General features: G+C 35.2%; 3 protein-coding genes and 1 long non-coding RNA gene across 7 annotated transcripts; 1 reads left to right on the top strand and 3 right to left on the bottom strand.

Moving 5' to 3' along the window:
* Positions 1–9562: 9562 nt before the first annotated feature.
* On the bottom strand, positions 9563–18829 carry LOC127855982 (E-selectin-like). Its single transcript, XM_052391917.1, has 8 exons — positions 18740–18829; positions 18215–18284; positions 15477–15644; positions 14955–15095; positions 13622–13729; positions 13050–13226; positions 11291–11464; positions 9563–9609 (listed from the first exon to the last, which is right to left on the bottom strand). Exons 1-8 carry the CDS (start codon positions 18827–18829, stop codon positions 9563–9565), a joined length of 975 nt encoding a protein of 324 aa, XP_052247877.1.
* A 12824-nt stretch (positions 18830–31653) lies between these two features.
* LOC127855129 (uncharacterized) lies at positions 31654–75389 on the bottom strand. The gene is made up of 11 exons (XM_052390514.1): positions 75323–75389; positions 68249–68310; positions 63920–63976; positions 62209–62355; positions 59925–60038; positions 52750–52903; positions 40169–40221; positions 39003–39129; positions 38378–38577; positions 36939–37040; positions 31654–35099 (listed from the first exon to the last, which is right to left on the bottom strand). The coding sequence occupies exons 1-11, from the start codon at positions 75363–75365 to the stop codon at positions 34950–34952; spliced, it is 1209 nt and encodes a 402-aa protein (XP_052246474.1). The 5' UTR covers positions 75366–75389; the 3' UTR covers positions 31654–34949.
* Positions 75390–75418: 29 nt separating this feature from the next.
* On the top strand, positions 75419–132805 carry LOC127855128 (endoplasmic reticulum aminopeptidase 1-like). 3 transcript variants are annotated; one of them, XM_052390511.1, is made up of 20 exons: positions 75419–75594; positions 75715–76363; positions 77302–77455; positions 81101–81220; positions 83315–83435; positions 84560–84714; positions 93423–93536; positions 101576–101710; positions 102517–102648; positions 105382–105560; positions 106171–106253; positions 106719–106843; positions 111033–111202; positions 118741–118886; positions 122910–122991; positions 123412–123465; positions 123557–123724; positions 125227–125367; positions 128228–128309; positions 132051–132805. In XM_052390511.1, exons 1-20 carry the CDS (start codon positions 75555–75557, stop codon positions 132192–132194), a joined length of 2994 nt encoding a protein of 997 aa, XP_052246471.1. In that variant the 5' UTR covers positions 75419–75554; the 3' UTR covers positions 132195–132805. The 3 variants fall into 3 exon arrangements, with proteins under 3 accessions (XP_052246471.1, XP_052246472.1, XP_052246473.1); XM_052390512.1 differs by lacking the exon at positions 123412–123465; XM_052390513.1 differs by lacking the exon at positions 123557–123724.
* Positions 132806–135126: 2321 nt separating this feature from the next.
* Positions 135127–136428, bottom strand: LOC127855753 (uncharacterized). Of its 2 annotated transcripts, XR_008037668.1 has the most exons (4): positions 136309–136428; positions 135459–135627; positions 135289–135372; positions 135134–135202 (listed from the first exon to the last, which is right to left on the bottom strand). It is a non-coding gene; the product is annotated as an uncharacterized LOC127855753 (long non-coding RNA). The 2 variants fall into 2 exon arrangements; XR_008037669.1 differs by lacking the exon at positions 135289–135372 and having other exon boundaries at positions 135127–135202.
* Positions 136429–144179: the final 7751 nt, after the last annotated feature.

The following is a 144179-nucleotide window of genomic DNA, read 5'->3' as shown; positions in this document are numbered from 1 at the left end:
GTTTGTAAAATTACACATTTGATGCTACTTAGCTAAAAATTGGCCACGCCCTGGCGGTCCCATTATTAATTAATAAGTCTTCTAATGTTAATACATGTGTTGTCCTATAAAACTACACGGCCAAGATAATATGTAGTTTGTATGTAAAATGTGTCTGACTTGTCAACTTGTATAACCCTGACGCACATGGTTTATAAAATATATAGGAAAAAAGTAAAACAGTTCGCTTAAGCATTATTCAAGTGAGCGATCTATGGCCATCTTGGACTTATTGTTAATGTTAATGACTATGTGATATGTTTCATTGTGATAATATCTATTTTTGGTGAAAACGATTTATTTACAGTATTGCTTGAAGCCATATTATTATTACCTTGCATCATTGTCTTATGTGTATTACAATGATAATAATTATTATTAAACTATATTATTATTATTATTTATTTATTTTTTTATTTTTTTTATTATTATTATTATTTTTATTATTATTATTATTATTATTATTATTATTATTATTATAACCATTATCATTATTGTTATAATTATAGAATTTTCGAAATTGTACGGTTTTTGTAGTTTCGTGGTTTATATTAAATTAAAAAATCAACTAGTTTTCAATTGTCTGTTTTAGTGTATGCCTAGGTTCTGTGAACAAAGTACGTTCATTAAAAAACAAATTGTAATTCATCAAACTGTTCAGCTGTAGAACTTTTCATTTAAATGTGTAAAAAACATGTCTATAACAACACAGTCGGCGTTTAACTTTAATGTTAAAGTGGCATGCACTCGTTCAAATACAAGTGATTTTTAATGTGTCTTCCCGGACGCAAATATAATTTATATTCGTTTCATTGGAATTGCAATTATTACTTGGATGGGAAGGGTAGCGTTGCTGTCAAGAACACATGAATCCGCGGATATTTTATTGGATATATGTGTATTTAAATGCTGAAGCTCCATATGTAATGTCCTTTTAATTGCAATTTTTATCCGCCTTAATATGCACAAAACGGAACTTGACTTCGTTTTCTTGTCCACGTTTGGTATTATATGAATACACGTATACACGTACAATGTTCTGGTTAGTAAATAAGTTAACATTTGCGCATATGTTGTCACTAAAGTGCTTATGTTTGTGATAATTTACATTCAGATTTCTGTTTGTGTTTCGTAATCCAACAAACGCGAAATCGTATAATTCAGACGCGATGATTCAACGTTTCTTCCTCGTTTCAATGAGCAAAATGAGTACCTCCGTTACTTCAATACACCAAATGTATGTTCCTTGATGGCATTAATGCTACCCCCCATGGAAAGATACAATAGATGCGAACAGATATTGTACACGAACAAGGTTGGCAGAAAGCGTTCTTTATCGTATTCGAATCGTCTTGTAAGCTTGATACAGCGAGCATTTTCATTTGAGCTTAATGGTGGTCCGAATGGCTTTTCACATTGACATACAGTAAATATGCTTTGGACCTATATCGTGGTTTAAATCAGCATGTCACAATATATTACATATAGATAGATATAGAATAACAGGCCACTGCCTGATCTTTTTGTAATATATCAGGTAAGGCTTAGAATAATATAACGGCGAGGCTTATTTTAATTGTGTGTGATTTTTTAAGCTGACTTCAAATTAGCGATAATGCAACGAGATAATGAAGATAAGATTTTTTTTTAATAATGCTGTTCAACAGAAAAACAAGTTATAGTTTGACCAAAAAGACTAAATCTAACGACGGTGTTATTGTTTGAAAGAATGAAGCTAACAAACTAAATAAACATGTTTCAATACCTTTCTAAATATTATACAATTCAGAAAAAAAATGAACGTTTCCTGTACCACAAAACAGGCAAATGAGATTTGCGGATTAAATATAGAACTCCAATAAGTAAGTTCCCTAATTGATGAATCTTGCACGGCAACACTGGCAATATTAACAGAATCGGACCACATTCTTTTCAAAATATGCAACGATTGTATCGCACTGCCATCAGATTTGTTAATTAATCATTCAAGTTAACACGGGATTTTGTCCTACGTATTAAAATAGGAACTCTATCATTTTTGGCCTGGGGCGTAACCATAAGGCCATAGCAATGATACAAATTTCTGAGACAGTCAGAATTGGCTGGCTGCCAAATCCAACGAATGAATGAATTCCCATAGGTCCGATTTACCACTTGGCGGTAATTCATGCGCAATCAAAGACGTTCTTCGCAGATCTCAATAACCCGCCTTGTAAATACAGTACATCACTATATAACATGACAGTGTCATAAAACGTGTAAAAAAATAGTATTGAAGCAAAATTGCTAAGCATTGGCTACGACAAAGTTTTTATTGCGAGAATAAGTTCCTGACTTGACGGTCTAGGTTAAAAAGATACTTGCTATTCTTTTCGTCGCAGTTCAATAAACATGCGTGTTTACTATTGCAAGGGATTTTCGTTAGTTTGGGCGGGTATAGCGTCATTCGAGGTCCGCTTACAGGAGACGACGCACGTTGTGGTTCAATATATTTGTAGAAAGTTTGATATTGTGTTGGAAAAATGTCGGATAATCAAGAAGTTTTTTTCTGGGAGTTTTAGCAATACATCGAATGTGGAGCAGTCGTTGCTCTGCAGGAAAGTAGAATGTTAATTTCAGCGTAGCAAATAAACTAACAGTATCAGACAGTTTAGAGATGTGATTTTTTGTTCATCTTTGGCTAACATGTGATTTACATACTTTTAAGTTTCTTCTTTGTTAATTCTATAAAAGCGGACCGCCTTCTACATTTGGTGTTTGTTGTAATATTTGTTGTCACTTGTTTGCTAGAAAGCAAGGAATTTATTTATTTTCGGACGAACGAAGTAAGGGAGAAAATAAGAGTGTTTTCGGAGACAGTAAGAAAAAAAAATTCTGAGACATTTTTGAAGACATTATATTTGTTATTTATAAACATATTTTAAAATATTGTTATTTTATTTTGCGTTAACAAGACATTCTAGAAAAGAAAAAAGAAAATGATAAAAACAACAACAAATATTCACGATCAATCTCGGAAATAGACGAAGTAACCGGATATGGTATTTCACTGCGCAGATCGAGCGCGAAAATCGAGCGCGAAAAGTTCTACGTGAGACAAAGTACACAATCTGTACACCGTTCTTTATCCAGGTAAAGTAGATTTTCTTTTGTATACACATAACAATGAGTGTTTTCCTGATCTGTTAGTTATGTAATAAAAAGCTATTTGAGGCTATTGAAAGTGATTAATTTGACGCCAACAATAACAGCTTTTTTTCGGCAATGTTGTTGTTGTGCATCTTCACCGCCTATGTAGATGAACCTCTACCAAATCTGTAGTTGAACAAAAGGTTATCGCTCCCACCACCAGTATCGTGTAGTCCTCCTACGTCTATGTACACTGTAATATATACACTAATATTGTCTTTTTCTTCCAGTCTCCGAGCTTGTGCACTCAACCGCTAGGGTCAATCCGTATAAATTCAGACAAAGGGAGAAATTCGGATAATACTTCTTCCCAAGCACACTAAATCTAGCCCCAGGCCTTCAGCGCTTAAAGCGCTTTGATTACTTTATGTAAATGATCTACCCTTGATTAACATTTAACTGTATAGTTCATTTTCTTTTTTCCCTTGTATGTTCGTTTGCATGTTCAAAATATATACTTGTGTTTTGTTACTGAAGACCACATTGTAAAAAAGAAATTATTTCTTAATGTGAATTCTTTATGAAATAAAGTTATTATTATTATTATCATTATTATTATTATTATTATTATTATTATTATTATTATTATTATCAATATTATTATTATTATTGATTTAGATTCAAATACAGATATGTAAGCTCGTGTGCCTATTCATTTCAAAAGCAAAGCCATAAATAAATATAGAATTGACAACGTATAGACTGAACACGTGCACAGCACTGTTGCCAGTTAAATATTATGACAATAAATTGAAATAAACAGAACAGAATATTTATTCAACAATCATTACAAGGTTTTCGTGTAACAAATATCCAATACAAAGGTACATGGCATCAGATATGTCAGATTGTAACAAGTATACTTATCTTCTGTTAATATATTGATATAAGTACAGCATCATTAGAGTGAAGATTACCTAAAAAAAACATTAAGTAAATTAAAAAATGTAGTCAGATCAATTTTTTAAACAGCAATTAAGGCACTATTTTCTTGATCATGCGCAAATAATGCTTTAGTTAATAATTCTTTTTGGATGTAACGTTTTTAGTAACTAGTAACTAGTACTAGCATATAATATGTTTCTTTCTAACTATGCAACAAAATATCGATACATTAAGAATAAAATGTTTTCTGAGATTGATTAATTTTTTATTTATAAACAAAGACATTCACCGCCTGAGTAATTTAATCTCTCTCTCTCTCTCTCGAGAGAGAGAGAAAGAGGAGAGAGTCGAGGAGATAGAGAGAGAGAGCAGATCTCGAGAGACAGAGAGAGAGAACGAACGAGCTCAGAGATCTCCTCTCACTCTCTCTCTCTCTCTCTCTCTCTCTCTCTCTCTCTCTCTCTCTCTACTATCTCTCTCCTATCTCTCTCTCCTCTCTCTCTCTCTCACTCTCTCTCTCTCTCTCTCTCTCTCTCTCTCTCTCTCTCTCTCTCTCTCTCTAATTATAAATGATCAATAGGGATATTTTGCTCGTAAGAATATAGATATTTTGACATGATTTAGAAAACAAAAGCGGCACAATTACTAAATTGGAAACTTTAAAATGTCTTCATTAGTTTGCAAAGAACACTCAAACAATATAACCACTTGCCCAAAACCATAGGGTCACATAAAAAATTAAATGAGTTTACATTGCGTATTTGTAAAATTACAACCATCAAACAAGTTGACAAAAAACTTTTTGGAATTCATATCGGCAAACATTTAAATTGGAAAGAATTGTTAATAATAATTATGAGCCTGTCTCCAAACCATCACTTGGAGACGCATGCAATATTTATATCACTTGAAATGAAACAATTTGTTTTGAAATTCGTTTGAAACGCGTGTTATTAATTGAAAATGTGTCATATTGCACAAGGCGACTTTATCAAATGTGAAACACAGACTACAATTGAAAATTAATAGCAAATGGTATTATCACGCATTCAAATCCTCGTTTAAATTGTCTGGTAAAGACGTTTCGTTACTCTAGTATGGAAAAATGGAACAAATTCCAGTCTGTATTCGACAATCTGTAACTTAGATAACTTTTAAAAGTATCTTAAGAAATATTCACAATAAAACACAACATTTTTCATTTATACACAAAACATCATTTTAAAGATGAAAATAGTACAAGACAAAACCTCTATAACAAAACCAATTAACTGGCAAAGGGTCAAAGAAAATTGTAAGATAATCCGCTATCACCCGTCTGTAAAAAATGCCATACAAATACCGCCGAAACAGAAACAGACGACATGTATAACAAGTTACGTCAAAGTAAGGGCGACACACCCATTCGAAACGATTAACGGATTTACGTCCTACGTGCAAAATAAGAAAAAGTACGTTTCTATAAATCAAATCAAATAAATAAACGTATACATACATATGATTAAGTTAAATAATAGGTCCGAAGGTCCTGTTTCATTGTTCAATATTGTTTATTGATTCGTAATCAATGGGGCCTGATGTCCTGTAAAGAAAATGAATTGCAATACACACACACATATATATATAGATATAACAACATCGCTGAAAACTGTGAGTATGTCTTAATTTTTCATAAGGTGTTTATTATACAAACACATTAAAATATTCTACATCATATTCCGTCTTTCACCTCCACCATACATCCCTTCATTTACTGATGTAATTTAAGTATGCATTAAATTATTATTGGCAAAATGAAGTTTAAAACAAATTAATATACGGTCGAAAATACTTGCACAGTGGCATCCCTCTCGCAAATATAATTCGTCTCATGAGAGCATAGAGCATCATTCCAGTATCCATTAGGCCTCAAGTGTACGCAGTCCTCATTCTGAACAATAAAGTATGCGCTCCTTATGTTAACAAGTATTTTTCAAGCGTGATGTTGATGATGTTAAATGTTTTGTTGTGTATGTTGTGTATATACATACATGAAATGTTACAGTACGATATTATTAAACAATTATTCACATGTGTACAACAAGATTGGGCCTTATATCAAATATGTCGACGACAGAATCCATTTTCAGAGATTGTAGTTATGTCGCTTATTATGTCCATTTAACTAAAAAACCAAAAACAAAAATGGAACCCCAAATATTTTTTTTCACTTGATGATATTTTACAGTAATGAATTGTTTGGTATTGTTTGCTTTAAATAAGTAGTAAAGTTGTATTCCAACTGTTTCAGTTTATTGGTTTGGATGTGAAAATCGTTTCTTGTCGATCCAATCGAACCATAATTAGATTCATAATCTACCACTTATTTCCTAACACAGCAGGTTGATAAAAGAGTTTAATCAGAGTTGCCTAAATTTCCCCTTACAGTACGTATTGTATTAAGGATACACGCTTTATCAGAACATCTAGGGCCCAGAACTATCTTTATTCAAGGGGCCGTGTGAGTATACAAATGTTTATTCGTGCAATAAGTTCTTGTATTCATCTCACATTTGGATTAATAAATTCATCTGACGTTGATCTCTACCATGTAGCCCTATATGGACTTTTTATACACATAGGAATCCACAATAAGATGTATTATCCTCAACGTTTCCATAACGTATGAGGAACCAAAAGTGTGGCCAAGCACTCCTAGCAAATGAAAGTACTAGACTCACGAAATTTGAATTTTGATTGATATCTGCAAATGCCAGCTATTTAGTTATTATTGAAAGATGTTCAATAATGGTGGTTGTCTTGGGTTTTGGGAAGCCGCATTACTCGGAGGAAACCCCGCCTGTCAGTGGACACTATAATATTTCGGTAGTTTTGTCTCACAATACAACACATGGCATTTAACAATAAGTTCAAAATTAAACTTTCGTAGGTCTAGATAGATATCTATCCGCACATTGCTATAAATAACACAGTGTGACTTCAATTTTCGGAAAGTATAGTGCTTTGATAATCCATTTACAAGACGCAATTAGATTTTCTAAAGGCCCGCGTCATGCGAAAATGGGACTTATGCAATATGCTGCCAACCTAGCTCCAGTCCAACATGCGTACCCGCGAAGTCTGGTCAGGATATGCATATTGAGGAGGATACTCAGGAGATACCACGAAACCTTTTTCAAAGCGGAAAGCGTAACCCCTGACCAAACTGCGCAAGTTCGCAGGATGGGCTTGAGCTACGCCAGCCGCATATGCCATAAGACCAATTTTCGCACGCTACGGATTAAAAGTGTTATTTGAAAGTTTGGACAAGAAATTGCGTTTTAATCAAATGTCAAATGTTTTGATAACGAAGAAGTAAATTCATTATAACCCACGTGAGGACACATATGATGTGATCACATGTAGTAAAATTTGTAGAAACGAACACTATTATTTGGCTTAATATACGTTCACTTCTCGACACACATTTCATGCGGTGGATATGCCACATTTAAGTGAAAATAGAACACAACAAGACATAAAGCTTAATTTGTTTTCAAGGATATACGCCGGATATTTTTGTAACGATATTTCTTGTTAATTTTGGGTGGATAATTGTTCGTATTAAGTTAGTGGTTGTAATGAAATCACGGATTCTAACAAAATGACGTTATGTTATACGGAACAGCGAAGTAACTTTTATCCTGATTTTACGTTGATATTGGAGAATGAAGGGTACTCGGTAAGATAAATTCGTAACTCGGCTTGTTATTGACCCTGCACGCTGTGATAAAGGGTTAGTAAATCCACCAGAAAGATGCCGTGTAACTAAACTTGTTATCCATTTGGCGTCACCATTCATAGAGTCAATATTCACATTTCCATAATAGATTAAATTTCCATTCACTTTTCAAAAACAAAAGTAAATACCACTCCTATGTTTTATGTAAATATGTTCATTATCCCTTCGACGTTGAAAATGTAATAATGATTTTTCGTTGCCATAAGTAGCTTTATTTTCTCATTCCAGTTAGACCGCATGCCACCACTGCAAAGCTAATAATATAGATATACAGAAATTCCAAAATAAAGAGAGTACTGTAAAAATAAGCACCATCATGTGTGTAAAAATAATATTCAATGTCAGATTATGCTATGTGATTATTTTTATTTTATGTTCAGTAATTGTAAAATCATTGCTTATGGTAACTGCCCTGTAATGCAACAAAAACAACAACAGCAACAACATTTATTTCCGCAATAAGATAAGTAATAGAGAACTTAATCATGTGAAACATGATTTTGTGACTGGTCCGATTTGTAGGAAATTGACGGTGTGTTGTTGAAAATTGATAAGCTTGGCTCGAAATTAGACCTGAAGTCTAAAAAAGCAATGCTAAATATTTTGCAGCAACTGAAATTCATTATTTACCTCCATGTAGTCGTTTGGTTCCCCCTGAGCCCAGTTGAAGAATGCAGCATTGTTTCTACTGTGGCTAAGCATCCACGTTCCTTCCTCCGCAATATCGTCGAGGCCAATCAGGAACTGTGTGTTCTCTGTTTAACATTGATAGCAAAACAGTTGTTGTTGTTTTTTTTACTAATTTAATCGATCCTGAGTCTAATGTTTCGCGCCATTTTTGTTCGTTTTCCAGGTTTAGTTAATACATAGGGTACATCACAACACTTTGTTTCTTACGCTTTAGGCAAACTAATTACGATTTTTTTTCTTATAATTTAACCGAGATTTTTTTATATTTGAAAGCAATTTCAAACGACCACAGTGAATTATTAGCGCTTAAAGCGACTTCCTCGCGATTAAGGCAAGTTCCTTATTATTAAGTCAAGGTATTTCAGATTTAGGCAACTTTTTTACGATTAAGGCAAGTTTCGTACGATTGTCATGCGTTTCTTACTACATTTATAAAGGAAAGTTTCCTATGATTCGGAAATGTGTCTTACGTTAAAGGCAAGGTACTCACGATTAAGTGAAGTTCTTTAAGGTAAAAAGTTAACAAAAATTACAATTCAGGCAAGTTCCTCACAATTGAGGCAAGTTCCTTGCAATAAAAGGAAGTTCTTTAATATTATTCATCGTTTCTTACTATAAAGGCATTTTCCTAACGATTAAGAAGAGTTCCTTACGATTAAGACAAGTTTCTTACGATAACGACAAGTTTCTCACGATTATATCAAGCCATTCACGATTAAAGTAAGTGTCTTACGATAAAAGCATATTTCTCAGGATTATTGCAATAAATTCACGATTAAGTGAAATTTGTTACGATTAAGGCAAGTATCTTATTATGACGGCACATTTCTAACGATAAAGGCACGTTACGTTCGATTAAGGAGAGTTCTTTACTATTAAGGCAGGTTTTGTTACGATTAAGGCAAGTTAAATCCGATTAAGGCTAGCTACTTACGATTATGAATTGCTACGGTCAAATAATCATTTTCATCCTTCGAGTCAATTTCCACCAAGTAGCTGTTGCTGAGGACATATCGGCAGTGTTCCTTTAGAAGTACAACATTTAGTTTAAACATTACAAATGTTACTGACTAGAGAAGCTGATATATATTATGACAATTTTGTTTCTCTTGTGTATTGTTAAAGTGGATTTTCTCTTTTATCTTGTTTTAGCGCATACACAATTAGTTCCTTGATTTTTTTTGCATCATTTGTTGATACTTGAACAAAAGAAAATCATCGAGTTTTGTGTTAGAATTTTAATTACTTTCGATGCGTTGTAGTCCTTTCTGTCTTGGCTGAAATGGTAGCACTTTTCTCCATAGATCTTGAATTCGTCTGGGCACCACGCTTCCAAAATAAGAACGTTTTGTTAGTTTTACAGCTAGTAAGTACCATAGTCTATTAATAAATTAATCACTTAATTATTTGGCAATGTAATCTGTTTTCCTTCTGGTAGGTTTACGCGTCCGTTCGTACGTCTTTAGGTTTACTCAAGTTTTCCGCAGGTGATCCAGTATGTGTGCACGTAGGATTTCGCGTTCTGCTTTAAGTTTATTCACCTGTTTATATATATGTTTACCCGTCTGGCTGTCCGTCTGTATGATTACCCGTTCCTCCGTAGGTTAGCCCACCATTTTGTCCGTATTATTATCTATTCTTTTATCTGTAGGAATACCCAACCTTCCGTCTGTAGGCTTACATACCCTCCCGACCTTAGTTTTGCTCAACCTTCAATCTGTAGGATTACTTACCATTTCGTCCGTAGATTCAGACACCTTTTTGTACGTAGATTTACACACCAATTCGTATTTACATTTATGCACCCACCCGACTGTAGGTTTACCTGCCCTTCCGCTGTAGATTGACTCGACATTCGCACCAGCTCGATATTCGGGAATAGTGCCGAATGTCGATGTCAGAGCTTGAACGGCATTTGCCCCAGCTCGATATTCGGGACTTTCGCCGAATGTCGATGCCAGAGCTGGCTCGACATTTGACCCAGCTCGATATTCGGGACTTTTGCCGAATGTCGATGTCAGAGATGGCTCGACATTCGCACAAGCTCGATGTTCGAATGTATAATGTCGATTGTCGATGTAAGTGCCAACTTCACGCACCTTTATATAGCGTCTTTTCACACACTGCATGCATGCGTTGAATGTAAACGTTATGTTTAATAGAATTTACGCGTTTATTATCAAAGCTAAGTCTACCGTACAAAAGTAGTACGAATACATCATCTAAATAATGTTCTTGCGACAATCATTGCATCCTTTATGGACGGAAACCAGAGAGAGATCCCTGTTTGCAGAAATATAATTAACATGCATGGCCTAAGCCTTACAGAATTTAGTTTGAATTTTATCATACAAGGAACATATTCTGCGAAAACTGATAGATATTCTGTCAAACGCATACATTTTTCTTAACATGAAAAGAGTGTTCTTAAAATCATTTTGCGTTTGCAGCTAACAGAAACAGTCGCAGCATACGAAAACAAGAGTAAATGTAACGCCGATTCCCCTGGGCAAAGCTAAATCGGTTAACAAAGAGAAAAACAAAAGCTTCAAACCGCATGCCTTTTGACATTTAATACTAGCGGTTTCATTACAATATAATCAATGTTTACAAACGCTTGTTTTTCGAGAGAAGCCTTCACACGCTAGAGATACAACATTAACTCAACACCGCAAACCTAACGGACATCTGGTAGATGATACATACCGATTTGACACACAGGCGCTGCTGAGCTCCAAGTTCCGGCTGAAGTGCATGTCGGGGAGGGCAGCCCCACGAGCGTGTAGCCGGTCTGACACGCGAAGGATGCCTTGGCCCCGTACTTGGTCCCCTGCGAGAGATCTACTTCACCGTTCTTTGGTGCCGACAACGTACCGCAGTCTGAACGGTAAAAATGTTTAAAGCATTGCATTTTAAGGATAATAACTATACAAAGGAATTCCAGTTACATTCTCATAACGTCCATGTTGTACAACACTTTGATTGATAATTCTATATTTGTATGCTTGTTATATTTCTTATTCAATTTAACTGCATTTCACACAAATAAGCTTCTACAATAGGTTTCTTAAAAGTAATTAATAATTTTAACAATAAACCCGAAATTAGCTAAAATTCCAATTGTATAACCATGCAATAGATAAATAAGTAGTCTACAATTTTAAGCGCAAGCTAAAAGATTCAATCGCCTTTGGCGATCGGAAACGTTAACGTAGAAATGTTGGCGTTAGTGAAAAAGTATGACCCAGATGTTATCGTTACGATGACGATCCGCATCATACGATATTTTGCTTAATATTTGATTGAGCGCACCAGTCGCTCTGTGTGTGACACTAACAAAGTATTAATAACAATATAATTACTATCATCAATTTATTACTTATAAGCACTAAAACTACATGAACTAAAATGTATTTGTCGTAAATTGACGAAGGTTTTTTTAATTTAACTGTGTCAATACATTCTCACTGGGTGTATCTATTGTTATGTTAAATGTTCAGTCTAAACTACTGCATGAACTGAGTTTGCACGTATAAATTTAACTACAGCGCATGGCCTGTTGCAACACGCACGCTTTCTATGCGTGGTATTTGACAATACTAACGACAGCAACAAATTCGCGCTCTTATCAAAACACGGGTATTACATGACATGCATGTATAGTGAAATTAAATGGTGTCCGTTTTAGATGATAACAAAGTGACTTCTTGCTACAAGTATAACCACGTGCCTGCACAAGACGCAATGAATCAGTTCCATTAATGGACATGATGAAAAAAAACATATATACATATACTGGAATCAAATTGTTACTGGACATTGGTGTTCACAACTTACTCGCCATAAGTAATGAATAGTCCATTATTATCAAATTCTCAATAAGTAGCTGTTTACAGTAAAAAGTTAAGATGATGATGATGCCCGAAACCGTCTTTATTTACCGGTGGTTTATTACGTAAATGTTACAACTGTGATTCATGGCGATAAACGTTATCTTCATGACCGACGTCAATCAAAACTATTAGTCGTCAGTTAACCCCGCCTTTTACCCCACCCTCATTTACATTTTTGTAACAGGTTGCTATCACAGTTGGGCGATTGGAAAGTTACATGAGTATTTGCCCTGATGCATATGTATTAGCATACATAACTGTGGATTGAATATATTCGATCAACATCAAACTATCTCTTATTAGTGGATGATCCAGTACCCCATGTGGCATTTATGGCGGTTACATGTAGAGGTAGGTTCCACGTGGTCTTTTTAAGTAGGAAAGCGAAATACACTTATAGAGAAACCTTAATTTTTTTTCACTCACCACTCTCTTTTACATGTTCAACTTCAATCGCCAGCTGAAAGATTCAATCGAAATAGGCGATTTTTGCGATCGAATATTCTTACTTAAAAAATTAATAATTAATTAAGATAATTACTTGTTTTAAAATTAATATTCCCTTTTTATACCTTTAATTTCGCACACAGGTTTCCGGTTATCCCAGTTTCCTGTGCTCGTGCACGTGGTCGAAATGGCCCCTATGAGCGTATATCCGGTGTTGCACGTGAAATAGCTCGTACTTCCATAGGTGGTTCCGGTTTCCTGGTCGATTGTACCGCTGGATGGGGCCTGGATAGCCCCACAGTCTGAAGCATGTGTTTTTATTAGATACCTTTTTTAAAGAGTTTGTTCATACATAATATTAAGTGAGTGTGTTGAAAACGGATAGATATATTTATCGTGGCGTGTAGATATAAATACAGATTCTTAAGTATTTCATAAACTTATCAATTTACAGAATTATACATTCATATGAGCCAACTGGATTAATGTCATACTCTTGACATCTTCGCACGCACATGTCACTATCTCACATACCATGGGCCTGACAATTCCAAGAACCATTAGGGTCTCGAAAATACTTCAAAAGAAGTCCGTCTTTGTTTGGACGTATGACAAGAAAAAAGTTTACCTTTAATAACACACGTTGGACTTGACCCATCCCACGCCCCGGTTGCCGTACACGTTCTAGTTAAAGTACCCGTTAGGGTGTAGCCCACTTTGCACGAGAACTCTGCCTTGCTTAGATAGTCCTTGCTCGGATTGAAAACCACTGCTCCGTAGATAGGGGCCGTCAAATCCGGACAAGCTATCAAACCAGAAGCGTACTGGACATGTCAAAGATTATTATCGTTAGAACGTTTAGCTTTTTCATTAAAAGACCCATGTGTTCAGTGGCTAAGCAAACGGATATTGAGAACATTAAATATTCATAGAATTTATTTTCAGAATCCAGAAAGATCCAATGGACAAAATAACTGATCAATTTTCAAATGAACTTATATCACACGTATAATCGTATATTGACGGAACAATTGAGGCTGCTTTAGTTTGAACAACAATACATACATTAATGGATTTCGGTTATATAATTTGAAGCCGCATGTAAATTAGCAGAAAAACACAGATTTCCTTGAGTTTCGAATAACAGCTATTTTCTGTCTGCGTGATGTGGAGAAGTGCAATCCATCTTATAATAAGCAAAACAATGTTTCAAAATATTCATTGAGATATATAACTTGTTATGATGGTCAACTATAAATAAAAATTGGGTCATGTCATTTCCCAAAAATTAAGGTTTTACCCTAACCGTCAGGTATTTATGCTCGGTGCTGGCACTTTAAGTACCTCTGTTTGAAAACTTATCTTGTAATAAAAATTTGGGTGAAGAATAACTCATTGGTACTCAACTACCGACGGTAATCAGCATTTGTTCAGAATCATAATTCATTTATTGTCTAGCCAAAACGTGTAAAATTTTGACCAGATTTGAGGTAAATGTAGTAGGGATTGTTCTTTTGAATAAATACTGGTCAAATTAAATGTACATCCTGATTTAATTGGTCTCTAGACAAACGGCATCCGGGCAATCGACGACCAGCGATTTTTTTTGCCTTTCCGGGCAATAGCCACCTCGTAGATTTGTCGACCAGGACAATTGCCACCATATAAAATCGTCCACAATACAAAAGGCTCCCGATTAATATGTCACACCAGATAATCTTGACTCATTTCCCCTTTTTCGGTGTTTTGTTTACTGCGATCCGATCATAAGCAGCCACGGACAATCATACCAGACATCGCCACCATACATATTCGAATACAATACACCATATGAAAGAAGTCGGGAGTTCTACGCGAGGTTTCCATCCCGTCTGACTAATTATTAAAAATACCCATCTGACAATTTTGCCGGATTCCCAAATACATGAACGCGCACATACGAATACTCGTTCGATTAACAGTTATTACAGAACGGGTTATCACACAGAAAACAAACAAAAACAACTCAAAACATGCGTCCAAATACGAACCTTTCTTACTGCACGTTGCCACGCCTGTTTTCTCGTATCCCTTCAAACACTGACACGTGCCTCCCGTGCACTGCGAGTTCAAGATGTTCGAGCACACTGCCGGTCGGACGTTGCAGTCATCGCCCAGCACAGCTGAATATACTGAAAATATGAAAACTTAACAACTTTTTCAAGTAATGTAATATACCAGTCGTGATATTTTAATCAATATAAACTGATACTGGTAAAAAAAACGGTATTTTAGAACTTTTCTTTTTTCGTCAATCTGGTTGACGGTCCCTTTAAATAATCCACCGAATTAATTTGGAAAATAGTCATAGGCTTTCAAATGTTCCACCAAACGTATTAGAAAAACAGTCATAAGCTCTAAAATGACAGATCGAAATGCAGCCGAATCGGTTTAAAACACAAGTTGAACATACGGATATACGTTGTTTTTTTTTATTCATAAGTGAAAAATGAGAAAAAAATAGAAACGCAATATTAGTAAACACGTTAGCAAATAATCATAATAGATCATACCGACACATCCGGGCGTATACGACCAGCTGCCGCTCTGAAGACACGTCATACTTGATTTCCGACTTTTCTCCACCCAACCTGGGTCACACTTGAACATCAGCCGGGCACCAATGTGGTACATGTTACCCTGTACTTGACCATGGTCGAGGCTTGCGAACGCTTCACACTCTTCAAAAGGAATAGTTGATCACAAAGTGGCACGTGAAAAAGCTGCTTTAAACAGTAAGAACGTCCCTTTTGAATATACACCAGGGTGCATGTGGAAGGTTTAACATTTCAATAATAATAATAATAATAATAATAATAATAATAATAATAATAACAACTTTATTTCATGAAGAATTCACACTAAGAAATAATTTCTTTTTTACAATGTGGTCTTCAGTAACAAAACACATATATATATTGTGAAACATGCATACGAACATACAAGGGAAAAAAGAAAATGAATTATACAGTTAAATGTTATAATAAATTCCTTATCAATTCCGACGACGTCGACGACGACGAAGACAACGACGACGATGATAATGATGACGATGATGATTATGATAATACAAAATATGCAAAATGTGATACAAAAATCAATCTTTCAAAAATTACTTTTTCAAATAAATCACATCAGACACATCACAACAAAGTATTAACATAGAGAAATTAACAAATGAGCATACATATATATCAATGATTTGTTTGTAGGTATTCTTTAAAAAAAAATTGATTGTAGTATTCGAAGACACTTGTCGGAAGCTTATTGGAATTGAATTCCATATGGTTCGTGACCGAAACGAAAACGCTCGTTTTCCATAATTTGTTTTAAACGGAATAGATGATATATCAGTGTGTGTGATGGATCTAAGAGCGTACACATTGTTATTTGAGATATGTATAACATTATTGAAATAAGAGGGCATTGCGCCTATTACAAACTTATGAACAATAGATCCAGTTAGGAAAGTACATCTGTTATTGAATGTCAACCAACCAAGTTCTTTGAATAAGGGAGCTGAAGGAGTTGAATATGGTTTATTCAGTATTATTTTAGCAGCTCGTTTTTGTATCGAATGTATTTTACGTAAGTGTGACTGTGTTGCTGAACACCATAATGCACAACAATAATCCATAGTCGTTAATATATATGAGTTGTAAAATAGTTTTTTTGTTTCATAGTTAATAAAATAGTTAATTCGTTTTAATAAGGCCAGTTTAAAGTTAAGTTTACGACATACACTGTTTATGTGAGATTGCCATGTAAGATGCTCATCAATCGTAACTCCTAGTAAATTAAATTCTTTGGTTTGTTCAAGGAGAATGCCATTTATATTAAGTCTAAGCTTGTCAGTAGAACTACGAGCTTTTGATAAAAGCATACATTTAGTTTTGTTAGGATGAATTGACATATTATTAAAGGAACACCATGTTGCTATTCTGTCCAAATCATTTTGCAAATTTAATTGTATATTATGAATGTTATAATCCGATACGTGTAATTTTGAATCGTCTGCGTAAAATGGGATGTCATTAATGTAAATAAGAAATAAAATTGGCCTAAGTATAGAGCCTTGTGGTACACCGGTTTTGATATATTGAAACGACGATTGTCTGGAACCTATTTTAATACACTGTCTTCTATTAGAAAAATAAGATTTCATTAAAGCAAGAGCATTGTCAGAAAAATGGTACATGCTGAGTTTTTTAAGTAAAATGTCATGATCTACTAAATCGAAAGCTTTCCGGAGATCCAGGAAAATTGACCCAACCATGCGACCAGAATCAATATACTGTAACCAAGAATCTACAAGGCGAATCAAGGATGTTTGACAGGAATGATTTTGGCGGAAACCAGATTGTTAACTGTGGAGTAGTTCATGCTTGTCAAGATATGATTTAAGTTGATTTGTAATGTGTCTCTCAAATATCTTCGAAAGTGTTGGGAGAATAGAAATTGGTCTATAATTGTTAAGATCACTTTTATCTGCACCTTTATGTATTGGAAAAAACATATGCATCTTTAAGCTGGTCAGGAAAAATTCCAGCATTTATACAATTATTAATAATAGAAGTAATCGGACATACAATGGTATCCCCATAATATTTGAGAATTTTAGCGCCAATGTTGTCTATTCCGGCAGCTTTGGATATTTTGAGAGTGTCTATTATTTTCCGAACGTCAAATATCGTAATTTGAGGAATGTCAAATACATTCATTCCTATTTTTTTTGTTTAAAAATGTTTTAAAAGTTTGATAAATGTGTGGGTCATATTTTCTTTTCGAAACTATATGGGAAATGTTGATGAAATGATTGATAACAAAAAGTATTGTGCTAAAACTGTACAAAAATATCAAAAAAAGCAAATAAAAAAATATGTCAAATTAAGGTGACAAATATTATAAATAAAGCGGTTTCTTGTGTTTATTTTTTTCATTCTGAAAAGATGTCATTAAAATAATGTATTTGACACATTCCATTTATTTCTAACATATTTTAGACAGTGGTCAACTTTCATAAAATGGACACCGTAATTGCATTTAGCGTTATCTTTTTCCGTAGCACACTATTTGCCGGACTATTTTTCAAGAAAAATCAACCACTCGTATGGCGTCGGTACTTCATGGATATTTTTGTTTATAAAGATTTATTTGCATTAAATGTGTTAAATAGATTAATTTACCAATATCTTGTGGTGTGAGCTACAAGCATGCGATTATACATATGAACAAAAATAACTGAACTCACCTTGGTGGACACATTTCTTTGCTTTAGTATCGCATGTTTCACCATCCTTACAACTACATGGGACTTCACCCTAGGTGATTGATACAACATATGATTAGTTCAACAAATCAAATGATAATCAATATACTTACATGGTGTATTAATTTTCTGAGAACACAACTTAACGTCATTGAAAGCAAAATGGTTCTCGTTTTGAATTGCTGAAAAGGTTCCGTTCATTTAAGGTTACATAAAGAAAAAGGGATAATACAAAAAAAAACATGTGTTGGTCGAGATTAAAAATTAATCAAGCGCGGTCTATCTTGTGTCTGGCGCAATGTGTTTATATTTGTTATTCATTGGTCACTTGACCTCTAACACGATAGCGGTTATTTATTTTTAAATGCGTTTCTTCAAAGATTTTGTCATCTGATATATTTTCCCCGTTTAATCAGTTCAAAAGAATCACAGATCTTTACATTAATTGCATTGGTGACACATATAGGATAATTTTCCAACTATAAATACGAAATATTAAATTCAAACCTTTTCCACTGCTATATCCATCTTTCGGACTGCCACGCATGTTTTGTCGTATTCTGTCTCTTCCGTACGGTAGAGCTCGCACACGTTCATATATCTCCTGTGCCCTAAAGCCTTACAGCGCGGTCTGTTGAGACACTCTTTCGCGCATTCTTCGAAGGAGATTCCGAAAAAGGTACGTATCCTGCCTTTACTTTGTGGACATTCTGACCAAACACTTTTGTTAATTTTGAAGCAAGTTATTACGTTAATAACTATACTTAACAAAATTATATTGATCGAAATGCGTAACATGTCCATTTTGTAAATTTCAAAACGACCTGATGACAGACCCTCATGAATTTAAACATGTGAACAGTTCATTAACAAAAACAGCTATGAAGGGTTTCTATCTTTTCAATGGTTGACACGTTTCAATGACTTACCATATATTTTTATCTTGATGAATATATTATTGAAGAAGTATTGATAATTGTTGGTTCTTGTTACGTGATGTAAAAGTGTAATAAATCAATATGGACTGTGATTTTTCTTTGCAGGGTACTGGTCAACTCTATTGGAACATTGGTCCAAACGTTTTGCTACATAAATAAACCATTCATGGGACCTGGGGATCATGGTTTGGAATTTAAATTAGCTGCTTGTGTTGTATCAGGAGAGATTATTGATAATTCCTTGGGCTGTGAACTCAATCGCACTTGTAAAATAAAATGTTTTAAATTTAAGCTTATAAAAATACGGCTTTAGGAATCAACTTCAAATTACACATTTTGTTAATTAAAATTATTTTCTACACAATTGCATTGCAATCATGCATCAATGACGCTCTGAAACGTCTAGGCCAAGTACGAGTGTGTCCTCGTGCCGCAAGTGCCAATTGAAGTATGTGACCTCTGTCTTTTATTTCAACAATTATTCGTCTCTTAATACAGCCGATCGAACAGAAATCGGGTCATTAATTTGATCAAATGTAACGAACGTTTTATCTGCCTACAAAATCCAACGATTCTGATATTTTGAAACTAGTGTTACTAGTTGAACATACGGGTAAAGATTCGACTAACAATCCATACACAATATGAGAACTGAATAACTGAATTGTGCGCAACTATGATCAGATATTTCGAAACTATGACCGGTTATTAATCAACTATGACATCGTAATTTGATGTGATCCACTTACTAATACATATATCATATTTAAAAGTATATAAACCAAATTAGACTAGTTTATTTTTATGTTAAGTGATTTTTTTTACTCTTAAATTTTGTTTCATAGTATCGTAACTGAACTCTACTAAAATTTACAAGAGACATTAACTAATATGTATTCATTAACATTCCAAATTTTGGCGAATCACAACTGACACCGACGCAGTTTCCACATTGTTTGTCAATAAATGCCAAATTTCAATGGCCATGCATGAATCACATACACAAATACGGCTTTAATAACTTATGAAAATGATATATACTAATCAATTACTCTTATACCAAAACTGAACTGAAAAACAAACCGTTCATGGCATGACGACATTCTATTATTTTATTTTACGAAACGGCACGAAATAGATGCAAGATTGTTCATACGTGAAAACTAAAACAATATCACGAACATTTGCTGTAAACGTTCAACCATTTTGACCATTAACCTTTTATTTTTCCCCATTCTTATTTTCATATGGCTCTGTGAAACGGGAAATACTTTTGTTCAGACATTAATATCTACTTCAATAAAAGTCGTATTTCTATGCAATCAAAGCGATTGGTCAACGAAAACAATTCAGTACATATACAGCTTGCACCAGGCCAGCAGGAAAACATCGACCTTTCCAACGTTTTAAAGAATTAAGCTTATACGAAGTAAATTATTTACACTTATACACTTTTATAAACATACGAATTAGAAAGAATAAAGTCCCACTTAAAAATTTAATTTTGAAATCAACAAAGGGCAATACTCATGCATTTATAGCAACGTTACGGTTGTTGTGCAGATTCTTTTCTCTAAGTTTGACCTAAGAAGTTGGATGATGGACACTCTTTTAATTTTCGAGAAAGGCACCCGACAAAAAGTTTTTATGCAATCAACACATGGCAGACACTTTTTGAAAGCATGAGTTATAGTTATGTGTGAACTGTACTTCCCTTCAATAAAAGATATATTTATATATATATATATATATATATATATATATATATATATATATATATATATATATATATATATATATATACACATATACACTTTTAAAGGGGCCTTTTGACAGATTTTGGCATGCATTGAAGTGTGTCATTCAATGCTTTATATTGATAAATGTAAACGTTGGATCTAAAAAGCTCAAGTAGAAAAACAAGCATACAATTTAAAAGAAAAGAAAAGAAAAAAGTAACCCGCAATTGGGCTCGAACCACTGACCCCTGGAGCCCTGGAGTAAAAATCTACCGCTTAGACCACTCGGCCATCCATACTCACACAATGAGATATGTATTTTATACGTTATATAAGCAATCCTCGTAGTATCACAAAATATAACGACAACCACAAAACTCCAAATTATTCAATCGTTTTGCGTTGCAACGCGTTATAATTTTCAAGCTTTTAAATCGTCAAAAGATGCATATAATTGATATTTCAGAGCATGGTAAATATTCAGTATTACTGTTTCCTCACAAATATAACTAAAACGAAAATTTGAGATTCTGAAACATTTTTTTATATTGTCAATTTGCCGTGAAAAGGCTCCTTTAAGTAGACATTTTCATATTTTAAAAGATATTCAAAGCACTAACTTTAACAACCCTTAAAAGACATTATAGCAACAGTGATGTCTCGTGTGCCATGCCGACACCTCCTACAGTTTTCCTGATATATACCTAACAAAATATCAGTCTGCGAAATAATGCACATGTTCGACGCCCGAAGCGTCCGAAATTCAGCTTTGGCCTATAAACATAAAAAATTATGAGCGAGACGGGCTGATAAACCATGATGTGGTAACAACAAACTGAACATATTTTTGTCGGATTTTCCAAACCACAAAATGGTAAAATAAAATAAAATTATTTGCATGTTTATATTTACGACAAAAGTTTTCAATTTGCCACACGCTGGATACATAGCTATTTTAGTTTAGCCTGGACGACAAAGGCCGTTCAGTTTTAGTTGTAAGATTACCGGTATGATACAAAATGGCTGCTTTAAGTAGTTCTGTCGAGTCTTAAACAAAATGAAACTTGCATTTATCATTTAGTTTGTTTGAAGCTGTTGGTTACACATATACTTGAACATTTATTTTGCTGTCGATTACAGCTGCCGACAAAAAAAAACTTGTCAGAAAAGTTTCAATGTATAACAACTAGCAATTGTGTTCGTGGTATATAACAAAGCACATAAATCGCAAACAAACAACAAACTCGAACTAGTATTGACACTGAAGATATCGGATTGAACAAACTGGCTTTGGGCGGTCGTCAAAGATTGTTGCCTGTTTGTGGAGATGTTGACACCAGTTATGAGAGCTTATAGAATGGCAAAATTAAAACAAAACTATCGGCCCTTCGTTTATCATCCACTAGTTACATTTAGACATATTGGCTAAAAAGCATGTTAAGTTGTTAAAAATAACTAACATAATTCAATGATAAACACTGGGTCTGATAAGGATTGTCTTATAAAAACAGTATTTGCAATATGTAAAGCTTTGAATAAGTTTGGTTCAATTATTATGGAGCAATATGTGTTATATTTCGCTTTTCGTTCCACTGTGATTATATTGAAATAGACAACAAAATATCTACATGTATGTTTATCTCGCGCGCTTCAATTGTTCGTTCGAACAACTAATAACAATGTTGTGGTATTATCAATATTCAAAGACATGTCGCCAGGTCCAGAGAACTGTTTATAAATTATTCATATGTCCATGATGAAAGGATTAAGTTATACAGTTCTTCTCAGATATAGGATACCAGGGGAGTATTTGAGAAGTGTTTTATTTGATAGTTTTAAATCAACATCTAAATTATTCTGTTTTAAAGTATCATGGCTCGCGACTAACTAGTGTCACACCTAATGAATCGGATCGAATCAGTTGAACCTCAAACAGACTGCGTTAGTATTAAATGCTCTTGTTTGCTTAAGCTTGGATATGAAACTTGAAAACAACCATACTGTTTCCTTGCGAGACACACATTCTCATATCGAAACAAACGCCAATCTACCTTGACGTTCTTTCCTGAGATTATTCTTAGAGATGAATAATTTGGTGCAAGAAAAACTTTCATCTGGAAGTTAACAAATCCTGTTAATTGAACAACGACCCTATAAGCACGTGTTTGAAGTTTCGATTGAGTACCTGTAGTAGAAGCACTGATATGGAGTTGTTACATGTAAAACTTAACATAAGCAGTATGCTGATGTCTATAGTTGATGCTTTTTAAACCAGAGTGTGTACATATCTTTTATAACATGTATTCTGAATAAAATATTGACAATGGCAATTGTTAAAAAGAATGCAAGATCACGATATATGTCTACAGTAATTGTTAACGTTGGCTTATATGCAAAAAAAAAAACAACAGTATCAAACACAACAGTATATGTCATGTTAACGAAGACAATACAAACAATTAATATGTTTAATGACTGAAATTGTGAAAAAAACGCAGTTCTGTTAGTCTGCTTGATTGCAAATATCGGACATATCCTTATTCATTTTTAATAAATACTACACAAACTACACTACACTACACAAACGCAGGTCTGATGTTGGATTTGCATGACATTGTTCTTCAATACATGGATCTGTGCCAGTGTGTTTCATTCTTTTGAGACATATGATTTGTCAAAGTGATGCTGAACATTTGCGCTAACTTGTGAAAATGCTGATGGGTTTCGAACGTTATTGACTGTGTTTTCATCAACATATGAACAGAAGTAACAGATGTTTTTAATAACTATTAACTTTGGAACAGAAGAAGTCCGCGCGTGTTATCCTAGTCACTTTTGCATGCGACATTATTACATTTTCGAACATACGTGAAATAGTAATATCTTTCAAACACACAGCACATCTTAATAGCCGTGTATCTTCGTCGTTTACTCGTCTTACCCGTGCAGATTCATCCAGGCAACCAATTCAGCTTAAAGAAACGCTGGAATTAAATATTTTATTAGAATTGCATTGGAAAATTAAAAACGTTTAATACTGATGCCATTCTAGAAACATGTTAAACAAAAGCATGTACTATGCACTTTTCTGTCTATTAGTTTTAATGTTACTTGTATGATTTTTAGAAAATACTTAGACATGTTCTTGTTTCTTAGAGAAAAAGAATAATATTCAACAAGAAACCGTCGGAGACGGGTGATGATCCCCAAAGTTTTTTTTGTCACAATATTGCACTATATATTCAGATAAAAGGAAACGTATCGAGGGCACAGTAGTTGGGGGAAAATATTTTTTTATAGAAAATTTCAAAGGGCCATAACTGATTATATGCACATCTCCTTTTTGGTAGTGAAGCTTCCCATAAAGTTTCATTGAATTCCGGTCATTAGTTGCTGAGAAATAGAAATAAAATTGTGCACGGACGGAGAGACAGACACACATACGGACAGACGAATATATGCTCCCCCCAAAATAAATTTTGGGGGAGCATAAAAATTGAATAAAATTCATCGTATTCTTTTGCAATTATAAGTGTTGATGCCATTTATATTTGGTCAATGTACTTATTTGAACTTTCAACTCCAAAAAATGTTCTCTTATACTTTTGTTTCTTGTGTTCTTTCAATTTGTTAGACGAATAGTTAATGTAAGTATATACTAAGCTATAATTATCTAAAATTAATTAAAAGTTACATACACCAATTTAGTTTACACCCTTGTACTCTGTGCCAACTGTGTCAAGACTGCTAGAATATTAACGGCATAATTTCCTGCTACATGTTGTTTTTTGCGAGAACAAACAAACAGTTTGGATTTCAGAGGCGATGGATTCGGAATAATCGCTCGAGTGGTCTGATAACAAATATCGGATCAACTTCAATAACCAGCCCTATACCACGAATTTGACAACAAGTCCATATGATATTATAACTATGTTAGTTTAAACTAATTAATCAATAATTTGATATATCGTGCTCTGAACGAAAATACTGAAATTTCACGAAAAATTATTTTTTTCTGGTTTCCACCAAATAACCAGTGAGACGTTCCAGCGAATATGCCACACTTTGCATTTGACACCTCATTCATGAGATTATTTGATCAAATAAGAGGCAACATATAAGCAGAGTGTTACATTATCGAAGCTAGTATATACGATCGTTTTACTCCTTTCAACAGGTAAAAAGGAGATGAATAAAAAACTATAACAGTTCAGAAAAAGTAGTAAAATATCAAACGAAAATACAGTGTTATTCACTTCAAAATAATTTACTGATGTAGAGCAGAAAACAACTTTATGTATACAAGACATACACACTGTTGGGAAGACCCCATTACCATGTGCATATTTGTTTATACGGCATATAGGCACAATTTCGGTTCTTAAATAAATATTAGTAAACGTTCCAGTATCGACGTAGATGTGTTTGTTGTTTCATTGAAGTAAACACAATTTGATTAATGGTGTCTTTTTAAGTTGATTGATGGTCTGTTATTAAGTTTATTGATACATTTTATATAACAAACAAAAGCTTGTCACAGTAGTGCCAAATCCCCGCCGAAATGTGTTTGCTTGTATGACAACATTTGTTTTAAAGAGTAGAATAATATTTGTAAAACATGGCACCTGTGTCATCTATTTATATTTCAAGATCAATTAGTTATATAGTGTTGGAGTTATGCTGTAGAGAATAAAATGTATGGAAATGAAAGAAAGGGAGGTAATTAAAAAAGAAAACTATAAATAGTTACTGTTCTTGATTACTGTACTTTTCCTCAAACTCATCTATCCGTTTAACAGTGAATAATTCAGTTATCAAATTAAAATAATATTGTAAAATTAGATAAAGGGAGATATTAATTAACAAGAGCACCGCATAACGGGTGCCAACGCTCGGCTGCGGGTGCATTTTTGAATAAATGAAAGCTTGTCAGATTTTTTTTATAGGTCACAATGACCTTGACCTTTGACCTAGTGACCCAAATAAGGGTGTGGCATGAAGAACTCATCAAGGTGAAGCTACATATGAAAGTTCAAAGTTGTTGGTGGAAGCACTTTGATTTTAGAGCCTATGCTCAAAACCTTGACAAAATGTAAAGGTTTTAGCACGACGTGGTTGGCAGACATGACACGACGACGGATAGGACACGACACAACGAGCTGGCTATGACAATACCTCGGGTTTTCTCCGAAAACAGCCGAGCTAAAAATTGAAAAGCTAAAATATTTGCTATGAAATTAAATTAGAAATAATTAAAAACAATAAAATAAAAATATAAAAATAATAATAATAAAAAAATAAAGGAGATAATTAAAAAACTACGGCCGAAAGAGCTATGGTTCATGTTCACTACACTTTTCCTAGTTGCCATCTTTTTATATTTCAAGTTTCAAGCCCTTCCGTAGATTTAGAGTTATGCTCGGGACAAAATTTAACTTTGAAATTGAATAAAGGGATATAATTCAAAAACTAAGGTAGATAGAGTTATGGTTCTTACTCACTGCACTTCTCCTACTTTCCATCTGTTTATATTTCAAGTTTCAAGTAAATCTCTTCAGTAGATTTAGAGTTAAGCTCCAGACAAAAATTTACTCTGAAATAAAATAAAGGGAGATAATTAAAAACTAAGGTAGATAGAGTTATGGTTCTTAGTCACTGCACTTCTCCTACTTGCCATCTGTTTATATTTCAAGTTTGAAGTAAATCCCTTCAGTAGATTTAGAGTTATTCTCCGGACAAAAAATTACGTTGAAATAAAATAAAGGGAGATATTTCAAAAACTAGGGTAGATAGAGTTATGGTTCTTAGTCACTGCACTTCTCCTATTTGCCATATGTTTATATTTTAAATTTCAAGTAAATCCCTTCAGTACATTTAGAGTTATGCTCCGGACAAAAATTTACCTTGAAATTAAATAAAGGGAGATAATTCAAAAACTAAGGTAGATAGAGTTATGGTTTTTAGTCACTGCACTTCTCCTTCTTTCAATCTGTTTATATTTCAAGTTCAAGTAAATGCCTTCAGTAGATAAAGAGTTATGCTCCGGACAAAAATTTACTTTGAAATCATATTATAAAGGGAGTTAATTAAAAAACTAAGGTAGATAGAGTTATGGTTCTTGGTCACTGCACTTCTCCTAGTTGCCATCTGTTGATATTCTATGTTTAAAGTAAATCCATTGAATAGATTTGCAGTTATGCTCTGGACAAAATTTCGGACGGAACGACGGACAGACAGACGGACGGACAGACGGACGGAGACTATAAATATATCCCCTCCAAATTATTTTTCGGCGGGGATAAAAAATATATATTTACAGTTGGCAATGTATTTGTTTATACATCAATCATCACCTTCAATCATCACCTCCGAATTCATACGAAGATGTGATTTAAAACAACAATAAAATGTATATGGAAAGTACCGGGTATGGCATGTTATTTAAAAATAAATAAGAAAAGTCGCAATATGTAAACAGAATCATTAAGATAATATTGAGCATTTGAAATTCACATTTCGACAATTATCATAATTGTTTAATGAAACATATACCAGTAAGTGCTATTTTTATCAACACAATTTGGTACAACATTGGTTTTATCAGTAATATGTGTCCCCATGAAACTTATTAAAATCGATGCATAATACTTTCTTTTGAAACATGTTCCTGTAAATGAAGATATAATTCAGATAAAAAAGTAATTAGTCAACTCAATATGACATAATCTGATTTACTGTACACATAAATAACACAGGACAGTATGCACAGCAGCAAAAACGACTGTAATATTAAATATTCCCAGCCCAAAACAGAAGACTTTGATAGTATTTTAGTTAAGGTTTATACATTATAACCTTTAAAATATAACATACTTGTATAGTGTTTCATACTAAACTGCGTTACCCATTTTTCAGTATTAAGACCTTTTCTATATAATAATCAGACGTTGACATCTGGTGAAATTATTCAGCTTTCTTCTCAAACTGCTATTTATTTTCATAAAAAAATGCATAGCTTAATCACATATATACTTCAAGTAATTTAAGTATTTGCTTTAATTGTAATTTTAAGTAACAGTCACCTGTCATTTAACCTCTGCAGAAATTTTGGGTCAAACTGAGTAATCCTGTCATCAATTTTAATAACATACCAAATTTCATGACCATATCACATGAACTAGACAAGTTATTAAAACTTAGAGGTGGACCTAACAAGAGGGCTAAATGCCCCCCCCCACCCCACCCCCACACGGACATTTATGACTTCAATGGACCAGAACCATTTTCAAGCTATGCAGAGATTTTGTTTCAACAAAGGTTTCACTAAGGACATAACAAAAAAACTGCCCCATCCATGGCACCGAAATTTTTTAATTTACTGGTAGCATTTTCAAAAAGGGTTGAAATATCATAAGAAGAAATGTTCCAAAGCTTTTTTTTGAATTTGACCTAGTGACTTAGTTCTTGCCCCAAAATGACTCAGTTTCAAACTGACAAAATATAATGGGGACAAATGACAAAACCAAGTTTATTGCAGATAAGGCAATAAATGTGGCATCTAAAGTGTTCACAAGCTTTTTCTTTAAATACACCTAGAGATATGTTTTGTTGACTCCTCATAGTCCACTTCCAAATTAAAACCAGAAATCATTAGAAAAAAATGTTAAGAGCAAGTTTCATTAAGATTTAACATGAAATATGACTTTTAGAGAGTTCATAATGTTTCACTACAGTCATTAAAGAAAGCTGTTCCCTGCGGGTTTTTCAAGATAAAGATACTTTTATCTAACTCTGTTGCCATATCAATAGAAAACAAGAGCACCGCCTTGCGGGTGCAGACCGCTCATCTATTTTCTTTTTAAAGGTGAAGGGACTCTCATTTTCAATCACAAAGGAGGGAGGGGTGGAGTGAAGAGCGGTGCATTGTGTGGGGGTGTGGACATTTATTACATTTTCTTCCAAAAATGCGAAAAAAAGGAAAAAAAAAATCGGGGGGGGGGGGGGGGGTGGGGGTGGGGTGGGGGGGGGGGATTCTTGGGTGCGATGGTTGGACGGTATTTCAAACATAAAATAATAAAAATAAATATTTGTGTTTTTTAACCGTTTCATAAAAAAAATTGGGGGGGGGGGGGTGAGGTGGGGGGGTATAGTGTGAGGGTGTGGTGGTAATTTGTGAGATGATCTTAAAAAAAAAAAAAAAATAGGGGGGGGGGATTCGGGTGGGGGGAGGGGGGGTGGGGGGGGGGGATTCTTGGGTGCGATGGTTGGCTGGTATTTCAAACATAAAATAATCAAAATAAATAGTTTTGTTTTTTAACCGTTTAAAAAAAAATTGGGGAGGGGGTGGGGTAGGGGGGGGGGGGGTATAGTGTGAGGGTGTGGTGGTCATTTGTGAGATGATCTTAAAAATAAAAAAAATAAAAATAAATAAAAAAATAGGGGGGGGGGGGGGTTGGGGGGGGGGGCACGGGCGATGGTTTGGGTGGAGTCTATTGTGGTATGTCAGGTAAGAGTAGTTTTGTCAAAGTATCAATCAAATCTAATCATAAATAAAGAAGTTATGGCAATTTTAGAGAAATTTAATAATTTGACCTTGAGAGTCAAGGTCATTCAAAGGTCAAGGTAAAATTCAACTTGCCAGGTACAGTAACCTCATGATAGCATGAAAGTATTTGAAGTTTGAAAGCAATAGCCTTGATACTTAAGAAGTAAAGTGGATCGAAACACAAAATTTAACCATATATTCAAAGTTACTAAGTCAAAAAAGGGCCATAATTCCGTAAAAATGACATCCAGAGTTATGCAACTTGTCCTTTTACTGTACCCTTATGATAGTTTGCGAGTGTTCCAAGTATGAAAGCAATATCTATGATACTTTAGGGGTAAAGTGGACCAAAACACAAAACTTAACCAAACTTTCAATTTTCTAAGTATAAAGGGCCCATAATTCCGTCCAAATGCCAGTCAGAGTTACATAACTTTGCCTGCACAGTCCCCTTACGGTAGTTAGTAAGTGTTGCAAGTATGAAAGCAATAGCTTTGATACTTAAGGAATAAAATGGACCTTAACACAAAACTTAACCAAAATTTTCAATTTTCTAAATATAAAAAGGGCACATAATTCTGTCAAAATGCACGCCAGAGTTATCTAACTTTGCCTGCCCAGTCCCCTCATGATAGTAAGTAAGTGTACCAAGTTTGAATGCAATAGCATTGATACTTTCTGAAAAAAGTGGACCTAAACGCAAAACTTAACCAAAATTTTCAATTTTCTAAGTATAAAAAGGGCACATAATTCAGTCAAAATACACGCCAGAGTTATCTAACTTTGCCTGCCCAGTCCCCTCATGATAGTAAGTAAGTGTACCAAGTTTGAATGCAATAGCATTGATCCTTTCTGAGAAAAGTGGACCTAAACGCAAAACTTAACCGGACGCCGACGCCAAGGTGATGACAATAGCTCATAATTTTTTTTCAAAAAATAGATGAGCTAAAAATGAGCAGGTTTGTGATGTGGAAGGCTTACAAGTTTTATCTTTTTTTTAATTGAGTGACCTACTTTGAATCTGAAAAGAGTAAAAAGAGATAAATGGTCTAACCATGTTTTACGAAAATGAGCCAATAAATGTTGCCTCTTGAGTGTTTACCAGGTAAATATTGACAAGACAACTCGCGATGCCTCTGAAATGATGTTCAACAAGCAAATTCCTTGAATTGATATCCCCAGCCAAATAAATTGTGTTTATGGATGGGTGCAGATTCCTTGATATATGGTACAATTCTTAAAAATTATTAAGTGTAGGGCAATTGTTTTTATGCGTTGCAATTCTCCTCATTGATATATATACACCCATGAGGTTTTATGTTGAAATCTTGTGGCGTATCTGAGATATAGCCCTGAAAATTTACATCATTCAAACAAACAACACAGGGCGATAACTCTTATTTAAGAACGTGTATGGTTATGGTTCTTGTGCATGGTACTTCTTCCCTTGATTTCTAGAGTTTTATATTGAAATCTTGTATCATATCTGAAATATAGCCCTGTAAAGTTACATCATTAAAAAAACAACAAAGGACAATAACTATTACTTAAGAAAGTGTATGGTTATTGTTCTTGTGCCTGGCACTCCTCCTCATTAATATCTATACACCCATGAAGTTTTGTGTTGATTTCTTATATAGTTTCTGAGATATAGCCCTGAAACGTTTTTTAACAGACAGACTGAATGACGGACAGACAACGCAAATTCTATTTCCCTCCGCCTTTGACGGGGTATAAAAAGTTACATGTAATCACAAAAGCTCACCATGAGCATGTTGTGCTCAGGTGAGATTAAACAAGAACAAAACAATACAGCTGATCAAGTAAGTTTAAAGCATTGGCAGACCTTGACCCAGACCCATAGGCAGAGTCTTTAAGCCTTTGCATGCTGGGAAATTTGTTGTCTGCTAAAATGTTGTCTGCTGAATTTCTAAAATTAGCATTTTCATCGATTTTTTTCAAAGAATACTATCAGAATAGCAAACAGTTTGGATCCTGATGAGACGCCACGTTCTGTGGCGTCTCATCTGGATCCAAACTGTTTGCATGGGCCTTCAAAATTTGGTTCCAGCACTAAAAGAGTTAACTTGACATCTGCAATAGAAAATAATTTGCCTAAAGTTAATGTTTACATAGAGATATTAACATTATTTTTTCGTGGTTATGACTTGAAAATAATAAATTGACACAAGCAGGTTTCTGTACAACATATATTGTCAATAACAATATCAAGATCAACATGGAATGTAACATACATCACAACTCATTTATCAACATTCACTGGGCTAAACCTAATTGACCAAACTTACAAAGGAACACGACCATGATGGCCTACAGAGCTCAACTTTGTTTGAGCATTCACAGGGAAGTACCCAAGACAGCTTAAACAAGAGATGTGTTTGTCAGAAACATAATGCCCCCTTCTGTGCCGCTTTGATTAAAAAAATGAAAGGTTCAGAAAATTATCTCCCTTTGAAGCTTATTACTTCCCTTGGATTTGTTTTTTGACCTTTTACCTTAAAGGATGACCTTGACCTTTCACCACTCAAAATGTGCAGCTCCAAGAGATACACACGCATGCCAAATATCAAGTTGCTATCTGAAGCGACATAGAAGTTATGAGCAATTTTCAAAACCTAAAGGCAAAGTGTGACGGAAAGACAGACAGACAGACGGACGGTCCGATTACAATATGCCCTCCTTCAGAGGCATACAAATAAATTGAGCATTAAATTCAATATTCTGAACACCAATCACAGAACTAGTAACTATAAACAATTTGAAATCAATATAATGATAAGGACAGGAGTGACTGAAGACTTGCTATTGACTGACTGCTGTTCCTTGATGGCTGACAACCCCTGCTTATTCTGTTTCACAATCTTTACTTACTGCAATATTTAAGGTCTGGCATAACTTATCCATAATTAAACAGATAGTTGGAGATGATATAGTATAATTTTTTAGAACCAAGCTCAACATTCAAATTCTGTAAAAAAAAAAGATACCATTTAATCTCTTTTGCCTATTTTTCAGTAAAAATTGTTCATCACTACATTCAAATGTAATGATATGCATTTCCGACAGATTAAACCGTTTTTCTTGTTTAAGTAACAGTGACCTTGACCTTAATTGCTCAAAAGCTGTTTCCATGGCTGCTACCTACACACACAATTTAAGTGCAGTACCTCCCTCCTTACTCAAGATATTAAGAGGAAATCATTTGCCTGTCTCCATTCAAGCTTGTTATATCTAAAAGTTTCTTCACCATCTACACCTGTCGACCCTGAATCTTATAATCGGGATTTTTAGTTTTGTTTTAAACTTAAACCTGGTAGAAATTAAGAAATAAAAGTTGCACATTATCAAATTATTCATATGAACACCAACACAACTGTAAGGATGGACATGATCTTAACTAAATAGAGGAATCTAAATTCTACATTATATTAAACTATATGCAAAACTTTACTATGGCACCGGTTGACAAAAAATATCCACTTTGAAAGTTTTCATAGTGATGATGAATAATAAACCTTTAGAATATTATTATATCAGTTATTACATAGCAGACAGCGCTTAGTGTTTTAATATGCAAAGAGTTCATGATCTTTGGTCAATTTATCAATATCCAAATAAGAACTGATTATAGATTTATCAAAATTGCAGCCTTGATTGTAAAAATTTATTAATGAAAATGAAATGTTTCCCGAATTTTAACATGGCTAATTTGAATCACGATTAAATGAGTCATGTTCTGAGAAAACTTGGCATTATGCATGTGTGTAAAGTGTCGTCCCAGATAAGCCTGTACAGTCTGCACAGGCTAATCAGGGATGACACTTTCCGTTTAAATTTAATTTTTTGCTAAGAAGAAACTTCATTTGAACGAAAAATGTCATAAAAGCGTAAAGTGTTGTCCCTGATTAGCCTGTGTGGACTGCAAGGGCTAATCTGGGACGACACTTTACACACATACATTAAGCCCAGTTTTCTAAGAACGCGGCTCAAATGTTTGAACAGCTGTGTCAGAGCATACGATGCAAGACATAGTATTGACTACATCACCCTACTAAGATATTTAACAGCTGGATCAAGGCATAAAATGCAATACAAAGTATTTCCTAACTAAGATACAAAGCATATTAATAATTTCAATGTTTTGAGCAAATAAGTTCCACAGAAATGCACATCTTAATATGTACAAATATTTTATTACATATGATATGTAATACGACAAACCAATACAAAGCATACGTATAAAAAATGCTTAAAATACAGCATCTAGCTTTGGAATGGTAACTATTCTTTGGAATGTTGATTAACTTCTGAAAAGACCATCATCTTTTCTAAAAGTTAAAACGAATTTAAAAAAAATCCCCACAACCAATCATGCAATAGTTTGGCTTGAGCATATAAATATAGCAAAACTCATAGCACCCCAGTTAAAATGTTTGAATACACATGTCTTAAATTTATGGAAAAATAACATATAACAAAACTTAAAGATATTGATCACAACATTTAACTATAAACTAAGACAGTAGATGTATAGAGCAACAATTTAACAATACTTTAAAAGTACATGTACAACATGTTAACAATTTAACAATATATGTACAACAACACTACAAACAACCTCCAAAACCAAAATAAAACATAATCTTAATAAATTTTATTACTCTAAGATGTTCTTTAAGTGTTTAATTTTTATCACGCCCTCTTTATTCACTATTGTAGGCTTTAAGTCTGATTGTAGGCTGTATTGCTCCAATAAATGTTGTTGTTGTTATTACAAATATATGTAATATATATTTCTGGTAAATCTTATATTTCTTACATCCTGATTGTGTCCATTATGAATTATTCTTTTTTCAGACATTTTCTGTGAACTTGGTATAATTACAAATTATGACCTAAGTTTGTTCACTTAATCCAGTAATGATGGTCTTACGATTTAAATCCATTGAAATATGAGACAAAGTATTTTTTAAGAATTATTGATCAATTAATAAAATCAAAGATGCTTAAACACTGAATGAGAAACATGTATATTGCAGATGTCTAATGTTCATACTTATCTTTGTAAACATGAAATTCAGAAAGATAAAAAAGAATCTACAATCATTTTGGCTTTTTACAAATACTTACACATTTTACAATAATTAACATTATTGCACATAGCTTGTCAAAGAATAACATGATTTAAACTGATTGGGCTTTTTAATATTGAACAATGTATAACAATAAAATTAAAAACCTTTGGCTTAAATACAAATTTTGGCTATCATTTGGATATCATAAAATGTCAGTCTTTTTTTCTACCAATAATGTTAAAACAAAGTGGAACTAGTTTTTTTAAAAGATTTCAACACAACCAATTATCAGAACACAAGAAAACATGACTGAGTTAATAATAATTATTAACACAAAAGTAGTTTTAAAATTCAGCCAAATGGATATCCTAGTTGAACGACTACAAACAATCAGAATCAAGACTTGTCCCCGTTTATCTGAAGATCATCCATGGCGAGCAACTCACTGTTTTCCACATCCAATTCTGGAAGTCGGTCTGACAGACTTGTCTCCCCTGATAACAGGCATGCTGGGAAGATTTTCATTTTAATGTAGTCGTCCAAAACCTTGCAATCAAAAAACGATAGTAGAAAAATTAATAGCAGCACCCAGTATGCTGTGTCAAGTAATATAAATTAAAAAATTAGGTAAATTACAACAAGTAAACCGCATAATGGGTGCCAACGCTCGGCTGTGGGTGCAGTTTTGAATAAATGAAAGCTAAATTGTGGTCACAGTGACCTTGACCTTTAACCTAGTTACCAAAAAATCAGTGTGGGGTGAAGAACTCATCAAGGTGCATCTACATATGAAGTTTCAAAGTTGTTGGTGGAAGCATTTTGATTTAGGAGCAAAATGTTAAGGTTTAAGCACGGACGCCGGACGGTGGATGGCCGACGACCAGCTGGCTATGACAATACCTCGGGTTTTCTCCAAAAACAGCCAAGCTAAAAACAACTAGAAATATGTAACAGACATAATCCTCCAACAGCACATGACTGCACAAATACAGGGAACATTCCCCCCTAAGGTCATTCAATGGTGAAAGTTTGAGCAAGATCCCCCAGTAGTTAAATAATAATAAAGAGGAAATGAACACACTACATGTATTTTGGTACTTTATATCCTATGGTAGAACAACAGACATAGGACATGAATTCAGAAAAATTCCCTCAGCACCAAAATTCTTTTCTTTATGATCATCTACATGTTAAGGTTATTGAACAGTGAAAGTTTGAGCAAGATCCACCAAGTTAAATTCCAAGTTATCAAAAACACAAGCATCAAACAGTGAACGCGAATTCGATGAAAACATATCACCCACTTATTGTAAACTGGCAGGAATTAAATCATTTGAATATCAAGTCAATTTGAGTTTAAAAAATTAAAACAGAATGAACACAGGAACACGCCATTTTTGTGAGCGATACGATGCGAACGTAATATAAGCGGCAAAATACAAAAAATAAGTTTAAAACACGTGAAAATGAATATTTTGTAGTTCTTCAATAGTTTTTTTTACTCCTATGCATTTACGCAATTATTAAAATAAATTGTATAATACATTTTATTACGAACCTTGCATGTTATCAACGCAAGCGATGTCAAATTTGAAATTACTTTCGTTTCTATAGAGCGGTTTGAGCGGTGTGACATTTTTTACGTACTCTTAATCATTTGCACTACTTAAGGCATTTCGGTTAACAGGTTAATAACCGATTACAGCAAAAGGTTAACCGATTAATGATTTTTGTAACCTCTTGCATCCCTTATTAAAAGCAATAAACAACTTTAAGCAACCATAATATATCCTTTTTGGGTCATTTGTTAAAAAAAACAGCTCAAACAAAAGTTAACAGTCAATCTAAAAAACACCATCACTATGTGAACAAGAGATGTGTTTGTCAGAAACACAATGCCCCCTACTGCGCCGCTTTGATACATTTTTTTTACCTTTGACCTTGAAGGATGACCTTGACCTTTCACCACTCAAAATGTGCAGCTCCATGAGATACACATGCATGCCAAATATCAAGTTGCTATGTGAAGGGACATAGAACTTACTAAGAAGTTATGAGCATTTTTCGAAGCATACATGCGAAACCTAAATGCAAAGTGTGATGGAAATACAGATGGACGGACGGTCCGATCACTATATGCCCTCCTTCGGGGGCATAAAAATCACTTGAAAAATGTCTTATTCACATTGCATGAAAATGTTCTATTTACATGTATAATAAAGATGCATATTCATGTTGTTTGAATTCCGATTTCAAAGTTAAACCATAAATGATAGGAAGAACAAATGTAGGAGTTAATTTTTTTTGTGTAATATCCCTTTTTTTCCTCATAGGGCTTGCAAAAATCATTGATAAGTGTTGTGTGTTCCAGTAAGACTACTGTACCTGTTGCAGATATGAAGCCTTCAGCTCAGGGTGATCAAATGTGAAGCCTGTGGACTCCAGTTTACTGCCATCCAGGAACAAATGTTTGTTGTACAACAACTCCTGAAACAACCATTGAAACTCTGATGTCAAAATGTGATGGGTATAAACAATTACCAAACTCAAGAAACATTATCAGGAGAAAATGTTTAGTGACCTGTTCTAAACGTAATCTAATTTTGTGAATTATTAACAATTTAATGTTGTTGTAGAAAATTGTAATATTGTGCCTTATACAGTCTACTCTTGTTATCTCGACATTGCAAGTCTCGATTTTCTCAATATGTCGAGGAAAGCTCAATGTCCCAACTTTTTTCTTTCTTTATCTATATTAATAAACACCCTATATCTCGCTTTTCTTTATCTTGAATAATTCGATATCTCGATACCAAAAATTGTCCAGAGTCCCGATTTTACATGTATTTACTGTGGTTAATCTCGAAGTGCAAATAACTGTCCCAGTGTCAACAAAGGGGAGACATTTTTTCTTTGATACTTCACTGTCCCGCTTCACCGTGCTGCTCCCGATACTGTGCAGTAGTTAATTGATCTGTTAATTGCATCAATGAACACACATGTCTAATGTCGTTAGCCATAAACACTTGAGTAAGGCCTGTCACTTTAAATGCAATTAACTGCAATCAATATACAGCCTGTAGAAAGGCCGAAAGACTAATTGTTTTTAAAAACAACATTCCTAAATGCATTGAGTTATATTTTTGCCTATATAAACAGTCGCACATTTGCAGAATGTTGTTCTACCCTTGAACTCCAACAGTCATTATCATGGCTCACTTGAAAGATAATTATGAATTGTCGGTCTAGCAATGGCTTTTATTTTTATTTAATCCTGTACTAATAATCCATTGAACTTTGCATTTCAAACAACAAAATGTACATGTACAGTTCATTATTTTTTTTACACGCGCATTAAATCTCATACAGTAATTATTACCCCGTTGTGAGTATTATGCCACACGGTGACAGCTTCAGTAAGACCACTTAGCAGGTATTTAGATGTTAAAAACAAGGTAAATTTTCGTCTCATTTGTTCTTTGAAAACGCCTAATCGGATATCTCGTTAGCTCGATATTTTTTATTGTTCCCACAGCCTTCGTTCCCGCAGCCTTCGAGATAACAAGAGTAGACTGTAGTTTGTATCATGTTTATTACATTTGTATTACAGATTACATTATGTGTTTGTATATCGATCGCAAGTGGTCTTTAAATAAAATTGTTTTTAAGAGCCTCATCCCTTCTCAAACCCTTGTACTGAAGGCCATATCATTTGAATCCTGTCGATGTTAAATTTGTGGAGATATCAGCCACTTTTTTAACAGAAGACCCAATTTTAATCTTTTAATTATAATTAAATCAACAATCAATGGAGCTAGCTATACCTGGTCCAAAAAAGGATTGAGGGGCGTATTTGTTATGCCTTCAAGTGTGCATGCCTCGGCCCAGGGCGTCATGTGCTTGTCGTTAATGTCCTCAACGACCGCGGCCATGTTGACACGGGCCAGGTTTGACTTCACCGCACCAAGGAACTCGTAACTAATCCCGAACACTTGCGCAACCAGATCACTTACCAGGCCTTGGGCTAAACACAAATCAGATTACTCAGCTGTGATAGTGTCAGCAAAATCCACCATGCAGTAAAAGAGCACTTTATACACAAACTTTTGGTCGTAAGTATGAATGGACTTTGGATGGAGATGCTTAATGCTTTCCATTTTCTTGGGGCATAAAATGTAATGTAGACTTAGTATTTGCATCCTTTCGAAGGCAAGAATTGTTGGATTCTACATAAAAATTAATTGGAGTACATTTTTTATGCTTTCATTTTCATGTACTAAAATTAAGATTGGGGTTAAAGGCTTTGCTACTACAAACAGTGGCTACATACTGATGTCTCCAAGAGTTCTATGAATCTGCATAATAAATATCTTTATTTGGAATAAATTTTTATGCATGTATTTCAACAATTATGAAATAAAGATTTCCTGTACAGACTTTGCTACATACTGGTGTCACCCCTGTCCACCACATTGTACACGTTCCCGCTCTGCTGCTGCTGTAGCACGTGCCACACTGCCCTACACAGGTCCTCCACGTGCACCGTGTTCATATGCAACTGCTTGGTCCACAGCATCTGAAGCATAAGAAGAGTGTGTACGCAGCATTATTTACAATAAATTAACCTTTTGTGGCAACATCAAATGTTAATAATCTTCAAAAACTAATTTCCACTCTTTAAGATAATTAACATTTGATCAGGCAAAAAAGGTAACAGACCTAGAGTTTAGCTTGAGGTATTTAATAAAGTGATAATATTGTTTAAGGTTTTCCACTTTGCAGAAGCGGGTAAAATGAGGCAACGTCCAGGTGGTTTGCTTGGAGATTTACGGTACTACAAAATTGTACAGTTTACAGATCATTGTAACCCAAATTGTGAGTGCAAATTTGTATATTGCCTTATTTTTGGCACGAACATACGCAACTAGTACATCCACAACTTAATCATGGGCGCAAAGGGTGGAAATAGGGTGGAAATTTTTGTGTCACACAGGAAAAACTAATTGAAATGCTTTTTAAAACTCCACCATGCCACAACTTATAAAGGTCCACATGTTTCCATATGGGTTGTGATTGTACATTTCTGTACTTCTTTGAATTAATTTACAATCGCTGAATCACACTACATTGGCCGACTTTTAAAAATAATGCAAAATATGTTGAAAAAACATATAACACCTAATCACCCTGTAAAATTATCAATTAAAATTTTAAAACATCCTGGCCTGAGCGCCACCTCGGAAGTAGAATTGGCTCAATTATTAATGCATCTCAAAAAAGAGGTAGCGCACATGATTAACAGCCAAATTAGAGCAATTTGTAAAATAAAAAGTCCAATGCAGAGGGCCTAAGACTTCCTGCTTCATGAAATGTAATCACTAGGTTTTGGTTAGTTTTTAAAAGGATGCATCAAATCATAGGTAACAGTAACAGTTGGGAAACTTAAGTCATACTCCAAACGGTGTTTTAATTCTTCTGTTCATAATTACAATTGAAAGAAATCTTGGTCCAATATGTTCATTAAAACCAATTAATACAGAAGGGTTATACAATCCTAACACTGCAAAATATGTTGTTTTATTACAAGTATAAAGCAGAACAAAATTATATCCTACCTTCATTTTCTGCTTGATGTACTTGTATATTGCACCAATCATCAATCTAGGGGCTAAAAAATAAACAATAAAGATCAATCTAATGTAAAATAAAAGTTACTTTAGTTTTACTGGGTAAATCTGACAAATTGTTAAAGGGGTCAATTATTTAGCTCCAGAAGTAAACCTTTAAAAAAAACACTTTCAATTAATATTTATTTCATCGTTATTTTAAACGTTTGTCCTCTTTGACACTTTTCACATGCACAATAAACAAGCAAATTCATAGAATGGACAACCCCCGCCAAATAAATTGTGTTCATGGATGGGAGCAAATCCCTTGATACACGATATTATCCTAAAAAAAAGAACAAAACAAAGTATAGGGTATTTGTTTATATGCATTTAAAGTCTCCTAATTGATATCTATACACCCTTGAAGTTTTGTGTTGAAATCTTGTAGCGTATCTAAGATACATGTATAGCCCTGAAAAGCTAAATCATAAAAAAAAGGACAATAACTCTTGTTAAAGAAAGTGTAGGGTAATGGTTCTTGTGCAAATCATTTCTCCTTATTGATATCTATACACCCATAAAGAGGGGTCTCACTAGGATATTAAAACAGGAGTCCATGGACTCCTAATTTGGAAAAAGTAGGAGTCCCAATGAATATTGCACGCGTCTTCAAATTTTCAGCAAGAAAATCTATTTAAATAAAGAATGAATATAAACAAGAGTTGTCAGAGGACAATTCGAGTGCTTGACAGTATAACGTAAGCCATCATGGGGAAATAGTTCATATTCATATTCAATAATTTATTAGACAATCTTTCAAAAAAAAAGGAGGGGGGGGGGGGTTGAGAGGGGGTATAATGTGTGGTGTGGTCATTTATTAGAAGATCTTTCAAAAATAAAAAAAATGATGTTTAAAAAAAAATAATTGGGGGGGGGGGGGGTTGGCGGGGAAGGGATTCTGGGTAGGGGCGTGGGGTATTGTTTGGGTGGAATCCATTGTGGTATTCAGGTAAGTGTTGTTTTGTCAAAGTAATAATAAAATGTGATCATAAATAAAGAAGTTATGGCAATTTAAGCAAAATGTTCAATTATCTAAGTGTAAAAGGGGCCATAATTATGTCAAAATGCTTGATACAGTGGTCTGCTCTTGTTTATAGGTTGGGGTCATGTTGGTAAACAAGTATGCAAAATATAAAAGCAATATGTCAAAGGATATAGGAAATATTTGGGGTAGTACCCAAAGTCTAACATAGATTTATCAATCATATGCATATTCTAAGTATAAAAGGGGCAATAATTCTGTCAAAATGCTTGATACAGTTGTATGCTCTTGTTTATAGGTTGGGGTCATGATGGTAAACAAGTATGCAAAATATGAAAGCAATATGTCAAGGGACATTGAAAATATTTGGGTTAGTACGCAAACTTTAACATTTGCTGCATATTCTAATTGGAAAAGGGGCCATAATTATGACAAAATGCTTGATATAGTTGTCTGCTCTTGTTTATAGGTTGGGGTCATTTGGGAAACAAGTATGCAAAATATGAAAGCAATTTGTCAAGGGACAATGAAAATAATTGGGGTAGTACGAAAACTTTAACATTTGCACGGAAACGGAAACGCCGACGCCGGGGTGAGTAGGATAGCTCTACTATAAATTTTTCATATATAATAGTCGAGCTAAAAAATACATAATGTAATTGTTGGTTTCATTATTAAAACCCAAAAACTAAATGTATATTAGGAATCCCACTCATTATTTTCTCTTTATTGTTACTTTAATAAAAAAATCATGTAGAAAAAAATATAATTAACAAGTATTTTAAGGCAAGTGTGCATAAAAGTGCTTAATATATACACAGCCCACTTATAAACATTTACTTTTTTGTAAACAAATCATTAGCATTACCTTGCAATCAATTATTTCCATTTGAAACAACAATAAAACCAGTTAAATACAAATGTCTTTGACAATCACAAGAGTGTAACCAGATGACATCATTAAACCTATGCCTAAAAAAACTGCAAGTTGTGAATGGTGTCGGCAGACATCAAAGGACTTTGATGTAAATGCCCAGTTGAGGCCAGTTTACAGGAAGTAAAAAATGTAAATTGCGAACACATCAGCAAGTGGCCATTTCAAATGGCATTAATCATTACGACATTACTGGAAGCATGCTCATACTGTAAGATAAAGCATTAATGCTTAGCTCCATAGAGGATGGGATGTGAGAAAACCATTTACTTTTTTGTCAACAAATCATTAGCATCACCTTGCAAGCAATTATTTCCATTTGAAACAACAATAAAACCAGTTAAAAATGTCTTTGACAATCACAACAATGCCATTTGAAATGGCCACTTGCTGATGGGTTAGCAATTTACAGTTTTTACTTCCTGTAAACTGGCCCCAACTGGGCATTTACATCAAAGTCCTTTGATGTCTGCCGACACCATTCACAACAATTTAGAAACATTACTGCAGTGATTAATTGGATTTTAAACAGGTGTGATGAAATAAATTGGCTTGGCTTGAGTTTAAATTGGAGGTTGCTTTACAGGCTTTGTTTGTTAATGGATTGACTTGAAAATCCCAGTTATGCAAAAAGGTGCTCCTGGGGACTCTCAATTGGTTTCAAATAAGTGTCATTTTTCAAATGTATGCATTACAAATACATTTGATTAAGCGTTTCCAAGAGCCCTGCATAAAGTTTCATGTTGAAATTGTGTAGGGTATCTGAAATATAGCCCTGAAGAGTTACATCCTACAAAAAACAAAGGTCAATAACTCTTATTTAAGAAAGTGTAGGGATAATGTTCTTGTGCATCACTCGTCTCCTCATTGATATCTATACACACACATGAAGTTTTATGTTGAAATCTTGTGGTGTATCTGAGATATAGCCCTGATAAGCTTCATCATGAATAAACAACAAAAGGCAATAAATCTTATTTAAGAAAGTGTAGGGCTCTGGTTCTTGTGCAAAGCAATTCGTCTAAGTGATATATATATATATATATAGCCATGAAGTTTTATGTTGATACTTTGTATGGTATCTAAGATAAGGCCCTGAAAAGTTATATCATTAAAAAACAACAAAGGGCAATAGCTCTTATTTAAGAAAGTGTAGGGTTCTTGTTCTTGTGCATAGCACTTCTCCATGTTGATATCTATACACCACTGAAATTTTATGTTGATATCTTAAAAAGTTTCTGAGTAAAAGCTCTGGAAAGTAAGTGACATACGGACAGACTGACGGATTAAATGAAGAACGGACGGAATGATGGTTGGAAGGACAGAATGACGGACAGACAAAGCAAATTCCTTATCACTCCAACTTTGGCGGTAGATACAAACTGTGATGAATAAAGTATGCACATATGAAAAAGGTGTAGAATGTTAATGTTTAGGTACAAAATAAAGTATGCACACATGATAAAGGTGTAGAATGTTAAAGGTGTAGAATGTTAAAGGTGTAGAATGTTAAAGGTGTAGAATGTTAAAGGTGTAGAATGTTAAAGGTGTAGAATGTTAATTTAGGTACAAAATTTTTGGTAAGCATGAGCTCTAATCTCACTTAAATCAAATTCACAAAAAAAAAATGCACAGTATGTATTATTTTGTAACAATTATCAATATTATCAAAGAGCTGATTGATAAGTTTTTTTAAGAAAAGTGAAAATATAAGTTATTATTAGGGAAAATACCATGAAAATGCCCCTTTAATTTTAAATTGAACAAGAGATGTGTTTGTCAGAAACACAATGCCCCTTACTGCGCCAATTTGAAGCCATATATTTGACCTTTTTACCTTGAAGGATGACCTTGACCTTTCACCACTCAAAATGTGCAGCTCCATGAGATACACATGCATAAGAAATATCAAGTTTCTATTTTCAATATTGCAAAAGTTATGGGCAATGTTAAAGTTTTCGGACGGACAGACGAACTGACTGACAGACAGAAGGACGGAGGGACTGACGGACAGTTCAACTGGCTGCTTTATGCCACCCTATCGGGGACATAAACGAACAAGATAGTATTATTATTGGAAAATATTAAATTGAAACACTGCACATCAACCAACAACAGCATTAACATTAAATTTTATCTTCCATTGTCACATTTTAGTGGTCAGTTTATAAGTTGATCTTACAAAGAATTGAATACCAGATGGCATTATGATATTTCATTAAGAGTGTCCAAGAGTGGGTAGATAAAGCCATATCTATCCCATAGATGTATCCCACAGTGTGTAAATAAAGCCACATGCATCCAAATTGAGCAAATAAAGACACATGTATCCCACCGTGTAAATAAAGCCATGTGTATCTCACAGTGTGTATATCAAGCTATAGGTATTGCACACTGTTCAAATAAAGCGATATGTATCCCATAGTGAGTAAATAAAGTTATATGTATCCACAGTGTGAAAATAAAGCAACATGTATCCCACATTGTGTTAATAAAGCCAAATGTATCCCACAATGTGTTAATAAAGAAACATGTATTCCACAGAGTGTGAATAAAGCCTTATGTATACCATAGTGTGTACATAAAGCCACATGTATCCCATAGTGTGTAAATACAATGTAAAGCCACATGTTTCCCATAGTGAGTTAATAAAGCCAAATGTATCCCACCATGTGTTAATAAAGCCACATGTATCCCATAGTGTGTAGATAAAGCCACATGTATCCCACAGTGTGTTAATAAAGCCAAATGTATCCGCAGTGATTAAATAAAGCCACATGTATCCCATATTGTGTAAATAAAGCCAAATGTATCCCACTGTGTGTTAATAAAGACAAATGTATCCCACAGTGTGTAAATAAAGCCACATGTATCCCACAGTGTGTTAATAAAGCCAAATGTATCCACAGTGATTAAATAAAGCCACATGTATCCCATAGTGTGTAAATAAAGCCACATGTGTCCCACAGTGTGTTAATAAAGCCAAATGTATCCCACAGTGTGTTAATACAGAAACATTTATCCCACAGAGTGTGAATAAAGCCTTATGTATACCACAGTGTATAAATAAAGCCACATGTATCCTACAGTGTGTAAATAAAGCCACATGTTTCCCATAGTGAGTAATTAAAGCAACATGTATCCCACATAGTGTAAATAAAGCAACTTGTAGCAAACAGTGTGTTTATAAAGTCACATGTATCCCATACTGTGTAAATAAAGCCACATCTATCCCATAGTGTGAAAATAAAGCCAAATGCAACCAATATAATATGTAAAATAAGCCTTCTGTATATCAGTGTGCAAATAAAGCCAAATTTATCCCACAGTGTGTAAATAAAGTTTTATGTATCCCACAGTGTGAAAATAAAGCCACATGTATCCCATAGTGTTTAAATAAAGCCACATTTATCCCATAGTGTGTAAATATAGCCATATGAATCCAACAGTGTGTAAACAAAACCAAATGTATCCCATAGTGTGTAAATAAAGCCATATGTATCCAATAGTGTGTAAATATAGCCATATGTATCCCACAGTGTGTAAACAAAACCAAATGTATCCCACAGTGTGCAAATAAAGCCAAATATTTTCTCATAGTGTGTAAATAACGCCACATGTATCCCACGGTGTGTAGAAAATGCAACATGTATCACATAGTATGTTAATAAAGCAATGTGTATCCCATAGTGTGTAAATATAGCAACATATATCCCACAGTAGATAATTAAAGTCACAAGTATTCCACACTGTGTAAATAAAGCCACTTCATTCCCATAGTGTGAAAATAAAGCCAAATGTAACCGATATTGTGTAAAATAAGCCACATGTATATCAGTGTGCAAATAAAGCCAAATTTATCCCACAGTGTGTAAATGAAGTCTTATGTATCCCATAGTGTGTAAATAAAGCCACATGTATCCAACAGTGTGTTAATATAGCCATATGTATCCCACAGTGTGTAAACATACCAAATGTATCCCACAGTGCGCAAACAAAGCCAAATATATCATACAGTGTGTAAATAAAGCCTAATATTTTCTCATAGAGAGTAAATAACATCACATGTATTCCAAGGTGTGTAGAAAATGCAACATGTATCCCATAGTGTGTTAATAAAGCAATGTGTATTCCATAGTGTGTAAATATAGCAACATATATCCTACAGTGTGTAAATTAAGCAATGTGTATCCTACAGTGTGTTATTAAAGCCATGTGTATCCAACAGTGTGCTAATAAAGCCCTGTGTATCCCATAGGGTGTAAATAAAGCAACATGTAACACATACTGTGTTAATAAAGCCATGTGTATCCAACAGTGTGATAATAAAGTGAAGTGTATCCCACAGGGTGTAAATAAAGCAACATGTAACACATAGTGTGTTAATAAAGCCATGTGTATCCCATAGTGTTTTAATAAAGCCACATGTATCCCAAAGTGTGTTAAAAGAGCCACATGTTTACCACAGTGGGTTAATAAAGCCACATGTATCACAAAGTGAGTAAATAAAGCCACATGTATCCCTCAATGTGTTAATGAAGGCACATATATCCCACAGTGGGTAAATACAGCCACATCTATTTCAGTGTGTTAATAAAGCCACATATTATACAGTGTGTAAATAAAGGCACATGTATCCCACTGTGTGTAAATATTGCAATGTGTATCCCACATTGTGTAAATAAAGCCATGTGTTTCCCAGAGAGGGTAAATAAAGCTACAAGTATATTTTAGTGTGTAAATAAAGCCACATGTATCCCACATTGAGTTAATAAAGCAAAATGTATCAATGTGTAAATAAAGCTAAATGTATGCCACAAAGTGCAAATAAAGCCACATGTATCCCAATGTGTGTCAATAAAGCAATATGTATCACATAGTGTGTAAATAAAGTTATATTTATCCATCAATTTGTTAATAAAACCACAAGTATTTCAGTGCGTAAATAAAGCCATATGTATCCCAAAGGGTGTAAATAAAGCCAAATGTATCCCACAGTGTGTAAATATAACCAAATGTATTCCACAGTGTGTAAATAAAGCAATGTATGTATCCCACACTACAGTCTTCGAAATTAGCACACTCCCGATCGCCTGTGTCGAGTAAAATTACTGCCGGGCACATAAAAAAATTCACGTTTGTGGCCCGCCAGGCATGAAAATTATTGAAGTCAATTGACAGTTTATAAAAAAATTGTAAGTTGTTCTTGATATTTGCAAATCTATTTTTCAATTTTGCGAAGAAACACCTTGCCAGAAGTTGTAAAACAATGAAATTCGATTGGTTTAACAACACGCACCTGCTTGCGCACGTCATCGTTATTGTTTATGACCGGTCACTTTCGGTTCTTATCGATGGTTTCTCTAGAAATTAATCGAGTAGATGCTTTTTGAATCGATTATTTCAATCAAGTAATATGCTTCAGTTTTCGCCATTGTCAACAAATGTCATTGTTGGCATAGAGGCTATGCAGTATCTAAGGTATGTTGATGGGGCTAAGCCTGGTAAAGCACTTTCAATATAGAAAATGATTTAGAGAAAAAGAAAGCCAAGAAATGGTACGAGGACACCAGAGAACGCTCTTTTCAAGAGCACTGGTGTAACTTCAACTTCACTTTATTCTAGTTCTGATTAGATGTCATTGTATTCACTACTATTGAAACAAATGTTCTGCTTTACTATCTGTAGCATTTAAGTGCTAAAATGTTGTGATTTGTTATATTTTTGGTTTAAAAAGTTTCGGCATGTAAAAAATATGTTGGGCATGTAAAAATTCTTAAGTAACTGGCCCGACTGGCAAGTAACTTTTCAAAGCTTATTTCGAAGATTGCCACAGTGTGTAAATAAAGCCACGTGTATCCCAATGTGTGTGAATAAAGCCATATGTATCACAAAGTGTGTAAATAAAGTCATTTTTATCCCTCAATGAATTTATAAAGCAACATGTATTTCAGTGTGTATAAAGCCATATATACCCCACAGCGTTTAATAAACCATAAACATCCCAATGTGTGTTATGAAATTTAGCTTTATATAGAATGTTAAAACATCAAAGTTAATCCCATAATGTAACAAGAGCTGTCAGAGGACAGCGCGCTCGACTATTCGAGTGCTTGACAGTATAACGTAAGCCATCATGGAGAGGGGGGGGGGTGTAATGTGGGTGTGTGATCATTTAATAGATGATCTTTCAAAAATAAGAAAAAAATATATAAACAAGAGGGCCATGATGGCCCTGAATCGCTCACCTGACTCATTAAGATCAGATGAAAACTATTACCTCTATTGTCTACACAATGTTTTTCTATGATTTGACCTAGTGACCTAGTTCCTGACTCTAGATGACCCAAATACAATCCCAATCCAGATTTCATCAAGATAAACATTCTGACCACAGTTCATAAATATTGGATGAAAACTGTGACCTCTATTGTCAACACAAGGTTTTTCTATTTATTTGACCTAGAATTTTACCCCAGATGACCCAAATACAATCCCACCCAGATTTCATCAAGAATTCTGATCAAATTTCATAAAGGTTGGATGAAAACTGTGATCTCTAATGTCTACACAAGGTTTTTCTATTATTTGACCTAGTGACCTAGTTTTTGACCCCAGATGACCCAAATAAAATCCCAACCCAGATTTCATCAAGATAAACATTCTGACCAAATTTCATAAAGATTGGATGAAAACTGTGACCTCTATTGTCTACAGAAGGTTGTTCTATTATTTGACCTAGTGACCTTGTTTTTGACCCCAGATGACCCAAATACAATCCCAAACCGGATTTTATCAAGATAAACATTTTGACCAAATTTCATCAAGATTGGATGCAAACTGTGACCTCTACTGTCTACACAAACAAAAGGTTGACGGACGGACGCACGGACACACGCAGGCACGCACAACGGACGCCGGACATCACACGATCACATAAGCTCACCGTGTCACTTCATGACAGGTGACCTAAAAATATGTGTCGGAGATAAACATGAACAGTTGTGGTTAAAATCCCATAGAAACAAGGGCTGTTTCTAAAACATGCATGCCCCCCTATATGGGCTATAAGTTGTAGTAGCAGCCATTGTGTGAATACCTTTTTTGTCACTGTGAATGGTGGTGGTGGTGGTGGTGGTGGTGGTGGTGGTGGTGGTGGTGGTGTAGTAGTAGTAGTAGGAGTAGTAGTAGTAGTAGTAGTAGTAGTAGTAGTAGTAGTAGTAGTAGTAATAGTAGTTGTAGTAGTAGTAGTAGTAGTAGTAGTAGTAGTAGTAGTAGTAGTAGTAGTAGTAGTAGTAGAAGTAGTAGTAGTAGTAGTAGTAGTAGAAGTAGTAGTAGTAGTAGTAGTAGTAGTAGAAGTAGTAGTAGTAGTAGTAGAAGTAGTAGTAGTAGTAGTGGTAGTAGTAGTAGTAGTAGTAGTGTAAAGTAGTAGTAGTAGTAGTGGCAGTAGTAGTAGAAGTAGTAATAGTAGATGTGGTGGTGGTGGTGGTGGTGGTGGTGGTGGTGGTGGTGGTAGTAGTAGTAGTACTAGTAGTAGTAGTAGTAGTAGTAGTAGTAGTAGTAGTAGTAGTAGTAGTAGTAGTAGTAGTAGTAGTAGTAGTGGTAGTAGTAGTAGAGGTAGTAGTAGTAGTAGTAGTAGTAGTAGAAGTAGTAGTAGTAGTAGTAGTAGTAGTAGTAGTAGTAGTAGTAGTAGTAGTAGTAGTAGTAGTAGTAGTAGTAGTAGTAGTAGCAGTAGCAGTAGCAGAAGCAGTAGCAGCATTACAAGACCAATACTTAAGAATGATCAAATGGGAAAAGGTAACCTAGCACTGGCAGTAAATATGGGGCTCATTTACAGGTCAGATTTGGAATCTCTGCTGTAAAATGAGATTTTGAATGAATTAAAGGGAGGCAAATCTGTAATAAAAAGAACATGCATAAACCGTAGTTGTTTCCCTTGTTTGAACCATGCTAAATCCTTACAAGTTTGGAAAGAATTGGATGAAAAATTTGGACTTTATTGCATAAACACCATTTTCTCAATTCAAGGGGAGGTAATTCTGTACTTCATGGACCAATAATGCTCATTTTTTGTAGGGTTTGTGTCCTCATTGATATAAAGACACTGTGCAAATTTGGAAAGGATCGGACAAAAAATGTGGAAGATTTTTGAAAGTTTTCACAAAAAAGGCAAAAACAAATAAACATGCAAAGTTCAACGAGCTCCTGCGGCCATGTTTTTTGACGAATCAAATTTCTTTGAACAACTTTTTCAGGGGAGCCTTCAAAGGTCATCCCTGTGAATTTTTTTGAAAATCTGATGAGCGGTTTCTGACAAGAAGATTTTTTAAGGTTTTTACCATATATGGTCATGGCGGCCATCTTGGTTATGTGATCAAATTTTTTTTAACAATTCTTTTGTCCCATGACCTAGGGATGCTCCACATGAAATTTAGTTGAAATTGGCTCAATGGTTTAGTAGAAGAAGATGTTTACAAATTGTTTACAGACAGACAGACAGACAGATGGACGGACGCCGGACGGTGAGTGATCACAATAGCTCACCCCGAGCTATCTCTCAGGTGAGCTAAAATTGGGGGGGGGGGGGGTTGGGGGGGTGAGGGGGGTATAATGTGGGTGTGTGATCATTTAATAGATGATCTTTCAAAAATAAGAAAAAATAATAAATGTTTTGTTGTTTTTTTTGGGGGGGGGGGGGGGTTGGGGGGGCATGGGGGATGATTTCGGTGGAGTGCATTGTGGCATGTAAGGTAAGTGTTGTTTTGTCAAACTTTAACATAGATTTATCAATAATATGCATATTCTAAGTATAAAAGGGGCCATAATTCTGTCAAAATGCTTGATACAGTTGTCTGCTCTTGTTTATAGGTTGGGGTCATGTTGGTAAACAAGTATGCAAAATATGAAAGCAATATGTCAAGCGACACAGGAAATATTTGGGGTAGTACGCAAACTTTAACATAGATTTGTCAATAATATGCATATTCTAAGTATAAAAGGGGCCATAATTCTGTCAAAATGCTTGATACAGTTGTCTGCTCTTGTTTATAGGTTGGGGTCATGATGGTAAACAAGTATGCAAAATATGAAAGAAATTTGTCAAAGGACATTGAAAATATTTGGGGTAGTACGCAAACTTTAACATTTGCACGCAAACGGACACGGGAACGGCAACACCGACGCCGGGGTGAGTAGGATAGCTCCACTATATATATTTCATACATAATAGTCGAGCTAAAAATAAAAAGCTAAGGTTATCTCACAGTGTATAATAAAGTTAACATGATATGTCAAAAAAGTTTATCCTACAGGCATTATTATGCCAATGTCTACTTTATGATTGGATCAAAGAAGGATTTAAGCCAATGCTCAAATAGATCGTGACAAAACCACTATAATACTTATTCATTCCCTGGCCCGTACACAATGGCAGGACCCAGCACTACATACTTCAAGGATGTCAAACAATACTCACTCAGTCCATGGCTATCCCCTGGCCCGTACACAATGGCAGGACGCAGCATTGCATACTTCAAGGATGTCAAACAATACTCACTCAGCCCATGGCAATCCCCTGGCCCATACACAATGGCAGGACGCAGCACTGCATACTTCAAGGATGTCAAACAATATTCACTCAGTCCATGGCAATCCCCTGGCCCGTACGCAATGGCAGGTCGCAGCACTACATACTTCAAGGATGTCAAACAATACTCACTCAGTCCATGGCTATCCCCTGGCCCTTACACAATGGCAGGACGCAGCATTGCATACTTCAAGGAAGTCAAACAATACTCACTCAGTCCATGGCTATTTCCTTGGCCCGTACACAATGGCAGGACGCAGCACTGCATACTTCAAGGATGTCAAACAATACTCACTCAGTCCATGGCTATCCCCTGGCCCATACACAATGGCAGGACGTAGCACTGCATACTTCAAGAATGTCAAACAATACTCACTCAGTCCAAGGCTATCCCACTGGCCCGTACACTATGGCAGGACGAAGCACTGCATACTTCAAGTACCTCAAACAATACTCACTCAGTCCATGGCTATCCCCTGGCCCGTACACAATGGCAGGATGCAGCACTGCATACTTCAAGGATGTGAAACAATACTCACTCAGTCCATGGCTATCCCCTGGCCCGTACACAATGGCGGGACGCAGCACTGCATACTTCAAGGATGTTAAACAATACTCACTCAGCCCATGGCTATCCCCTGGCCCATACACAATGGCAGGACGCAGCACTGCATACTTCAAGGATGTCAAACAATACTCACTCAGTCCATGGCTATCCCCTGGTCCGTACACAATGGCAGGACGCAGCACTGCATACTTCAAGGATGTCAAACAATACTCACTCAGTCCATGGCTATCCCCTGGCCCATACACTATGGCTGGACGCAGCACTGCATACTTCAAGGATGTCAAACAATACTCACTCAGTCCATGGCTATCCCCTGGCCCATACACTATGGCGGGACGCAGCACTGCATACTTCAAGGATGTCAAACAATACTCACTCAGTCCATGGCTATCCCCTGGCCCATACACAATGGCGGGACGTAGCACTGCATACTTTAAGGATGTCAAACAATACTCACTCAGTCCATGGCTATCCCCTGGCCCATACACAATGGCGGGACGCAGCACAGCATACTTCAAGGACGTGAGCTGCTGTAATTCCTGCTCCACCGCCAGCTTGTGTTCCGCCAGTTTTGTCCAAGGGTCTGGTTTGCAGTCCTCTGTGACACCCTTCTGGTAACAGAAAGGGGACAGAATAAATAAAGCCATTCTTCTCTTTTTAAACCAATTTATTTTAGCTTGATTGAATGGAAAGCCTAAGGCTTATTGAAACACACTCAAGTCCATTTCCTGGGTAGATTCAGTACTTGTTTGTTTTTTAGATCTAAAGAATGCTCCACAGTGTGTATGGAGTCCATGACCTCCGGGTCCCTAGGTGGACACCATATACTTCTGGTTACAGAGTGGAAACAATGATTAAGGGTTATTTGGGTTTAATAACTGTCCTTCTGGTAACAGAATGGGGAAGAGAAATAATAGGTATCATAAGTATAAAAGCCATCTTTCTACATGTATTGACAGAATTGGAAGGAATTAGGTATATTAAATATATACATGTATGTCATCCTTATGTCCAACTGATGGGAAGGAAAAGAGTTTAATTAAAGCTTATTAGGATATTATAACTATCCTTCTGGTAACAGAAACGGGAAGGAAAACAAGGGCTGTTTGTAAAACATGCATGCCCCCCATATGGGCTGTCCGTTGTACTGGCAGCCATTGTGTGAATACGACTTTTGTCACTGTGACCTTGACCTTTGACCTAGTGACCTGAAAATCAATAGGGATCATCTGCAAGTCACGATCAATGTACCTATGAAGTGTCATGATCCTAGGCAAAAGCGTTCTTGAGTTATCATCCGAAAATCATTTTACTATTTCGGGTCACCGTGACCTTGACCTTTGACCTTGTGACCTCAAAATCAATAGGGGTCATCTGCGAGTCATGATCAATCTACCTATGAAGTTTCATGATCCTAGGCATATGTGTTCTAGAGATATCATCCGAAAATCATTTTACTATGTCTGGTCACTGTGACCTTGACCTTTGACCCAGTGACCTGAAAATCAATAGGGGTCATCTGCGAGTCATGATCAATCTACCTATAAAGTTTCATGATCCTAGGCATATGCGTTCTTGAGTTATCATCAGAATATCATTTTACTATTTCGGGTCACCGTGACCTTGACCTTTGACCTAGTGACCTCAAAATCAATAGGGGTCATCTGCAAGTCATGATCAATCTACCTATGAAGTTTCATGATCCTAGGCGTATGTGTTCTTGAGTTATCATCCGGAAATCATTTTACTATTTCGGGTCACTGTGACCTTGACCTTTGACCTAGTGACCTCAAAATCGATAGGGGTCATCTGCGAGTCATGATCAATCTACCCATGAAGTTTCATGATCCTAGGCCCAAGCGTTCTTGAGTTATCGTCTGACAACCACCTGGTGGACGGACCGACCGACCTACCGACCGACGACCGACCTACATGAGCAAAGCAATATACCCCCTCTTCTTCGAAGGGGGGCATAATAATAGGTATGAAAAGTGTACTGGCATCTTTTTTGTTACAGAAGGAGAAAGAATTAGGTACATTAAATATAAATGTCATCCTTTTGTAAATCAAATGGGAAGGAATAGGGGTTAATTAATGGTAATAAGGGTATTGTTACTACCCTTCTTGTAACAGAATGGGAAGGAATAAATTGTGTAAATACCTCTGGTTACACGATTTGACTTAAATACTAGTTTTTTTAACCCACCTGACAAAAGTTTGAACTTGACTCAGATATGGTCAGTAGAAACATGTTGACCAAGTTTCATGCAGATTGAGGTGCAAATAAAGCTTCAAAATTGGTGTAAAGGTTTTCTAAGATTTGACCTGTTGACTAGATTTCAAAATAACTTGACTCAGATTTGAACTAAGAGAAGATATTATCAAGATAAACATTCTGGAAAAGTTTTGTGGAGACTGGGTCATTAATGTGGCTTCTAAAGTGGTAACATATTTTTTCTTATATTTGATGTGGAAACCTAAATTTTAAACACACTTAACCAAGATATGAACTTGGCCTAGTATTGTAAAGACAAATAATTGGACCAAATTTAATCAACATTAAGTGAAAAATCTGGCCTCAGGAGTGGTTAAAATCTTAAATATTATTACACACATCCCACAAATATAATATGGCAACTAATGGACATAAACAGTGACTAAACACAATATCTCACTTTGTGCTCAGGTGAGCTTTAATAAACAATCTTAACCTTTTACCACTAAGATACGTATTTTGATGCATTTATAATCCCTTAGAAAGTTAAATTTAATTAATGACCTTTCTTACATGATTTAAGTTTTAAAGGCTTCATTTCCAACCCTTAGATACTGATGAGCAGCAAACAGCATAAAACCTGAACAGACTGCGAGTTACAGGACCACATAACATAAGAATAAGTGGATAAGTGCAAGAAAATTGAAGTGGATAAGTGCAAGTGCACATTTTCACTCATATGTTATAACATGATAATTTTAAGTTTTAATAGAACAGAGTGGGGCACCTAATTCCAAATGTGCATCTCTTACCAAACATACAATCATGTATACTTTGTTTTAAATCATGCTTGATTCTACCATATCACCTCTCTCATTGTCTAAAATAAATGTTTTCGAGTTAAAAACAAGATAAGACTGTGAAACTCTAAAAATCACTGATTTTACCCACCCAAAGGAAAAGTGAAATGTTTGTTAATAAATTTGAAGTTCAAACATTAATAGATGACTTAGTTGAATTTGAGTAGAGTGTGACTGTGTTCTTTATCAGATGCACAAATTTCACGAGGGCGTCAAATACCAAAGGAATTGAAAATACACACAAAAATATTGTGTGCTGCTAGAACTGAGACCAAAATTGTCATTATGCCTCATTTAACCCTTTCCCACTTAGAAGCAAAGTGAAAATGGCTATGTACAAACAGCATAACACTAGAACAGCCTGCAAGTAACTCGCAGTCTGTTCAGGTTTTATGCTTATCAGTATCTAAGGTTTGGAGCTGAAGCCTTAAAAACTTAAATCTAGTAACAAAGGTCTTAAATTAAATTTTACTTTATAAGGGACTTCAAATGCGTGAAAATATGTATCTAAGTGGAATAGGGTTAAAGGGTGGCATTTGACAATAAATACGAAGAGCAAATGGTATTTTTTCACTTTTAAACCAAAATTCAGGAGTTGTAATGTTTAATGACAAAAATGGTCATGTAATTTTTTTTCTGACTTGTTAAAAGTGATGTCCTATGAACTCTATATATCTGTGTAAATTGGAAGGCAAAGTAATCTCTGAATAGTATTTTCTATCAAGTAAAACATTAAACAGCAATTCAGGTATTCAGAAATGCATTTACAATACATTTGCGAAGATCTGGTATTTCAAACATGTTTGGCATTCGAATCCTGTCTGTTTGGTGATAGATTCCAAAATGTGTCATATTCAGCACTCATTTATTTCATAAAAATAATAGCCAGTTGTAAAGATGTGTAACATTTTTTGTATGTTCATTTCTTATGAAAATTTAATATTTAAGTTTTTTAAGAAATCTTTAAATGATAAAGAGTCCAGCATGTCAAACGTTAATTTCATTGTGGTTCAATTAATGTAATAGCATTTTACCAAAAATTGTTTGTAAAACTTGCACATCAAAAAGTACTGTAAACTATGAATTAACAAGGGACAAAATTTTCACAAAACCAGGTTTTCATTGTGAAAAAAAATCTGATAAAGGGAGACAACTCAAACTATTTCGCGCGACACACCGTCCAATGATGGTGAACAAATGTGCCAAATGATTTTAAAATCTGACAATGAACGACATAGTTATGGCTCGGACAAGCTCATTTATGGCCATTTTTGACCTTTGAACTCAAAGTGTGACCTTGACCTTGGAGATATAGACGTAATTATTTCGCGCGACACACCGTCCAATGATGGTGAACAAATGTGCCAAATGATTTTAAAATCTGACAATGAACGACATAGTTATGGCCCGGACAAGCTTGTTCCGCCAGCCCGCCAGCCAGCCAGCCAGCCCGCCAGCCAGCCAGCCCGCCAGCATTCGCCAATCTAATAACCAGAAAACCTGGTTAAAAACCTGGTTAAAAAACCTGGTTAATAAAAACCTGGTTAAAAATCAATAAAAAAATTGGAAAAACAAATAAAATTGTTAACAATCGGTCAAAAGGCCCTAAGTTGCTCACCTGTGACCCAAATAACCGGGAGCTTTTTTAGCTGCATTTGTGATGTTTGTGTAATAAAAGTGGCTTCTGACTCAGATTTTTTACCAAAAGGCATTTTTTTACTAGGCTGAGATGCCAATAGAACAAAATATTAGTGTTCTGATCAAGTACCATGCTCATTTATGATAAAAACAAATGACTTTTAGTGTGATAACCATTTCAAACCCACCCAAGACATCATTTAAAAAAATGTTCTGAGCAAGTTTCATGAAGAATTGGCAAACAATGTGACTGCTTGAGTGAAGCCATAAGGAAAACTACTTAGCCCCCACCCAGCCCCTTGGCAAGCATATTTTGTATCAAACTTTGCATATATATTTCATATATGGAAATACAGGTTTGCCACATTGACAATTACATATGCTTCAAGTAAAAGAAATAATTAAGCAACCAAAACTCAAAGCCCTTCCAATCAACTTCCATGCATCATGCATGCAAAAACTGCCTCTTTTTGTAAAATCTGACTTTTTAATAAACAAGTTACTTAAGAACTTTTAAGGACATGAACCAAAAGGCAGAGCCCTTATATATATATATATATATATATATATATATATATATATATATATATGTATATAACATCCATGCAAAAGAAAAAAAGGACATTTGTTACAGATAATGAATCTTAATTACCAATAATGCTATCAAAAAATCTAATAGTAAAACCAGTCCAAAAGTTAGACCAATAAAAGGCACTGCAAAATATGCAAAATCTGAAGGGCCCTAAATTACTTGAACCCAACTAAGTGAAAAACATCTTAAGTTAAATAAGTTCCTTAAGAATAGTTAGATGTTTATCCTGCATAAATTGTGGTTTCATATTATACTCTTGTCATTCATTGAACTCCACCATAATATCATTAGGATGAGCAAGTTTTATTTTGATGTGACCAAAAATGGCACTTCTAGTGTCAATAAGGTTTCAATATTGACATACATGTATAAAACAAACTGCACCTCCTCCTTTATGTCATGTTTTTTAACGGACTGGAAGCATTTTCTAACTCGGAAATATTATTTAAACAAATGTTCTGAGAAAGTTTCATGATGATTGGACCAATCAGTGTTGAAATCAGACGAGATATAATTGTTCAGAGCAAGTTTCGTGAAAATTGAAAAATAAATGTGGCCTCTGAATTATTAATAAGGCAAATGTGAATGATAGAAAATGCACCACAAACAAAAGGTGACGACATTAGCTCACAGTGAGCATGTGGTGAGCTCAGGAGAGCTAAAAAACGATTTAGTTTAATGCATCACATTAAAATTTAGCCTACAAACTGTATACAAACAGTAAAAGAATGAGCTACACAGGTTTCAAAATGAAAGTACAAACATGAAATATTACACAAAAATGCTAACAAAAATCTGCAAACTGAACGTGTTCTAAGGGTCAACTAAATACTTCGCTACTTTATTGCCCTAACAAATGACTCTTTGAAATTAACTAACAATATTGGTAATTGGATGTAATGAAAAGCAGTCATGAACAATACATGTAGTCTTAAAATAAAAACATAAACAATTTGATGTATTTATGACAAGATTTTTTGTCAGTAGCAATTTCTTTATGATCAACACAATTCTTGAAATACATTGCTCAAAAACTCTAAAATTGATGTAACTTTGTAATTTTATCGTGAATTACAAGTTTACAAAGATGTCAATATAATTTAAGGAGGCACCTAAATGTGTTTTGTTTAGCTTTATATTTAGGCAATGAGAAGGCTGAATCTATTAAAATGATATCAAAAACCTTTATAGAAATCCGAAATATGTGCAGAACTTTCAAACAAATCGAGGCAATCAATAACAAATAGATGAGCACAACAGTGACTAAATGCTCCTTTATTCTTCTCCAAAACAGTCTAAGGGGAACATAATTAAAAAAACAACCTTATCATAATTCATTTCAATTAAATAATTTCTGCGAAATAGCTGACCCTTAAAGCAAAACATAAAATAAAAACAATTTGCTGGAAAATCACATAACAAACAACTCTGGTGGACATTTATACCTGACTCAGTTATTATTCTGAAATACATACATAATAATAGAAAAAGAACAAAATAATAAACAAGTTTATAGCATCTGAATAATACCTATAAAATGCCCATACATGTACATGTTTGTCAATGTAAATGGTATGAAATTATTAAACCTTGAAAACAATCATTCTTCATGGTATCCACAAATTTACTCAGAAGTCAATATGTTGATACATTTTAAATGGTGCATTGGTTTAAAATCAATCAAATCAAAATGTTATAAGTATCATTAAGCGTCGTCATTTTAGTACTATATTAAAAGTCACATAAATACACAAAATCAACAAATATTTCATAAAATATTTTATAAACTAAAGTTAACCCATCAAAAATCAGTGTTCCTTATAGCAATAGCCAAAAGTTTAACGCTTACTCTGCCGTAAAAATATACAAATTGACAAATACAATTTGTTACATTTGTTTCATTATAAAACCATATTAACACCAACAATGAGAAGGTTTTTAAAGTTGGGCCGTACATTTGGCTTAATAACAGAAGAGGCCAAGGTTGATTCTAGAAATGTTCCAAAAGTCTTCAAAAAGTATTGTGCAATATGGATTTGTCATTATCAACACAAATATAAATACTCTAATTAAATACAGCTTTATTTCACTTTAGTATTTTTCCTCAATGTACTGCTCAGACAAATTGTTAAGCTTTAAATATAATTAGGTTTGAACTAGGAAAATGCTTGCAAGTTCACGCTTACAAATACTACTGCAATTTAAGAATTGTTGTCACAAAACCTGTCAGTAAATCAATTACCCGGGTACTTCAAAACATCCCTTCATGCAAGCCCTGGCAAAAGCATTTTTCAAAATGTTTTATGAACCTGATCTGATATAATTACCTTTTCACTGGAGGCCATTTGTCCGGAAGACATTTCTATGTAGAACTTGATGTTACGCTTTTCAGCTTCCTTTGCACAGTTCAAGCTCAGTCTTACAATGCCCTCACTGTAAACCTGTTGGTCAAGATGTAACTTCTTAGTTTCAGAAGATAAATAATTTAGATACACGTATAAATATATAAGATCTGGCAAGAGCTGTCATATCATACCATATTTTATTAAACGAGTTCAGGAATTTGTTAGTAGGCGAGCTTTTGGCGAGCTTACTAACGAATTTCCTCAACAAGTTTAATAAAATAATAAAATATGGTATGATATGACAACTCCTGCCAGATCTTTTTTATCACATACTTTTAAATAAGCAAATTAATTAAATATTTACGCAAACATAATGATAAATCCTGAATGTTGTTTACATTTCGTGAAACGTCATTTCAGCAAAATAACAAAATTCGATTCGTCAATCGAGCGAAAATAAGCCAATGAAAACACTTAAAAAGTATATTACACATGCAATGTCATGTGCAAGATAAAAATATTCCTTATGGTTATATTACATGGGAAACAGGGTATGGCATGTGATAAATTAATATATTATCAAGTTAGTTGACTTTACTAGCAAATGGAAATCATTGTTGATAACTTAAGACATCTTACCTCTCCCTCAAATTTTAACCAGAAAATCATTAATTCTTTCTTGAAGTAATTAACTATATATGGCATAAAAATAACATAATATTTGTTTCACATCCTACAATGGACCCAGAAAATTTGCCATAATCCAAAACACAGGAACATAATTCAAATTGTTTTGTTTGTCAATTGAATTAGGAAAAACTTCAAATACATCAAATATTGTGCATATTTAGAGGCAAACTTTTACAAACTGGTCATCAATAAATTTAGCATAAGAGTTAACACATTTATGCCTAGCGTCTAGAAAAAAGGCCTTGGCAAACAGCCAAGACCCAGATGAGACGCCACATGATGCGGCATCTCATCAGGGTCTGCGCTGTTTGTTTTGCTTAAAGGAATTTCTGTAAGAAATATTCTAACAAGAGCACCGCATAACGGGTGCCATGCTCGGCTGCGAAAGCTTGTCAGAATTTTTTTTTTTTAAGCTCACAGTGACCTTGACCTTGGACCTAGTGACCCAACAAGAGATGTGTTTGTCTGAAACACAATGCCCTACTGGGCCGCATTGAAATAAAATTTCTATTTATCATTTGGCAGGTATAGAAGTCATATCCCTTTTAAAGGTTATTACTTGCCTTGACTTTGTCCAATCCAACGGGAGGAGGGGGAGAGAGGGTCTCACGGTCAATTATGACCATGTCAGACATCACTGACAACCAAGGCCTGTGGTTTAACAGAGATCATAGCCAGAGTTGCTATGGACATAAGTCCACAGATATGTAATGAACATCAAAGAAATGATAATTATATCATTTAAAAAAAAACTTTGACTAATCAATCATTTGGGTTATAAATAATCTAAATAATAAATTTGTACAGTAACTGTGAAAAGAACTTCAATTCTTGGTAAGCAAATATATAATATCAGATTTATAATTATATAAATTACTTCCCTTTAAAATAATTGTCTCTATAAAATCTCTATTTTTAGTAGCAAAAAATTAAAAGCCACTACCGTGACTGTAGATTCACCACCCAAAATGTGCAGCTCCATGAGGTACACATGCATGCCAAATATATAAAGTGGCTATGTTCAATATTGAATAATTATCTCCCTTTAAAGCTTATTACTTCCCTTAAATTTGTATTTTTTACCATAGACTGTAAAGGATGACCTTGACCTTTTACCACAATGTGTTTGTCAGAAACACAATGCCGCCTACTGCGCCGCTTTGATTTATTTAACAAAAACATATACATGGGCAGGTCAGATAACTATGTCCATTTAAAGCTTATTACTTCCCTTGACTTTTTTTCGACCCTAGACCTTGAGGGATGATGTTCACCTTGAAATTTTACCGCTCAAAATGTGCAGCTCCATGAGATACACATGCATGCCAAATGTCAAGTTGCTATCTTCAATATTTAAAAAGTTATGGCCAATGTTAATGTTTTAGCATGACGCCTACGGCGGACGGTGAGCTGGCTATGACAATAGCTCGGGTTTTCTCCAAAAACAGCCTCGCTAAAAATAGAAATAAATATACCAGACATCCCTAATTTTGCAAATAAATCGATCCAATTTAGAAGGATGGGAGAGTCCACTAGGCATAAATGTGTTAATGAAAAAGACAGATTAAATGATTACCTTATCAGACTGCCCATATTTAGTTTCAGCAGCCAAGTTGACGGCAAAGTCAAAGTTTCCCTCATCCAGGGTGAACACATTGCTAACCGACACAGGATTGATTAGATTAGCATGTTTAAATTCAACTACTGGGTTAGCAAAGGCTTCCTGAAAGAAAAAAACTATGAAGTTACAATTAGGTTCACACAACATGTTTGAAAGAAACAACAGCAGTTGAACAAGCAATGACTTTTGTTGAAATGCAATTATATTATGAACTGTATGCAGTGTTGACTCTATAGAGCATGTTTTCAGCAGTTTAAAAGCAATTATTTGAACTCTGAGACAACAACCATGTCCAACTAAATGTCAACTGATTTACTACATTTGTTAATGTTTAGAACCTTGCTGCCTTCCATAAATGCCTGATGGGAAATACCCAGTAAACAGTTTTTTTGTGCTAGATTAACAGATTCATTAACAGAATCAAATAAGTGTTAAAGCAACAAAACGATAATGCAGTTCAAGATATTTGCATGAATTTAGGTCAAATGTATTTTCAAATGTTTCAATTAAAGTAATATTTCACCAAAAAGGGTTATCATTAATCAGCCGCTGGGAGTTCACATTTCTGTGTTGCATATGCCCGATACATTTAATACTAGAGGGTTAAAAATGATGAGAAAATGATAAAGACATAAAAATTAGGGCTGCAACAATATACCGGTATATCGGTATATATCGCAATACGCAATCCGCATATTGTATTGCGATATGATTTTCATCACACCGGTACGAAAATTTTACAAAAATTCATTCACATTTCGTCCAGAAAAGCCATCCGAAATAATGATAAAAAGGTAAACAAAACAAAGCAGTGTAAATTATTTTTTACGTAAAAATAGCATTCTAAAAAGTGTATTATACGGAGTAGCGTTGTTACATGGGAGCATTCATTCGATGCTTTTGAACAGATTATCGTTGAATTAATTGCGCACAGCTGTAAATGTTTCGTTTGATTCTGATTTGAGCATTATTTGTAATCCGAATTTCGGAAACACGCTTCCAAATTTGAATGCTAACGCGACAATAAAAAATTATAGCGTCAAATAAAAAGTGCTTTATCCTTTGTCTCAATAAAAACCGCGCGAAAATTATACAGACATGTAGAACGTCGCATGGAAAGTAAGGGTGTATTTTGTGTTGTATAAAAACGGGAACATCACGTCAGCTGAATTACGCGTGTTCAGTGGGAAAAACGCCCCGGTTGGACGTTATTTCATCACATCTTTAAATAGTAACAATTGCAAAAATGTATTTGATACTTAAGAAAATTTGCGAATGTTTGTGTTTCTTATTATTCTTGAGCACATTTATAGTAAATATTTACCAGAATTTGCTTTAAAATTGGAATTTAAGGGATTATCGGGTAATTGGCAAGTTATAATTTTGGTACAAGTTAGCAATATATTGCGATATATTGCAATACGGGTTTTTGAACTGACAATATATTGCGATACGGTTTTTGGCGTATTGTTGCAGCACTAATAGAAATCGCTGGTGTATGAAGGGATAAAGGGAACTGAATACATCCCTCAATAAATTGAGCTTGACCTGTTTTAACAGGCATGATTGTATGTATCATGAAATAAGCTGATTGAATTGGATGACCTTAGGTCAAGGTCTATCTTCCAACTCAATGATTTAACTGTATCAAGATGATAAGATTCACCTTATGAACTGAATTCATCCAAGCCATCGGAGGTGGAACTTTGTCAGAAACACGAATCTGAAACAAATGAATAAAGTGAAGATAGGAAGAATTAATACTAATTAAGCATTTGGCAATCAACTATAAATCCATGTTTAATTTATTTTAAACAGGCATTGATTCCAGTTTTTTTAGTACATTGATTTAACTGAATTTTTATTTAATTTTTTAGAAAGGTTATATGATTGTTAGAATAAGTCAGTAAAAATGTAATTACTGGTAAATTTTAACATACTGATTTACTCCTGAGACATCACTAGCTATAGCAGGAGACTAAGAATGTTACCAAAACTGTATCACCTTATTGCTTTCACTGAGACATCACTAGCTATAGCAGGAGACTAAGAATGTTACCAAAACTGTATCACCTTATTGCTTTCACTGAGACATCACTAGCTATAGCAGGAGACTAAGAATGTTACCAAAACTGTATCACCTTACAGGCTTTTTCCGCTCCATTTTGGGAAAACGCCACACTGGAATTTTGGGAATTTCGCGTCGTGAAAACCCCCATTTTGGGAAAAAAAATAATCGCAAAATTGGCTCAATTGGGAAAAATTATCGCATGTAAATTATTTAAAACAGTGTTTCTTATATTTCAAAGAAGCCGTTAACTGGTAAATAACGACTATTTTGATAACTTATTATTAAAATTTTACAAAATATTATGAACATGTGTGATTAGTGCAGGTTTTTTAATCTGAATTTGGGAAAAAGGCTTGGCCTTTTTGAGGTGAAAAAAATCGCGGGAAGCGCCGGATTTTGAGGAAAAAAGGAAAGTCTTAAATAATCATTAACATATTTTACAGTTCTTAAAACAAATTCAAGGCAACAGATAATTTAATTATGCAATACTTTCTATTTTCTACACCAGATCAGGTCAACTTATATATTAAAAGGGTAAAAAAAAAAAAAAAAAAAAAAAAAATTTTTTTTTTTTTTTTTTTAATTGGGAATTTTTTTTTCATTTGGGAAAAAACAACCAGATTTGCATTGGGAATGGGGCCGAATTTCGGACCCGTGGCATAGGGCGGAAAAAGCCTGCCTTATTGCTTTCACTGAGACATCACTAGCTATAGCAGGAGACTAAGAATGTTACCAAAACTGTATCACCTTATTGCTTTCACTGAGACATCACTAGCTATAGCAGGAGGCTAAGAATGTTACCAAAACTGTATAACCTTATTGCTTTCACTGAGACATCACTAGCTATAGCAGGAGGCTAAGAATGTTACCAAAACTGTATAACCTTATTGCTTTCACTGAGACATCACTAGCTATAGCAGGAGGCTAAAAATGTTACCAAAACTGTATCACCTTCAGTGCTCCAGCTAGGATTTGAAAAGGGCAGGGGGGCTTTTTTGTCAAAAGGGCACTTTCGACGCGCAGTATATTGTCAAACGGGCACTTTCGACGCGCAGTATTTTGTGAAAAGGGCACGTTCGAGCGCGCGGGTGTTTCTGGAATGCTTCCTATTGCATTTTAATTTATATGTTATAAATAATTGTATTATTCCCATTCTTATTAAACCATTCAAATATAATGTCTACAATGAGGATTAAAATAATGACAATGAAATAAGAGGTTTATGAATTATCATATGTAAAAAAAAAAAAAAAATTTTTTTTTATTTTTTTTTGAGAGGGGGGGGGGGGGGCAGGGCGGGGGTTCGGGGGAGCAGGGCGGAGGTTCGGGAGAGCAGGGCGCGGCGCCCTTCGATTTAGGCCTAGCTGGAGCACTGACCTTATTGCTTTCACTGAGACATCACTAGCTATAGCAGGAGGCTAAGAATGTTACCAAAACTGTATAACCTTATTGCTTTCACTGAGACATCACTAGCTATAGCAGGAGACTAAGAATGTTACCAAAACTGTATCACCTTATTGCTTTCACTGAGACATCACTAGCTAAAGCAGGAGACTAAGAATGTTACCAAAACTGTATCACCTTATTGCTTTCACTGAGACATCACTAGCTATAGCAGGAGACTAAGAATGTTACCAAAACTGTATCACCTTATTGCTTTCACTGAGACATCACTAGCTATAGCAGGAGGCTAAGAATGTTACCAAAACTGTATCACCTTATTGCTTTCACTGAGACATCACTAGCTATAGCAGGAGACTAAGAATGTTACCAAAACTGTATCACCTTATTGCTTTCACTGAGACATCACTAGCTATAGCAGGAGACTAAGAATGTTACCAAAACTGTATCACCTTATTGCTTTCACTGAGACATCAATAGCTATAGCAGGAGGCTAAGAATGTTACCAAAACTGTATAACCTTATTGCTTTCACTCAGACATCACTAGCTATAGCAGAAGGCTAAGAATGTTACCAAAACTGTATAACCTTATTGCTTTCACTGAGACATCACTAGCTATAGCAGGTGACTAAGAATGTTACCAAAACTGTATCACCTTATTGCTTTCACTGAGACATCACTAGCTATAGCAGGAGGCTAAGAATGTTACCAAAACTGTATCACCTTATTGCTTTCACTGAGACATCAATAGCTATAGCAGGAGGCTAAGAATGTTACCAAAACTGTATCACCTTATTGCTTTCACTGAGACATCACTAGCTATAGCAGGAGACTAAGAATGTTACCAAAACTGTATCACCTTATTGCTTTCACTGAGACATCACTAGCTATAGCAGGAGACTAAGAATGTTACCAAAACTGTATCACCTTATTGCTTTCACTGAGACATCACTAGCTATAGCAGGAGACTAAGAATGTTACCAAAACTGTATCACCTTATTGCTTTCATTGAGACATCACTAGCTATAGCAGGAGACTAAGAATGTTACTAAAACTGTATCACCTTATTGCTTTCACTGAGACATCACTAGCTATAGCAGGAGACTAAGAATGTTACCAAAACTGTATCACCTTATTGCTTTCACTGAGACATCACTAGCTATAGCAGGAGGCTAAGAATGTTACCAAAACTGTATCACCTTATTGCTTTCACTGAGACATCACTAGCTAAAGCAGGAGACCAAGAATGTTACCAAAACTGTATCACCTTATTGCTTTCACTGAGACATCACTAGCTATAGCAGGAGTCTAAGAATGTTACCAAAACTGTATCACCTTATTGCTTTCACTGAGACATCACTAGCTATAGCAGGAGACTAAGAATGTTACCAAAACTGTATCACCTTATTGCTTTCACTGAGACATCACTAGCTATAGCAGGAGACTAAGAATGTTACCAAAACTGTATAACCTTATTGCTTTCACTCAGACATCACTAGCTATAGCAGGAGACTAAGAATGTTACCAAAACTGTATCACCTTATTGCTTTCACTGATTAAAATACAATGAATTGTGATATGAATTTTTCACACACATAAACTTGATGAATGTGTTATGATGTTTGATATATTATTTCATACCTAAATACTATTTGACTCAATACATGTGTAATCATTTTTCTGCTATTTATTATTATTATTTTTATTATTATTATTACACCGGATTTATATAGCGCCCTTTTCATGCAAGAGTGTACGTTCAAAGGCGCTTTACATAAGAACATTTGACGTATCGCAGATACGAATACATTTTGCAACACTGTTTCAAAAGAAATCGATCAAAACTACTCAATTATACTATATAACTACTCTATTATACTATAAGTACTACGTAAAAACATGCACAGTAACCATAGATTAGAAAGATCAACAAGACACTATAAAACTACCCTATGTGTATAGCTATAAGACAATTAATTAAACAATAAAATCTAAAACTTAAACAATAAGTACTACGTAAAACAACAACAAAAAACATGCACAGTTGGCGGAATCAAGCTGGTGTTGTTAAAGTCGGTGGAATCAAGCTGGTGTTGTTCAAGTTGGTGGAATCAAGCTGGTGTTGTTAAAGTTGGAGGAATCAAGCTGGTGTTGTTAAAGTTGGTGGAATCCAGCTGGTGTTGTTAAAGTTGGTGGAATCAAGCTGGTGTTGTTAAAGTTGGTGGAATCAAGCTGGTGTTGTTAAAGTTGGTGGAATCAAGCTGGTATTGTTAAAGTTGGTGGAATCAAGCCAAAGACTTATCAAGTGACTCTTGAATCTGCTTACTGTGTAGAAAGAGTGCCTTAAGAATGCTTTTAAAGTGGGGATATTCTAGGTGCTATGCAGGTGCTGCAACAATTTTAATATGTCAGTATCAAATTCAAAGACCAGATAGAATCCCACCAGACCACAACAGTCATGTTACATTCTCTACTATACATTGAATATTCTACCTAATGAAAACCGTTTTTCTAATACCTACTTTACTTGCGAGATCATTCTTCACCAAGAACAATACAAAGTTGCGACCTATAAAGCCAGTGCCTGAAATTTAAATAATATAGTCATCATATAAAATCAGGGTAAGATTTCTTCCAAAATTGTATAATTACCGGTATTATTATGTCAGCCAAGAAGAAATAGCAATTTTTAATTAGGCATCATTAATGGGTTTTACAATTTCTGAAAAGTAAAGTGAACACAACCTGTTAGCTGTAATATGTCATTGTGTTAAAAAAGTATCAACTTTTACCACAAGTTTGATTAGTCTCCCATAGGACTCATGAAACAATATTATTGCTAGTGTAAATACACTATTTTGTAATTAACCACTTACTTGGTCTGACAGTTATGAGGGAAAGCTAGGTATACCATATACCTCTTGAGTCATGGGTAATTTTCTTATAAGTGTCACAGGTGGTTAGTGTGTGGCTATGATATTAATCAGTGAAAATATCATTTTGAATGATAAATAATCAAAATATAACGAAAAATCAACTTTTCTGAAAAAAAACATTCACTATCAAAAATGTATATAAATAACAAGGTATCCAGGCAACTCCAACTCCGAAAACAGGGTGCATCGCTTATTGAAATGCGCGCGCAGGCCGGGAACCTCGCTCTTGCTTTATCTACTTTCAGTTTTAATAGAAACATCCACAGACGATGCATGCATTATAATTAACAACGGGTACCTAAAAAAAAATAAAAGAAAAAAATGCATTGCCATCAAGCGCCTTTGCTTAGAAACATGATTTGAACAAAACATAAACATATTGTGTTGTGATGAAATACAAATTTATATGTAACAGGGGTGGCGAAATCTAAAATAAAAGCTGCGCCATGAGCGCATGATACGCCCGTCGTTCGCCAATGAAGTAGTAAGGTAATAAATAACCCTTTGAATCATTTTTTTACTTCAGTTTATTTGTATTTGAATACATGGTTTATTTTATAAGTACATGAGCATGGAAATAACGAAATTTTGACGAACAAAGTCCCATAACTCTGGAACGACAATTCAGAATTCCGTCAAAAACGAAAGGGGATCAGGGTTTATCAATATTAAGATTGTGTTGAAATTTGAAAAAAATCCATCGAAGGATATTTGAGCTACAGTAGGACATTCAATGAAATCACGAAATTTTGACGAACAAAGTCCCATAACTCTGGAACGACAATTCAGAATTCCGTCAAAAACGAAAGGGGATCAGGGTTTATCAATATTAAGATTGTGTTAAAATTTGAAGAAAATCTGTCAAAGGATATTTGACGTAGCGTACGACATTAACAGACGGACGGACGGACGGACAGACGGACGCGGGGTATACCATAATACGTCCCGTCATAGACGGGCGTATAAAAAATCCATCGGGGGATATTTGAGCTACGGTAGGATACATGAACAACAATAACATTTAAGGTCACAGTGACCTTGACCTTAGAATGAATGACCTTGAAATGACCAGTGGTCATCTAAGTGTGCTTGCAAACCTTCATGTCAAGTTTGAAGACTCTATGTCCAAGCATACCAAAGTTATAACAATTTTAACATTTTAACATTTAAGGTCACAGTGACCTTGACCTTCAAATGAATGACATTGAAATGACCAGTGGTCATCTTCTAGTACTGGCCAATCTTTATTTCAAGTTTGAAGACTCTAGGTACAAGCATACCAAAGTTATAACATGAAATAAGAACTTTAACATTTTTACATTCAAGGTCACAGTGACCTTGACCTTCAAATGAATGACCTTGAAATGTCCAGGGGTTACTTACTAGTTCTGGCCAACCTTCATGTCAAGTTTCAAGACTCTAGGTCCAAGCATACCAAAGTTATAACAACTTTAACATTTTTACATTCAAGGTCACAGTGACCTTGACCTTCAAATGAATGACCTTGAAATGTCCAGTGGTTACTTACTAGTTCTGGCCAACCTTCATGTCAAGTTTCAAGACTCTAGGTCCAAGCATACCAAAGTTATAACAACTTTAACATTTTTATATAGCTACAGTAGGACATTCAATGAAATCACGAAATTTTGACGAACAAAGTCCCATAACTCTGGAACGACAATTCAGAATTCCGTCAAAAACGAAAGGGGATCAGGGTTTATCAATATTAAGATTGTGTTGAAATTTGAAAAAAATCCATCGAAGGATATTTGAGCTACAGTAGGACATTCAATGAAATCACGAAATTTTGACGAACAAAGTCCCATAACTCTGGAACGACAATTCAGAATTCCGTCAAAAACGAAAGGGGATCAGGGTTTATCAATATTAAGATTGTGTTAAAATTTGAAGAAAATCTGTCAAAGGATATTTGATGTAGCGTACGACATTAACAGACGGACGGACGGACGGACGGACGGACAGACGGACGGACAGACGGACGGACAGACGGACGGACAGACGGACGCGGGGTATACCATAATACGTCCCGTCATAGACGGGCGTATAAAAACTAAACTTGTCCACGGACAACCATTTAGGAAATTTACTTGTCCGTTGCTGAACTACACTTGTCCGTTTATGTTTATGTAAATTATATACGCATTTATTGATAAATGTAAAATAATGTGGAATAAATCAAAATGAGTAACTTGCTTGTTTTAGTTATGGTTGTATTTCCACGGTACATTCATTATAGCAGTATATTATAAACAATATAAAGACTTTCTCACACTTTTAATCTTGCAAAGCCGTGTTTTGATAACTTTTAATCTTGCAAAGCCGTGTTTTGATGATCTAAGTTAGTTCGATACTTTTATGTCCATCTGATTGTAAAAATAAAGAAATCAGTCTGCACACTTTCCAACAGAATGTTGACAATGCAGCATGCTCCCGGTCTCTTATATATAAGGGAGATCACTGCGAAGGAGAGTGTCCGTATTGTAGCTTGATTGCTCCACAAATAGCACTGACAATGTAATCGCATGTCAACATGCAGTTTTGTAAAACTTATTTACAGCTTTAATACAATCTATTTTTTTATATTCCTCGACCCGACTGGTTGTCCATGGACAACTTAATTGCAACAAGAGATGTGTTTGTCAGAAACACACTGCCCCCTATTGCGCCGCTTTGAAATAAAATGTCAATAAATAATTTGGCAGGTTTAGAAATTATCTCCCTTTTAAAACTTATTACTTCCCTTGGATTTGTTTTTTAGACCTTTGATTTTGAAGGATGACCTTGACCTTTCACCACTCAAAATGTGCAACTCCATGAGATACACATGCATGCCAAATATCAAGTTGCTATCTTCAATATTGCAAAAGTTATCGCAAAACTTTAATCAAGGTTAAAGTTTTGGGACACACACAATGAATGACAGACAGACAGACAGACAGGCCAAAAACAATATACCCCCAATCTTTCGATCCGGGGGCATAAAAAATCAGTTGCCCAGACAAGCAAATTTACGACTCGGGCAACTCGGACTTTTGATTTCGCCACCCCTGTGTACACCTTTTTTTTGTTTTTTTTTTATTGAATAAACAATATGACTGTGTCAAACCTTTTTTCTGTAATAAACTGCATCATGTGCAAACGTTGTATCATGCAATAAAACGTGATCTCTACACAAACGACTCAAAAAGAATCCACAACTCAACAAAAAAAATACAACTGATTAACAAAGGTGTACAAACTACTCCTATAAATATGAGGTCGATTTACATCGACCTCATATCGTTTAACGTTATTTTGCAATAGCATCGTTCCGACATGAATTCATGTCGGAAGCTTTAACGGCATCAAATTCATATAACAGCACAGAATAATCATGCAATAAATTATTAAACATAAAATATAAACATTATTTTACTTATTGCATTAGAAAAATGTTTATACAAACTTACAAGTAATGATAGTCCAGACCTTAAAACACTACCACTGTTCAAATTCCATATTGTTGCCATATAGCACTGTGTAAATTGAAAGTTGCATAATGTTACCTCATTGGTCGGTTATAAATACATTGTTTCTCTATATATAGTATTTGATTTAGACGAAAATAATAATTTAAGTGGAATGTCATATTAGTTTTCCATTAAAACTTTGATCTTGCCGTGTGTGTTTATGGACGTTAATAATAATGTTATACTTATTTTTGTATTTCATTAAGAATAAGAACGTGTAGCCCTTTTTGTTAACTGTTTTAGCAAACGATTCGCGGCTTAATAAGACACGGAAAATAGTTAAAGCGACACTTTCATTTAAAGGTTTAATGTGAACAATATTAACTGAAACCTTTTTTGGTATTAATATATTTTATTGACATGTTAAATTCGATACTTGAAAAGGTGTTTAGTCTTTAAAAAGATGTCGCTGATATTGTTAATTTTAATAACTGTTAATATGCTTAATGTTGTATAAGAAATCGAATAGTTTCACTGAGTTGTATTCCCGCCTAAAATCCGATATCGTAAAACGCGCAACGGTTAAGAATAAGGTCTGAATAAGTTTAGGTATTCAGATCCGAATATCAGCAGCTGTGCCAGCTGGGAAGCCCCGTTTTGGCTTTAACAACCGCAAGCGAAACAACATACTTTTTTAAGTCTTTCACTAAGACTCCATGATCACAAGCATAGGTCCCTGCTGTGGCGTATGACACCATAGTGTTATTTAGTATTGGTCGGCACAGTATCTGATCATAAAGAGATAATTGGTTTGTGCTGAACACAGGGCAATAAAACCACAGATCTATCAATAAACAAGATTATTGAGATATCTTTTATTGAACACCGCGATAAAAATGCTCAAACCACGGACTCTAGATTACACGGATAAGAAACATGGCAACATTCTCAGAATCATCACTGCTATATGTGTAATCACCTAACAATTCGTCTAAAAATAATAAATATATTTGAGTTGAAGACGATGTACTGTTGCATAAGTCTGAATAAACTATCTGTCTGCCTGTCTAAATCTAAGCCGTCATCGTCCCAGTGAAAAAAATCTGATTTTGAATAGTTGGACATGATGCCCTGATGTCAAAATACGAAGTGACCCGCGTAACACCGACCGTGATTTTCAAGAATCTTTAATAAATTGATAATTTAAGGTAAATAACATTTCATATAATTATACATAATTCCCTCGTTGATAATTAACAGCAAACGATGAATGTTTTTGACACCCATTTTATTTCAAGTATGCATGCAAAGCAGAATAAAATCGAGAGGATCCGCTATATACGCTGTTTCATCATAAATTTATCACCCTTTCTGTGTTATAAACAAGAGCTGAAATCGTTAATTTATTAAGATGTATTTATAATAAGCTTTATTGATATGTTTCGTGAACAAAATACCACAATATATTCCATAAAAAAATATAATAATCATGGCAAAGGAAATTCAATGGCCGGTTTCTAAACAAAAGCATAATCGCCAAGACCGTAGCATCAGTTCAGTGCGTTAGGAACGCGCGCTTCTTTCTTCCGCCTTCATTCCTTAATTACTTTCGTTTTTAAACAATTTTTTTCTATCGTATACAGAATTCTATTCTATAAGCAAGATGTAATTTTTAAAACTGAACTCCAAATATAAACGCTACAAATTGGTATTAAGTACGAACATGTCAACCGTAAATCAAGATTCTAAAACTCCAAAACGGTATAATATTTGCAAAAGTTTAAGTTATAACTCGCCGGGCTGTCGAAATCAGAAGAACGCTACAAATTGGTATTAAGTACGAACATGTCAACCGTAAATCTAGATTCTAAAACTCCAATACGGTATGATATTTGCAAAAGTTAAAGTTATAACTCGCCTGGCTGTCGAAATCAGAAGAAAAACTTAATATATGTTTGTATATCTGTTTACTACGTAACGTAAGCTTTCTAATGATATATAATTTGTCAAAATCGGCCGAGAAATGAAACTATAATTCAACAAAAGACGTGAGTGGGTACATCAAAATGTATAACCTCGGCGCTTCGCTGTACGCTAATTGTACAAGATCGATAGCCACAACACGGTAAAACGCGCGGTGGTAAAACATAAAATGTGTATTTCTTGTGTTTATCTCGCTATAAATCCATTAATAACAACGGGAGTATACTAAAACGTATATTTTTTTAAAGAGGAATTAATAAGCAACAAGATAACGTATAAACCAATAAAATCGGATGAATAGTTTTTGCATAAGATTGAATTTACGACAGGATCATTGCAAAGATCGATAGCCACAACACGGTAAAACGCGCGGTGGTAAAACATAAAATGTGTATTTCTTGTGTTTATCCCGCTATAAATCCATTAATAACAACGGGAGTATACTAAAACGTATATTTTTTTTAAGAGGTCAAATACTCGAATCATCTCCTATCAATATACACTCCGTGATACAACTGGTAGTTTAAACACACACATATAGGTTTCATTTAATTAAAAAGTACAGAAAGCTAAAAAGTGATGTGGTTTGTTGTACAACAACAATTGGTTTTGTGTAACCTATTCAAAAAATAATTTCGTTCAGGATAATTCAATGTAATTCTATAAACGACAAACACACTTCGTGTGTTGTGTATGTCTATTTTAAAAAATGTACATAAGTGGTTTAAAAGCACAATTTTTACACATTTAAGAGGTAATCGCTCACATTTATGTCTAATTAATTATAATTTTATGCATTAGCAAAGATTTAACGAGAAAAACTGAAGTTTAAGTTGAACTCAATTTGCTACAGGAAAACTACGGTAGACGTTTAGACGTAAGCGGGGTAGCTTACGTCAAATTATTTGGACTAGTGTACAAACTAGCCCTTTCTTAGCCAGATTAACCTAGTCACGAATTTTTATATTAAAATAGTTTGATTACAACTTACCTATTACGTGTCTTAATAATAGAAAAAGGAAAGCAATAATATAGTAATGCAACAGTCATTATCCGAATATCCGAAATTACATCGAATTGTCCAACAAGTTTTTTTGAAGGTTTGTATATTTGTTTCATATTGAAATTTATAAGGTCATATAATTTGAATAAAATTCATTTGAATAAAATGTTGAAGCTCTATCAAACAGCTATAGCAGTATCATACCTCCTAAAATTAATATTTTTGGCTTTTCAACGGCCGCCGCCATTTTTACGGAAATGACAAGGATTGGTTCCCGTCAAAAAAACAAGTGCGCGGACGTGTAAGAGGTACCAATATCTAAAGAAGCGAGAAATTATGAAAATGTAAATTTGCATCCTGTTCAGCCTATTTTTTGCATGAGGTACATCGCTATTTCAAAATAAACACAGTGTACGTCGTCAGCGAGCACTCTAAAATGTCGGACAATGAAATCGAAGACGTGTCATTCTTGCCAGGTAGCAATATGCCATTGTTGACTGTATTGTGCTCTTATTCGGATATGTTTTTGTTCCGGAAATTGTTATATCTTGCACACTGGTGATTTTGGACTTATTACATCGTTTTTACTGTTTCAGGAGAGAGTCTTCACAGACGGGCTGTTTATGAGCGAGGTATCATACAGAGGTTTAGATTCGTGGCATGCACAAAGGCCAAGATTGCCTTGGGTCTGGTTCTTGTGGTGTTAATCATCATCATTGTGGCACTGTCGGCAACTATTGCAAATCATCAAGACACGGAAAAGAGCAGTTCAGAAAAAGTGATTGAAAATGAAAAACAACAAACAACAACACTCACCCCTGTTAGCACTCCTAACTACACAGCAACAAATGGACAACCCTTTCCTTATCACAATATTCGACTTCCACATTCTGTAACTCCTGTCAGTTATAAAATGTATATGCACCCAAACATTTCAGAATCTTTTTTTACTGGACATGTTAGTATTATCTGTGATGTTAATGAGAACACTGACTTCATTGTGTTTCATGCGAAAGGCTTGACCATAATGACAATAAAAGTATCTGACAACAGTGTGCCAACCAATTTGTTTGGTGTAGTAAACTGGTTAGAACATGAGGACAATGAGCAAATATATGTCAGATTAATGAAATATTTACCAAAAGGCTTGAAAATAAATATGTACATAGAATACAATGGAACCTTAGGGACACTTCTGCATGGCTTCTACAAAAGTTCGTACCTGTCATCTTCCAACGAAAAAAGGTATGACTGTTTAGTTGTAAAAAAGTATTTGTGTAACCTTTGTTTAACCAAACATATAATTATTGAAAAAAGTACAAACCTAGAATCTAGAAGATTTTTTATGAATACTTTATACTATAATAATTCTTTTATCTTAGTTTATCTTAGCATGTGATCTATTTTTATTTATAATTTACCAATGAGTTGATGGCATAAAATTGATGTAAATTATTTGTGTATTACGTCAGTTAATACAGTTAAACATAGGAAATATAAACATTACATTGACATGGCAAACTTTTCTTATTTACAAGGGCTTAATTTGGTGTTTTTCAATTCAAATGTACGCAATACAATGAACATTATAATATAATAATATATATGAGCAGATCTCTGTGAAAAAGTATTATCACAGATAAGTCTGTGCAGTCTATGCGTGCTAATCAGGGACAATTGTGTTTATTTTTGTTTTGAAGAAACATCCTTTGAATTTAACATTCCATAAAGAGAAAAGTTTTGTCTCTGATTTAGCCTTTGTTGATAGGCTACAATTTCTTAGGCATGTGCATTTAGCTTTTATTTTACTAGAGCACAGGTAATATTTAGCATCATTGCTCAACATAATCTTGACTGTGCAGCAAAAATGACTGAGACAAGTCACATTTCTCTCTTAATACTATCCATATCAGTGAAGCAATAGCTGAACTCAATTATCACTCTAAGTTTTGGGACAATTATTAAAAACATTCCAACTCAGATTCAGTCTAGCAACTGAATTACCAATATGAACATCATTTTAACACAAAACGGATCAAGGTCCTATGATTTGGGTTAAAATACCTCAAAGATTTTGGTAAAATATGATGATATTGTAAAGACATTGTAATACATATATATACACGCTGGTAAATAAGGAAACAAAAAACCCGCTGCAGTACTAAAGCTCTTGCCCATTAAAGGTACATTGCTACAACACACTTTGAGCCGACACATGCCCGTGAAGCCTTTCCTAGCTTTGATGAACCTGCCATGAAGGCAACATTTGAGATGACCATGATCCGTGATGAGCAGCATTTCTCATTGTTCAACATGCCACTAAAAGTTTCAACAAAGGTACCAAAATAATATGTGTTTGTTTTTGTTTTTTTCCTTTTCGTGTGACAAGAATATATTGTCATAAAGTTTCAAATATTGAACTAGATTATTTAAAAAAAACATCACATGTGAAATTGGTTTCAATAAGTATCAATTAAGTATCATAAGAGATGAGCCAGGGTTATCCAATGCAAAGAAGACCCAAGTGTAAGCCTTGGTCTGTCTAGGCAATACAATTCAGCCAGCGGATTGGACAAGCCTGTGTCAGCCTGGACAATCCACACTGCAGAAGCACAAACTGTTATCCTGGATCAGACTGGGCATTCCACACTGCGGGAGCACAAACTGTTATCCTGGATAAGCCTGGGCAATGCACACTGCAGAAGCACAAACCGTTATTCTTGATCAGCCTGGGCAATCTACGCTGTAGGAGCATAAACTGTCATCCTGGATCAGCCTGGGCAATCCACACTGCAGGAGCACAAACTGTTATTCTGGATCAGCCTGGACAGTCTACTCTGCAGGAGCACAAACTGTTATTCTGGATCAGCCTGGGCAAACTACTGTGCAGGAGCACAAACTGTTATCATGGATAAGCCTGGGCAATCTACACTGCAGGAGCACAAACTGTCATCCTGGATCAGCCTGGGCAATCCACAATGCTGGAGCACAAACTGTCATCGTGGATCAGCCTTGGTAATGCACTTTTTGCAGCAGAAAGGATCAGCCTGTGCATTCCACTGCAGGCAGCAGAAAGTGACATACAGAATCAGCATGGGCAATCCACTTCAGATAGCAGAAAGTCTGAGCCTGGATTAGCCTAGGCAATCCAATATAGGCAGTAGAATTTATCCTAATGATCAGCTTGGGCAATCCTAAGCAGGTAACAGAGTGTCATCCTGGATCAGCCTGGGATATTTAATGTAGGCAATAGAATGTGTCCTGATGATCAGCCTGGGCCATCATCTGCTGTTAGCAGAAAGTGTCATCCTGGATCAGCCTGGGGATCCACTGCAGGCAACAGAAAAGTGTCATCCTGGATCAACCAGGAAATCCACTGCAGGCAACAGAAAGTGTCATCCTGGATCAGCCTGGGATATTTAATGTAGGCAGCAGAAAGTGCCCATATAATCAGCCTGGGCAATCATCTTCTGTTAGCAGCCTGGGAATCCACTGCAGGCAACAGAAAGTGTAATCAAGGATCAATCTAGAGGAGGCAGAAGAAGAAAGTCATCTGTTATCAGCAAAAAGAACTTCCATCAACACTTTGAATTAAAGTGCAGAGATAGCCTGTTTGTTCAATGTTAGAACAATGAATAAGACATGTGTGTGTCAAGGCTTTCTTCCCTTATCCAGTGATTCCAATAATAGGCCCAATTTCTCATCTTAATTTTACTTTTTTTCCAAAACCCAAAACAAAACTTTAAGAAAGTATTTTGATTTTTTCTTCAAAAAATAAACTACATTATATTTTGTCCAGTTTCCTGATGAAATCAGCTAAATAAAGGTTTTTGGAATATGACTGTTTTTTCATGAAACTCCATCTTTAGATTATTGGATTAGAATCATGTATTATTGTTTTGTGTATTTAATCTTACTTACTAATTCTTAATGTGGCTGACATGTTTTTAGCTCGACTATTATATATGAAATATATATAGTGGTCAGTGGAGCTATCCTACTCACCCCGGGTTCGGCATTAGCGTTAGTGTGCAAATGTTAAAGTTTGCGTACTACCCCAAATATTTTCAATGTCCCTTGACATATTGCTTTCATATTTTGCATACTTCTTTAGTAAATTACCAACATGACCCCAACCTATAAACTAGAGCAGACAACTGTATCAAGTATTTTGAAAGAATTATGGCCCTTTTTTCACTTAGAATATGCATATTATTGATAAATCTATGTTAAAGTTTGTGTACCACCTCAAATATTTTCAATGTCCCTAGACATATTGCTTTCATATTTTGCAAACTTCTTTACCAACATGACCCCAATCTATAAACAAGAGCAGACAACTGTATCATGCATTTTGTAAGAATTATGGCCCTTTTTCCATTTACAATATGCTTATTACTTAAGTTACATTGCCATAACTTCTTTATTTATGATCCGATTTTATTAATACTTTTACAAAACAACACTTACCTGAATACCACAATGGACTCCACCCAAACAATACCCACGCCCCAACCCAGAATCCCTGTTCCCCCTCCCCCAAATTTTTTTTAAAATTTATTTTCCTTTTTTTTTATTTTTGAAAGATCATCTAATAAATTACCCAACCCCACATTATACCCCCCCTCTCAACCCCCCCCTACCCCCCCCCCATTTTTTTTCCTTTTTAGCTCGACTATTATATATGCAATATATATAGTGGAGCTATCCTACTCAACCCGGCTTCAGCGTTCCCGTTAGCGTTAGCATGCAAATGTTAAAGTTTGCATACCACCCCAAATATTTTCATTGTCCCTTGACATATTGCTTTAATATCTTGCATACTCCTTTACCAACATGACCCCAACCTATAAACAAGAGCAGACAACTGTATCAAGCATTTTGACAGAATTATGGCCCATTTTATTCTTAGAATATGCATATTATTGATAAATCTATGTTAAAGTTTGCGTACTACCCCAAATATTTCCTATGTCCTTTGCTAACTATCGTGTGGGGACTGTACAGGGCAAGTTGCATAACTCTGGTTGGCTTTTTAACAGAATAATGGCCCTTTTTTGTCTGATTAACTCTGAATATTTTGTTAAATTTTGTGTTTACATCCACTTTACTTCTAAAGTATCAAAGCTATTACTTTCAAACTTCAAATACTTTCTTACTATCATGATGGTACTGTACCTGACAAGTTTAATTTGACCTTGACCTTTGAATGACCTTGACTCTCAAGGTCAAATTAATAAATTTTGCTTACATTGCCATAACTCCTTTATTTATGATCACATTTGATTCATATTTTGACAAAACAACACTTACCTGACATACCACAATGCGCTCCACCCAAACCATCCCCCACACCCCACCTCAGAACCCCCCCAATTTTTTTTTGTTTCTTATTTTTGAAAGATCATCTATTAAATGATCACACACCCACATTGTACCCCCCCCCTTCTCCATTATGGCTTATGTTATACTGTCAAGCATTCGAATAGTTGAGCGCGCTGTCCTCTGACAGCTCTTGTACCGGTATATATATCCAAAGAAAATAGACCCTAGGCCTAGGGCTGATATGATTTGACGCAAATGTATGTCTATTTGTACTTAAGATATGTAATATGATAATTCAACACAATAACAATGTTGTTGTTTATTGAATTAACGCGTAACTGGGTGCCTTTTTTCAGTGTAACAAGATGGAGGTGAGTGCTGTTCGTGTCGTGATGTCACAATATTTGTGTTTGCATATGGTGTTTCCCAGAGAAAATATTTAAAACCCAAATACTCAAAAACTGGAATTTTCCCAGACATGACACATATGCAAATGTGTACATCACATACTTGTCCATAAACATGTGAAATTTTAACAAAAGTTATGGTCCCGTATTCAATTGACTAAAATCGCAATATAAGCGGCAACTAACAGAAAATTGAATGTTAATACATGACATTCAATATATTACTAATTACTTATTCCATTATTTTCAGCTTGACAATGGACTCTATCAAGATGAGTTTGAGACTTCTGTGAAAATGAGTACCTACCTGGTAGCATTTGTTGTGTGCGATTATAAGAATGTGTCAGAAACGACAAAACGAAAGATTCAGGTGAGACATATTGAAATCATTATAAGCTTTACATTTAATATTTTAGGTAATCAGCCGCTAAAAAGTCCAACTCAATCAGCTTGTTGGTCTATTATTTAAAAGTTTTAAAGGTTCATTTACAAATTGATACCAGCATATGATGATATTTTCATAACATCAGTTTTAGTTTTTCAGTTAAAATGAAGTTGAATTAAACTGATGAATATATTTTAATATTATTTGAACATTGTAATTGAAATGTTATGATAGTTTAATGAACAAAAAAACAGGAAAAACAATAAGAGTTGACATTTGAGTTTGTTTAAAGAATGCGAGCAAGAAACATTTATATGCCGCATTTTGAAGAAGGCAGAATATGTAGCAGTAGGTTTGTTACTAAAATACTGATGTAAAAAAAAAAAACATGCAGAAAATATAACCTCGTCTGGTATGGGGAAAGTTTGCCCTCATTTTCAGCTCACTTGAGAACAACATGCTCATTCTGAGTTTTTGTGATCCCCTTTTGTCAACATTTGCGTTGTTAACATTCTTATGGCAATGTTTTTATTGTCAAATCTACATAAAACTTGCATGGTCCGAAGATTTTTATCAATGATATCTTGGCTGAGTTTGAAACTGGGTCACTTGAGGTCAAAAAGTAGGTCACTAGGTCAAATTAAATAAGAAGCTTTTTAATACTCTACAAGTCACAATTATAGTCCAATCTTTATGAAAGATGGTCAGAACATTTGTTTTAATGATATCTCAGTTTGAAAATGGTTCCGTTCCACTGAACAACAAGGCTCTAAGGGAAAGGGGCAGTTAAATTATAAAACCTTGTTAACACTCTAGTTTTGTGGGGTTCGGCGAGAGGATGGAAGCAATATTTTTGGCATTTAAGGGAAATAGTTCATAGTTGAATAATGATGATTCATGTTGTAAGATCAGTTTTAAGGTAAAACTGCAGAATTGTACAAAAGGCATCAGTATATGCCATTAAAGGGCCCCACTGTAGCTAAAATGATCCCTACTGGTCATGTACGTAATTCCGGCCACTTTTGGGACTATTTAAGAAAAATCTTTAGTGTTAGGCAACTGGTTGAAACTAAACTTCACATATATAATCCTGGGTTCAAAACTCACCTAGCATGAAAATTTAAATAGAATTAGATCGGTGAATGTTACTTAATGAACAGAAAATGATGACATGTAAACTATCCATTTTCGTAGGTTAAATGTACCTAAAAAATCGGCCACTTTTCGGTTTGATCTGCAGATAAAATTACAAAGCAATATCTTTTGACAAATGTCCTCAATTTCAGAGTATTAATCAATGTTTATACTATTAATATTTTTGACTTGAAATTTAAAATAAATGCGAAATTATTACACCATTTACTCCCCCTACCTATTTTAATAAATATAAACAATGGGGAAACTGCTATTTCATTAAAAAATATTTGTTTTTAATGTGTTTAATAAATTTTTTCAAACATAGCTAAAAAAGTAAACACATTTTGTTTGAAAAGTTGACTTCAGTGTTGATTATTAGTAAACGCTTATATATAATATTTAAACATGTAATCTAGCAATATTCTTATAAAGGGAGGTAATTCATATATTAAAAATTTATATTTAGCTTCTAATTTGTATGTTTTGAATATAAGTTTTTGTACAATAAATTGGTAAAACTTGGATTAAAGTTTATTAGATAAAATAAAAATAATTTTATCAAATATATTTGTTTCTTATATGATTATAATTGTTGCAACATATGATGTCATCACTTTCCCCATGAGCCAAATATTTCCTGCTATATTTGTGACATTTTAACACAAAAGTTTACGGTGATATGGTTCTTACATTTGCAAAATATTGCGAGTGGGGATGGTTTTCATGTTGATTTTTCTAAATAAAAACAAAATATGTGCGTCAAGATCATGAAAATGATTTTACACAGGTGGCCGATTTTTTACGTACAGGCCGGAATTACGTACATGACCAGTATGTATATTCTAATTTACCGTAAAGATTTATTAAAGGTTTATTATGCTTATGCACATGTGTTACAATTTTAGATAAATGCACATGTTCTATTATTGATTTCCACACTAGGTGCGTGTGTTTGCGCCGCCCGACTTCATCGGTTCAGCCAGTTACGCACTTGAAGTGGCAGTGAAGGTTATAGACTACTATGAGGACTATTTTGGTGTGAAGTATCCACTACCTAAACAAGGTATGATTAACCGCAGATGTGTGTATTGTGTATAAATTAGAATAATAAACATAAGAATAATAATAGTAATAGTAATACTACTACGACTACTACTACTACTAATAATAATAATGATAATAACAAATAATCATAATAATAATGATAAATGCAAAGTTTATATTGTAAGGCTTAAAACTAATTAGCAAAAATGAAGTTTGTACTGTGAAGCATAAAACGGATGAGCAAAAATAAAGTTCTTTATATGAGAATTACCGATGTGTTGACACTTTTTACTAGTAAAGAAGACTAGAACACAATAATTGTATGTTTAGGATATCTATTCAGGCCATCTACACAATTGAATGAGCATTGTGAAAGAGGATAAGTCTCAAACTCATAGTATATAGCAGTTTTGCGTACGGTATTCTGTTTTTCCTAAACAATTTAAGATATTTAGCTGATTTTTGGTGTGTGAGTCTACCTACATGAATAACAGATAAATTTTGAGTTTTGTTCCAGTTAATTGATTTTTGGGGAAGTTTCTGGACTTTTACTTATAACTTTTCTCTAGAACAACAGTTTTCCAGTAATTTTCCTAAACACTTTCAGATATTTACCTGTGTTTTGGTGTGTGCCTCTACCTGCATGACTTACAGATTAAGTTAAAGTTTTGTTCCGGTCCATTGATTTTCACGGGCCATGGACTTCAGAATTTTAAGTAAAATAAAACTTGTCCAGATTATTTTTTTTTAACGCTTTCAAATGGTTCTTGGTGTTTGAGTCTACCTTCGTGACTTTTCAATTCATCAATTCTATTTTAAAACAATTTACCACAAATGACTAACATGAGGAGACCAGCTGAATGTTGCATGTTTCATCTGTCTAAATACCTCAAAGTTCAAGTTCCCACTTAGAGGTAAAAAGTCAAATTTCGTCATTTTGGTCAAATTTGTATTTGAGACAAAACTGGAAGGGGGCATCCATGGCGATGGACACATGTCTTGTTCTTTACTGTGTTTCTCAAATTTGGATTTCATGGCAAGAGTAATTACAAACAGCTGTGATTATAATCTCGAATGATTATACAAATGTAGTTTTAATTGTGTCTGTAGTAAAATTATACAATATTGTTCACTGCTCCTTAGATTTGATAGCTATCCCGGACTTTGAGGCGGGGGCCATGGAGAACTGGGGCCTTATCACGTACCGCATGGCTGATGTACTGTACGACCGAGACACAGCCTCTACCCACAACAAGCAGAACATAGCTGTTGTCATAGCGCACGAGTTGGCACATCAGGTTTGTCATGCATACATGTATGTCTATGTGTACATATCTTGTCTCTCTTGGTAGTGTTTGCATGGTATTTCTGAAGTGTTCCTATGGTTTGTATATCAACAACACTGTGGCAATCCTATTGGGTGCCATTTGTTGTTAATTGACCTTCAGATTATGAACTTCATAATTAGAATGTTTTGATGGACTGGCAACTTACAGTAATGTGTTAGCTTTGGCTTAACTATTTAAGACTATAACTATTGAAAAATATATTGATGATCAATTAATTATAATCAGTAGCTTGAAAATGTATTTCTCTCATATGTATTAATGCACTACATGTATGTAGAATTATAGTTGTGACATAGTTATTGAAAGACAATAAACATACATAACTCCATTTTAGTTTTCATTGCGATTTATTTATGCTAATTTAATGCTAACAATGTTTTCCAATGTTCATGAAAAATAAGATAACAGCAATACCCTTAACGGGTCTCGCCTAGTACAACAAGAAATTATGACCTATCTGTACAGTGGTCTAGCATGTACTTATCCCAGTGTCTATTTTAGGTATATGATGTGTAAAAAAAAATCTCTTATCTTTCTGTTAATTGGTCAATAGTATTTGTCTCTGCATGTGCTAATTGTTGATGGGCTGAAATGCTATTTTACCGCTTAAATCATGTGGTTGGAAATAGCCTAAATTACTTAATCCGTTTGACCCTTGCTGACAGGATATTTAATTTAGAGTAATATACCTGAGGCAAGGCAGAAGGAAGTTTCATAACGAATCTCATTATGATATCTTTTGTGTATATGCCTTAAGAAATTTGTTCAACACGTAAGTCACATTCTTGCAATAACCTAGGTACATTTTAATGTGAACATGTTTGCGATTTCTTTCTTATTTAAGGAAATATTTAAATCAAAATTCTATATTTTATGTATACCATTATATTCTTTATAATTAAACATCTATTAAAGCCACACACCTTGAAATGAAGTACATGTAAATCAATACATATAGATGCAATTTGAAACTGTGCAAAATTGTCATTAAATCTATAGCCTAGTTAGCAAGTGATTTATTTATTTTTATGCCCCCGAAGGAGGGTATATAGTGATCGGAACGTCCGTCAGCTGTCAGTCTGTCTGTCTGTCTTTCCGTCACACTTTGCATTTAGGTTTGAAAAATGCTCATGACTTCTATTTCCCTTGAGATATAACCTTCATATTTGGTATGCATGTATATATGGACAAGGCCTTTCCATACGCATAAAAATGTTGACCCCTGTGACCTTGACTTTGAACTTAGGGTCCGCATTTAGGTTTCAAAATCTGCATTTAGGTTTCGAAAAATGCTTATAACTTTTATGTCCCTTGAGATATAACCTTCATATTTGGCATGCATGTGTATATGGACAAGGCCTTTCCATACGCACAAACATTTTGACCCCTGTGACCTTGACCGAAAACTTAGGGTCCGCATTTAGATTTCGAAATCTGCATTTAGGTTTCGAAAAATGCTCATAACTTCTATGTCCCTTGAGATATAACCTTCATATTTGGCATGCATGTGTATATGGACAAGGCCTTTCCATACGCACAAAAATTTTGATCACTGTAACCTTAACCTTGAACTAAGGGTCCGCGTTTAGGTTTCGAAATCTGCATTGAGGTTTCAAAAAATGCTCATAACTTCTATCAAAGCGTTTATAGGGGGCATATGTCATCCTATGGTGACAGCTCTTGTTTTTAATTATAAAACAGAAAGTAGGATTTCTATACTTATAAGTCCATATCCACAAATGCGATTATTTTTAAGTTTTAAAGCGCAAAAAAGACAGATTTCTACCTTCTAACCACCAGATATATTCTAATTGAGATAGATAAAATGAAATCTATAGCCTAGTTAGCAAGTGATTTATTATTTTTTTCAAACGGTGCCGCTTTTAAAACCAAATGTAGAAATTCTAGATGTATACGTCCATTTCCACAAAAGCTATTATTGTTTAATGTTTAAAGTGCAAAAGAGACAAATTTCTACCTTGTAACCACCAGATATATTCTAATTGGCATAGATAAAATATGTTTCTTATTTATACTTCAATTTACTATGCCATGTATTTCATTTCAAGGTGTGTGGCTTTAATAATTTCTAAAATTCAATTATTTAATTATGATGTATTTATACAATGATGCCCCAAATATTCGTTATTTTACATAGTATACTGTACACGAATGGTTTGGTTACCATGGTTTAGTCTTCATTTCTGCTAAAAATTTGTTTGTTAACATCAAGAGGTCACAACCATTTACCATTTATCTGCGTATATATAGTTCTTTACTTACAAGTACCAAAGGGGTTTGCTAATAAAGTAATTGAATACTGTAGACATTTCTATATTTCTGTCCACATTTGGTCGGAAGCCAAAGACTGTTGCTTTGTAATCTTGTACCCATATACATTTTATGCCCCCCTTCAAAGAAGAGGGGGTATATTGATTTGCTCATGTCGGTCTGTCGGTCGGTCCGTCCACCAGGTGGTTGTCATACATTAACTCAAGAACGCTTGAGCCTAGGATCATGAAACTTCATAGGTACATTGATCATGACTCGCAGATGACCCTTATTGATTTTGAGGTCACTAGGTCAAAGGTCAAGGTCACGGTGACTCAAAATAGTAAAATGGTTTTTGAATGATAACTCAAGAATGCATACGTGGCCAACAGGGCACACTCTGAACAATATTACTGAAGCAACTGGTCTGTAATCCTAAATCTATAATTATCAGTCCAATGAAACATCATCCTTTTAGTAAAATGCAGTGGATCAGTAAAAAATATTATCAGAATATGAGATTTTTTGTATATTTTGTATATTAAATATTGTGTTTATGTTTAATTTTGTTGATTAATATAAATATAAGCAGGACAGGGGAGGTAATACACTATTATATCTTTGTTATATACAGGGGAAACAAATGGATTAAGTTTAAATTTATTGTTACTGCATTTGCCTCCCTTGTAATATATTTAAATTTTACCAAATGTAAGGCTAACTGCATTTTTGTATTGCATACTACTACTACTACTACTACTACTGCTGCTGCTGCTACTACTACAGCTGCTGCTGCTGCTACTACTACTACTACTACTACTTCTACTACTACTACTACTACTTCTACTACTACTACTACTACTACTACTACTATAACTACTACTACTACTACTACTACTACTACTACTACTACTACTACTACTACTACTACTACTACTACTACTCTACTACTACTACTACTACTACTACTACTACTACTACTACTACTACTACTACTACTACTACTACTACTACTACTCTACTACTGCTACTGCTACTATTACTACTTCTACTGCTACTACTACTACTGCTACTACTACTACTACTACTACTACTACTACTACTACTACTACTACTACTACTACTACTACTACTACTACTACTTCTAGTACTACACTACTACTACTACTACACCACTACTACTACTACACCACTACTACTACTACTACTACTACCACTACTACCACCACCACTACTTCCACCACCACCACCACCACCACCACCAGCACCACCACCACCACCACCACCACCACCACCACCACCACTACTTCCACCACCACCACCACCACGCACCACCACCCACCACCACCACCACCACCACCGTTCACAGTGACAAAAAACGTATTCACACAATGGCTGCTACTACAACTTATGGCCCATATAGGGGGGCATGCATGTTTTACAAACAGCCCTTGTTGTTATTTTTAGCTCGACTATTATATATGAAACTCTAAACTCTAAACAACTCTAAAAAGCATTTTGTCATAATTATTGCCCCTTTTATACTTAGAATATGCATATTATTGATAAATCTATGTTAAAGTTTGTGTACTACCCCAAATTTTTCCTATATCCTTTGACATATTGCTTTTATATGTTGCATACTTGTTTACCAACATGACCCCAACCTATAAACAAGAGCAGACCACTGTATCAAGCATTTTGACATAATTATGGCCCCTTTTACACTAAGATAATTGAACATTTTGCTTAAATTGCCATAACTTCTTTATTTATGATCACATTTTATTATTACTTTGACAAAACAACACTTACCTGAATACCACAATGGATTCCACCCAAACAATACCCCACGCCCCTACCAGAATCCCTTCCCCCCCCCCCTCCAACCCCCCCCCCCCACAAAAAATTAATTTGTTTAACATCATCTAATGAATTACCACATCCCACATTATACCCCCCTCTCACCCCCACCCACCCTACCCCCCACCCCCCTACCCCAAAATAAAATAAAAATCCTTACCCCCCCCCCCCCCAACCTCACACCCCCCCCCTCACCCCCCCCATTTTTTTTAAACATCATCTAATAAATTACCACACCCCACAATATACCCCTCTCTATTCCCCCCCACCCCCCTACCCCCCACCCCACCCCATTTTTTTTTTAAACATCATCTAATTAATTACCACACCCCACATTATACCCCCCTCTCACCCCCCCTACCCCCCCCCCCCCCCCCCAAAAAAAAAAAATAAAATTTTTATTTTTGAAAGATCGTCTTATAAATTATTGAATATGAACAATTTCCCCATGATGGCTTACGTTATACTGTCAAGCACTCAAATAGTCGAGCGCGCTGTCCTCTGACAGCTCTTGTTGTACATAATTGTTTACTTATTCAAGTATATCTGGCCATTGTGTAGTCATGGAACAGTCTGTATTTCTGTTTATAGTTATATGCTAGCCAAGGACTGTTCTATATTTCCACCTCTACTGAGTGGTTTGGTAACCATTTAACTGTTAGATGATCCATATTTCCATCTACAGTGGTCTGGTAACTGTAGACTAATTTTTAGCTCGGTGTTTTCAGAGAAAATCCGAGGTATTGTCATAGTCAGCTCGTCGTCCGCCGTCCCCATCATGCTAAAACCTTAACATTTTGTTAAGGTATTGAACATTGGCTCTAAAATCAAATTGCTTACACCTATAACTGTGAAACTTCATATGTAGATGCACCTTGATGAGTTCTACACGCCATACCCATTTTTGGGTCACTAGGTCAAAGGTCAAGGTCACTGTGACCTTTAAAAAAAAATGTGACAAGCTTTCATTTTATTTTTATTTTCACCTCATCAAGTCTGAAACTCTCTCCCTTATAGATAATATGTATGCTGAGCATCTAAAAATCTACACTGACGGCTCCAAATGCCCTAACTCTGGTTTGGTAGCCAACTCATTTGTAATTCCTTCAAAAAATATTACCAAAATGCACAGGCTCAGCAACAATCTCTCTATTTTTACAGCAGAACTTTTGGCAATTAAATACTCTATGTGCTGGATATTGGTCAATAAACCTACTAAAACTGCTATTTTATCAGACTCAATGTCATCTCTTTAGTCTATAAAAAACAGAAATAGCAGATCTAGGCCTGATATTTTAACTAGCATTTTGGAACTTCACCAATAGTGCCTAGATAAATCTTTAAAGGTCACAGTTAGAATGGTGTCCAGCACATGTCAACATCAGCGGGAATGAGCTGGCCAACAGGGGGGCTAAGAGGGCCTCTTGAGGGGGGCAGTAGATGCTAGGGAACCCCTGGCACCTACTGAGATCTACTCCCTGACAAAGAAATTTGTCGTGGGTCAGTGGAATCTCCGGACCGACAATTTGGCTTCCCGTCGACATACTTTTACCAGACCCGCGAAAATCCTCAGGCCACCTATTTCCTCGGGGTAGATCCTGTATGTCCTAGGTGCCATGAACCCCTCACTGCGCCCCACATGCTGCTGCATTGCCAAAACCATAAGGTGCAGAGGGACCACCTCGAAGTTGCATTGCACTCCCATGGACTAGTTTTAAACCTTTCCAACGTGCTAGATCCCAAGGGGGCAGCTAGGGGCCCGGTCTTCTCTGCCCTCACCAAATACCTTCTGGACTGTCAGATAACTGACAAGATCTAGGTTATTGGGGGAGGAAGAGCAGCCAGCACCCACCCAATTACTTAGTCATGTGATTGACTTGTTTTAAACTGTGTAATCTTTACACAAATCTGACATAGGCATTGCAATTGTGTTGGATTTGTGTCACTTTGACACAACTTTGTTTTAGTTTTTAAATGGGATTATTGTTCCACCCTGTCCTTTCTAAATCAGGTCAATGGTATTGACCTGGTATTACTTATTTTAAAACATTTTTTAGTATGACATTAGTCCACCATTTACATTCTTCAGTTTCTTAATATTTTCATATTTTATAGCAGCTTTTATTTAAAAAGAAAGGACGAGGCTGTCCAGTAACCCGGATATGTTGGCTGCATTGCACCCCCTCCTTTCCCCTCTGACAACCCCCCTGCTCCTTCAAACTCGAAGAACCATGTCAGACAGGAGTGCACGGTGCAGGGTCGTACACCTTGCAAAACAAATTTTAGTCCTTTCAATGGTTTTACCAACTCTTTGGTACTTTAATTATTTTTAAAAATTGCTATATTAAGTGTTATAGTATACAATGTACACATGTACATTTATTTGTTTATTTGTTTTCCTTAACTTCTATTAAAATTGTAACTTTGCTTATATAGCAAATGTGGTGCTTTTGTACCATTTTTACCCTGTTTCATCCTCTATATATTTAGTATTATAGGTTAGATTAAGGCATCTTGTGGGGGTTTTCCTGCATCTTAGTATGATTTGGTATCTCTTTAACCAATTCCTTTTTACTTGATTATTTCAGTATTGCAACATCATATTGTCTTAAATTTTTTATCCATCATTCTCCATTTGTAATTTCCATTTACTGTGCACTCCCTCTGGTCACAACTATCATAAAACTTCACCTCCACAATTACCTTACTTGTACCCATCCCAATAGTACTACCCCTGCTTGCTCCCCCACCCACACCAGCCTTCACTTACATAATTCTCCTTCCTTTAAACCCCCCAGGGTGGCATCATGTTTTTTTACTTATTAATGAATGCTTGCAGCTTTGTACATAATGTACATACATGTAATCTACTTTTATATAGAAACTTCTTTGTTTTGTTTAAGTTTTAACTGTAAAATACATTGTTTTACCTTATAATTCTTACTTGGCCCTATAGAGGTAACCGTTTTTTTTGGCGACAAGTAAGGAATTAACTGTAATATATAAATATTACTATTGACTTTCTTTTAAATATTGTCTTAAAGCCACTCTGGGGGTCGTTTCTTCTTCATAGCCCAATACTCCTTAAGTTCCATACAGACAGGGTCTTATGTTGGAGCATTATGGCTATATTCCCTGTCTGTAAGTGTTTGACATTGTGCCACATACCGGTATACGAATACATACCAATTACAATACAAAATATAATTTTAAACTAAAATACAATTACCAAATACTATTTTGTTATATTTCTATATAATTGCATGTTTACATGCAAATCCACCTTTCTTATTAGAGCTATGAAATCAGGCTCTTCCTTCCCTATTAATTAATGTTTATAAATCTTTATATCATCCCATAGCTAAGAGTTCTTTGTATCACATATAACACTAACAACAAATTCCCATCTATCCATAGATTTAATACATAGTGGCAATGTTAAACCACTTTGTGATGTGTAAAATCCTAAAATATTAATAATTTTTGCCTATTTCAAACATATTACACTTCCGTGTATTTCTTTTCTTTCATAGAAACAGAAAATTAAAGTAATACTATATTGTTTTAACATCTAAAACACAGATCACAAAGTCTAAAGACTCCAACAAACCCATTGCAGTATATACTGAACAGTGAGTCTAGTAATGATGATACCACATACAACAGTATGTGTTTTCACCATCTTTACTTATAAAAATTGGGCTATTGTCTCTCTCTCTAAAAAAAAATTGGGCTATTCTCTCTCTCTCTCTCTCTCTTTCCTAATAAAACATCCAATAACAATATCTTAATAATAAGAAGAAGAATAATAATAAGAATAACAATATAACATCAACATAGTAATTTATTACTATAAAACAATTCATGTATTTTATTAAAATTCAAGTTCTTTTGGATGTAATTATCCTTTTTCTTTCATATCATATATTTTCTGCATAGAAATTCTTATTGTTTACATTCCGTAAAGTGCAATGTCAAGGTTGTCCGCTGTGTAATTTTTCTATTTTAAAACGGATTGACCTACTTGTAATTTTTAATAAGAAATTTCGGCCAATCTGCGCCATCGTTATAAAAGCCTATTAACAATACAAACGCCGCTTTTTAACAGCGTTAGGCTCAGCCAATATGCAGTTTATAATGAGTATTGCATTTAAATCCCATCTAATTAAATTATAAGTAAAGCTATTTTTTAAATTACTAGATTTTTATAAAAGCACCGCACCAACACTGCAAAGTTTTCTATTTTTATAAATGGTACAGCCCAGCAAAATCTGGCTGTCCATTTTATGGCCATTTTCGACCTTTTAACGCAGAGTTTTATGTTAAGCAGTGTGCTCGGGCAATGGTTTATTAACCGAAGTCCCGAGGCTTAACAACCCCATATAGTCAGTCAGAAGCTTTCATTTATTCAAAACTGCACCCGTAGCCGAGCATGGCACCCGTTATGCAGTGCTCTTGTTATTTTCACCCACAGTGGTCTGTTATTGTGGTAACCATATGCTGCTCTGTATTGTCATCCACAGTGGTTTGGTAACTTGGTAACCATGGACTGGTGGGATGACTTATGGCTGAATGAGGGATTTGCAAGCTATGTGGAGTACCTTGGCACTGACATTGTGGACCATGACTGGAGAATGGTAAGTGAAAGTTTTGCCTGTGACCTTTATTTACAAATGTTACTATGTGCATAGAATTTTGTAACAAATGAAACAACAAATATATATAAATATATATTTAGTGTGAACTTTGAACATGATTGTTCAAATTTGACACTGTTTAATAATAAGTTAAAAACATTTACATGCACCTTCAGTTGATATGTACATTTGGTATACTTAAATTGTTATTGCATACATGAAATCTATTTGGCTTGTTTAATATGATCAGTAATTTAATGAAAGGGCGAAATGAAAAAAAACACCACATACATTCTGAAATGTTTTTATACCCCCATTACTGGTAATGGGGGCTATATAGGAGTCACTTTGTCAGTCTGTCTGTCTGTCGGTCTGTCTGTCCCGAAAATTTCATCTGATCTTCACCAAACTTGGTCAGAAGTTGTATCTAGATGATGTCAAGGTTAAGTTTAAATATGGGTCATGTCGGGTCAAAAACGAGGTCACAGGGTCACTTAGTGCGTTTTAAACCGAAAGTTTTTCCGGACCATAACTATGTCATTTATGGTTAAATTTTAAAATGATTTGGTACATTTGTTCACCATCATGGGACGGTGTGTCGCGCAAAAGAAGTACGTCTATATCTCCAAGGTCAAGGTCACACTGAAGTTCAAAGGTCAAAATGCTTGTCCGGACCATAACTATGTCATTTATTGTTAAATTTTAAAATCATTTGGCAAATTTGTTCACCATCATGGGACGGTGTGTCGCGCGAAACAATTACGTCAATATCTCGAAGGTCAAGGTCACACTTTGAGTTCAAAGATTAAAAATGGCCATAAATGAGCTTGTCTGGGCAATAACCATGTCATTCATTGTGAGATTTTAAATTATTTGGCACATTTGTTCACCATCATTGGACGGTGTGTCGCGCGAAAAAATTACGTCAATATCTCCAAGGTCAAGGTCACACTTTGAGTTCAAAGGTCAAAAATGGCCATAAATGAGCTTGTCCGGGCCATAACTATGTCATTCATTGTGAGATTTTAAAATCATTTGGCACATTTGTTCACCATCATTGAACGGTAAGTCGCGTGAAAGAATTATGTCGATATCTCTAAGGTCAAGGTCCCACTTTGAGTTCAAAGGTCAAAAATGGCCATAAATGAGCTTGTTCGGGCCATAACTATGTTGTTCATTGTGAGATTTTAAAATCATTTGGCACATTTGTTCACCATTATTGGACGGTGTGTCGCGCGAAAGAATTACGTTTATATCTGCAAAAATGGCCATAAATGCTCTTGTCAGGGCCAAAACTATGTGATTAATTGTGAGATTTTAAAAAAACCTGGTACATTTGTTCACAATCATTGGACGATGTGTCATGCGAAAAAATTATGTTGATAACTCCAAGGTCTAGGTCACACTTGGAGTTCAAAAGTAAAAAAATGGCCATAAATTTGGACAGCATGTTATGCGAAAGAATTCAAGAGTTCAAAGGTCGAAAGGGCCATAAATGATAATGGCATTATAATTCTTAAAAATCGCCATAAATTGGATTCTCTTGTTTGGTGAAGACAGCATGCAAAATAGTCTGTGTCAATGCGGCACGTGGGGGTATACATCACGTCTGTGACAAAGCTCTAGTTCATTTAAATGAAACAATTATATAGAAAAATGTATTGATTTAAGCATGTTATAAGACAAATTTACTGTCAAAACAAGCACATAATGCTTTGGACACCCATTTTTACTGACAGGATTTCTGAAGATCATCAGGTTCTGGTGACCCTTAAATTTTACATGAATGTGAAACTCTGTTTCAACAATTATTTGGATGTATTATTGTATATCTTGAAAGCATGACAACTTATACTGAAATGCTGCAAGATTAATTACAACTTTAAATTGTTTGCATGTTCACGTGATTTATGGGAATGAAAGTTTTTCTAGATTATCACAGTACAGTGAAGTAGAAAGTTTATCACAGTACAGTGACACAGAAAGTTTATCACAGTACAGTGGCGTACAACAATTATCACAGTACAGTGATGTAGAAAGTTTTTTCACAGTACAGTGACATAGAAAGTTTATCACAGTGCAGTGACATAGAAAGTTTATAGCAGTGCAGTGACATAGAAAGTTTATCACAGTACAGTGACATAGAAAGTTTATCACAGTCCAGTGACATAGAAAGTTTATCACAGTAAAGTGATGTAGAAAGTGTATTACATTACAGTGACATAGAAAGTTTATCACAGTACAGTGACATAGAAGGTTTATCACAGTACAGTGACGTAGAAAGTTTATCACAGTACAGTGACATAAAAAGTTTATCACAGTACAGTGACATAGAAAGTTTATCACGGTACAGTGAGGTAGAAAGTTTATCACAGTACAGTTACGTAGAAAGTTCATCACAGTGCAGTGACATAGAAAGTTTATCACAGTACAGTGACATTGAAAGTTTATCACAGTACAGTGATGTAGAAAGTTCATCAAAGTACAGTGACATAGAAAATGTATCACAGTAAAGTGATGTAGAAAGTTTATCACAGTACAGTGACATAGAAAATTTATCATAGTACAGTTCAGTAGAAAGTTTATCACAGTACAGTGATGTAGAAAGTTTATCACAGTACAGTGACATAGAAAGTTTATCACAGTATAGTTACGTAGAAAGTTTATCACAGAACAGTGACGTAGAAAGTTTATTACAGTACAGTGACATAGAAAGTTTATCACAGTACAGTGACATAGAAAATTTATCACAGTTCAGTGACATAGAAAGTTTATCACAGTACAGTGACATTGAAAGTTTATCACAGTACAGTGAAACTTGAAACTTGAAACTTGCTAATTTGATGAAACGCCTTTTTATATAATTATATTCAATGGCATTGTACAAAACATATATATGTACATAAAATTGATAAAAGATAAGAGGTATTGATAATATTATGCAGCATTAGTTAAAGGATTAATGATCTTAAAATGTGTGATATAAATAAGAATGCTAAAAGGAACTTAAGCACTAAAACAATACCGGCTACACTATTAAAACACAGTAAAAGTAAAATATTATGTAATAAATTGATATATTAACTAGAGTTAAGACAATAATTATAATGATAATATGAGCAAATATTTGGCAACATAAAGACACTGTATTTCATTAACTAAAAGGATACGTAAAAGGATATTTCTGCTCTCTGGCTGTCGGATCCCACAGCTACCGGTCACCTGTCATACTTAAGGACACTTCTTTTGGGTTTTAACCTTATTTGAACTATCGTGACTACAAGTCACGAATAGACTGACCAAGTGTGACTGCAAGACACAACTTGAAGGTTAAAATTACATTGTGACTATAAGACACAACTAGAAGGCCTAAGCATGACTAAAAGGCAGCTGGTTGATGTAATTCAATCATTGAGCAAAGAAGCCCTAATGATTCTTGGTTACCAGTCACTTGTACAATAAATATCCTTTTCGAGCAAAGAAGCCCGCACAATTCTTTAATTGCTTGGTCCTATGAGTCCTAGTGAACAATAAGCCAGTACAACTGTGTCTCGATTATTTTTTTTAATCACAGGTATTCCAATTAAAATAGGTTGTAAAAGTCTCTGAAGAGAAATGTTTTCAAATTCCTTTTGAAAATGTTTATTGATGCGGAAGTCCGGATGCTTGATGGAAGGTCATTCCACAGTTTCGGACCAACAACTCCGAAACTCCTGTCCATGAAAGTTTTTCTCTTTGTGGGTTTCACATCATAACATCCGTCATACTGAGACGGTAAATCGTAGGTTACGTGCTGGTACTTTTTCTTTTAAAAGTTCTGTAAGGTATTTTGGCGCGTTACCAACAGAACAATTATACATGAAGTTCAGTAATTTGAATGTTATCCTAGCCTTTACTGGTAGCCAGTGTAGTTCATACAAGGCATCTTTTGAACTGTCATATTTCTGTCGGCCGAGTACCAATTTGGCACACATGTTTTGGATACGTTGCATTTTGTTTATTTCGCATTGAGCTGTTCCATACAAGATGAGATTACAATAATCTAGATGGGATATTACCAAAGACAAAACGAGTATTTCTGTTGCTTCTTTTGTTAAGTATTTCCTTATGTTTTTGATTTTAAGGTAGTTGTACATGGCTGTACGGCACTTAATTTTGATTTGTTCTTTAAAATTTAGTGTTTCGTCTAAATATGCACCCAAATTCCGTATGCATTTTTCTGCTTTAACAGTGTCACCAGCAATATCTATTTCTTTTGATTGACATTTATTTAATTGGGGTCTACTACTGAAGATGATGAATTCCGTTTTTGATGCGTTCATTTTCAGTTTATTCTCGTTCATCCAGTTGTTAATAACGAGTGCACAACTTAAAAAGTTCTTGAATGGCAGTTCTTTCAACAGAAGAAGATGTAGGTTTGAATCGCTTTTTTGCGGTGTGGTCGTCTGCAAAACCGTAGACTGTGATGGAGGGAGGAACGACATCAAACAGTGTTCCAGCGTACGTCAGGTAGAGCCATGGACCAAGACAACTACCCTGGGGGGCACTACACTCCAAAGAACGTGCCGCCGATAAAGCTGAATTAACACTTATGCGACAGCTTCTTGGACGAAGATACGAGTATATCCAGTTTAGTGCCGTGCCACATGCACCGTATTGTTTTTGCAACACGTCTAGTAGAATGTCATGATCGACTGTATACAAAAAGAAGCACTCAAATCAAGGGCAATAAGTGCTGTAACCTCTTGTTCTTCCATACCTTCGAGTATATCATTGACTAGTCTAAGTAAAGCAGATTCACAAGAATGGAATTGTCTGTAGGCTGACTGATTTTTTGGAAGGAGATTGTTTTCATTTACGTGTATATTGAGTCTAAACAGAGCAGCCTTTTCAATCACTTTCGATAGAAATGATAAGTTGCTCACTGGTCTATGGTTGGCATAACTCAGGTCTAGTCAAATTTTCTTAAGAAGTGGTCTTACCATTGCCTGTTTAAATTTTGAAGGAAAAACTCCTTGACTCAGAGAGAGATTAACCAATTTTGTCACGAACGGTAGTAACTCGTTTGAAAATGATTTTAGTACTCTTGTTGGCAATGCATCTAGTTCGCATGATTTTGTTTGAAGATGATTGATGATCTTTTTCACTTCATCTTGGGTTAGCTCCTCGAACATACCGAAACATGGCACTTCCTTGTGATCGGGTGTGAATTTTTCGAAACTTGCTAGGGCATCTCGAATTTTGTTAATTTTATCCAGGAAGTGATCGGCAAAATTTTCAGCTATCGCGGTGTCGCTTTCACCTTCCGGCATAGGGTTATCAGTATTTTTTCCTGTTAATTCTGATACAAGCTTGAAGAGTTTTTTAGAATCTCCGTGAAAATCAATTACTTTTTTACTAAGCGATCGTTGCTTCTCTGCATTCAACTAGAAAGTGTATTTATTTCTGGCATTTTTGAAAAGTTCATATTGGTCTGGTTGTTTGTATTTTCTCCACATGCGTTCCAGTTTGCGTGTTTTACGTTTTAGTTCAAGAATGTTTTCATTAAACCATGGTTTTGGTGCACGACACATTTTGTTTTTCTCAATGTATGGAGCCTGTTTATCAAGAATTCTACAGATTTCATCTTCAAATTGCTCTACAAAAGTATCTTCTTTGTCTGCTGTAATTGACATTTCATTGAGGTCGTTAGTAAATGCTGAGTGGTCTATGTTTTTAAAATTTCGAAATTTTATTGTTTGACTCTTGATTTTTTCTTTTTGTACTTTGGTAACGACTTTAACTACACAATGGTCCGAAAAGAAAGGGCCTGGTTCACACGAATTGATTTCAATACCATTTGTAGCCTCAGAGATTACTAGGTCAAGTGTATTTCCCTCTGTGTGTGTGCTGAAATTAACATGTTGTTCCAAACCCATTGCTACAAGAGAATTCTTTATTCAGTCACAACACTGTTAGTTTTGTTAACATGCAAGTTGAAATCTCCAAGAATCATAAGATTTGAATAGTTGGGTACAATGTCCTCCATGAATTCGAAAAATTCTGTTAAAAATTGATGTTCAGTCCCTTGTGGTCTGTAAACGCCAATTACATTAATTGTAATGTTTTTGAGAATCAGTTGCCATATACCATGTTCAAATGTCCGGGTATTACTACTTGACACTTTTCGTACAGTAACCCCAGTCCGACAAGTTAAAGCCACTCCGCCGCCTGTTCTATTTGAACGATTTACAGTACTCATTGTATAACCATTTTGATTTATGTCTGAGGTATCTATTTGGTGTTGCTTTTCATCTGAGAACCAGGTTTCTGTGAATACGCCAAAGTCGATTTTTTCTTCTCTCAGATATTGACCAATCAAAACATCTTTGTTTCTGACAACAGAATGACAGTTCAATGTAAGGCAAGATATTTTTTCGTTTAGACCATTTAGTGTATTGCATTTCTTGGGGTATGAGAGGTTGTTTACGTTTGCATCTGAAATGTTTTGTGTGCTGTGTCTTTTCAAAGATGTTACAGTTGTAATTTGTGATGGTAAACTTTGTAGATTATTTAAATTTACTCCACTATTTGTGTCCCATACACGTAACTCTTGATCTCTACCGCCTCGGGTACCTCTATATTTCAAAAGATTGTATTGCGTTAAAATGGTTAACGTTCCTTTGTTTGGTATTGTATGATTTCTCGACACTGCAGATAAATCCAATAATTGGTCCCTATTATATCTAATCAGACACATTGTGATTGCAAGTATGTTAATCCGTTTAGAAAGTGATCACCACAGGTAAAATATTAATCCGTTGAGAAAGTGTTCACCACAGGAAAAATATTAATCCGTTTGATAAAATATTCCCAAAATTTTAACACAGATCAAACAGTTTCTACTAATATTCTACTTTTAGCATATCTTTTTTTAAAGATAAATTAAGTATTGCATCCGTCAAACATTAATGAATATCACTGACAAAAATCACATTTTTCCTGTCACTGGTATTCTCAAAATAATCCGAAATATGAGAGCACAAATTTTGGCAGCCTACACTTTGGCGCTCACACTAATACTAATGAGTGATGTAGAAAGTTCATCAAAGTACAGTGACATAGGAAATTTATCACAGTAAAGTGACGTAGAAAGTTTATCACAGTACAGTGACATAGAAAATTTATCACAGTACAGTTCAGTAGAAAGTTTATCACAGTACAGTGATGTAGAAAGTTTATCACAGTACAGTGACATATAAAAGTTTATCACAGTATAGTTACGTAGAAAGTTTATCACAGTACAGTGACGTAGAAAGTTTATTACAGTACAGTGACATAGAAAGTTTATCACAGTACAGTGACCTAGAAATCAACAAAAATTAAGGACTCACATTGATACCGACCAAGTTTCTTGGGCAATGCTGATACCAATATGTTAACTCATATTTGTAAAATGTTTATCAATGATTGTCTATGTCTTGTTGGAACAGATTATTGTGTTATTCCCAATAATTTACATTCTACACTATACTCATTCATTTAAAAAAGTATGCCTTTGTGTGGCTTATGATGTTGTGTTTTTTTGGGGGGGGAGGGGGAATTTCCCTCAAATAAGCATATTAAATATAACGATGTATTCATTGGGGTCTACAGACACAAATTATTGGTCTAGTCAGAAAAAATTCTCATGTTTCTAGTTTGTCAGTTTGCCAGCATGTGATTACAAGTCAGGAAATCATTTATTGTTTGTTGCCAGGGTAGCCAGTGGTTGGCGTCCTTGTTTGTTGCCAGGGTAAACAGTGTTATTATATATGTTGTCACTATTACCATTAATGTTTGTAATTGTCGTCAGAACCAACAGTAATTATTGTTATTGTTTGTTGCAATTGCAACCAATAATTGTTGTTTTATATTTTGCAAGGGTTATCAGTGATGAATTTTATTGTTCGTTGCCAGGGCAGCCAGTGTCTTTATTTATTGTTTGTTTCTATGGCAACCAGTGATTGTTGTAAAGCATGTTGCCAGTGCCATCAGTGATTGTTGTTGTTTGTTGCCAGGGTGACCAGTTTGTGACCGATGCCCTCCTACGTGCAGCCTACCTGGACAGCCTTGCCAACTCCCACCCGATCAGTCAGCCTGTCAGCGACCCAGGTCAGATCAACGAACTCTTTGATGCCATCTCATATTCGAAGGTAACACTGAATGCATATCTTCTAGGCATCATGAAGGTTTAACAGCTGTAAAATATATACCTATGAAACTACCATCAGCTGTCCAAATGTAATATCTATGAAGGCATGACCAACAGCTACAAAGATCATGACCTTGGACAATGACATCTAAAAATGACCTTGAAAAATGACACTTTTAGGTCTCCCTATTTGTATGAAAGTAAAATACTGACCACTTCAAATTTAATTTTTCACTAATTCACCATGACATTAAAAAATCTTGGCAATACAAAAGTTTGTAAGGAGTATCAACAGTGATCATGACTCTCATAAAATATTGATGAAAAAAAATGCCATATACTGTGAAAAATGCAAGCATGTTTGTCAGGCTCTGTGTTCAATAAAACATTCTTAACCCTTTTATGCCTAGTGTATAGAAAAAAAGGCCTTGGCAAACAGCATAGACCCTGATGAGACGCCGCATGATGCGGCGTCTCATCAGGGTCTGCGCTGTTTGCTTAAAGGAATTTCTGTAAGAAATATTCTAAATATAAAAATAAATATACTAGAAATAATTTTGGAAATAAATTGATCCAATTTAGAAGGATGGGAGAGTCCACTAGGCATAATTGGGTTAATATCAATCATAATGGACACTCATATAACATAAAATAACAAATAAAGTAATATCATACAAGTCAATATCTCTTACCACATTCAGACTGAGTATTTTTCTAGTTTTTGTGTGTGAAAAAAAACAACCTGACACAATTTAAACAAATTATATTAGCACATCCACTTCATGATGCATCATTCCATTGTACCAGGGAGCTTCCATAATTCGGATGTTAAACAACTACATAGGAGAGGATGTGTTCAAAGCAGGATTGGTCTCGTATCTCAACAAGTATAATTATGGCAACGCTCAAACTCAAGACCTTTGGAGCTCGCTGTCTGAAGTAAGTGTAGTCAGTATAGCTGGACTAAATTGAATGCGAGCTGATTAATTTGTGTTGTAGTTGTGTTTGGATTCGTTTTCTTCTTCAATGTACATGTATCTTTAACATTTGAACAGTTAAATATTGTATGGTCAGGTTTGCATGTGTATACACTGCTTGTTTATTGTCCCCTACCGGTGAAACCGGAGGGAACTTATGGTTTGGCTCTGTGTGTCAGTCTGTCGCACTTTTCTGGATCCTGCGATAACTTTAAAAGTTCTTTATATTTTTTCATGAAACTTGAAACATGGACAGATGGCAATATAGAGATTATGCACGTCAATTCGTTTTGTTCCTACATCAAAAATTTTGTTCCTACATCAAAAATTGTGGTTGCTATGGCAACAAATGGAAAAAAAAAATAAAAATTACTGACAATGGTGGAGTTTCACCGGTAGGAGACCATATTGCTTGGAAATCTCTTGTTTTCCCCTACCGGTGAAACCAGAGGGGACTTATGGTTTGCGCTCTGTGTGTCAGTCTGTCAGTCTGTCTGTCAGTCCGGTACACTTTTCTGGATCCCGCGATAACTTAAAAAGTTCTTCATATTTTTTCATGAAACTTGAAACATGGACAGATGGTAATATGGAGATTATGCACGTCAATTCATTTTGTTCCTACGTCAAAAATTGTGGTTGCTATGGCAACAAATGTAAAAAAAATAAAAAATACTGACAATGGTAGAGTTTCACCGGTCGGGGACCATATTGCTTGGCAACCTCTTGTTTGTATTTATTATTATCAGTTTTCATCAGTTGTATTAAAAAAAAATATTAAAAGCTGCCAATACATATGTATAAATTAATAAAATTTAAGTCACATTTTTATAGGCAGTTTGTATTTCATCATTTTGGAATGATTTAAAATACACTGTAGCACTTTTCATGCCCCCGAAGAAGGGCATATAGTGATTGGACTGTCCGTCTGTCTGTCCGTCACACTTTGCGTTTAGGTTTTGAAAAATGCTCATAACTTCTATGTCGCTTCAGATAGCAATTTCATATTTTGCATGCATGTGTATATGGACAAGGCCTTTCCATACGCTCACAAATTTTGACCCCTGTGACCTTGAACTTAGGGTCCGTGTTTAGGTTTTGAAATCTGTGTTTATGTTTCGAAAAAAGCTCTTAACTTCTATCAAGCGTTTATAGGGGGCATAAGTCATCCTATGGTGACAGCTCTTGTTATTTCCTAATTGGGAAAAGTACCTGTACCCTACCAATTGGGAAAAAAAAGTGCAAAAAACCCTGAAATTGGAAAAATTCGGGTCGTGAAATCTCCTTATTGGGAATTATGGGTCTTTATAATGGCTTGGTATCAATAGCACCACAAATCAACTCAAATATTGATTTACATTCATTTTGGCTTGAAATGTTCAGTGTCAGTGCTCATTTTAATTGTTAACTTGCAGATAATGCACTTCTGGAACAAAATTGACGAAATTTCCCTTCCTATTGGGAATTTTCTATACTGCAATTGGGAATTTTGTAGTTTTTCTTCAGTTGGGAAAGTTACCTTTTACGGGTACATTATAAAGAGGGAAAAAATGGCTGTAAAATAACCAATTATGTGAGAGTTTACCTAATCCTTTTAATTTATATAAAAAAAAACTAATCATCAGTGAAAGTTGCACAAATTATTGCATCAAATATAAACTGAATACTTAAAAAATACTTGGTCATGATAAACTGATTTATCAGTCACTTTTGTCTCTTATCAAACAAACACTATTTTAGGAGCTGACTCCAATTGCTAGTGTGAGGTAAAATCATGTTCGTTTAGTACATTTAGAAGAATTGTTTGAACTTGATAAATTGAAAACAAATTAAGCAATTGTGATGAAAGTTGATGCATAGATTCCTTGTATCTGTAAATGTCACATGATATTGGTGAGATCAAGGTCAAGGTCACTTAGAATTAAAAAAATGGTTTTGGATTAATATTTGAAGAATATATTGAGCAAATGTCATGCAAGGATAGATACATTGAACAATTTTATTTTATTTTTGATATGGGGAGTATATTTGGGTCAAGGTCAACAGAAAATGTCATTGTTGCTAAATACAGGACAATGGTTTCCACTCAAAATCATTGTTTATGAGCCTTTTCTGATATTAAACAAATAAAATTATACTTAATTATTTGATAGCAACAATAAATTAATCTTCTATCCATACAGTTTGGTTTAGACAAAAATGCTGGGCACTCTTATAATTAGAACAAGAAAAGTTGAGTCTGGTGTCCTGTGAAAGCTTTTGTTTGCCAAATTGTTATTCAGTTATCTATGACATTTTGTTTGAAAGTCATGCACCTACAGTGATGATAAATGATTATGTGTTGCAAAATATACAAATATTTAATACCTTCGCCTTAAATTCGTTTTGTTTTTGACACAGTTATTTTAGTTTTCAATACTGCCTTCAGAACTTTGAGAAACTTTGTTCTTTAATTTTGTCTGCCATCTGGTACTACACTAGTTAAAAAAAGGGTTTAAATTGGTATATATGAAATATAATTCTTTATTATTTGAGATCAGCATGAATATCTACCTTATAGTCAAATCTCTTGGGATTTTATATGGGGTGGATTGATTAAAGGTCAAGGTCACTATTACTAAAAAATATACTCAATACTTTTTTAGCTGGAATTTCCATGATCAAATGTATATAATTATGTTACTTTGTGATTTTTCAGGCTGCAAGTCATGCCAAATTGAACACAAATGTAACCCGTCTGATGAACACCTGGACTGGTCAGACTGGGTACCCGGTTGTCAAGGTAACTAGGTCAAGAGACAAGATGACCTTGACCCAGTCTCGGTTTCTTCTCAACACATCACCAAATGCCCAGAATGGAACACCTTCTCCATATGGGTATGATGTTTGCTTGAAGCTATCCTATCAACTTATCTTCATAAATATTCAGTTCAGATTCTAGTCTTCAATGATAATATTCAAGTGATTCATAGATCTTTATTGTAGATAAGTTCTATCAAATGGGATTTTTTCAATAGAACTTTCATTTTTATAAAACTAATATAAAAAGTTTTCCCAAGTCACATTCTATCATTGTTTGTGCTAACAATGTGTTTATTGCAAAATATTGCTTTAATACTAAAATAATTCTTTGATAATCATAATTAAGCTTTAAACAACTGTGAAACCAATATTATTTGTTGGGCAGCAACTCTTATATCAGACATTATAAGTCAAAAATATAAGGTTCTATCGAAATTCCCGATTTTACAAATCTACATAACTTTCTTTCAAAGAAATTAAATTGAATAACATTATAAAACTGAAAAGTGACGGGACTTTGTGCTCTACAGTGCTACATGTTTTACTAGTGTGTCTATTCACTGCCTAATGTAAATTTTAAAAGGCTTTAAAACCTTTCAAATGTGTCTGTTTTTATTTTAGTGAGTTACTAATAGTTCATATTACATAATCTGTGTTATGTTCATGTTACTCAGCTCTTCTGCAGGTACAAATGGGAGATTCCTTTCTGCTATACCACTCAAACTGAGCCTGAAAGGCCTGTGAAACAATTGTTAACAGATGTAACAGGTTGTATTTCTTCTTATAAGTAGATATATCAATAATGCTTTTCTTTTAAATGCATAGCTTATAGTTATTATCAACATTTTTTGACAAATTAAAAAAAGTGTTTTGGCTTGATAACTTGTAAACAAAGTAAGCATGTCCTACAGCTACAAACGTAGAGACTGTATATGAAATTAGTTCAAACCTATTTATTTAAGCCAGATTGCATAGAAAGTCTAAGGCTTACCCAGGTAATGAAAAGTTTGTTTCCTGACAAGAAGCAGTACTTGGGGTCTTTGAGGAGGCTTTCACACTGGGGATCGATCCTGTGACCTCCTGGTCGCTAGGCATACACCATATGCATAGCAACCTTTTGATCTAAGTTAGGGCTATTATGGGATGTCTGGAGTCAATAATGCATAACTTAATCAAGAGTACTGGTTTCTTATCATACATTCATACATATACCCTTTCTGTTAAATCTTACAGCAACTGTGGACGGTATCCTAGGTGACTGGGTGAAAGGGAACTGTGGGATGTACGGTTTCTATCGAGTCAATTATGACCCTGACACCTGGAGGGGCATAATAAGGCAGCTTAACCAAAACCATACTGTAAGTGCAGGGCCATCTAAGAGGTATATGTGCCAAAATCTAAGAATTGCCCAAGCACTTTATAAGTTAAAGAGTCTTTTACTTAGGTGCTTGGGCTATTCTGAGATTTTGGCACATATTTTAATGCGTAGAATAAATTTGAAATTGCATTAAGGGGACATGTTTATAATTTTTTATGTCCCCCAGTCTATACTGGGGGACATATTGTTTTTGCCCAGTCTGTTTGTTAGTTTGTTTGTTTGCATCAAACTTTAACATTTGCCATAACTTTTGCAATATTGAAGATAACTTTATATTTGGCATGCATGTGTATCTTATGGAGCTGCACATTTTGAGTGGTGAAAGGTTAAGGTCATCCTTCAAGGTCAAAGGTCAAATATATGTGGGAACATAGTGTTTCACAAACACAGCTTGTTAAAATATATATTTTTTTAAACAAGTAGACACCATAATTTTTTTTTAAGATTTAAATGAAACGTGATAATCTACAAGTAAATTATGATTTAGAAGCCGAGTAAAACATGGCCCCAATATGATTGGCTCTGTAGCTATCAATACTGTCAGAGCTTGACAGTAATGGTAGTCCATTGTCTCGGACAACCAAAACATCTTATCCCATGGGACAAGTTAAAAAATACAAGCCTTTTTTAATTCTGTGATAAACAAGCTGGAGTTTCAATCCAAAATTAAATCTTGATATAAAAATGATAAAGCATGAGGCATTCTGATACTTTCAAACAGCACTATATTATACTGTTAACAAGGAGGATAAATGAGGCAACACTTAAAATATTGTTGGTTTGCCCTTTACCGACCCTAGATTTTACAGGTGGGTAGGTAGGTAGGAAAATTATTTTATTTTATTTGAGAAATTATATTTTTAATAACCTTATAGTTCATGAATATTTAAAACACTGTTATTAAAGCACTGTTGCAGTGTACGAAGCCCTATTTACATGTAGCTTAACCATATCTTGTTTGCTGTTTTCTTGCATATAATAGTGATTTTTTTTCTTTTATTTATTACAGCCTGTGCCAGTTGAATTGGGAAAATAAGCGCGATTAACCATGAAATTGGGATAGATAGCGTGATAAACCATGAAATTGGGAAACATTAAGCATTATAAATATGATTATACGTAACAGAATTAAAGATTTTAAATTGCTTTTAAGTTCATGTTTGACAGCATTTTTATATTATAAAGTGCTGCTTTAATGTCTTCTTACCATGAAGATAATGTATAGTTAATATCCATCCACATGCATATTAAACTTGCAATAATCTATAGATTCTTATAAACCATTGAATTTAATCATAACCTCTTTAAGAGTATTAATTTAATTCAGTATTTTTAAATTAAATATCATATGGGGAAACCATTAAAAAATATAAACAAACAGGCTTTAGTGTTCTTGTTGTGTTAATCACAAAACTTAATGATATATTAAACAGAGTTAAAATAATATATTCCATTTGTTTACCTTTCAATATCTTGCACTTGACAACCTATTTCAGTAAACTGTACAGCGTGACAAACATAATAAAGCATAATATGCGTATGAATCTGAGCATACACAGATCCACTAGCATTATAAATCAAAACATGTTTGTCTCTTCCCTTATTCAAACGATACTCATCTTACATGCTTTAACTTTGTGAGTAGACTCAGCTCCAATTTTCCAACACTCGTTTCTGTGACGTTTGCGTTAATTGACACACTCATTAAATTATATCCTAATAACCATATGATATCGGTCGTTAACTTGAATGTTATTTATCATTTCCGCAGTTCATCCCAATTTCTTGTCTGCTTGCTGCCATCTTGGATGTGTGTAAAAACATGCATGCTCAAGCGGGATACGTCGGTATCTTCCGCAATATAAAGAGAGATGCATGGATACTGGATAGCAACGTAAAATCGTATATATTCGGCTACATTCGCAAACCAAAATGTAATTCAGTTGTCATTTGGCAACAACTCGACAAGCTCTATCAGCATATGAAATTGTAACTATCGAAGCGACCTAGATCGGTCAGGGGCGATAAGAATGGACAGGATAATACGCGCATGACTAAATATTGCAGTCGGCTCTTTTATGATCAGCAAAAAATACTAAAATAAAAAAATTGCGTTTTCAGAAATTGCAATAAAAATTTTGGGTCGGGGGGTTAAAAGTGGGTCGGTTGGTAAAGGGCAAACAAACTTAATTTTAATTTAGGCCTGATATAAATTGACTGAAAACACTGCTGTAATTAAAATATTATTTTTAATCTTTTGACACTCTTAAAAATTTCCGGTAAGATTTGTTTGTTCATAGATAAGCATGTTATGCACAATAAAAGGCTGTTAAAATATGATACAATGGCTGTTGTAATGTTATGTTTAATTTACATAGAGTAAAAAGAAACTTTAGAATGGGGGCACTTGAAGGCAGATTGGGTATACTTTTGATTGTATCTGGGAGGATTCTTTCAAAATATCTCTCTGTATCTTTAAAGAAAATATAATCCTCATTTTTAGATATAAAATGTTTAAAAAAAAACTTTTGACAAATACAAATAAAATAATTATTTAATGCTTTTAAAACTGAATCTGCTTTTGCACCTTGGTTTTTCAAATGTAAAATAAATAATAAAACTTTTCTATCAATATAAAACTAAAACATGGACTGTGAAATGTATATTACTCTATTTCAGCGAATATGAAAAGAAATAACACGGCAAGAATAGTAGCCTGATAGGCCTGAGGATTCTAATTGATTAATCTTCTTTAATTAATATTTATTTATGATGTTATATGACCCCTATAAGTCTGTGTAAAGTGGGTAAATAAGCTATACTTAGTGTTTTCCACTATGTCATATGTATCATTTTCTGTAAATAAATTAATTTCCAAGCATTTACAATCTATGCTTGCTCAGATTTGGCATTTCAAACAAATATTTTTAGCGAGGCTGTTTTCGGAGAAAACACGAGCTATTCTCATAGCCAGCTCGTTGTCCGCCATAGGCGTGGTGCTAAAACCTTAACATTGGCCATAACTTTTTAAATATTGAAGATAGCACCTGATTTGGCATGCATGTGTATCTCATAGAGCTGCACATTTTGAGTGGTAAATTTCAAGGTGAACATCATCCTTCAAGGTCTAGGGTCGAAAAAACTAAGTTAAGGGAAGTTATAAGCTTTAAATGGACATAGTTATCTGACCTGCCCACGTATATATTTTTGTTAAATAAAGTCACCGCCCCCCCCCCCCCCCCCCCCCCCCTCCGGTTGGATTGGACAAAATTTAAGGGAAGTAATAAGCTTTAAAGGGAGATGATTTCTATACCTGCCAAATGATAAATAGCAATTTTATTTCAAAGCAGCGCAATAGGGGGCATTGTGTTTCTGACAAACACATCTCTTGTTGGGTCACTAGGTCAAAGGTCAAGGTCACTGTGACCTCTAAAAAAAATAATCTTTTGCAGCCGAGCGTGGCACCCGTTATGCGGTGCTCTTGTTGTAAAATTTGCATTTGCATTACTTCAATGGGAAGAGAACAACAATCTCCCTGAAACTAGGTAACTTTCCTTGTGTTTTATTGAATGAAATTCTGGATTAAAGAACACTGATATATGTATAGTCATTTATATAGTGTTTGAAATTTGTGTATTTATTATTAATTTATATAATACGAGGTAACCAAGTTAGCTCAGCGTTTGCGGAGAAAACCCGAGATATTGTCATAGCCAGCTCGTCGTCCGCCGTCCACGTCGTGCTAAAACCTTAACATTTTGTTAAGGTTTTGAACATTGGCACTAAAATCAAAGTGCTTCCACCTACAACTTTGAAACTTCATATGTAGATGCACCTTGATGAGTTCTACACGCCACACCCATTATGGGGTCACTAGGTCAAAGGTCAAGGTCACTGTGACCTCTAAAAAAAATAGAATTCTGACAAGCTTTCATTTATTCAAAACTGCACCTGTAGCCGAGCATGGCACCCGTTATGCGGTGCTCTTGTTTTGGGATTTGGGGTTACTGGCCAATGGTTTTTATTCTGTACTTGGTGACTATAGCAAATTTGTATTGTAATTTGAATTACCGTGCAGAATATTCCATAGACTGAGTCTTCAACATGCCCTACCCTTTATCAGTGAATTCAATAGACAGGAATGTTAAACATGACCCACCCTTTACCAGGTGTTCTCAGTGCCGGAGCGTGCTGGTCTCCTTGACGACGCCTTCATGCTGGCCCGCGTAGGTCAGCTGGACTACAGTGTGGCCCTTGACCTCTCTCTATACCTTGTGAACGAAGAAGATTACGTCCCCTGGTCTAGTTTCTTGGACAGCATTGCCTTCCTGTCAGACAGGTAAGTGCTTCTTTAATGCAAACTCAGATTAGGCCATGTCCCAATAGGGCTCTCCATGCACCTCCCCTGGGATTTATTTTCACCTATACCAAGTTGTTCAGTAACTCAAGTTAGTAAATTTTTTTACTTGTCCTCAAAGAGAAAATCAAATGAAAGTGTCCATAACAACCAGCTTCCATGGCAACCGCCACTCAAAATTGGAAAACGGACCAGGGAGACTATATCACATCATTATTATATTATATCTTATCGTAATACAAACAAATTAGTGTTTAAACAATGACTACACATTGTGCTTTATTTTAAAGACCAAATTATATATTTATCTCATTTGCATATTCATGAATATTAATGAGAAACTAACAAAATCAGGATTTTTTTAAATTTATGATCATAACTATGTTACTATACAATTAAATTTGATGAATTTGGTGTCTATACCTAGGTTTCAAGGGGCAAAGAACACATAATGATCATCAGACATTGTTTAAGTTTAATATAGTACACAAAAATCCAACATGGCGTCAAAAATGGCCGCCAAGATGGCCGCCAAAACCTATGTATGATCATAACTATGTAACTTTCCACTCAAATTTGATGAATTTTATGTCTATACCCAGTTTTCAGGGGGCAAAGAACACATTTATATCATCAGACATTGGTTAAGTTTAATAAAGTAAACACAAATGCAACATGGCGTCAAAAATGGCCACCAAGATGGCCGCCAAAACCTATTTATGATCAGAACGATGCAACTTTCAACTCAAATTTGATGAATTTTGTGTCTATATCCAGGCTTCATGAACAGAAATCCAACATTGTGTCAAAAATGGCCGCCAAGGTGGCCGCAAAACCTATTAATGATTATAAATATGCATAGGTTTCAGGTGGCAAAGAACACATTAAGATCATCAGGCATTGTTTAAGTTTATTTCATTACACACAAATCCAAGACAGCATCTAAAATGGCCGCCAAGATGGCCACCAAAACATATTTATGATCATAAAATATAACTATGTATCTATCCACTCAAATTTGATAAATTTGATGTCCATACCCAGGGAGCAAAAATACATTAATATCACATTTATATCATCAGACAAAATGTAAGCTAATTATGTTACACAGAAATCCAACACGGCGTCCAAAATGGCCTTCAACACATTACGATAGACCACAAGTCCTTCCATAACTTGTTACTCAAACGTTATGGTTGTTATGTAAAACGCCATAGTTTAGGAGACAAGGAACACTTTGATCGAATTGAGGTAATCACTAAGCAGTTGAATAATCATAAAATCCAATTTACGACATTTGAAGAAGAGAATGAACTAGCACATGACTTCATGATAGGATCAGGTTCTACCAACTTCTGTAGACTTCATTTTTTACTGTTGCTGCAAATCATTGAAGATTAATAACAGCCTGAATAAGCATGAGTTCTTTCAAAAGGTTAATATTAAACACTTTGTGTTCCTTTGACCATTAATTTACATCAGAGCGAATGTAGATGGTCTTATTGTCCCTTTCGAAGTAATGCAGGATCAAGATGAGCAAATCTGTATCCTCGTCCACCAATGTTGTGGTGCTACGCAAGATCGTTATACTGTTGATTTAACAATTTCAACGTCTGCATCCCCTGAAGACAGAACAACATAGCATCCCACTTTAGTCAGAGTTGTGCGGATCAGAGCAATCATGCTGGCCTTGTTTCTGTCACGAGTCAAAAAGTCTTCCTTTTTTACATGAGCATTCTGTTTCTTTGCTGAAACTCACAATATGATTCAAATTTGTTTCATCGTCTGCAGTGCGTGATGTCTTTTGTTATAATGACCGTCTTCTTAGCCATCGAACCCCACTGTTGCTTTTCCGTTATGCCTTTTTCTGAATCTACATAAGACTCAACTAGTGCGTTATTTGAGTCGCCCTTCTCCATGGTCAACAATGCAGCAAACTGCCACCATCATGCATCTGTTTCATGAATACAGTTTATCACAGCCTCACATGATGTGTCGCGATCTGAGGCTTATCTGTTGTACAAAGTATGTTCTTAGCTTCAAAGAAGGCAGCAGGATGGAAGCTCAGTTCATAAGACAATACAACTGAAAGGGAAGCAACTCCAGATTTTGACCACCAGGAAACGCTGGAACAGAAGAGCAGAATAAAAAGCGCGGTCAGAAGCGATCTTAACAGCCAAGCTATTCCCATTAGCTTTGGTTCTGTATTTTCTCGTAAATTTATAAGCAAAGACTGACTTTCCTATGATATCTCGTATGATCGTTTTCCAAACCGCCTCAATTGCACGAACATTCATATCTGACCCAGCCAATATCCCATAGACCATGTTTCTCAGAGTAAGGTCAGCTGTGTATGGTGAGCAGGTTGTAATCTGTGTCTGCATTTTCTCTAGATCAGAAGAATCCCCTTTGATGCACGCCTCAGTTGAGTCTTTGTGTTGTTGACTTGTAGTAAAGGTCAATTCTGTAAAATCCTGCATTGCACTGTTGTGCTCGAGTATTGCAGATAGGGTCCAAGGGGTTTGCATTTCCTCTGTCATTCCACTGCCGCGGGTGAGACCACATGTGCTCTATAAAAACATCACTAATGTTTGCTCAATGACAAGATCACATCCTAGCCCAGCCCAGCACAGATTTTTCCTACGAACAACGTGAAAACCAATACCAAACTTTTGATAAACATTCGGGTGGGTTTCCTCTAGGTTGCTTATTTGCTGCAGATACATGTTGTTATAAGCAGATTGCAGGTAATGTACCCAGCAAAGATGGATAACATATCGGACACTGCCTGCTAATGTATCAGCCAACACACAGTACAATATGCTTAAATTTGTAATCATAAGCTGATAATTCAGCCATACTATGCCTGTCTTTGAGGTCATGGCAAGTTCATGTTTCTTCTTCTCTGTAGCCCTCTCGAGTTTGATCAAAATCGCGTAACATGTATCATCTGCTAGCGTTGTTAGAGTACAAATTCTTGGCATTATCCAGATGATCTGAATGTCTGGATCTTCCTGGGTCCTGGTTGTGTATGCACTTTTCAACAAGAACATGGTCCTGTGAAGCCCTGGACAGCTTTTCGTGTCAAAATGTGCACAATTGCATGTTCTCCATAGACAGCCTCAAGTATGTTTTGAGAGCAGTTTCTTCCATGAGGGATCCTTGCCCCCCCCCCCCCCCCCCCCCCCACAAGTTCACACGATTATGAAACATCCCAAATTCTGAACAACATTTTCAACTACTTTGTGGCGCATCAATGATGATTGCGGCAGCCTTCCAATACAAGGGTTGGTCAAACGTTACAATTGTGTGAAGGTTGTGGCAAGGTTGCAAACTAAGGCTTATGTTGACAGAATGCACGTTTTGTCCCCATTGTTCATAATTATTAATCATAGGCAAGAATTTTGTTCTGATGCAAGATAGGCATTATTTCCTGCCAACTCAGTGTTGCCTGAAGCTGAAAAATATCGATCCTCTTGTCAAAATCCAGGCTGGTCCAAACGATGGCATTTCACATAACACAAATCACGTCAAAAGTAATGGACTTGTGGTCCTTCTTATTGTGTTGTTGGACGCCATGTGAGATTTCTGTCTAACATAATACACTTAAACTATGTCTGACAATCTCAATGTGTTCTTTGCCCCTTGAAACCTCGGTATAGACACCAAAATCATCAAATATGAGTGGATAGTTTTATAGTTATATATATATGATCATAAATAGGTTTTGGTGGCCATCTTGGTGGCCATTTTGGACGCCATGTTGGATTTTTGTGTACTATTGTAAACTTAAACAATGTATGATGATCTTTATGTGTTATTGCCACTTAAAACCCAGGTATAGACACCAAATTCATCAAATTTGAGTCGATAGTTACATAGTTATGATCATTTACAGGTTTTGGTGGCCATCTTGGCGGCCATTTTGGACGCCATGTTGGATTTGTGTGTAATATAATAAACTTAAACAATGTCTGATGATCTTAATGTGTTGTTTGGCCCTTGAAACCTATGTAAAGCCACCAAAATAATCAAATTTTAGTGGATATTTACATAGTTATGATCATTTATAGGTTTTGGCGGCCATTTTGGTGGCCATTTTGGACGCCATGTTGGATTTGTGTGTCCTATTGTAAACTTCAACAAGCTCCGATGATCTTTATGTGTTCTTTGCCCCTTAAAACCTAGGTATAGACACCAAATTCATCAAATATGATTGTATAGTAACATAGTTATAATCAATAATAGTAATTTTTCGCAATTTTGTTAGTTTCTCATTAATATTCATGAATATGCAAATGAGATAAATATATAATTTGGTCTTTAAAATAAAGCACAATGTGTAGCCTTTGTTTAAACACTAGTTTGTTTGTATTACGATAAGATATAATATATGGATATATCTTTGAGGACAAGTGAAAAAATATACTTACTTGAGTTACTGAACAACTTGGTATAGGTGAAAATTAATCTCAGGGTGGGTGCATGGAGACCCCTATTAGGACATGGCCTAAATGGAGACCAAATTTTTTTTTTAATTCAAAAGAATTTGGATCAAAACGTTTCAAGATATCAGTAATTTACATAGAATATTACATTGTGAAAGGAGTGTATATCATATCCAGGCCAAGCTTTTGGGAAAATATTGCCTTTCTGGCAGACATGAGAGACACAAAAGAATAGATTCTGTGTAAGGGCAAAAACCAATGAAGCCCAAATGATTAAAATTAAGCCTGAATACATATTGCATGGAAAACCACACTAATTTTAATTAGAAATAATACTGCAAGGTCATGCAGGTAACAGTTGATAATTGAAATGGGAGGCATAACCATATAGTAATCGCTAAGTCCGTCCTTTCGTCCTTCCTTACACCTGTTATTCTACGCTGCTTCTTGTGCAGAGCCTGAAGTATTGAAAGGTTTTAAAGAAACTTCATATAATCACTAAGTGAAAGTGCAGTGAACAAGAACCATGACTTTCTTGTATTCATGTGCAGAGTATAATTCCTATAGCACTGAATCTATTGCAATGAACTTTGGTACATTGATAGAGAAAACGAGAGGAAGTGCAGAGTAAAAGAATCACTACTTTTTTATTAGTCATTTTAGAGTTATTGCCCTGGGCTTATTTATTTTTAGTCTATTTCATGTGTTTTGATTAGATTACATGTATAAATTAGTAATTAATTGATGAAGGGATTAAAATAAAAATTAAAATTACAATTGTGGGCATTCAGGGACAGTGCAGAGTATTCAAACTAAAAATAAAACTAAGGTCAATTACCCGCTATTGGATCAAATAAATATTGGGAGATTTACCTGTTATACTGACAGTCCTTTTTGTTGTTGTTTACATGACCAACACATTTCTATCATCCAATCTACTCCTTATGAAATGCTGTTATTTTCCTGAACATATTTATCAGATCTTTGTCACTCATCCATATTTATTTTCTTTTACGACGTATATACTTTTCTCATGTTAATGGGTATCTTGTGTTGTTCAGTTGAAACATTGTTTTAAAGATTTGATGATTACATTGAATGTGTAGTTATTAAAATCAGAAAAAAAGCAGTAATAAAGATGACATGTTTCTTAAGACTCTTGTGAATACCCCCTCAGGCTGGCACTTTTATGAGCTCCCTAAAGAGTGCGCTGCTAGATTTTATCTTTCTTCTCCCTCTTTTTCTTTGCTTGTTAATCTTCTTTCCCTTCCTGATGATTACCAGATAAAATAGTTCACTATTGTACTTACCTGTGCCTGGTTTGTGTGTTCTGACTGGATAAAACTAAATTCCATATACCTTTTTATACATGCATCAATCAAAATCATTTTTAAACATTTTTAAATAAAGCACACTAAGTCAATAAAAACATGCTTTGTTATTTAAAAATAATGCTTTCATTATGTCATATTAAAAGACACACTTTTATAAGTCCTATAATGTTAAATTTATGTACATTTTATTCCATTTCGTTTAAGACTGTTTCAAGTCCCTAGCAGTGTTAACAGAGGGGACTTATTGATTTACACCCAGTCTGTCTGCCCGTCTGTCCGCCCTTCTTTTCATCTGTCCATAACAAAAATACGCAGCCTGCCATAACTCAAAAAATATTTAAGATAGGTTAATGAAACTCAGCCTGTGGTTAGAGGGAATATATACAGTATTACTTCTTTTTTGTCATACTAAATCTGTTTTAAATATGTCCACAGAAAACTCAAATCTGCATTCTGCCAGGAATAACAAGTAATTTATCTTGGTAAATGACCTTATAGAAATCCTTTTCTTACTTTAAACCCATCAACCTGTTAGGAGACAATGTTTTGTGTGTGACAATCTCCTTTTTATCAAACCTTGCCTTCTGTTAATGCCCTTTATAATTTGCTTTGTAATTTATTTTAATATTTTTAACCCAGTTTCATATAATTTAGTTTTCCACTTTATGTGAATGGTGGACCTGAATTACTTATAGATGTTAAATAAGAAATGATGCAAAGAGATTTGGAAGAGTTTTTGTCATCAAACACCCAAATATTAATGTCGGAAATATCTTGTATATGATAGGTTAACAGAACACAAAGTTTAAAAGACCATGTACCTTTTTTGAGATTTAAGTGGACACAAACAACTTAATTTGCGGGTCTGAAATAAAAAAAAATCCAACCATGAGTCTATTTCATGTTAAATATTTTCTTTCCCTTATTCTGTTTCAGGTTAAACATTGTCTTACTATTTTATGATTCTGTTTCATGTTAAATGTTTTCTCACTATGATTATGTCTATTTCATGTTAAGCATTTTCTCACTATGATTGTGTTTCATGTTTAGCATTTTCTCACTATGATTGTGTTTCATGTTTAGCATGTTCTCACTATGATTCAGTTTCATGTTTAGCATGTTCTCACTATGATTCAGTTTCATGTTTAGCATTTTCTCACTATGATTGTGTGTCATGTTTAGCATATTATCACAATGATTCAGTTTCATGTTTAGCGCTTTTTCACTATGATTCTGTTTCATGTTTAGTGTTTTTTCACAATGATTCTGTTTCATGTTTAGTGCTTTCTCACTATGATTCTGTTTAGCGTTTTCTCACAATGATATTGTGTGTTTCATGTTTAGCACTTTCTCACTATGATTTTGTTTAGCTTTTTCTCACTATGATGATGTTTCATGTTTAGCATTTTCTCACTATGACTCCATTTCATGTTTAGCGTTTTCTCACTATGATTCTGTTCATGTTTAGCATTTTCTCACAATAATTGTATTTCATGTTTTGTGTTTTCTCACTATAATTCTGCTTCATGTTTAGCATTTTCTCACTATGATTCTGTTAAATGTTAAGCATTTTCTCACTATGATTCTGTTTTCTTGTTTAGCATTTTCTCACTCTGATTCTGTTTTATGTTTAGCATTTTCTCACTATGATTCTGTTTCATGTTAAACGTTTTCTCACTATGATTCTGTTTCATGTTTAGCTTTTTCTCACTTTGATTATGTTTCATGTTAATTTCAGACTGGAAAGTAAGCCTGTGTATTCAGCCTTCAAGGCTTACTTGCTGAAGCTGATGATGAACCGTCTGAAAACAATATCGGAGAAAGACTGGCTGAAATTTGAAAATATATCTGACCTGGAAAAATATCTGAAAGCTGCTATTATAGGTATAGATGGTTGTTGATGGATGCAGTCCTTTCTGATAAACATTTGTTCTATTTTACAAGTTTGCTATGAAACTAATTGAAAAAAAGCCTGGTGTTTTCGATCTTTTTTAAGACAGTGGCTTGGAATTTTGCCCAAGAAAATTTTATGAGATGGAACAAAGAATAAGGATTTGTTTACCTTTATATGTGACTTGCTCTGGTAAAACAGGACTTAATGCATATACATAAAGTGTTGTCCTGTAAATGGAGAAATATAATAAAACCAGAAAGTGTTGTCCCTGATTAATCTGTGTGTACTGCACAGGCTAATCTAGGATGACACTTTACTCAAATAGATAGAGCCAAGTTTTCCAATAGCTAGTCTCATATTCATACATTTATGCTGGGTTTCATTTGTCAGGAACTAAAAATTGGTCTATAACAGTTGCTTTCATAATTGTTTAAATGGTCAATGTCTAAAAAGGGTCTAATCTAATGATATTGGTAAGAAATACTCGTACAATGGAATTATATATTATCCCATCATTGCCTTTCAGCATTTTGGAAAGTACACTTGTGGTTATATATGTTTTTGAAACCATGCCTTTGATGGTATGTATAAATCACAGAAATGATTGCCTATACACATTCGCATGGTAAAAAACACTCTTTTTATTCCAATATTTCGCCCAAATGGGCTTTATCAAGGTTTACAAATATAAATTTACTACATCTTTTTTACTGTCTTGTACATCAATAAAGTAAATGTTTTTCAACGTCAAAAATGACAGAAAATGGCGTCATGACCTCATACATTACCATGTGACATACAATTGCGCCAAAATAAATAAATAACATATACCGATGACAATTTGTTGTATGGTAACTATACTTGATAAGAACTTACTATCAATTGTAATTTAAATACTATACTATAATAATAATAATAATACAGATAATCAAGTATAGTAACCATATGTTACGGTATATGTTATTTATTTATTTTGGTGCAATTGTATGTCACATGGTAATGTATGACGTCATGACGTCATATCCTGTCATTGTTGACGTTGAAAAACATTTACTTTATTGATGTACAAGACAGTAAAAAAGATGTAGTAAATTTATATTTGTAAACCTTGATAAAGTCCATTTGGGCAAAATATTGGAATAAAAAGAGTGTTTTTTACCATGAAAATATATATCTTTATCCCTACTGGATATTAAACTGAGTATACACATTCAGTAAAGGGTTGGTTAAAATAAGTCATGTTTGCTTTACTTAAAGTTGGGTTGCAATGTTGTAATGCAACCAGTGTGTGTCTTGTGTACAGGAGAACTCCCTCAAGGAGCAATAACTTCTCAAAATTTTTCCAATTTCACCAGGTCCTGACTTCTCCAATTGAACATGTTAACAATTGTTACTCTACATCTACATCTATCTACATCTACATTGTACATCGCTGCAATCAAGCATGATTATTATGCGACGGGTGGTGAAAGAATAAGAATAAAGAATGAGGGACAGTAAAGTAAGAAGAGCTTGATAGTTAAAAGACAGAAGGAAAGTAAAGCAGAACACCAGCTACGTTTCGCCCTTCTCCCTCATGCCTCTCCGGCTACGGTGGCCGCTGAGAGGATTGAGCCTCAACCGGCACAGCCACGAGGGGTCATTAGGAGTTACTTTGTAGCTGGCGCTGATGTATTTCCAATAAGCCTGCCTCTCTAGTCGCTGAGAGGTAGCTTTGGCCTGGAGATAGCTATGACGATTTTTCGACTTTCCTGTCGCTTTTTGTCGGGCGAAGAGTTTATTTCTCTTCCTGTGGAGGACCTTGACCGCTTTTGTGATCCAAGGTTTGTGTACCTTATTTCCAGACAGCATTTTTGATGGAATGTGTTGGTTCATAAGCCTTTTTAGGAGCTCTTCAAAGATAGACCACGAGTCATTAACTGTCATATCCTTGGTGTTTTCCATAAACGGTGAAGTCTGTGCGGACAACTCATCACGCATCGACTGATAGTCGGCTTTCCTGTATCGGTATACCTTTCTTGGCGGTTTCTTCACCTTCCTTGGGCGTAAGCTAGAGTCCACAAATATGGCTTCATGGTCGCCTATTCCAGGGATGGTCTCACATTTATTGATGAGAGTAATGTTGTTTGTGAAGAAAACGTCAAGAATGTTACTGGTGTACTCCGTGATACGCGTGGGCGACTGGACAACTTGGTCAAGTGATGCGTCCTTGGCTATTGACAGGAGCTGTTTACATTGGGTGTTGTTTGTGGCCTGTGGTTTAGGGCATTCATTTTTCCCAGTCAATATCAGGCAGGTTGAAGTCACCTCCCAGCCATAGGTGGGCGTTTCTTGGGATTCTGGTAAGGACGGCCTTGAGTTCCTCTAGATATTCGGGATCAGTGGATGAAGGTGGTTTATAGCACGCACCAATGTAGAGGTCTTGTGCTCCTTGAATTTGGACCTTGGTCCACACCGCCTCTAGGTTGTTGTCTGATTTCAACTCTTCTGGTTCGTCACTCCTGTGTTTGTCTGATACAAGAATGAAGACTCCTCCTCCAGTGGATTTCCTATCTCGGTCTTTCCGGTAAGCATTGAAGTTGGCCGGAAACACCTCAGACGATCCAATAGAGTCGTCGAGCCATGATTCCGTGCCAATGACTATATCAGCCTGTGTCGCTTCAATCATGTTCTGCAGTATCGCCTTCTTGCCTGGGCTTTTGATTGACTGGCAATTAACGACCAGAGTTCTCAGTCCATTTTCAGCCCTGGCAGCAGTGGGGCTTTCCCTTGAGCTATGCTGATGCTGGTGGGGCGACGAAGTGGCATTTGGGCGGCTGAAGCTGATTTCACTATCTGTATGTGTGATGTCGCTTAGGGCCGAGTAGCTGTTTGAGGTGTCGAACAGGGTTGTGTCGAATATCCCTGTTGAGAAGTTAGGCACGCCGCATTGAACGCATTCCCAAGTTATGTTAGTCAGGGCCTTGAAGACAGAGTCCGGCATCCCCATGCACTCCTGATGGTACCACACATCGCAGGAATCGCAGCAGACACAGGGTGTTGTCCATTTGCATGCTTTACTGCATATAGCACAGGGAAATTTGGTCTGTCTTGGGCCAGGGTTTGGTTCTATTGACTCTGCTAGTAGGAGAATGCATAGGTACAATAGGACTTGTTTGTCTCGGCAGATAGGGCCTTGAGCCTTTCTCATTGTGGTCTTCATGCTAATAATAAGATGCGAAGAAAGTGACAATGTTGGGCAACTTTGACCTAAGACTTGGTAAATTGTACCACTATCCGACTACTTACCATGGTTTGGCATCTCTGGGGTTAGCCTGGTCATGATGAGCACTGTTGTCAGCGCAAAAGTTGTGATTTGGTGGTCAAACATCGTAAGGTTTTCCTTCAAATTTCGTAACCGGAAGTAAACAAATGCAATTTCAGAACGAGGTTGAATGAGGGGTGTTCAAAAAGTGTTTCTTGCATCTGTCATTTAGAGTTTATCTGTCAGATCTTAATGGAGATGGCTTACCATACTGTTCATGAAGTAAGTTGTAGGCAAGGAGATAGTTTAAGCATGAGGGGAAAGAGAAATTAAATAACTTTAATTTTTCAGAATCGAGAGAAAAAAAGAAGTTGCGCGCGCACCACCGTCACGTCACTCAATCTAATTACTCTAATGAAAATTTGAAATGAATAGATAATAGTTTTAAAAAAAATAAGCGTATACAGCTGATACAAAAGTTGAAATCAACCCTCAATAAATATTTTGCCAGTATCGGTTCAGTGGCTGCAAACTTGAACCATGAGTTATAGCTAACTTTAAACATTTAAAAATGTTTGGTAAAATATCTCTGACCATAACAAGCACAAGGTTTTCATAAGTTTTACAGATTTAGGTTTTCAAAGCGAATTGTGAAAGGCAAGGTTTGGAAAAATATCCAAATTTGAACCATGGGAAATTTTAACTAAATGTTAAAACTTTTGAACACATGGGCCTTCAATGTTCCATGGTTACATTTGCATTCTTGTAGACAAGGCAGTTGGCCTGGGGTATGCGCCTGTCCTGGAGAACGGTCGCCAGCAGTTTATGAGTTGGCTGACAAACAAAACAAGGTAGTAATTACATATACACATTTATCCTTTTTATCATTTTTCATTCACTAGAATAGTTTCATATTACAGTTTGATTTCATTACTTTAAAGTTACCATAGGATGAAAAAAAAGCTTGAGTTATTAAGGGTCCCAAGTTATTTAGGTGTACATAATGAGGAAGTTGGAAATATTGAAATGTATGTCCTACTAATTATAAATTGTTAACATAAAAACTTAAAATGAGCAATTGCAATAATGCCTTGTTACTAAACAAAAAGTATAAATGCAATAAACTGTTATGTTGTCAGTATTATTCTTTGTTTTAAAGTGTATACCAATACTTAAATAATTAATTCATTTAAGTCAATGGATAACTGTTTGTTTATATATTTAAATGCTCAACCAATTTTTCTTTGTTCTGAGTCTATTCTTTACTCTAGGGTCAAAGAATGGGGTCAGGAGTACGGGCCTTTAGCTCCTTTTTGCTTTTTCAAGTGAGTTGCCTAGAAATTATTATTTTGATGCTTGCTTAAAGAAACAACTAGCTAAAATTTTGTCAGAATAACTAAATGTTTACAATGACAGCTTAAATGTGGATCTAAAGGCCGTCATATACATGACTGGAGTCATGACTGGAGATGGCACAGTGTGGGAGTCAGTCTGGAAACGCTACAACGAGGCAAGAGATGACAATGAGAAACGCAAGCTTCTGTATGCCCTTGCTAGCACCAAGGAGGCCAGGCTATTGAGCAGGTAAGACCTTGCTAGCACCAAGGAGGCCAGGCTATTGAGCAGGTAAGACCTTGCTAGCACCAAGGAGGCCAGGCTATTGAGCAGGTAAGACCTTGCTAGCACCAAGGAGGCCAGGATATTGAGCAGGTAAGACCTTGCTAGCACCAAGGAGGCCAGGCTATTGAGCAGGTAAGCCCTTGCTAGCACCAAGGAGGCCAGGCTATTGAGCAGGTAAGACCTTGCTAGCACCAAGGAGGCCAGGCTATTGAGCAGGTAAGACCTTGCTAGCACCAAGGAGGCCAGGCTATTGAGCAGGTAAGACCTTGCTAGCACCAATGAGGCCAGGCTATTGAGCAGGTAAGACCTTGCTAGCACCAAGGAGGCCAGGCTATTGAGCAGGTATGCCCTTGCTAGCACCAAGGAGGCCAGGCTATTGAGCAGGTATGCCCTTGCTAGCACCAAGGAGGCCAGGCTATTGAGCAGGTAAGATGTATGCCCTTGCTAGCACCAAGGAGGCCAGGCTATTGAGCAGGTAAGATGCTGATGGAGATGCTTTATGGGCTTATGTCACACCATGAGACAAACCTTAATAATTTTATTTATTTTTTTGGAGGGGGGATCTAATTCCCCACCCCAGAGCCAGACATATTTGTACAAAATTCTTTAAAGTGCTCCTCCCAGAAGAATTAAAAAGGCTGAATTCCCATCACCCATAAATCTCTTTAATACCCGCCAATGCAAACTAAGTGGAAAAATTGACAGGGGTCTAAAGTTTAATTATTAAAGGTGAAGAAGTTCCATAATTTCCTCATTGAAAATACTTCAGTGAGACAATTTTTAGGCGAAAATGCTTGTTCTAAAATATATTATTAGTGAGTGGATTACACCTTATCAGTGTTATTATTACACCTACTTAACCCTTTCATTGCGGGAACCGAATTTTGAAGGCCTTTGCAAACAGTTTGGATCCAGATGAGACGCAACAGAACATGGCGTCTCATCAGGATCCAAACTGTTTGCTATTCTGATAATATTATTTGAAAAAAAAATCGAAGAAAATGCTAATTTTAGAAATTAAGCAGACACCATTTTAGCAGACGACAAATTTCCCAGCATGCAAAGGGTTAAGAAGGGAAAAAAAGGAAGCTTTAGTCAAACATTATCCAGGCAATGATTCTATATGAAGCAATGTGTGGATGATTTTTGAGTTTTGAATTTTATTTTTATGTCCCCCCACCACTATAGTGGGAGACATTGTTTTTTGCCCTGTCTGTTGGTTGGTTGGTTTGTTTGTTTGTTTCTTTGTTTGTTTGTTTGCTCCAACTTAAACATTTTGCCATTACTTTTGCAATATTGAAGATAGCAACTTCATACTTGGCATGCATGTGTATCTCATGGAGCTGCACATTTTGAGTAGTGCAAGTTCAAGGTCGTCCTTCAAGGTCAAAGGTCAAATTTATAGCTTCAAATCGGCACAGAAGGGGACATAGTGTTTCTTACAAACACATATCTTTTTCTTGCAGGCTTTTACACTCCAGTCTGAATGAGTCCGAGGTTCGATCCCAGGACGCACCGATGGCGCTATCATCTGTGGCAACGTCGTACACAGGTCAGATCCTGGCCTGGAGATTCCTGCAGCAAAACTGGGACACCATCGTTTCAAGGTTGGCCTAAACATGTTTATAGATATAAATGGAAAATTGTATGCATTTAAAAAAAAATGTTTGATGGGTGATGGTTATGAAGAATAGTATGTGTTTCATGAAGAATTTTATTATGGATTATTAAAAAATATATATAATATGTTTGTGACAAATGCTGGCAAATTAAGTCAGCAATAATGCACAGGGATGTCAGAGAAAAACAAAGGTCTTATTTATTATGGTTGTTATGGGTTGGTTATAACAAGTTGACAAATAAATCAACCTTTTTTGTCAAAATTTTGTTCTCAAAATGTTGTTGTCCATATTTCCAATAAAGTTTAAAACTTGTGGTTTTAGGTCAATAGCCTAAGTTTGCATTGACCAATCTGAATGAACATTTGGATAAAGAGAGATTGCATGGAGACTTTACTTAGGTTTGTTCTTGGAGCTAGTAAGGTCAAGGTCACTGTACAGTTGAAACCTAATGGCTTTTACTTGCATGGCTCGAATTTCATGTTGGCTCGAATTCTCCTTGAAGCATGGATTTTTTGCTATGTATTCATAAATTTTTTTGTTGAATGGCTGGCAAGGGTCCAATTATTGAGTGGCTCGAACTTTTTTCACACTCCCTGTCACAATTTTCATACTTTCTTTGTTTATTTGGCTCGGACACGCTTTGGGTTGCATAAAGGTGTCACTAGGTCAAAGGTCATGGTCACTGGCACAATAAGTTGGAAAAGCGTTTCTGATAAATAATTTTTCAACGAATCCACCGATTGGCTTGATACTTCACATGCGCATTGACCTTTAACATTAGATGACCCCTTTCAAAATTGGGGTCAGTTGGTCAAAAGTTAAGGTCACCATCACAATAAGTGTGAAAATTGTTTCAATCAATAACTCATCAACGGATTGACCGATTGGCTTGATACTAAAAAAGGGTGATTTGCCTTGGACAGTAGATTACCCCTATTGAAATTGCGGTCACTAGTTCAAAGCTCTGTTTGGAAGGGCATATATCTCCGACCGCGGAACACTTGTTTTATTATATCAAGCTGGCATGAAGACCTAGCTTGGAAGTATATGTGAGGCTAGTCAGATCAAGATGGCATGAAGACCTTGCTTGGAAGTATATGTGAGGCTAGTCAGATCAAGATGGCATGAAGACCTAGCTTGGAAGTATATGTGAGGCTTGTCAGATCAAGATGGCATGAAGACCTAGCTTGGAAGTATATGTGAGGCCAGTCAGATCAAGCGTGCATGAAGACCTTGCTTGGAAGTATATGTGAGGCTAGTCAGATCAAGATGGCATGAAGACCTTGCTTGGAGTTATATGTGAGGCTTGTCAGATCAAGCTGGCATGAAGACCTAGCTTGGAGTTATATGTGAGGCCAGTCAGATCAAGATGGCATGAAGACCTAGCTTGGAAGTATATGTGAGGCCAGTCAGATCAAGCTGGCATGAAGACCTAGCTTGGAGTTATATGTGAGGCTTGTCAGATCAAGCTGGCATGGAGACCTAGCTTGGAAGTATATGTGAGGCTTGTCAGATCAAGATGGCATGAAGACCTAGCTTGGAAGTATATGTGAGGCCAGTCAGATCAAGCGTGCATGAAGACCTTGCTTGGAAGTATATGTGAGGCTAGTCAGATCAAGATGGCACGAAGACCTTGCTTGGAAGTATATGTGAGGCTTGTCAGATTAAGGTCATTGTGATTGCAAACAGAAAACTGTTTCCACTGAACTTGAGTTGTGGTGTAGGTTATTGCACATGTATTCAATAACTTAAGTTAGAACAGATATATTGTGCTGAAATGTCTGTAAAGGTAGGTTACATGCTGATCTAGTTGGGGATATTGTGCTGAAATGTCTGTGTAGGTAGGTTACATGCTGATCTAGTTGGTGATATTGTGCTGAAATTTCTGTGTAGGTATGTAGCATTTCAATCTAGTAGGGTATTTTGGTGAAATGTCTGTGTAGTTAGGTTACATGCTGATCTAGTTGGGGATATTGTGCTGAAATGTCTGTGTAGGTAGATTACATGCTGATCTAGTTGGTGATATTGTGCTGAAATGTCTGTGTAGTTAGGTTACATGCTGATCTAGTTGGGGATATTGTGCTGAAATGTCTGTGTAGGTAGGTTACATTCTGATCTAGTAGTGAATATTTTGCTGAAATGTCTGTGTAGATAGGTTTCATGAGGATCTAGTAGGGGATAATGTTCTGAAATTTCTGTGTAGGTACGTCACTTGCTGATCTAGTAGGGGATACTGTGCTGAAATGTCTGTGTAGGTACGTCACTTGCTGATCTAGTAGGGGATGATGTGCTGAAATGTCTGTGTAGGTACGTCACTTGCTGATCTAGTAGGGGATAATGTGCTAAAATGTCTGTGTAGGTAGGTTACTTGCTGATCTAGTACGGAGTTACAATTGGGGCGTGTGTGGTCAAGACCACTGGTATTAAAAAGCAAAATATTTAAATATAAAAAGGAAGTTATCATAATGAAAACATCAATATATTATAACATAAAATTTTTATGTAACTGAATGGACAAAATAGAGCTGTTCAAGGACAGAAACACTACATGTATTCATACTCTTTGATAGTATGATAGTTAAATCACATTTTCCTTAAGACATGTCATGAAATGACCACACAAACTTTTTTAAGTTGAATATCTGTAGTTGTTATATAGTAAATGTTTATAGAAATAAACAATTATATATTAAAACAAGAAATGTACCATGGCAAGAAATCAGATTTGACCATTTTAACCAACTAATTTAGCTGAACCAAATTACAATAGCAAGTAAGGTCTGCTACCATCACAGAAAATTACAGCACAATAAATCCCTCCTAACTTTTTCTGTTTATTGAACAGGTATGGGGATACATCGTTCATGATTCCAAGCTTCATCAAGTCTGCCTGTAGCAACTTTGACTCCAAGTTCGACTATGAGGATGTGAGTTATTCTTTATTCATACACTATTTTAGGTGAACTTAATCACAAAACATTTAAAGCATAAATGTTAAGATGAATTTTAGACAAGATTTTATTCTCGGATATAGATAAATGTGCAACAACTCTACAGCACTGATTTTATTGCAGATATATAATCAAAACTTCACAAATGTGCTCTCACTCATTCAGTTATCTTAAATAAAGGCCCTAAACTCAGATCTGCAATTACACATAATTATGCCCGTTATTATTTTATTTTTAGCTCACCTGAGCACAACGTGCTCATGGTTAGCTTTTGTGATCGCCTTTTGTCCGTCGTGCGTCATCAACATTTTGCCTTGTGAACACTCTAGAGGCCACATTTATTGTCTGATCTTCATGAAATTTGGTCAAAACATTTGTCCCATTGATACCTTGACTGAGTTCGAAACTGGGTCATGCTGGGTCATAAACTAGGTCACTAGGTCAAAAAAAAGAAAAACCTTGTGAACACTGTAGAAGTCACATTTGATGCCCAATCTTCATGTAACTTTGTGAAAATGTTTGTCTAAATGATATGTTGGTTGACTTAAAAAATGGTTCCGGTCCGTTGAAAAACATGGCCACCAGGGGCGGGGCAGTATTCCTTATATGGCTATAGAGAAACCCTGTGAACACTCTAGAAGTCACAATTTTTGCTCAATCATCATGAAACTTGGTCAAAATATTGGTTTTATTGATATTTCGAACGAGTTAAAAAAAAATAGCTGTACACGATGCGTGCAAACCGTGTCGGATGATTTACACATGTTGCAATACAACTGTCATGATTGGGCGCTTATTTCATCAAATCTTTAAATAGAATCATATGAGGAAATTCATTTGATACTTTCGAAAATTGCAAACGTTTGTGTTTATGACGCTAATTGTCTATATTACTCACCCATAATTTGATTTTAAAAATGGAAATCTGGCATTTATGGGATTATTGAGTAATGGATAAAGATGGAAGAAGTTGCATGTATTCGATTGAGACAGTTTAAACATATGTATCGGGGAATCTGGAGACACGGGATAATACGATAACTACAATCAGTTATGAGTTCTCCTTGGCTTCAAACTGTTAATTGAGTAATCAAACACTCAATTTAAAACTCCTCCAGGTGCGGTATCCTACAGCTAGGTGCGAACACTGTTTTCTTTTATACGCCGCGTTTTATAAGACGAAAAACACTGTCATGGGCATGGGTGTGAAATAAATTATTCATTATCACTTTTAAATGAAAGGGATCAATACGTTTATGTTGAATTATTTTATTTTAAGCAAACACGATGAACACGGCGGTATATATTATGGGTCTGCGGTGATTCGCAGTGTTCGCCTCATGGCAAACGGCCCCGCGACATTTGATCTAAAACACTGAACGCGGGGCTGATATTGGTAAGCGAACACAGTGAGATGAACACCGCGCGAGTGGCGTTTGTTTAAGTACACGGTGCCTGTACTAGGGGTAAAAATACATATTTTCATGTCTTTTCCATGGGTCCGAAGTCGTAGTTTTTTTGAAGATTTATGACAGTTCCGATCTGTTTATACTAGCAGGTACTAGATCGGTACAGGTTTTATAATGTAAGGGAGGTAACTACTACTCATCTGTCGCCAATTGGTCTACTTTTTTTGGTATGCATTATGCCATTACGGTGCTGAAATATGGCAGTGAATAAGTGCATTTTTCAGAAAGGGCTGCTTTTGAAGTACCCTTGGGTTATTGACAACGCCAATTCTAAGTATGCAGAACAGATATAGAGATGTCTAGTATGGGGGAATCCGCGTTGTAAAGCCACCAGAAGAGTGAACATTTAGAATACATATTCAATACAAATAACGGGTTTTGTTTTGGTATGTGTAATGCCTTTGGTCAATTACGGTACTATATCATAATGAAATATCTTACTTTTGATAAAAACAGTTGTTACGGTATCAGGGAAGTGCAGACTGTTGTAAGTCACAAAGAATGTTAAGCGAGAAGGGACCAATTTAGCAAAAGATGTTGTCAGTATTGGACACTAAAATAATATACATTTTTCAGTATGTCCGCTAAAAAAAGTGCTTGAATTTGGATTTTTTTCCCTTGAAAAGTGCTTTGAAAGTGCTTGAATTTCATTCAAGAAAATCTGTATGAACCCTGCAAGGGGCGTGGCATTTTTCCTTATATGGCTATAGTAAAATCTTGTTTACACTCAAGAGGCCACATTTATTGTCCGATCTTCATGAAACTTGGTCAGAAGCTTCATCCCAATAATATCATGGACGAGTTCAAAAATGATGCTGGTTGGTTGAAAAACATGTCCGCCAGGGGCGGGGCATTTTTCCTTGTATGGACTTATGAATCTTCATGAAACTTTGTCAGTATATTTGTTTAAATGATATCTTGGATGTGTATGAAAATGGTTCTGGTCTGTTGAAAAACGTGATTGCCAGGGTGTTCACTAGTCATGAAAGTTGGTAAGAACATTTTGTTCTAATGACATCTTGGGCTGCACAGAACAGATCAGTTCCTTTGAATCTCAGGTGAGCGACGTTGGGCCTTTCAGGCCCTCTAGTTTTAATTCATGTTAACGTTTGCTTGCAACTTCTCTGTATTTCCGTATTCACTATGTATTGACATATTGAAATATAACTTAACATATGTCTGCAGAGTTTTATGATCAGTAACTGACAAAGACTTATGACTGCTTTTCAATAACTGAGGATAGAGATATTTTGATGGAGTATTGTGTGTTGGTAGCTTGCTGATCTAGAATGAGATTGTATTCTTGGCCAGTTTGGGCAAGGTCGCTTATTACAAATATCCAATCATATTGCTATCAGTAATCTAAGCTTGGACTAAGTATTTTTCTGTTATGTTTTGTGAAGATGCATGCAGATCTAGCTTGGGATTGCATTTGGGTCAGTCGGGTCAAGGTCAGGTGAAGGTCATTGTTACTTTAAAAAGAGAAAAGTGTCTGCTCATTAACTAGAGATTTAAATCTAACTTTGCTTGGTGGTATTGTGCTAAAATTTGGTGTGTAGCAGCATACAAGTACATACAAACTTAGTGTAGAAATGAATTATGGGCCGGTCATGTCAAGGTGAAGGTCACTGTTTCTAAAAAAATAGAAACAAAGGTTTGGCTTATATACTAGAAAATTTATAGAGATTTGTGATTAAATTTGAGTGAAGGTAGTTCACATGCAGACCTTTATGTATAATGCATCTTTATATAATAATTATGAATTAATTGGTAAAACAATAAAAACAAGGAAATCTAATTTTGTTGCATGGCTACATTACTAGTTGTAATCTATATTCTCAGGTTTTTATTAATCAACTATGTAAATATTACAGATATTCACCCTTAAATATGTTTCACAGTCATTGTATAAGATGACTTAGAGACAATGTACATTAAACTGTCAAAGTTGAAGAAGTGAGCTGTCTTTTGGCATCTCTTGTTTTGCGTTTTGTTGTGTTTTCTTTCTTTTTAAAGGTTGAGATTTGCTGACTGTTTTTTTTTTCTTATTGTGTGTACTAGCATATGTCAGCGACATTGAACAGTCCATTACATTAAGAGTTTTGCTCTTTTTGTACTAGACATTCCATAAATATTTTGTTTGCAATTGTCTCATACTTAATTGTTTTTGTTTTTGTTTTTTGGGGAACTTGGCAGTATAACTTCATTTAAGGTTGTTGTTCATTGTTGTTGATTTTCGGTTATCCAGGTGAGATCCTTCTTTGAGGCACATGACCCCAAGTCAGGCAAGAGGGCCATCCAGCAAGTTCTGGAGAAAATACAAGCAAACATCAACTGGGTGTCACAGTATGAACAGAAAGTTGTGGATTGGCTCAATAAGAAGTCCCATTAAAATGCATGAGGACAGTTAAAAAAATTGTTATTTCCTACTTAAAATCAAATATTTGTTCATATTTATTTTCATGTTCAGATTCAAAAGCCTTTAACATCATCTCTGCAGTTTATGAGTTATGGATAATCAAAAATATCATTGAAATTTTCTCTCAACGTAAAATAACTTAGAAAGTTTTCACTGTTATTGTCTATTAACACTCTTGTTATTAGCCCACTTGAGTACTCTATGCTTGTTGTAACTATATGTAGAGCTCTGAAATATTGACCTTGCACTAGTTAACTCCATTTTCCAGAATTATACGCATACATTTTTCCTACATTTGCATTGGCTTTGTTCATGCTCATTTTAAACATGTTATATACAACCGTAACAATAAACTTAGTGAGGTACACTTCAATCGTTTAAATTGGCTTCCATTTCGGGAACCAATTTCTTCTTCATAACGGTACTTTAATATAATCATGCACAAAGATCTAGCAAGGTTAATATAGGCAAGCCATATAATGAAACTATCAATATTGTCCGATTTAAGATAGGAAAATGAAGTGTAGTGGTATTTTTGTTTGTAAAAATATTGTTTATCATGAAACAAATTAAATTAAAATGTTCTTATTTGGTTATTTATAAATGTGAATTCAATTTAATCATTTACCCAAGATAATTTGTCATGTATGATTAGAAGGCTCTTTGTGAAATTTATGCCCCCCTTCGAAGAAGAGGGGGTATATTGTTTTGCACATGTCTGTCTGTCTGTCTGTCTGTCTGTCTGTCTGTCTGTCTGTCTGTCTGTCTGTCTGTCCACCAGATGGTTTTTGGATGATAACTCAAAAACGCTTAGTCCTAGGATCATGAAACTTTATAGGTAGATTGATCATGACTTGCAGATGACCCCTATTGTTTTTGAGGTCACTAGGTCAAAGGTCAAGGTCATGGTGACTCGAAATGGTAAAATGGTTTTTGGATAACTCAAGAACACATACGCAGCCAACAGGGCGAACTCTGAACAATAAAACTGAAGCAACTGGTCTGTAATCCTAAATCTATAATTATCAGTCCAATGAAACATCATCATTTGAGTAAAATAAAGTGGATCAGTAAAAAATATTATCAGAATATGAGATTTTTTTGTATATTTTGTATATTAAATATTGTGTTAATGTTTAATTTTGTTGATTAATATAAATATAAGCAGGACAGGAAAGGTAATACACTATTATATATTTCTTATATACAGGGGAAACAAATGCAATAAGTTTAAATTTCATGTTTAATAAATAGAGGATATTTGTTCATGTCAGTGTGAGATCATTTGTTATTTTTTTCATTGTCCCTTGACATATTGCTTTTATATTTTGCATACTTGTTTAACAACATCACCCCAACCTATAAACAAGAGCAGACAACTCTATCAAGCATTTTGTCATAATTATTGCCCCTTTTATACTTAGAATATGCATGTTATTGATAAATCTATGTTAAAGTTTGTGTACTACCCCAAATATTTCCTATATCCTTTGACATATTGCTTTTATATGTTGCATACTTGTTTACCAACATGACCCCAACCTATAAACAAGAGCAGACGCACTGTATCAAGCATTTTGACATAATTATGGCCCCTTTTACACTTAGATAATTCAACATTTGCTTTAATTGCCATTACTTCTTTATTTATGATCCCATTTTAGTACTACTTTGACAAAACAACACTTACCTGAATACCACAATGGATTCCACCCAAACAATACCCCACGCCCCTACCAGAATCCCCCCCCCCCCCCCAACCTCACCCCCCCCCCAAATTTTTTTTTTTTAAAACATCATCTAATAAATTTACCTCCCCCTCATTATACCCCCTCTCACCCCCTACCCCCCCCCCCCCCCACCCCCACCCCAAAAAAAAACTAGAAACAACATTTATCTTCCCCCCCCACCCCACATTATTTTGATACCCCCACTCACCCACCTTACCCCCCCCCTCACCCCCCCCCCACCCTACCCCCCCCCATATTTTTTTTAAACATTAATAAATTACCACACCCCACATTATACCCCCCCTCTCACCCCCCTACCCCCCCCCCTACCCTCCCCCCCAACCCCCCCCCCCCCCCCCAAAAAAAAAAAAAAGAAATTTTTTTTTTTCCTTTTTTTATTTTTGAAAGATCGTCTAATAAATTATTGAATATGAACAATTTCCCCATGATGGCTTACGTTATACTGTCAAGCACTCGAATAGTCGAGTGCGCTGTCCTCTGACAGCTCTTGTTAGGTCACTAGGTCAAAGGTCAAGGTCACAGTGACTCGAAATAGTAAAATGGATTCCGGATGATAACTAAAGAATGCTTAGGCCTAGGATCATGAAACTTTATAGGTACATTGATCATGACTGGCAGATGACCCCTTTTGATTTTCAGGTCACTAGGTCAAAGGTCACAGTGACTTGAACTAGTACAATGGTTTCAGGATGATAACTTACATTAGTTCAAAGGTCAAGGTCACAGTGACAAAAAATGTATTCACACAATGGCTGCCACTACAACTTACAGCCCAGATGGGTGGCATGCATGTTTTACAAACAGCCCTTGTTTGCAATTTGATTAATTTGCTTTTAATAGTAATTACAATTCTGCTGCTTTTCTTGTATGCTGTTAAATACACTTTCTGTCTTGATTTTAATTGAAACTGTATTATGGTTTTGCTGGTCAAAAATGTTGTTAAAGATTTTCATTGACATTTTTATATGTTATACAATATGATTTGAGTAACTATACATATGTTATAATTATATAATCCATTTGTATTTATTATTCACTTGCAATATTTCCAAATAAGACATTATCTCATCTCAAGTATTAATTAACCAAATGTAAATTATGGTTTTGGATTCAAATTACTGAGTCGGCAGAGTGCCAGACTAAATGTATAAATCAAAGGATCACGGGTTTGATCCCCCACCGAGCCCCATAACTTACTGAGTCCGCTATCTTAGTTAGCAGAGTGCCAGACTATAAATCAAAGGATCACCGGTTTGATCCCCCGCCGAGCCCCATAACTTACTGAGTCTTCTATCTTAGTTAGCAGAGTGCCAGACTATAAATCAAAGGATCACCGGTTTGATCCCCCGCCGAGCCCCATAACTTACTGAGTCCGCTATCTTAGTTAGCAGAGTGCCAGACTATAAATCAAAGGATCACCGGTTTGATCCCCCACCGAGCTGCATAACTTACTGAGTCCGCTATCTTAGTTAGCAGAGTGCCAGACTATAAATCAAAGGATCACCGGTTTGATCCCCCGCCGAGCCCCATAACTTACTGAGTCCGCTATCTTAGTTAGCAGAGTGCCAGACTATAAATCAAAGGATCACCGGTTTGATCCCCCGCCGAGCCCCATAACTTACTGAGTCCGCTATCTTAGTTAGCAGAGTGCCAGACTATAAATCAAAGGATCACCGGTTTGATCCCCCGCCGAGCTGCATAACTTACTGAGTCCGCTATCTTAGTTAGCAGAGTGCCAGACTATAAATCAAAGGATCACCGGTTTGATCCCCCGCCGAGCTGCATAACTTACTGAGTCCGCTATCTTAGTTAGCAGAGTGCCAGACTATAAATCAAAGGATCACCGGTTTGATCCCCCACCGAGCTGCATAACTTACTGAGTCCGCTATCTTAGTTAGCAGAGTGCCAGACTATAAATCAAAGGATCACGGGTTTGATCCCCCACTGAGCCCCATAACTTACTGAGTCTTCTATCTTAGTTAGCAGAGTGCCAGACTATAAATCAAAGGATCACCGGTTTGATCCCCCACCGAGCTGCATAACTTACTGAGTCGGCTATCTTAGTTAGCAGAGTGCCAGACTATAAATCAAAGGATCACCGGTTTGATCCCCCACCGAGCTGCATAACTTACTGAGTCCGCTATCTTAGTTAGCAGAGTGCCAGACTATAAATCAAAGGATCACCGGTTTGATCCCCCACCGAGCTGCATAACTTACTGAGTCCGCTATCTTAGTTAGCAGAGTGCCAGACTATAAATCAAAGGATCACCGGTTTGATCCCCCACCGAGCTGCATAACTTACTGAGTCCGCTATCTTAGTTAGCAGAGTGCCAGACTATAAATCAAAGGATCACCGGTTTGATCCCCCACCGAGCCGCATAACTTACTGAGTCCGCTATCTTAGTTAGCAGAGTGCCAGACTATAAATCAAAGGATCACCGGTTTGATCCCCCACCGAGCTGCATAACTTATGTGGTGATTAGTCACAAAATATTTTTACAGCCATTCTACCTTACCTCTGATTCAAGTACACCAGTTGTCATTTACAGGAACAAGTATGTGAACTGATAAAGCACCCTATCCTGGAAAAGTATTTGTAGTTTATTTTACCACTGTGATATGACTGACACAATATTGATTTCAACTTATAATTTTAATAACCACACAAATAAAACTGAATACTTGATTTTTTTATATATTATTTCAACTTAAGATGTTAACAATTGTGTTATACATGGATATCAATAAACCTAATTATTGGAGAATCATACACAGAATGTTGTGCTTAATCCTTTGCATGCTGGGAAATTTGTCGTATGCTAAAATGTCGTCTGCAGAATTTCTAAAATTAGCATTTTCTTTGATTTTTTTTCAAAGAATACTATCAGAATAGCAAACAGTTTGGATCCAGATGAGACGCCACGTTCTGTAGCGTCTCATCTGGATTCAAACTGTTTGCAAAGGCCTTTAAAATTCGGTTCCCGCACTGAAAGGGTTAACTTGCTGTAAGCTTAAATAAATCACTGAAAAAATGGGTAATTAAAAAGTGCTTGCCAGTCAGTAGTGCTTGTCTACTCTGTTTATAACTGTATTTTGAATTTACAGGTATCAAGTTTTCTCCATTCACCAAATCTTTTATTGCTATTCCCTTGTTTTACAATGGACATAGATATACGCATGTTAATGGTTGCTTTTAAACTATGATCACTGTGCACATATCATGTTTTGTATGTCCAAAACATGGTACATTTGTTATTGTTGTTTTTTTAATTTCTACACTTGTTTGACAAGCTACACATACTTTCATGTTTATCTATTTATGTTCTTTTTATTACAAGCTGACCAAGCAAGGAAGGGTCACTGATTATGTTTTGCAATTGTTTCCCTAAATACTGCCCTAATTGGTATGTAGGTGTGGTGCAAATACATCTGTTAATGTATTTCTGTATTTCATGACTAAGTATTGTTATTTTTTGCAAGATATCAAATTAGATCTAGGATTGGGAATCAAAAAGTGGTCGCTCAGTTTAATGTAGTTAGTTATTTGGTCAATACACCTTAAATCTTTCCATTCCATGATCATGTGTGATAAGTTTGCTTGTTGGTGCTCATTTTAATTAGTTTCTGTTGTAAATTATGGATAAGAAAGTCATTTTGAACCAGTCTTTGCAATAAAAAAGTTTATTTATTTTGTACATATCCTGTCATTGTAACACATTTTGTTTACATTGGAATATTATATTTGTTAATATTAATTAAATAAATTTAAGTATTATTTAATAGTAAAGTTGATTTAATAAAAAACTAGAAGACATAAATATATAAGCACTTTATTTTTTCATTTTAAAAGTAGTTAATTTCTGTGTGAATTTTCAAACAATATATGGCCAAATTTTGTATTTATTGTTTTTTTATTTAACATTTCTAAACTAGTCAAGTTACTACTGGAATCTCAGTATATTTGCTGTAGTAATGTCACTCCCTTAGCATTGATATAAAAAATGAATTACTGTTGCATAATGAGATTGATATGCTGTTTTTGTAGTGTATGGGTATTGTGTATTGTTAATTATTGTAATTATGTCCCCGAAGGTGGGCATATAGTGATTGCACTGTCCTTCTGTCTGTCTGTCTGTCCGTCTGTCCGTCACACTGCATTTAGGTTTCGAAAAATGCCAATAACTTCTATGTCACATCAGATGTAACCTTCATATTTGGTATGCATGTGTATATGGACAAGGCCTTTCCATATGCACAAAAAATGTGACCCCTTTGACCTTGAACTTAGGGTCCTTGTTTAGGTTTGGAAATCTGTTTTGGTTTCGAAAAAGCGTTTTGCGGGAGCATATGTCTTCCGTCGGAGACAGCTCTTGTTATCCCCCGTTATAGGCGGAGGGATATTGTTTTGGCGTTGTCCGTCCTTCCGTCTGTCCGTCTTTCCGTCCGTCCGGAGCCATAACTTGGAAGTGCTTTGGGGGATTTCATTGAAACTTGGTATGAGTATATATATGGATAAGAGGATGATGCACGCCAAATGACATTGTATACCATCTGTAAATAACAGAATTATGGCACTTTGTATCTTGAAAAAATGCTTTTTTGAGAGTCAAATATAACCCTTTTGTGTCCAGAAGCATATTGGCGGGGGATATCAATTCAACTAATTTGCTTGTTCAATATTGTTTTTGTAATACAAGCAATTGTTCTAGTAATAAAATGCATAATGTGATGGCAAAACAATACTTAAATAATCTCGAATATGTATGATAAGCTCAAGTATTTATATACAGTGAGCATAACTATTTATGTACAGTAAGAGGCATTTGCAGGTCAAAACGATTTTTATTTTCCAAATCTAATGTATTTGATGTTTTGAATATGCATTCATCAAATAAAAATACTTGAACTGTATGTTTGTTGGTTTATTGTCCCCTACCGGTTTCACCAGAGGGGACTTATGGTTTGCGCTCTGTCTGTCTGTCAGTCACACTTTTCTGGATTCTGCGATAACTTTAAAAGTTCTTAATATTTTTTCATGAAACTTGACACATTGATAGATGGCAATATGGACATTATGCTCGTCATTTCATTTTGTTCCTACGTCAAAAATTATGTTTGCTATGGCAACAAATAGACTAGAAATACTGCTGAAAATGGTGGTTTTCTGGATCCTACGATAACTTTAAAAGTTCTTAATATTTGTTAATGAAACTTGAAACATGGTTCGATGGAAATATGGACATTATGCACGTCATTTCATTTCGTTCCTACGTCAAAAATTCTGGTTGTTATAGCAACAAACAAAACAAAATCTGACAATGGTGGATTTCTGACAATGGTGGAGCAGGTAGGGGACTATATTGCTTGGCAATAGTCTTGTTTTATATACCATCTGTTAATTGTGTTCGTCTCTCTTGATTCTCAATGAATTTCTCTCTTAGTATTTTTCGAAATAACTTTAATTTTACTGATACTTATACCATTCTGTGTACAGTTACTATTTTTAATTACTTCAGAACAATAAAAACTTGAACGCAACTTATTGACAGATGATTTATCAGTTGATGTGTTGCGTTCAAATTGTCATTTTTCTGCACTTGTTGAAAAAAATTAATTAAATTGATTAAACTGTCTAGTGGTTTAAAAATAATATTTCATGATTTCAGTGATGTAAATCTACCGTTAATATGCGGAAAAGGCAGTGTTAAATTGTTGACTTGAAATAATGGAACGATTATATTGCGATATTGACATATTTGTGGTTAAAAAAAAATTGACCAATGCATGCCTTTAAACAATTAAACATAAAAGCGATTGGAATAAGCTTGAAAGTTAATTTGGCATGTGTCTGTTCTCCATTATTATAATGAATTTACATGAGTTTTTTTTACATATAAACTGTCCTACTAGAATATGATTTATAAAGGAAAACTGGTTACCCTCTAATGAAACTACTTGTGTACTAGAAATCTTTACGCTATTCTTAATCATTTATGTACTGAATCATTCACGTTTTTGTTTTCTGCTTTATAGTTGCGAATTTAATTGGTAAAATTCATGGATGCTGCATAGGAAGTTTCAATAACCAGAAGACGTGCTTTTGCACAAAATGTTGCGCTTCATATTATTCAATTGGAGAGTTCACACATAAGGATTAAACGCATAATTTGAACCCAATGTTTATTAAGATTGTTAGCTTTAATGTTGTTTTTGTTTTTTATCCCAATCAAAGGCGGAGGAATAAAGAATTGGGCCGCCTGTCCGTCCGTCAGTCTGTCCGTATGTCACGTCCGTTTTAGGGCCATATCTCAGAAACTACATGTATATATGATATCAACATGAAACTTCATGGGTATATAGATATCAATGATGAGAAGTGCATGCATAAGAACCATAACCATACAATTTCTTTAATAAGAGTTATTGTCCTTTATATGTGATGATTTGTTTCAGAGCTATATCTCAGATATCGTGCGAGATTTCAACATGACACTTCATGTGTGTATTGATATTAATGAGGAGAAATACCATGCTTAAGACCATAACACTTTACTTTCTTAAAAATAAGAGTAATTTCCCTTTGTTGTTTTTGTACAAGGACCTTTTCAAAGCTTAATCTCAGATATAATACAACATTTTAACATGAAATTTCATGAGTGTGTACCAATCAATGGGAAGAAGTACCATGCACAAGAACCATATCCATGCACTCTCTTAACTAAGAGTTATTGCCCTTTGTTGTTTTTGAATTATGTAACTTTTCAAGTCTATATCTCAGGAACGATACAAGATTTGAACATGAAACTTCATGGTGTGTATATATAAATGAGGTGAATTGCAAATCATAAAAACATTTATCATACACCTAATTATTACCTATTAAGTATTACCCTACACTAAATGATTATACTGTATTTCAATGGATTTGCACCGATCCATAAACAAACTCTATTATGTGGGACATACCAATTCAATCAATTTGCTTGATTTATTGGGTATATGTGTATTTTTGCGAAAGGTTTATCAAAGAAGCAACAAGAACATTCGACCTGAAATACAGTTTACAATAGATTGTGTCGTACGGTTCATGTGGATTTAGTTATTGTTATGTATAGGTTCTTTGAGTGCATTTCTTCTTCGTATAAGGGTTTATATATCATTTTGTTGGTTTTCCTTGTTAATTTATGAAAGATGTTTTTCCTAGCATTTCAATATAGTTTTAAGCAACAGGCACATGTCGTTACAGTTATATGTGTAATTATAAACGCATACATTAATCAATGACATACAAGAGGAAATGGTTTTGATTGACAATTAGTCGGACATCCCACGGGTAAAAAACCGGGTACGGCTTGACGCACGAACATAAGTATTGATGTAAATAAATAATTATTTGGTACAATGTATTTATTTAACATAAAACATTATTTACGGCATAACCTTTTATCGACGAGTACAACACGTAAACGCAACCTCATTTGCACATTTCTGCGATTTAAATGTCCTCACTGTTTCATTTAATCGTTAACTTATAACAAATCTGTGTGCATTACGTCTCATGAACTAATTTACAGTTAAATGAAAAATGTGCAAACTCGGTATTTTTTAGTCGAGTTGTAAAGTGAAGCTAACAAGATATATCTAAAAGCTCCAGCATATTGCGGACGGACCAACCATCATGCCTCACCCTTCGTGCTGCAACAGTTGAGCCTAATTTTGAGAAAACATGTCTTATGCATGTGCGTAAAGTGTCGTCCCAGATTAGCGTGTGCAGTCCGCACAGGCTAATCGGGAACGACACTTTCCGCCTAAACTGGATTTTTGCTAAAAAGAGACTTCATTGAAACGAAAAATGTCATAAAAGCGGAAAGTGTCGTCCCAGATGAGCCTGTGTTGATTGCACAGGCTTATCTGGGACGACACTTTACGCAAATGCATTATGCCCAGTTAATGGTCGTTTGGAGTATTTTCCGTTTAATTGAAGTCTCCTGTTAGCGAAAATCCAGTCTTAGCGGATAGTGTCGCCCCTGATTTGTCTATGTGCACATGCATTAAGCCCCGTTTTCCCAGAGTGAGGCTAAGTTTATTAACTATTACATTATGACATACACCCATCATGCGTTATATCAAATAAAAATGTGTAATTACTCATATTATTACTGCCGAAATTTCATTGTGAATAAAAAATAATAATTTCAGAATCAACAAACCACCATTTTAATTGTCAGATTTGTATCGGTCATATTCGACTCGTACAACTATAAACTTTATATTATGTGATAAATGCTTGGTTTTTGTTAATGAACGTGTCTTCAGTGTTTTATTTTTTAATATTATTACATAAGAATTTGACTTTTCTATAAAAGTGTTAAAAAATATTGCGGTTTATAAAAAAAGTATTGATTTATCATCTAAAATAAACACGCGCTATGAAAATGATTTCAAAAAATTAAATATCAATTACCCCGTCAAATTATATTACTTTCCTAATTGATAAGACAACAATATTGTCACAAACAAAATCTCCCTACAGCATCTAGTGAGAACAAAAAAATAGGGAAGTTGCTTTATTATCTATGCAACAATACCAAAACTGTCGTGCGTGAGTGACATATTGTTTTAAAATTAGGATGATCATAAAAAGTAATCGCTAGACATCAAAATTGCGTAATATTATCGGCACAGTTGACAACTAGGGAACGATTTTACGATTGATTTTATCGCGTTTTCGTACAATTAAAATGGACACATTAAAGTGATTACTGACACGTAATTGCCCCAAGATGGACTTCACACACTTTTACTGATTGACTTCCGCGGAAATTCGGCTTTGGTATTGTTCTGCCGGCCGGGTATAAAGTACGAGTCTGCAGCTAACGTAAATCATTCACCTTTCTACTACTTGAACGCTCATTGAGTTAAAAAAGTAAAACCGTTTTGTAATATTTAACTTTTTAAACGGTTCTTAGATTTAATTCCTTACTTACAATTATAAATATTTTTAAACACACACATTTATTTCAAACGTTAAGTTTAACTCAACGATGCTGCCGTTATGTTATTGTCGTTTTTTATACAATAATCACAGAGTGTGGTATTGTATGTGTTTTTTATGTCTTGCATTTAAATTGAAATTTTGATCTTAAACAAACGGTGAAGATTAAAAGGCTGTTGGGTCTTTAATGTTGGAGCAACAGTCTTAATTAGGACAGTGCGTGGTGGAAACATGTGTATATGAATAGGACTGGATTTGGGACGGGAATGGATTGAAATGGGAATGGATGGATTGGAACGGGAATGGATGGATTGAAACGGGAATGGATGGATTGGAACGACAATGGATGGATTGGAACGGGAATGGCTGGATTGGAATGGGAATGGATGGATTGGAATGGGAATGGCTGGATTGGAATGGGAATGGATGGATTGAAATAGGAATGGATGGATTGGAACGGAAGATTGATGGACTTGAATGACTTCGTTTTTTAAGAAAAGTACATATAGCTTTTTTGGCTATGATATGGAAACTGTAGGGAATTGAAATAGAGACACATGGCGGCTAGGAATATAAACATGATGAAAACATATAAAAACGTTCGCTTGTAAGTTACCTTGGTCCCAGGGTGATACTATACCGAGGGCTTTAGTAACTTATTAGTTAAGATTTTGATTGCACAGCTGCGTTAATCGAACAATAAACGCATCCATATATTTCAAAATTTTGGAAATTAATCTCGACTCAGAGCGTTAGCATGTAAGTTACCTTGGTCCCAGGGTGAAAATAATGCCGAGGACTTTCGTAACTTAAATGTGAACATTTTGATTTCCTAATCACTTTGATTACCCTATGAAAATGATGAAGATATATTAGAAGATATATTAGAAGATATATTAGAAGATATATTAGAAGATATATTAGAAGATATATTAGAAGATATATTAGAAGATATATTAGAAGATATATTAGAAGATATATTAGAAGATATATTAGAAGATATATTAGAAGATATATTAGAAGATATATTAGAACGCTGGCTTGTAAGTTACCATGGTCCCAGGATGAACTAATTCCGCGGACTTTTGGAACTTATCAGCTGACGTTTGTTTGTCACAGCACCTTGCTCTTGAAAAGACTGCAGCGATACGAGAACGCTGGCTTGTAAGTTACCTGGGTCCCAGGGTCTGACTATCCCGAGGGCCTTTGTAA

The sequence above is a fragment of the Dreissena polymorpha genome, chromosome 13, assembly GCF_020536995.1.
Source record: "Dreissena polymorpha isolate Duluth1 chromosome 13, UMN_Dpol_1.0, whole genome shotgun sequence".
In the NCBI taxonomy this organism is placed as follows: Eukaryota; Metazoa; Mollusca; class Bivalvia; order Myida; family Dreissenidae; genus Dreissena; species Dreissena polymorpha.
The sequence above is the reverse complement of the archived record's forward strand: the minus strand, read 5'-3'. Positions and strand labels throughout refer to the sequence as shown.

What these genes read in the sequence shown, in the direction of transcription:
- LOC127855129 (XM_052390514.1), bottom strand. Translation starts at nt 75,365, where the DNA reads ATGGCGGCGGCCGTTGAAAAGCCAAAAATATTAATTTTAGGAG. An exon ending in AAAAATATTAATTTTAGGAG is followed by an intron (nt 68,311 to 75,322) that starts GTATGATACTGC and finishes TTTAAATTTCAG; the next exon opens with GCACTGGCTTTATAGGTCGC. An exon ending in AGAATGATCTCGCAAGTAAA is followed by an intron (nt 63,977 to 68,248) that starts GTAGGTATTAGA and finishes CATTTGTTTCAG; the next exon opens with ATTCGTGTTTCTGACAAAGT.
- LOC127855982 (XM_052391917.1), bottom strand. Translation starts at nt 18,829, where the DNA reads ATGAACGTGTGCGAGCTCTACCGTACGGAAGAGACAGAATACGACAAA. An exon ending in AAAGAAATGTGTCCACCAAG is followed by an intron (nt 15,645 to 18,214) that starts GTGAGTTCAGTT and finishes TTCCTTTTGAAG; the next exon opens with AGTGTGAAGCGTTCGCAAGC. An exon ending in GTATACGCCCGGATGTGTCG is followed by an intron (nt 15,096 to 15,476) that starts GTATGATCTATT and finishes TCATATTTTCAG; the next exon opens with TATATTCAGCTGTGCTGGGC.
- LOC127855128 (XM_052390511.1), top strand. Translation starts at nt 75,555, where the DNA reads ATGTCGGACAATGAAATCGAAGACGTGTCATTCTTGCCAG. An exon ending in ATGCCATCTCATATTCGAAG is followed by an intron (nt 101,711 to 102,516) that starts GTAACACTGAAT and finishes CCATTGTACCAG; the next exon opens with GGAGCTTCCATAATTCGGAT. An exon ending in TTTGGAGCTCGCTGTCTGAA is followed by an intron (nt 102,649 to 105,381) that starts GTAAGTGTAGTC and finishes GTGATTTTTCAG; the next exon opens with GCTGCAAGTCATGCCAAATT.